The following is a 121,896-nucleotide window of genomic DNA, read 5'->3' as shown; positions in this document are numbered from 1 at the left end:
GACCACACACAGCGCCGGAAGCGGCGCGGCCGCGCGGGCCCCGGGCGCTCCCCCCGCCGTCCGGGCGCGCGGCGGCGGCCCCCCGCGGCCGCCCAGGACGTCCCCGCCGCGGCGCCGCCTCCCGCCGCTCGCCCCGCGCCGCGCTCCCTGCGCGCCTCGGCCCCGGGCGGCCGCCCGCGGAAGCGCGACGCCCGGCGGCCGGAAGTGGCGCGGCCGGCGGCCGGCGCCGGAACTACGCTTCCCGGCAGGCCCCGCGGCGCCGGGCGGCGGGTGCGCCTGCGCGCGCGCGGCGTGCGTGGCGGCGTCAGCGGTTCTAGAACGTTGCTGTGGTAGCGCTCGGGCGCCATGTTAGGACGAAGGGGAAGGAGGAGAAGCGCTTAAAGCGGCGGGAGCGGGTGCGGGAGCGGGGTTGGACCCAGGGCCGAGGCAGGCCCCCCCCGCCCTCCCGCCTCAGTGGATCATGCCCAGGGCGGCAGCGGCGGCGGTTGCGGGGGGGCAGTGACTGGGCGGTGCCGGCGCAGGAGACGATGCCGTTGTAAGTAGCGCTGCGGGTTCTGTCGCCTCCCGCACGCCGGGCCGCGGGGGCGGGCGGGGGCGCGAGGCGGGCGGGCGGGCGGCGCGGGGGCGGGGGGCTCCGGCCGGGTCGCCGCCGCGCGCCCCGCACGCCGCCCGCGGCCCCCACCCCGCCGGGCTCCCGCCGCCGCCGCCGCCGCCGCCGCGCCGGGCCTTCCCCTTCCGGCCCTTCCCGCCCCTCGGCCCCGCGCGCGCGCCCGCGGCCTCCCGCCTCCCGGGGACGCGCGGGGGCGACCCCCACCCGCGCCGCGCCGCCGCGCCGCTCCCCCCCCCCCGGTGGCCCGGGGGCGCCCCCCGAGCGGACGCTCGCCCCGCGGTCTCTGTGTGTGTGTGTGGGGGGGGCCGGGGGGGTCCCCCAAAAGTTTGTCGGGGAGAGCGCGGCGCTCGCGGGGCCGCGGCCTCGGCCGTGAGGCTGCATTTCTGCCCGGGAAGTTCCCAGGGGCAGCGGCCGGGGCGGCGGCGCCGGCCGGTCCAGACCGTTCGCCGCTGGCCGGGGCCGCCGGTGCTGGGTGCACCGCGCGCGTGTGCGTGTTTGTGTGTCTGTGTGCATGTGTGTGTGTCTGTGTGTGTGTGCGTGTGTCTGCAGGGGGGGCTCGCGCGCGAGCTCCGAGCCACGCGCCCCGGGTAAATACGGCCCCGCGCCCCCCGCCCCCACTCGCGGCGTCCGGGAAGCGGCCCGGCGAGGCGTCCGCGCTGACCGCCCGCGGGGCGGGGGCGCGGGCCCGGGGGCAGGTTCCTCTCGCCGCCTCCGGAGCCGTTTCTGGGAAGGAAGGGACCCGGCTGGCGCTTCCTTCCGCCCGCGCGGCGCCCGCGGGACGCGGCCTCGGCTCGAGACCGAGATGCTTCTCCTGCCCCGCCACCCGTGTCTCTTTGGAGAGCGCCTGTTCGGACAGTCACTTTTCTTCTCTTTCTTTTTCTTTTTTAAATAAGCGCTTTAGATTCTTTGCAAAAGAACTCGTTCCATGCGTACATGATGAGCGCTAGTTCGGTGGGCAGGGCGCCCGCCTGCCTGCGACCCACCCCGGTTCATCCTCCGTATCCCATCTGGGCCCCCCAGCACGGCCGGGGGTGGCCCCAACTCCCCCCCCCCAACATACAAAAGTGAGGACCGATGGCACACGCCGTGCCTTGCCGGTATTTTGTTTGTTTGTTTTGGTGCCACACGTGCCCGTGCTCCGGGCTAATTCCTGCCTGGCCCCAAACCTTGCTGGCGCGCGGCACTGATGTCACATACACTGCATTTCTGGTTCCGATTTTGCTGCTTGTCCTGTGCGGTGCTGACCAGCTCGTTATTGCATCAGCTCCTCTATCCCACTTGCAGGGAAAAGCATAAGCCCTGGGTTACCGGGGCGCTTCTGTTCTTACCAGGGTCTCGAAAGTGGAAGCGACCCGTAGGGATCCCTAGGTCGCGGGAGAGGACCCGCTCCCGGGTTGCAGGGCGGGCAGAGTGGCCTGCTGGTGGAGACTGCCAATATTGTGTAGCGGCTTAACGACGCCGCTGCGCCTGGAAGGGTGTGTCCACGTTCTTATCAGTACCAGGAGTAGTTATGTTTTGTGGGGGGTGGGTGTTTGGGTCTCCCTGGAGGATGCTTCAGGGCAGAGGGGTCACTTCTGGTGGTGCTGGGGACCAGCAGTGCTCCCCATAGGGGAACAAGAGCTTTAACCCTTACACTCTCTGGCCCAGAGTAATTTTGCTTCCCCCCCCTCTCACGTTTTGATTTTTGGGTCTGGCAGGTATTGCTCAGCTGGGTGTTCTGGGGTCAGTGTCCAGTGGTGCTTGGGGGACGATGACCAGGCAGTGCAGGGGTGCGGGGAATAGAGCTTGGGTCTCCTGCATGTGAAGCATGCTCACCAGCCTCTCTCTCCCCTCCCCCCTCCCCCCTCCCTCCCCCTCCCTCCCCCTCCCTCCCTCTCCCTCCCCATTTCTCTTCTCACTTGGGGGGGGAGTATGGTCACACCCAGCTGTGCTCAGGGCTCGCATCTCCACCCAGGGATCACTCCTGATCGTGCTGGGACATGGGGGATGAAACAGCTGTGTGACAGGCCTTAACTCTGCAGCGTCCCCAGGGCCACCCTTCCTCAGCCCCCCTCCCATTACAACAAAAGTAAAATGTTTTCTTAAAACTTGATCCTTGAGTCTCGTATGTCTTTGAAATATAAAGTAGGAATTGCACATCAAGCTCTAACTAAAAGCAGAAGAGTTTCTTGCTTGGGGCCCAGCGCAGGCCGTGCTCAGGGCCTCCTCGCAGTGTCCGTGCCCGGGAGCCACCGTGTGTGCTGCTGGGAGGTCGGTAGTGTCTGCCCCGAGTGCTGGTCATGGAGAGAGCACTTGCGTGCTGTGTGTGAGCAGATTAGTGTTTGGGAATTCTATTTTTACCTGCGAAAACAAGTATCGAGCTGTGGATATTCATATGTACGATTCGTTATTTGCTGAGAATGAATTGAAGCTTGCCACTTAAGGAACACTGGTAGAATTTGGGCCAAGGATAAAATTGGAGCTTTCAAGCAAAAGTGAGAGTTGGGGAGGCTTGAGCAGTAGCGAGGAGCCGCGTGCAGTTGACCCTGGGTCCATTTCCAGTACCGCAGACTTGCCCAAGCCAGGAGGGACCCCTGAGCGCTCTTGGATAAGGCCAACAACAGAACAAATTTTGGAACACTTGGTTCTGACCCTCGGAGCTTGACAGCGTCCCAGAAATTGTTTGCAGTTTGATTTGCAGTGACACTGAGTAGTTTTCTCATATAGGTAAGAATGTGTCAGCATTTGGAAGATGTGCCTATTTCAGTGAACTTACATTTTTCAAGCCTCCAACTCATGATGTAAATTCTATCATACATGGGCAGAATGCAGATTTAAGGTTTAAGGTGGACCAGTTGTTTTTAATGCAGCAGAGTGTGAAGGGTTTATTGATGTATGGTTTGAGCTTTCAGGATGTTACTCATTTAGAAATGACCACTTGTGAAGAATTGGTGTGCTTCAAAGATTTCTCACAATTATTTGAATGGCTTTTACATTACAGTGTTTTAATTTACTTTGTTTGTGTTTTGGGGTCATACCCAGTGGTCCGTAGGGTGTACACTTGGCTCTGCTCCTCTCCTGTGTGACTCTGAGCACCACTGGGAGCCGAGTGTGGTGCCTGGCACTGGGCTTTGAACCCTTCTTGGGGCTTGCAAGGCAAAGGCCCCACCTTTGGAACTCTCTCTGGCCCCGGGATAAGGCATTTTCATAGCTTTCTAATGATAATGTAGTGGTGATATCTTGATGTGTATCTATTCAACTTGGGGCCACGCCCAGTGGTGCTGGGGGCTGCTCCTGGTTCTCTCAGGGATCCAGCTTGGGTGGGTCTCAGCAGAGTTCCTGCCCTCCCGCTGTGCCAACCCTCTCTGTTCTAGATGGTTTATGGAAAAAGGATTTGAATTTGTAGGAGCAGTTGTGGAAATCCTGCTGTCTTTTATTAAGCCATTATTTAAAGAGATTTGCAAAAATATAAAACTTATTTTAAGGTTTTGTTTTGGAAAGGTTACTAAAAATTATTGGCTTGAGAAGTGGCCCAAAGTGGAGCACCGCTTTTCAGACAGACTTGGGTGGGTTCTCCCCAGCCCCCCCCCAACCAGAGTTACCCCCGAACCAGGCATGCCATGTCATCAATTTCTTGTTAATAAAAATGAGTAAACATTCAAAAAATATCACTTCACATTTTCAGTTCAGTAAATATTGGCGCATAATTATATAAATTCTTTGGGATCTTCAGTATGTTTTAAGAGGTATGAAGGAGCCCTTAGACTAAAAAAGGATTGAGAACTTGAGAACTGTGCAGCTAACAGTTGTCCCAGGCTTCTATTTTCAGTGGTAGTTGGTTTCTTCCAGATGACCACACAGAAAGGTGTAGTCAGTCCTGAGAAGCCTTGAGGGGTTGGTAGACATGGCTTTAGAGCCTTTGTGTCTGGGGGGGTGGGGGGGCTCAGTGAAAAAAATCTTGTAGGGAAATAATTTACAACTCCCCTCTGCCCGCCTTTGTGGGGGAGGTGGAAGGACACCCCGTGCTTCCCGGGGCCTGGTGGGCTGCGGATTGCTTTACTGCTTTTTCCTTTTTGGGTCACTCCCAGTACTGCACAGGGGTAACCCCTGGCTCTGCATTTAGGAATTGCTCCTGGCAGTGCTGGGGCGGGGGGCGTATGGGGTGTGGGGGTCAAACCTTGGTTGGCTGCGTGCAAGACAGAAGCCCTACCTGCTGTTCTGTTGCTGCGGCCCCTGGTGCTGGGGATTGAACCTGGGCCGGCTGCATGCAGGGCAGGTTTCCTGCTTCCATACTACCATTCTGACCTAGACTTAGATTTTTTTTATTTTTTGGGGGGATAGCAAGTTGTTGTTATTAATATTGCTGTGATTTTGAAGTGTTACACCTTAAGGGTTTTTTTTTTTTGCCACACCCATTGTTGCTCTGTGCTCAGGGATTATTCCTGGCAGGCCCTGGGTACTCTGTGGGGTGCCTGTGATGGAATCCCCGGTTGCTTGGCTGCGTGCAAGGCAAATGCCCAAAGCACTGTAGTGTCCTCCGGCCCCTTGCTTGCTTTTTCATGGTGAAGTTGGAGGGTTGTGGGAGTAAGTATGAAGCTGTTCAGTTTTCCTCCTCTGATACTGATAAGCTACTTCTAAATACATGGTACACAAAGTTTCGTCTCTGTTTGTTTCAAGTTTATAAAAACTTTTCAGGTGTAGCAGGGACATTTAGATTTGGGGTGGGGGCACACCTGGCGATGTTCAGGGCTGACTCCTGGCTCTGTACTCCAAACTCACTCCTGGCAGGACTTGGGGGACCGTATGGGGCTCTGGGGATCAGATACACGTTGACTGCATGCAGGCAAGTGCCCTTCCCACTGTCTGGCTCCTTTCTGTCAGCTTTTAAATAATTGCACAAAATCTTGATTGACAAAGCAGCAGTATTGCAGGAGACACGAGACTCCCGTAACATTGGTTAAATTGTCTGAGGTTTTGTGGGATTGGGGGCTTCATTCAGCTTTGCTTTCCAGGTTCCGTTCCCTTTCTAATACTGTACTATTTTCTTGTTGGGAACTGTTATTTCATCGGCTCAGTTTAAGTCATTTAATATATGTAATGAACAGCACCCTATAGTCTTTTTTTTTTTTTTTCTCTTTGGGTCACACCTGGCGACGCACAGGGGTCACTCCTGGCTCTGCACTCAGGAATCACTCCTGGCGGTGCTCAGGGGACCATATGGGATGCTGGGAATCGAACCCGGGTCGGCCGAGTGCAAGGCAAACGCCCTGCCTGCTGTGCTATCGCTCCAGTCCCAGCACCCTATAGTCTTAAATATTTTTGGTGACTCTGGTTTATTTAAAGTCACAAACAGATTTACCACTTATGACTACAACCTTCAAAGGAAGATGTTTGTTGTTTTCAGTCCTTGGATGGTAGGTTTTCAGAATCCCATAGCTTTCTCTATTCCGGAAATTTAAAGATTTAGGAGAAAATCTTGTAGGGTGCCTAGTGCCCCCCCCATAACTTTCTTCCTTCCTCTGTCGTAATTCATTATTATATTTCATATTTATATTTCCTCTGCGTTTTGTCCGGAAACCAACTTGATGTCATTTATGGTGGTTTTGCAGTGTTTGAGGAGGCAAAATGTTACTGTTATTTTTGTCATCAAACATCTACATTGCATTTCTCACATTTAATGCATATAATATGTTTTGATGTACAGATACACCTAATAGATGTGTGTCCTATTCTAGATCATCTAAGTAAAGTCAGATTGTAACCAGACAGGCATGATTTTGGAGGGGTGGGGTGGACAGGGTCCCAGGACACAGGAAAGATTTACAGTGTGCTGTATTCAGTAATAACGTGCAAGAAATGATGTGTATACTTCTGAAAGGAAGCAAACAAGTGCTATATTTTACTTAGAAAAATGTAAGAGGGGAGAGAGAGAGATTGTGATGAGGGAAGCAGAGAACGTACAGCGAGTGCTACTGGGAAATTGTCCACCTGTAGGGTAGCAGGGTAGTCACAGCTTTCTACTAAAAAACCGGAAGGAAGCAAAACTCAGTAAAACAGATATGCCCGAATTTTGACTATTGTTTTTGATTTATTTTTGTATTTTTCTAGATTCTTTAATTTTGAAATTTCAAATTGATGTGGAAATGCTGTGAACGGGCTCAGTTTTTAATTTCTCTTACCCTTCTGGGGAGAGGGTGCAGTTGGAATTGACCTCATGGGGGTGGAAAAAATATTTGTCTTTTGTTTGTTTGTTTGTTTTTGGGTCACACCTGGTGATGCACAGGGGTTACTTCTGGCTCATGCACTCAGGAATCACTCCTGGCGGTTCTCGGGGGAGGATATGGGATGCTGGGATTAGAACCCTGGTCGGCCCAGTGCAAGGCAAACTACCTACCTGCTGTGCTATTGCTCCAGCCCCAATTTTGTTTTTTCTTAAAAGCAACAGGGATGCTTTCCCTGAATAATAAAATTTGCATTTTCATAGTTTGACTTTGGAGTTTAATCATAATTTATTCCCCTTGAATGCAGATGGTCACTTAACTTGGTTTGGTGATTTTTAGGGGTGGGGGCCACATGCAGGTCGTGCTCAGGGTACACACCTGACACTGTGCCCCAGGGATCAACTTCTGGCAGGACTGGGGAACCGGAAGTGGTGTCTGGGAGCTATCCATCCCGCTCAGCTGTGGGTAAGCAAGTGCCCTACCTGTTGCATTACCTCTCTGACCCTCACTCTTCTGGGGTTTGAGCTTCTGCTTTCAAAAAAGAATGATTTATTTTTTATATTTGGGCCATACCTTGAGGAGCTGGGGGGACCTTACGGGGGGGGGGGGCTGGGTCCACTGGGCAAGGCCAGAGACCTACCCGCTGTACTCTCTCTTCCAGCCCTTCTGCTGCTGCTTTTTAAGACTATGACTGGATGGTCCACCTGTTATACATAGTTTTAAGAATATGTTCGTTAGATTCAGTGGAACCAGTAAGATGACAGAAACTGGAGTCCCACAGGGACTCCTTGGCTTTGCATGGGCCTCTGAATAGCAATGCTGCAGTTGCCCCTGGTGCTACTGGTGTGTCCCAAACCCTAATTCTGTGTATTAGGTACATGTACAGTTAGATTGCAAATATGCTTAGTATCACTTAACACAGTACACAAGGCAAACCAGTTACCTGTTTTTAAAATAATCTCTTAGTGAGCCAAAGAAAAATATTGTGCAAGTGTGTTAAATTTTTTGTGAAAGAGATTCATGTACTGCATTTTCAGATTCTTTAGAGCAGTGGTTTTCCGCCACCATGTCAGTTCCTAGATGGTGCTAATCTGTGGGAGTATAGGAAGTTGGAAACTGCCCATCTTGTGTGTAACTGTGGGTACCATTCCACTGGCCTGAAAGGTTCAAGAATGCTGCTGAGAGCAGCCCCTTTGTCGTTTTCTGGCCAAGTCTTTCCTCGCACTGCTACTGAGAACCTACCGTGATGTCTAAACCGTGGGACCAGGGATGTATGCAAGGGTTCAGGCATTCCAGCACCAGCACAATAGCCTGAGTACCGAGTATGGCCCAAAACCTCCAGCCCGGGCCAGAACAGCTGTAATGCATGCACTCACATATTCAGCATTTCTCTGATTTATCTGTTGCTTCCAAAACGGACCCTTCCAAAGAAAGTTGAGATTGCACTTTTACCCTGAATAAAAATAGGGGGAAATGGCAGTGTTTCCTGCTCACTGAAGTAAAATCGAGTCATCTGACCCAGCTCTGACCATGCACTACAGGATCCCAGATGCCCGTCAGGAGGTGATAGGGAGGGATTCGCTAGTAAGAGCGCACCTTGTTTACACGGAAATACATTCTCAGTAAACTGCTTGGGAAGGGAGTTGATTTATTGCCCTTTCGTGTGGCTGACTCATTTCCACAAGCCCTCCCTTGTTGAGAATACACACTTTAACACAATCATGACTCTTGTTACACGCATACACTCTGTCTGCACAGAGCTTTCTGCACAATCCTGACTCTTGTTACATATAAACACACACTTTAACGGCTTTCTGCACAATCATGACTCTTTGTTACACACAATCATGACTGTTACACACACACACACACACACACACACACACACACACACACACACGGTTAGGGGTTTCTGGGCCACACCCAGCAGTAATGTGCAGGATGTTCCTGGCTCTGTAGTGACCCCTGGTGGTGTCCAGGGAACAGGACACAGTGCCTGGGACGAAGCATCCTGAGGGCAGCTGCAAGCTCCAGTCTGATTTTTCTTGCCCTGGTTTCTGTATTTAGTTCATACTGAATTCTTGAAGGGTCTGAATTTCAGACTAAATTTTATATTGTCACTGAGAACAGACTTTTAATTTCCTTCCTGATTTTAGCTTTGTTTTTTTATGAACAGTAAATTGCGTGTTAATAAATACTGTGCTTTGGGGCAAAAATAAATGCTGCACAGGTGCGTTTCGGAAAAGTGGCGTGAAGAAATTTGATCTTCTTAGGGGCCCGAGAGATAGTACAGCCCGCAAGGGGATTGCTCTGGCCACAGCTGGCCCGGCTTCCGTCCTCCGCATCGCACACGGGCCGAGCCTGCCAGGAGCGGCCCGGAAGCAGAAGGAAGAAATTCGATTATCTTAGATGCCTTAGCAGTTTTCAGGAGCTACAAATACTGCGTACTTTGCTTTGTATTTGGTTCTCGTCATAGGCTAATGTGATAATTGTTTTAGTTGAACATTTATTTAGTGGCTATTGATGACAGAACGATACTGTGAGATGATTTTAGCCTCCTTATTACCGTTTTTATATTATTATTATTATATTTTTCTTTTTTGGGTCACACCTGGCGATGCACAGGGCTTACTCCTGGCTTTGCACTCAGGAATTACTCCTGGTGGTGCTCGGGGGACCATATGACCCAGGGAATCGAACCCGGGTCAGCTGCGTGCAAGGCAAACGCCCTCCCTGCTGTGCTATTGCTCCAGTCCCTACCGTTGTCTTTAATGGTGAGCAGCATTATTAGATGACTTTCCGAGTTTCGTTTGACATCTATAATCAAAAATATTTGAACAGGCTGGAGAGAGACTTGCCTCACTCAGCTGACCTGGGCTTGAGATCCAGCACCCCACCTGGTCCCCTGAGACCACCAGAGTGATTTCCTTCACACTTGGCCGTGTGGCTGAAAAACAAAAACCAAAAATGCCTTTTTTTTTCCTTTTTAAAGATACATGATTCTGTTGTGACAGGTGTGTAACGGGACTTCTTCAGAAAGGTCACTGAAATAGAGTTGGTGGCTGTACACGGGGTGTGCGCTCCTCCCCAGGCCTGTTCTGTTTGGGGAGGGGCTTGCATGCATCCTTATTGGGGTGTGAAATTCTCTCCTCTCATATTTCCTAAATAGAACTGCTTCGCTTTAAAAGTGGGTTTATTTAAATAAAGGGGCCAGGGAGGAAGCCTAAAGGGCAGGTGCAGGAGGCCGGGCGTGTCTGGATGCCTGGTCCTGTCTGGTCCCCTGGGCACAGCTGGGAGGATTCCTGACCACGGCTGTTGGTGGCCTCCCGGCATCGCCAGTGCCCTCAGCAGCGGTTCGGAACACATGGCAGTCACGGAGGACACACCACACGCTCCCGGGGTATGTTGAGATTTCAGTCAGTACTAGACTCTAGTCTGGGGCTTTTTTGACCGTTCTGGGTGCCCTCTAGGGAGCAGACTGCACCTCACTTACTGCGGGCATCTTTCCTTGCCACCGAGTGCAATGACAGCCTCACTTTCTTTTTTTTTTTTTTTTTTTGCTTTTTGGGTCACACCCGGCGATGCACAGGGGTCACTCCTGGCTCATGCACTCAGGAATCACCCCTGGCGGTGCTCAGGGGACCATATGGGATGCTGGGATTTGAACCCGGGTCGGCCGCGTGCAAGGCAAACGCCCTACCCGCTGTGCTATCACTCCAGCCCCAGACAGCCTCACTTTCAAATGCGACCTGGTATTTTGTGTGAAGACGTGCTTTCTTTAGCAAATTCTATACTTAAAATAATGTTTATTTTGGAGATTTTGCTTATTTCAAGGCCTATGGTTCTCCAGTGAACAGCTTTGGGTGTCTTTTTAGTCTGATGAAAGGGTCTGATTCTGGAGCCAGTGAACTGGAGAGCGGTTGGCAGTCCCGAGCACTCTTGGTTCTCTGACGGACTCTACATCTCACACTGTTGTGGAAGGGCCGTTGGGCCCGTGTTGGACCCAGCTTCTGCCTCAGGCGGGGTGGGAGATTGGGGATAGGTGAGTGTATTCTGTGTCTTTAACTTGGCCTCTTTCATGTCTTTAACGGGGTCTCCCACATTGTGCTCAGGTGATCTAGGCCAGTTCCTGTACGGCCTGACCCCGGCCATGGTGGTCACGGGTTGAACCTGGTTGCACACGCCTGCACTTCCCCTTTGGGGTGCTCTTTCCCGGCTTGTCAGGACGTGCCGAGTCCAGCCCCTGCTCTCCCCACAGGGCCTGCGGTCTGTGCTCTGTGCCCGCCAGGTCCTGTGAGGTCCATGGCTCGAGGTGCAGCTGCTGGAGGAGAAGGTTGAAAATCGGGGCAGTGAAAGTAGTGCACGTGCTTGGCATGTATGAGGCTCCCCGTTCGGTACTAGGCACTGGGAACATTGAAATTAATAGTCAAAATTTTGATACAAACCACGAGGTGCTTTTAAAAATTTCTTTTGTTTTTGTGCTTCATCTGGCAGTGCCCAAGGCCTGGAGATCTGGGCTGCAGCCTTGAAGGCGGCAGGCACAGTGACTTCCAGACTGTTTTTGTTCTTGCCTTTTTTTTTTTTTTAAAGTGGGGGGGTGTGGTATACCAGGTGCTCAGGTCTTATTTCTGGCTTTGTGCTCAGGGATGACTCTTGGGAACCATACGGTTGCAAACCCTGGTGGGCCACATGCAAGGCAAGTGCCCTAACCCTTGTACTTTTTTACTCTGGCCCCGGTTTCACATAAATAGTAGCTTAAATTTGCTCCCTAATATTCAGTTAAATAATTTTTTACTTGATAACGTTTAAAAAGATTATTTTTTAGTTTTTGGGTCACACCCTGCGGTGCTTGGGTTACTCCTGGTTTTGCACTCAGGAATTACCTCTGGCGGTGCTCAGGGGACCATATGGGATGCTGGGAATCGAACCAGGTCGGCCGCATGCAAGGCAAACACCCTACCCACTGTGCCATCACTCCAGCCCCCCTACTTGATAACTTTTGAAGAATAGTCTTTGCATAATTTGGCATAATGCCTTCTCACACCCAGCAGTGCGCAGGGCTTACTGCTGATTCTGTGCACAGGAGTCACTGCTGGTGGTACTCAGGAACTGTACGGGGTGCTGGGGATCAAGCCCATGTTAACCCCATGTAAGGCAAGTCCCTCCTGTGGTATTACAGCTATAATGTTTCTTGTAACTTGACTTAGGAAGTGTTTTACTATATGTAAAGTTGGAATATTTTTATGTAGGTAAATGTTGTATGAATGGGTATTTGAGTTTTGTTTCTTAAATATTCTTCTGAAAATAGTGTTTATTTTCTTGAGTGTTTAATTCTTAAGTATGTAAAAATTGCTTTCTGGAATTTAGAAACTATTATGTGGAAAGTCAGAGTTTCTTAGTGTGCAGTTGTCCCCCTTATCAGGGGCCTTTCAGACTCCCCATCGTGCCTGAACCTGCAGGTACTAATGTACTCCTTTATTCTGTGATTTCATGTATCAGTGATAGGACTCAGATTTTATTATAAAATAGGTGCAGGACATTAATAACCCTACAGTGAAATAGCACAACACTAAAACAATAAAAGTTGAAATTGAGTAAGTAACTCTTCATATGACTTATGTAACACTTTGCACTGTGGTTTATCTGTTGGTAACTGAAAGGTTTGAGTAAAGCCGTGGACTAGGGGGCACTTCTATGTTTCATAATTCCTCACTGATCAGAAAATGGTCGTTGCCATCGTATGCGCCCAGATTGATCATATTTTGTATTGTACGGCTACTAAACTACATAAGAACTTGTCACCAATTGAGTTTAAGTGTATTTGTTGGATGCTTAAACTTTTGAAACAACGTTCTTGCCAAAATAAGTACTCTGTAGTCACATGGTGACTTCACAAAAATGCTGTTCTGAATACCTAAATGTTTGTTACAACTAGTCAGGTCTTGGATGCCAAGCATTGGGGGCTTGGGTATGTGGGGGGCGGGGTTAGGGGAGGGGAAGGAGGGACCTTATATTGGTTTAAAAAGATTTGTTTGGAAAGTGTCCTTTTTGCCTTTTGGGCCACACCTTGGATGGTAGTGCTCAGGGTTTACCCCTGGATCTGTGTTCAAAGATCACTTCTGGTGGGTTCTGGGAACTCTGTGGGATGCCAGGAATCGAACCCAGGGCAGCCTTGTGCAAGGCTCTTGCCCTACCCATTGGACTTTCCCTCTGGCCTGGAAAATGTCCTTTATGGATAAGAAAACTATTGTAGTTTTAAATGTTCTAGTTTGCCTTTCATAGCGAAAAAGAGACGTGGGGCCAGAGAGACACTGGCGGGCAGACGGTTGCACTGCATTTGGGTCCCTGCACGGCCAGGTGTGATCCCTCGGCAGAGCCGGAGCACCAGGGAACCCCAAATAGTTCTTAGGGTGCTGCTTTGGAGTTTTTGGTGGAGAACTTGTTGGAGTCTTGCAGGTTTTGTTATTTTTCATGTTGGGTTTTTTAGGTCATATCCGGCAATACTTAGGGTTCACTGCTGGCTCTGAGCTCGTGTCACTCCTGGTCGGGCTTGGGCATCATGAGGTGCTGGGGACAGCCTGGGTCAGCTGCACGGAAGCAAGTGTCCTGCCTGCCGTACTGTCTCTCAGCCTCTAATAACACTTTATGGCACCAGTTTTGTGGAGTCTGTTAGCTGTTAATTGATAGGATATTAGGAATTAGTATTATTTGAGGTTTTCTTTTTGTTGTTGTTGCTTTTGGGCTACAGCCTGCAATGCTCAGGAGTTACTCCTGGCTTTGTACTCAGGAATCACGTCTGGTGGAGCTTGGGGGACTGCATGGGGTGCTGGGGATCAGCCTGGGTAGCTGCATGCAAGCCTTACCCGCTGCACTCTCTCAGGCGACTTTGTGTATTTTAGTCACAGGAGGTGACTGCCTGCACTGGAGAGCTAGAGCATTAAGGAAGTTTTATGACTCATGTGGGTCCCAGTTCTGTGAGCTCTCAGCTCTGGACAGCTAATTAGAGTGCGGGAGTAGGAGGGGATTGCTCAGATGGGATTGCTGGAGGAGATAATAAATCTGATTCTTCGTGTTACTTTCATAAAGTTAAATGAAAATTGAGACAATGTGTAAGTAGTCCTGGGAACACCTTCACGAGATGTTATACAGCCTAATGATCGATGACACGTTTTGGTGCTCTTGGTTTGTTGCTAGAAGAATAGAAAATCCCTGCCCCCCTAAAAACAAGCACAGCCTAGCAGTCGTAGTATAAACCAGAATCCTGTGGGTAGGTAATGAGTGCATGCAGTGACACTCGTGTTGTATTTCACACGGTGTTGCTTAAGTAGGCTATTGTTAAAGTCATTTACTTTGAACTTGGAAAAAGGTTGGGATGTGTTTGTGGATTTTTTAAAATTTGGGGGGCTACAGATAATTTGTTCTTGGGGAGCCATATAGGGTGCTGGGAATCAGACCTAGGCTGGCTCATACAAGGCATGTACCTGCCTGCTCTGCTGTCTTTTCAGTCCCCTTCTTTGTATTTTAAAGCAGTTAACTTTTTGTTTTTTGTTTTTAGGCCACACCCGGTGGTACTCAGGGATTAGCCCTGAGTTGACTGCATGCAAGGCAAGCGTCCTACTGGTCGAACTATCACTCTGACCCTAAAACAGTTAATTTCTTTTGTTTGGGTTTGGTTTGAGACGACAAGGTGCTTGGGACTGCTTCTGGCTCCTGTGCCCAGAGGTTGTGCCTGTTGGTGCTCAGGGGACCATATGGTGCTGGCAGTTGAACCCAGGCTTCCGGCATGCAGAGCGCATGCTCTGGTGAGCCGTTTCTTTGGCCTTTATGGGGAGGTGGTGAGACTGGCGTCCCAAGCAGTGATCAGGACTTAGGACACAGTGCCAGGGATTACCCCAGGGTGCTTACGAGTCCCGGGCTGGGCTCTGCTTTTCTCAGTGGCCTGTGGTGATGGGGATCAGACCAAGACTACTTCTCCAGCCCGTGTATCTTATTTTTAATCAAAAACCTTTTTTTGGGTGGGGGTTGGGTTTTTCTTTTTGAAACATGTATTCTCAATTATATCTCCTGATTACAGCTCAGAGGACGGAACCTGGACCTCTTGCTTGCAAACAGGCCTTTAGCCAGTTGAATTAACTGTCTTGCTTGCTGAATTAATTTCTCCCCTCCCCGTGCCTCGCCCTCCCCATTTGTCCTTTCCTTCCCATTCCTTTTGAGGCAGCATTCAGGGTCGTTCAGGGTTACTTCTGGCCCTGTACTCAGGAATCACTCCTGGCAGTGCTTGGGGAACCATGTGGGATGCTGGGGATTGAACCCCGGTAGGCTGCCTGCAAGACAAACTCCCTACCTGGTGTACTACCGCTCAGCCCCTCAAATTAGTTTTTTAAAGTATTCGAAGTATGCCATTTTCTTTCCATCACTTAGGTGGACATATTTGTTGTTGGTGGTAGTTTTTAGGTCACAGTGTGGTACTCAGGACTTACTCTTGACTCTGCACACAAATCACTTCTATCGGGTGCTTGGAGGATCAGATGGGGCGCTAAAGATAGAACCCGGGTCGGTCGCGTTCAAGGCAGCACTCTACCTGCTGTACTATTGCTCTGGCCCTCAAATTAATTTTTTAAAGTATTCAAAGCATGCCATTTTCTTTTCATCACTTAGATTGAAATCTGACTGGTTATACAACTTTGGAATTTCTCTTAAAATGGAAGAAGTTTAGAGACTAATATTATTTTTGGAATGTAAATCTCTTGGCAAAAAAAAACAAACACCATTTGGGATTGGAGAGATAGTACAGAGGATAATGTGCTTGTCTTGCATGTTATCCGACTGGGATTTGATTCCTGGCAACCGTATGGGCCCCAAGTCCTGCCAGGAGCATCACGGAGGGCAGAGTCAGGAATAAGCCCTGCGTATTGCCAGGTGTTGCCCTCAAACCAGAGAATCAAACACCGTTACTGTGCATATGTTTCTCCTTCAGGTTTTTGTGTTTATACTATCTATGGATTTTTATTTGCGAGTCAGATGTTAAGTCCCTTTTGTGGGGGGCATCTCCTGTATTGGTTATTATTTTGGATTAGTTTTATCATTGACTTGGAAGCAAATAGGTTTTGACTCCTTTTCTTTTTTTTCTTTTAAAGTTTATTTTCCTAAGGTTGTTCACATTAATTGATTATATTCAGGATTTCAACACCAATCCCACCCCGTTATACCTTCCCATCACCATTATTTCGAATTTTCCCACCACCTTTCAAGCCTGCCTGCCATGGGCAGATTCTTGATAATTTATTTTCTGTTGCTTATTTTCAATATCATGAGAGATCTTTGGTGGCATCGTGCTTCTGGAATTTTATTTTATTTATTTATTATTATTATTTTTTAATTTATTTATTTTTAATTAGAGAATCACCGTGAGGGTACAGTTACAGATTTATACACTTTTGTGCTTATACTTCCCTCATACAAAGTTTGGGAACCCATCCCTTCACCAGTGCCCATTCTCCACCACCCGTAAACCCAGTGTCCCTCCCACCCTCCCCAATCCCATCTCCCCCCCACCCCACCCTGCCACTGTGGCAAGGCATTCCCTTCTGTTTTCTCTCTCTAATTAGCTGTTGTGGTTTGCAATAAAGGTGTTGAGTGGCCGCTGTGCTCAGTCTCTAGCCCTCATTCAGCCCGCAACTCCCTTCCCCCACATGGCCTTCGACTACAATGTAGTTGGTGATCGCTTCTCTGAGTTGACCTTTCCCCGGAACGTGAGGCCAGCCTCGAAGCCATGGAGTCAACCTCCTGGTACTTATTTCTACAGTTCTTGGGTGTTAGTCTCCCACTCTGTTATTCTATATACCATAGATGAGTGCAATCTTTCTATGTCTGTCTCTCTCTTTCTGACTCATTTCACTCAGCATGAAACTTTTCATGCCCATCCACTTAACTACAAAATTCTTGACCTCCTTTTTTCTAACAGCTGCATAGAATTCCATTGTATAGATGTACCAAAGTTTCCTCAACCAGTCATCCGTTCTGGGGCATTCGGGTTTTTTCCAGATTCTGGCTATTGTAAACAGTGCTGCGATGAACATACATGTGCAGATGTTGTTTCGATTGTACTTTTTTGCCTCTCTGGGATATATTCCCAGCAGTGGTATTGCTGGGTCAAATGGGAATTCAATATCTAATTTTTTGAGAGTCGTCCAAATTGTTTTCCAGACGGGCTGAACCAGTCGGCATTCCCACCAGCAGTGAAGAAGGGTCCCTTTCTCCCCACATCCTCTCCAACAGCGGTTGCTTTTGTTCTTTTGGATGTGTGCTAGTCTCTGTGGTGTGAGGTGGTATCTCATGGTTGTTTTGATCTGCATCTCTCTGATGATTAGTGATGTAGAGCACTTTTTCATGTGCCTTTTGGCCATTCGTATTTCTTCCTTGGTAAAGTTTCTGTTCATTTCTTTGCCCCATTTTTTGATGGGGTTGGATGTTTTCTTCTTGTAGAGCTCAACCAGTGCTTTATATACCATTGATATCAACCCCTTATCTGATGGGTATTGTGTAAATATCCTTTCCCATTCTGTGGATAGTCTTTGTATTCTGGTCACTGTATCTCTTGCGGTGCAGAAGCTTTTTAGTTTAATGTAGTCCCATTTGTTGATCTCTGTTTTTACTAGATTGCTTAGTTCCGTGTCACCTTTGAAGATACCTTTATCTTCAATATCGTGGAGGGTTTCGCCGACCTTGTCTTCAATGTACCTTATGGTTTGTGGTCTAATGTTGAGGTCTTTAATCCATTTTGATCTGACTTTTGTGCATGGTGTCAGGTCAAGGTCTAAACCCATTTTTTTGCATGTGGCTTCTGGAATTTTAAATATGTAGATGATTGGGGCCCAGAGACATCTCTGTAGGGAGGTTTTGAGATTCATTTTATGAGTCTCTGGATCGAGTCTGGTGACTTGCTGAGATATGGCCTGCACTTGACTGGCCTGGAGGCACTTCCTGGGCGTGGCAGCCAGGACCCCAAGGGGGCGAGGAGAGGGGAAGGGACAAATCATCTCTGCTGCCTTGCCGCCTGGCGTCTTCAGACCCTGTTACGTGTACCCGGGTTTTTCTTTTCTTCTGAAAGTTTGTGGCCACCAAGGGGTTCCTCTGGAGTGGACGGAGAGGGGACACCCGCTCCATCTGAGGAGCCCCAGTGAAATCAGCTCTGCTCGGGCCCGGGAGATGTCTGGTGAGCATCTGTCTTCCGGGATTCACTGCTGAGTCTTGGTTCCTTTTCAAAAATTTTCCTCAGTTGTATAGTTGTATTCTAGTTTGACTTATTAGAGCTTTTTTTTTTTTTTTGGTTTTTGGGTCACACCCGGCGATGCACAGGGGTTACTCCTGGCTCTTCACTCAGGAATTACCCCTGGCGGTGCTCAGGGGACCATATGGGATGCTGGGATCAGAACCCGGGTCGGCTGCGTGCAAGGCAAACGCCCTACCCGCTGTGCTATTGCTCCAGCCCCCTTATTAGAGCATTTTTGATTGGATTCTTATTTGTAGTTTATTAGCCATTTCGGTAGTGACAAAGTTAAAATCTGGAGTAGGAGGAGACTCTGCTTTCTGTGTCATTTAAGTTTTTTTTCCCTTTTAAAGACAAAATGTCTGGGAATAAATAAGATGTTTTGGCGGTGGGAGAAGTGGCAGTGAATGAGCTGTTCACAGTGCATTTTACTAAAGCAGTTTTTCTAGTCGTGGCCTGTTGGTTTGAAATTCCATAGATTTTTGTGGGGGAAGGCACTAATCTTTTCCAATTCCCTTTGTAGTCCAGTTACAACGCAGGGGTCACAACAAACACAACCGCCACCGAAGCACTATGGCATTACCTCTCCTATCAGCTTAGCGGCCCCCAAGGAGACGGACTGCGTACTGACACAGAAACTCATCGAGACTCTGAAGCCCTTCGGGGTTTTTGAAGAGGAAGAGGAACTGCAGCGCAGGTGAATTTTAGTTTTTCTTTGCCGCCTTTCCCTTCTCTTCCCTTCCTTCCGTCATCATTGATGCTGTGGCATAACAGGGTGTCCCAAAGTTACTTGTCACGTGGGGGCACATACCCTTGTGGTGTTGGCTGGGTCTTACACACATTAGCAGTGTTCACACATGTGGCTGAGGTGCGCAGCAGGATGCATTACTTTTGTTGTGGTGTTTGCACGCTTACTGCTGGTGCTCCCAGGGCTGCATTGGCCACGAGTGTGCTTGCTGCAGGCTCTCTCACTGCTGGTGCCAGTGGTCACAGATCTTAGAGCTGCCACATTCAGTGTGTCCACCCAGCCCTTACTTCGGTAGGCACACCATGGATCGGGCTCTTGGCCTTAAGCTGGCAGGGCTGTCTCTGGGCCATTGAACTCCAAACCTGAATCCTATTTTAGCACTTTGTGTATTTTTTGATTTTTGGGTCACACCTGGTTGTGATGCTCCCTGTTCTGTGCTCAGGGCCAAACTCTTGGCGTGGGGGGAACAACATGTGGTGCTGGGGATTGAACCTTGACCAGCTGCCTGGTCTGCTTGGGCCCACTTAATAAAATTCTATTGAGACTGGGGATGGTGTGTGTGTGTGTGTGTGTGTAAAAGTATGCACTACCAAGGCCATACCTGGTGGGTATATGGAGATGTGTGTGTGTGTGTGTGTGTGTGTAAGTATGCATATCGGGGGTGTGTGTGTGTGTGTCTGTCTCAGAGTATGCCCGGGGTGTGTGTGTAAGTATGCATATCGGAGGGGATGGGGTTGTGTGTGTGTATGAAAAGTATGTGGGATCAAATCTAGGGTTTCACACAATAAGGCAAATTTTTTACTGCCTGACTTCATCTGCAGCCTCTTAATTTTTCTTCTACCATTTGGTGGGGGAGGTGGGGGCATGTTGGCAGTGCTCAAGGCTTTCTCCTGGCTCTGAACTCTGATCACTCCTGGTGGAGCATGGGGGCACCTTCTATGGTGCTGCGGATCCTTCTTGGGTTGGCTGCATGCAAGGCAAGTGCCCTACCCACTATCCTGTTGCTCTGGCCCTTGAATTTGATGATTGGTGTTTTGATTGTGTTAGCACAGGTTTGCCAGGAGAAATGGGAATGCCTTCCCCAGTAGAACAGTGCCCACGTATACCTAGCCACTGTGTGCTTTCTTTCTGGTGACTTAAAAAGTGGGTAACATTTGGGAAGCCACCTTTGAATCTGTTTTTCATCTTAATAAGTAATGTTATGGAATTGACACTTGATTGATAATTTGCTCTGTCAACAGGATTTTAATTTTAGGGAAGTTGAATAACCTGGTAAAAGAATGGATACGCGAAATCAGTGAAAGCAAGGTAAGGTGAAATATATAGAGAGTAACTACTTTATTCATTTTTTTTGTTCATAATTTAATGCAGTTGATTTAAGATACACCTGGTAACAAGGCCTGATATCTTGTGTCTAGTTATTTTTAAAAGCAGGACAAACAAAGCAAATGCCCGTTTTGTTTGGGGACCACACCAGAACTTGGTGCTGGGAGTTGTTTCTAGTGGGGCTGGGGCCCAGGCGCTGCCAGAGATGGAGCCTAGGCCTCCCACATGGCCGGAGCGTGTGCTCTAGCCCCTGTGGCCATCTCCCTGGGCCCAGGATATTGACTGGGGAGGGAGTGCTCGGATTGGCCCCAGGGATTCACACAGGGTCTGCACTGTCCCTGAGCCACTTCTTTGGGCTCACGCTCGGTGTTTGTTGTTATTGTTGTTTTTGTGTTGGGGCCATCCCTGGCAGTGTTCAGGACTTCCTTTGGACTGGCACTCGGGGATTGTACCTGGCCTGCTCTAGATACTCTCGGTGGTGCCAGGGAACTAATGTGGGTCCATCCTTTGCATGGCAAGCACTCTGCCCTCTAATGTTGGTCCAGTCTATCTCTCTGTTTTTTTAAAGTCCCTAATGGGTGTGACATTACAGAGTTGAAATTCAGTAAAAATAATTCATGCAGTATTTTTTCCTAGAAAGGTACTTTTTTGGGGGGGGGGTGGGGAGGTGGTCACAGCCTCGATGCGCAGGGGTTAATCCTGGCTCTTTCACTCAGGAATTACCCCTGGCGGTGCTCAGGGGACCATATGGGATGCTGGGATTTGAACCTGGGTAGGCCGCGTGCAAGGCAAACGCCCTACCCGCTGTGCTATCTCTCCAGCCCCGAGATCCTAATGCATTATTATGAAAAGTTACAATAGCTGATGTATTTATAAACTTTCCATATAAGGAAAAAGAATTGGGGGAGCACAGTTTTGGTCTTTGGGTCATAACAGCAGTGCTCAGAGCTTACTCTGCTCTCTGCTCAGGAATTACTCCTGGGGACTGTAGTTGGTGCTGGGGCATGAACCCGAGTCAAGCCCGCCTAGTAGCACTCCAGTCTAGGAAATAGTCTGAAGCGTTTGTGTGACAGAGGGGACAGAGATGCCAAACCCAGCGTTTCAGGCCTTGCCTTAACATCTCTGATCCTGGTGTCATCTCAGGTACTGCAGAGGGTCCTTGGAGTGTTCCAGGGTTCGTTCCTGACCACAGAGCCAGGAGTAGCCCTTGAGCACCGCTGGATTATACGTATGACCCACAAACCAAACAGGCATATGTGCACATAGCCAGGCACGACCTGGCTGGATATGACTTGGTGCTCAGGGCTTAGGCTTTGGCTCATGCGCAGGGGTCACTCCTGTGGGGCTGGGGGCAGTGGAGATCGTATGATGGAATCCCGGTTGACCTCTTCCAAGACAAATTCCTTGCCCACTGTATTATTGCTCTGGCCCCAGGAGTTTTTCCACATGATCTCCCAAGCACTGCTAGGAGTGATTCCTAAGCACAGAGCCAGGAGTAACCCTTGAACATCACTGGATGTGGCCCCCAAATCGAACCAAACAAACCAAAACAAAACAGAAGAAAAAAAAACTTTTCTAATTCTCTTGGTGTTTGTACTCAGAAAAACCTTAAGTTTTTCTCTATTATCTCATTGAAGCGTTTTGGAAATCTAAAAATGTATAGTAGTATTGACATTGAGGACACTCCTAGCATGGAAAAATCATATTCAAATATGCTATTAGATAGTATTATTAGTCTGTATAATTGCATATTTTTATGTTATCAGTGTATGGGCCAGGTATCAAACCCAGGACCTTATGTGTGCAAGTCAAGAGCTCTACAACTTACTACATCCCAGCCCCAGAAGTAAAACATAAGTGATGTAGCCTCTTCACTACCATGAATAAAAATCTCTTGGTTTCATCATTGCTTCTGTGGAGTTACATGCTGTTCTAGCCATAGTCCTCTTTAGAGACTGCATTTCCCGAGAACAGAAAATTCCAAAGCAGTTTAGGTCTTCAGTAATAAATATCAATTTAAAAGTCGTGAGTTGATTTCATTTCAAAGTAAGTTGTTTCATGAAGGCTAGATATTTTGTAGAACTTATAAAATAGAAGTTTATCCTCTAGATGAAATTTCTAGTTGTTTTTTGTTTTGTGCCAGTCCCAGTGGTGCTGGGGGACCATGTGGTGCTTGAGAGCCTGCCTGGGTCTCCAGCCCCCAGAGTTTTCTCACTGCCCCTTAGATAAATTGCAGTAGAAGTCTTACTTGTTTTGTTTTCCTTTTTAAGTGTACTGTGTTCCTTTGAAGCCCTTTCCCTTGGTCTTACCGGCAAAATAACTACCGTCTATTTATTCCAACAGAATCTTCCACAATCTGTAATTGAAAATGTTGGAGGAAAAATTTTTACATTTGGATCTTACAGATTAGGAGTACATACAAAAGGTAAGTATTATTGCTAATTAGAGTTTTTATTTCTGAAAAATTATGGCATGCATTTCAGTTTATTGTGTTGTTACACAGCTTGGGATTGTATGGGAGAGTGAACATTTCAAGAAGTTTAGACTTAATAAACTCTAAAAACTGATACCTTAAGTAAAATAACAAGTTCAGTTTCTTGTAGAAATAGCCACATGTTATCTGTTGAACATTCACATGACTGCTAACATCCTAGAAAATGTGGCTATAAAACATTTTTCCCATTGAAGAGTTCCTTTCAACATTGCTGCTTTTGATACTGTTTTCCCTACCTAAAGAATAATGTCTGAGGACAGATGAGGACAGAATAATGTCTGTAGATCAGGACAAATGAATTGTTTTCCTCACACCCACCCTTCTTCCCCATGCAAAGACAACCCGAAGAAATGTATCTGTCATCATTAATAATCAGTGTAGATTATTTTCTTTCTTATGCTTACAGTTTTTCCTCTTTGTAAATCACAATAAAAGTCTTACCCATGATAGAGAACATTTATTGAACTCTTTTTATTAGGCTGAGCTAAGCTTTTGGTCTTCATTATTTTATTTCTCTCCCACAGTAGTGTTTTATTTTCATGAAACAAATGGAAGGTTTTGGGACGTAAGAGATAATAAATAGCTTTGAACAGTTTTATCCACCTTTTGGCAGAACTAGGATTCTGACTTGTGCTGCTTCTGTTTAACCATTAATACTGATCTCTAGGCTTTAATACTGATCTGCCAGTCTATTGTATTTATTCTGGCACCCTCCTGCCCATCTCCCACTACTCCATGATATTAGTACTAGATTTGATTTTCGTGTTACATGTTATTCTTTTTTTTCCCTTCATGAAGATGCGAAGCATGCGATCTTCAGAATAGTGCTTGCACTATTGAATCTCATGAAAATTACTATTTGACTTAATTTCACATTCATCTTCTATGATCTCAGTTAGTGTTCCTTTTTCTATTCGTATGTTTTGATTGCTGGCGTCCGGTAAAGCACTAAATAACAAAAATCTTAGCACAGTCTCTACTTTGGAAATTTTGCCTGTGGTTCTTAAAGTTTATTCTATAGGCCCTAAGTAGACATCAGCTTAGTCTCTAAGTATCAATTATTGTTTAGAACTATTTTCTGATTGATGGATGAATTAATATGGCAGTGGTTGAGACCCTCTCTTTATCATAAAAGTCTAAGTTGCTTTCTCTAATGCCCTCTTCTCTTCGTCCGTGCCAATTGAAGGGTCCTACAGGGAAAAGCTAGAATCCATTAGTTAAGATTATACTTTTTCTGTTTTGAGTGGATATGTTCTGAAGGCGGGGTTTGTTTTTTGAGGCCCACAGTAAAACCTTAGCAGATCGTCCCCATCAGTAAAGTATTGCTGCAGTAAGATGCAAAATGATTTCATGTGTAATACTCTTCAGTAGTTGATGACTGAATTTCTTTTTAGGTGCTGATATTGATGCATTGTGTGTTGCACCAAGACACGTTGATCGAAGTGACTTTTTCACCTCATTCTATGATAAGTTGAAATTACAGGAAGAAGTGAAAGATTTAAGAGTGCGTAAATTGCTTGGGTGAAAGGGAAGGAGCTAAAGAATTGAATGAGGGTTGGAGAGGTAGTTCTTGTGTTGAGCGTGTGGTTTGAATTTAGAAGCCCAGGTTTGGTCCCTGGCACCACATGGTTGGCTCCATACACAATCAGATGTGACCCCAAAGCAAACAGCTCATACCACATATGGCCCCCTGAGCACAGAGCCAGGAGGAAGGCCCCAGTGCCTTCAGGAGTGACCCCAAAACAAACACCAGTTAAATGAATTTTATGATATTGCTGTTGTCTGCTTAACTCACGCAGTGTGCTAGGCTTTTAGGTGTTTGTTAATATATATGGCTGTATTTTATTCTTTCATTTGTCTAAAAACAAATCTAATCGTGTACAGAGCAGGAAACAAACGGGGGCGATTAAATAATTTGGCCATGCTCACATCTGGAATGTGTTCAGAGCAAGGATTTTCACTTTGGTTTCTATGCCTAGAGTCTAGTGACTGAAAAAGTTAGTTACTAAGAACCTAGTCTCTGGCATTATGCTACATTATGTTTAGATGAGTTCAATTATCACTTTAATTGGAAAGTGCTAAAACTAGTGCAGGTCTAATGTGTAATTGAGAGACACTGAAATTGTTTACTTTCCTTGCAGGCTGTTGAGGAGGCATTCGTACCTGTTATCAAACTATGTTTTGATGGGATAGAGGTAAGATATATTTAATTTTTTTTTTGGTTTGTGTGAAATTGAACCATGTAGTTAAATTTTTGTAATTTGTGAATTGATGTGGTAGGAATTAAGTGTTAGGGAACCGGAGAGACAGTGAGGAACTTGCCTTAAGCACAGAGCCAGGACCAGCCCCGCGCCCTGCGGGGTCCCCCTAGCCGGTGCTGCGCTCCCGCTCCCTGAAAGTTTGAGTTGGTGGAAGTGACATAGACCATGACACTTCAGGCTTTCCGCCAAAATAAAGGCAGAAGGAATGAAAAATTTACTACCAAAATGCTGCTATATTCGTGGTCATTTTCCTATATGCATAGCTAAGTACATTTTAGTCATTCAAGGCAATAGTACCTTACTGCGAACAGAAGTTTGGTCTATTTTAGTTAAATATTTTAAAGATTAAGAGAAAATTGTGACCTGATACTGTATATAAGACATTTTTATTAAAAATTCTGATAGGCTAGGATTTATGGATTTAAATTACCGAGACGATGTGGATTATATTTTGCTGCTTTCAACTAAATTAGAGAAAGTTATTGGAGCAAAACTGACCAGGAGGCAACCTCAGTTTTCATTGGTTACTGTTAATGTATTTTATATAATGGTGTTGTAAAGTTAGTAATAGTGAAAGTTGTAAAATTTCAAAACTGAAAAAATAATCTGTTACTTTTGAAAAATGGTATTTCTTTAATGGCTGCTTAACATGCTTAAGTTTGGTCTATGATAACCTTATGACTAATCTTTATTATACTTAATAGAAAGTGTAAAATTTAGTAGAGATTTCATATATAATCTGTAGTGTAACATGATATGGATCTGTTTCCCCATAAAGAATATTGCTATCAAAGGGAATATGTTTTGTGTGGTAGACAAAATTCATTTGTATATTATTGGAGAATGATACTTTTTTAAAAATTATTTTAATTATTTAATTTATTTGGGACTGCACCCAGCAGTACTCAGGGCTTACTCCCTGCTCTGTGCTTAGGGGTCAGTGCTGGCAGTGCTCCAGGGACCACATATGATGCAGGCATCAGACCTGGGGCCCCTGCATGCGAGACAAACTACCTGTTGTGCTATTTCTCTGGCCCCAATTGTGTATATTTTTAAAAACTTTAATTTTATTTGTTAAATTCATTGGGTGCATTTCTTAGTAAACCAGACTTATGTATGATTTAACTAACAAGTGGATGCTTCTAAGAAATGTTTTTGCCCGGCCCCATTGTTTCATACTTAACTTGTAAAAATATTTTGGGAGATTTGTTTTGGGCTACACCCAAAACAGTGACGCCAGGGACCACTCCTAGAGTCCTGGGAGACCATGTGATTCCTGCAGTAAAACAGGGTCAGCTGCATGCCAGGCGGTCACCTTAACCCCCCCTGCACTGTCTCTTCAATCCTTAAAACTTGCGATGAACGTGCCTGTTGTGTATTAACGTTAGTGGGCTTTAGGCTGTGTTCTTAATCACGGAAAAGTATTGACTTTGTTTTTAACCTTTTGGTTTTGGGGCCACTCCCAGCAGTGCATAGGGCTTACTTTTGACTCTTGGCTCAGAGGACACTCAAGGTAGACTTGAGGGGAACTACTAGGGATCGAACCTGGGTCTGCTGCTTGTAAGGCAAGCCCCTTCTTCACTGTTCTTTGTGGTGTCCCCCCTTTGTTTTTGGTGGTGGACTGGGGAGTTTGGGGTGGGGATGGGATGGAAAGCGACCACGTGGGGTGCTGAGGATTAAATCCAGTTGATCACTTGGAAGGCAAGTGTTCTACTTGCTAGACTCTTACTCCAGCAATGGAAAGTACTGAGTTTAAATGGCGTGCACATTCTCCTTTGAAGAAATGCTAGTACAACAGGTAAGGTCCTGTCTTGCATGGTGTCAACCCGGTCTGATCCTTGACACCCATCTGGCCTTCCGAGCCTGCCAGGAGTGATCCTGAGCTCAGGGCCAAGAGTAAGCCCCGAACACCGCCAAGGTGTGGCCCCCCTCTCCTGCAAAAAAATAGTTTGCCAGATATGGACTATTACGTTTTACTTTTATTTTAGATTGATATTTTGTTTGCAAGATTAGCACTGCAGACTATTCCAGAAGATTTGGACTTACGAGATGACAGTCTGCTTAAAAATTTAGATATAAGATGCATAAGAAGTCTTAATGGTATGTCAAACCAACTTTTCTTTGCATATTAACTGTCAGTTAATAGGTATTAACTTTTTATAATGCTTTTTATAGTCATAGTATTCATAGCGAGTTAAATGCAGCATACTTTTTAGTCTTTTGTCTTAATAGTTTAGACTCCAGAGGGCATCGGGCATTTATTTTACCTTTGATAACCCAGTTAATTTTTTTCTTCTTGGATATTTAAAGACTGTGATGATTGTATATTTTGTTGTTAGTGATGTGGATTTCATTGTGCAGTCCTAATTATCTTTTGATCCTTTGTAACAATTCCAGTTACTGCATTTATTAAATGAATTCCTTTTGAACATTTTCATATTAGCTTTGTATGCTGTTAGACATGCGAAGAGAGACTTTTGGAAGCTTTATTTAGATCAAATCCTTGGTATATCTGATCTGGAAAAAGTTTTAATTACTAGGGTAGTATTTCTAGTAGAAGATGTATTAGTTTTTTTAATTTACATCTCTGTTGAGCTAGTATTACTCTACCAAATTAAGTTTTTATTTAATTTCAGAATTTCACCAGTTTCAGAAGATGTAAAGAAATAATGTTAAACTTCTTGACGATTTGATGTTGTGTTTTTTCACTCCTGTTAATCAGGTTGCAGGGTAACCGATGAAATTTTACATCTAGTACCAAACATTGACAACTTCAGGTTAACTCTGAGAGCTATCAAACTTTGGGCCAAACGTGAGTTCAGAATTTGTTGGCTAGATTATTAAAAATGTTTACGCTTTAATTCAACACTAACTTTTGTTTGTTTTTCCCTTACCAACAGGCCACAACATCTATTCCAATATATTAGGTTTCCTCGGTGGTGTTTCCTGGGCTATGCTAGTAGCAAGAACTTGCCAGCTTTATCCAAATGCAATAGCGTCAACTCTTGTACATAAATTTTTCTTGGTATTTTCTAAATGGTATGTGTTTAGATTATATTAAAATAAAATTGATTGTAGACACTGAAGTTTAGTCTTATTTCTATGACATATCTGCAGCTGGATTCAGGTTACTATTTTTGCTCTTGATATGTAAGCAATTTAAGTAGTCTTGGGGAGATTGGGTTGTATACATCAGCAAACCAGATTCCATTCCTTTCCCCTCAGTTTCCCAGAGTAGTAAGGCAGGTTCTATTTCTATTTCCATGTGTAAACGTACTAAATAAATTGCAATTTAAATGTTTGCTAAGTCTAAGGAATTAATAGGTTAGAATATTAGTTTGGTTGAAACATATATCATGTATATAATATATATACATATATCTATCACTTCCAAATCAATAGACAAGTAGTCTCATGATTTAAAAAATATTTTCTAATGGTCTCTTTATCTTTGGTACAATGTTAAAGATATTTCTGCAGGGGCCAGAGTTGTAGTGCAGCGAGTAATGTGCTTTTCTTACATGTGGCCTACCTGGCTTCAGTCCCTAGCATCTCGTATGGTCCCCCTAATATCAATAAGTGTGGTCCCCAAAACCCCACACAAGGTTTATATATAAAAAAAACCCTTAAGGAATAGAAGTACTTGAAAAAGGTGTTTCCTCAACCCATAAATTAGTCATTAATTCAGGAAAGAAATTTTTTTTTAAAGATGAACTCTTTTTAGCGTCTTTGTATTTATCAACTTAAAAAATGTTGGGGGCAAGGCATAGGGTGGGGGTAGGGGGTCACACCTAGCAGTGCTTAGGGCTTCCTCCTGGCTCTAAGCTCAAGGATCATTCCTGGTAGAGTTTGGGGAACCATATGTGATGCCGGGGATTAAACCCAGTTCAGCTGCATTCAAGGCAAGCTGTCCTGCCTGCCGTACTCTCTCTCTGGCCCTCTCTGTGTTTCTTTTAATAAAAGATAAAGTTGCTCTGGTCCAAAAGATTTTAGGGTTTTTCATTCTTAATCAAATTGATCTAAAAATTCGTCTTCCATTGCTATTCTTAACTTCCATACCATCTCCCTCTGTTAAAGAGTTCTTTTATAATTACTTTATAAAAAATTATTTTTTAGAGGTAGTTTATAATTCGAAGCTGCTACACTTGACCCATTTTATTTTCTGAGTTGCCAGCACCTAATCATAATCGTGTGATGAACTTGAGTAGAACCTGCCATAATTTCTCTTAATAATGCAGCATATTCACATACATAGCAATTAATATTTTGTTTTGTTTTTGTTTTTGGGCCAAGCCAAGCAGTGAACAGGACTTACTCTTGCCTCTGCACCCATTGTTCATCCTGGTGGGGCACCAGGGACCAAAAAGGGTGCTGGTGCTTGAACCCAGATCAGCCAGGTGTGAGGCAAGGGCCCTGCACTGCCGCTATCACTTTGGCTCCAACAATTAATATTTTTAAGGAGGTGATATTTATATTATGGGTGGCAGATGTTTTCTAGTCTTTAGTCCTTTTGGTGGAGGGCTGAAATCGCTAGCTCAAAATGCATCTTTATTTTTTTTCTTTTTGGGTCACACCCGGCGATGCACAGGGGTCACTCCTGGCTCTGCACTCAGGAATTACCCCTGGCAGTGCTCAGGGGACCATATGGGATGCTGGGAATCGAACTTGGGTTGGCCGCGTGCAAGGCAAACAAACGCCCTACCCGCTGTGCTATCGCTCCAGCCCCTCAAAATGCGTTTTTAAACACTAACATATCTTCATGATAGCAGCCTCTTAAGCCAGGAGATAGAGTATTTTTCCTACTCATTTTCTACAGTTTATCATACCCCTTTGTCTGTAGTCATTTAGCTTTTTGTGTTGAACTGTTACTGTCTGGAGCTAGTATAAAGACTGGGTTTTAGTTTTGCATACAGTTTATATCCTGTTTTTAGATTTAGGGATCACAATGAGATGTTTCATAGATGGTGTTTAGTACTCTGCCAGTTCTTTGCAAAGCAGAGATTTCTTCATCTGCCCAATAGTTTGGAGTTTTATAGTTAAAGGAAAAGTATTTTGAGGAGCCTGTTGTCAACAGAAAGGAATAAGAGGTTATATATACCAAGAGGGCAAGATGAATGAATGAAGAAGAATCACATTCACAATTGCTGTATGTTTAACAAAATAAATACGTTTAGATGGTAATATCCAATAGTCTTATCAAGTGCTACACTCTTTTTAAACAGGGAATGGCCAAATCCAGTGCTATTGAAACAGCCTGAAGAATGCAATCTTAATTTGCCTGTATGGGACCCAAGGGTTAGTGTATTATTTTTTCCCCTACAAATTCACACTGTGCAATAACAAGTAAAAATCAGGGAGACTTCCCATCATTTACAAATGAGTGTACATGTCCGCTTTATTCTTTCTTTTAGATAACTTCAGCTATAATTGTCCTCTGATGTGAGAAGCATAATTTATTGCACCCTGTAAAATAAAATTGATTGTACATAGTTTAATACTAAGTTCATCAACATTTTAAATTTATATACTATCTAGAAAACTACCTTGTAAGAGAAAGTTGTGTGGGCATTTGTGCTAAAAAATAATAATAAAAGGATAATAAAAATCCCTGTATTTTTTATTTGACTTAAATATTTTGTTAAAACTGGGTTGCTGCAGGAAACTTTTAATGTTTACTTGTGGCAGTTATCTTCTAAGCAGTATCTTTTTAATTACTATGATATAATTGCAAATTGGTTTGGCTATTACAGATTACAAAAGCATGGTTGGGCTAAAGAAGAACTTATATTCTGCTTCATGTGAAGTTACGACCTTTACTCAGTTTTAATGACCATAATAAGTAATAATTGAAAGAAGAAACTTAGGTTTGATTAAGGCTTTCTAAAAGGCTTTAGAAATTGTGTTTTTCTGCATTAGCTTTATCTTACTATAGCATAAAGATTCTGTCAGTTTCAAATTTTATTAAGGTATGTTTCTTTTTCAAAACTTAAAAGCATTAATTTTGGAGGAATGAGTTTATGATTTCCATTTCTGAATTATGCCATATGATTTTGCATATGATTAAGACGAGATGTATTAAATCATTTTATTCTTTTAAAATGAGACTAGCATAGATATGTAGTTTGAGCATGTGTCAATAGCTTAGATTCCTTAAAAGTTATAGTTTATTAGTATCTAAATTTCCATTGTGTTTAAATTTGTTTTTATACATAACATATTGTAATATTACATTACTCCAGAGTAATTATGTTTGTATCCCCATCTGTTGTTGAAAAGAGAAAAACTAAACATCAGAGATGCCCAAGAAGAACCTGTTTTGTTTCATAGGCACACTATTTCTAATAAGGTTACTCAAATAGTCATACCTAAATGAAACTATCCAATAGTTTAGAAAAATCTCTTCTATAAATAATACCTATAAAACTGATGTCTCCTTACATGGTTTTTCTTTCTCAACTCCAGCTTTGAATGAAATAAAATTTAATCATTGGTTCAGTTTAACAAGGGGTAAAAGTCCAAGTAACTGTTGCATATGTACTTGAAGAAACTGATTGGCTGTTGTTGTATGTAGGTAAACCCCAGTGATAGGTACCATCTTATGCCTATAATTACACCAGCATACCCACAGCAGAACTCCACGTACAATGTGTCCGTTTCAACACGGATGGTCATGGTGGAGGAGTTTAAACAAGGTAAGTGTTTCTCCTTATCCTCTCCTTTATACACAAAGGATTTACAGATGGTCATAGACAGTAGTGTTGTAAATTGAAGCATTTGCTAAGTAGATTTAATTACAGTTGCGTGTTTATTGATTATAGTATGAGTGTTAATTTGAGAAATGCAATTCCTTTTAGGCAAATTTTTATTATAAGGAGACTACTTAAAGCTGTATCCCAAGCTAGGCCTTTATATGGGTGGTTTATTACCCATATTATTGTGGAAAATCATGAGTGGTATAAGTTTCTTGACAGAGTGGTGTGGATTGGGGCCAAATTCCATTATTTTGGACAAACTGCCACGCTTTTCTGTACCCTTGTAGTTCCATTAATTAGAAGGCATGGTTGAAGTCAGTCAGTGGGAAGTAGCTGGAATTGGTGTGTTCTGCGTCAGGGAAATAGATAGAATCAGCTAAACAAGTTTCAAACTCTGAAAAGTAAAGTCTTTACTATAATCGAAAGAGGCTCTTCTTTTTTTTTTTATAGTAGTGCTTAAGGTTTTGGAGGGCCATTTTGTGAGCATAGACTTTTAGAGCGATAATAACTTTCCAGAACTCTGATATCAAAATTCCTCTAGCATTTTGAATAGTTTCTGTTGTGTAAAAGTCTGAGCTCAAAGAGCCATAGACTAAAATTGCAGTTTGTTGAAATTAAGATTTTAGGATTGTGTTGAATGCATGAAGTGGTATGTCTTAATACTTTTTAAATTCTAGGTTGTTAGATTGAAGCATGCAAACATTTAATATGTTTTTAATTTAGGTCTTGCTATCACAGATGAAATTTTGCTGAGTAAGGGAGAGTGGTCCAAACTTTTTGAAGCTCCAAACTTCTTTCAGAAGTACAAGTATGTATTTTAAGGCATGTTGGACATGTTGCTCTCTTAAGTAATGGTTTAATGGTAGCATCTATAACATCTCTTCTTGCTAGGGTAATGTTCTACATTTTCATCATCTAGAAGTGTCCTCATAAACAGTGTACTGTTTTTGCTAAAGCCGTAGTTTTTCTTTTCTTTTTATCTTTCTTTGGGTCAAGTAAAAGTGTGGTCCCCTGCAGATTTCTTGTATGTTAGTCATCATCAAAACATGAACTTGTATATCCTGTCAAAAGAGAGAATGGTTAAAATCAGTAGTTAATTTTCCCAGTTTTGGATATTTATTTATATTCCAGAGATTCTTTATAACGTAGGCATAGCTAATAAAATGTAAATATATTCAGTTAATGGTCTTCAGTAGTTACAGCACATAATTGGCCTGCCATTTTCCCCAATTTTAATAAAAGCCTGAACAAATATTTCTGCAAATTTTCTTGGGGTCTAAGTGGGTATAATATATATAGAAATATATTTTTTTATTAAATGTTTTAATACAGCAGTAGTCCAGGTTAAATGCCTGATTGTATTGGTTTTGATGAAAATTGTAAGTTATAATAAATCTGACTTTTAAAAAAAATGGACTTGCACTTTCATTTGCCCTCAGGTGAAAACTTGCCAAAGTCCCACTTAAAATTTTTTTTCTTTAGCACTTTGATCATGTGTTGGATTGTGTTTTGTAATATCTTGAGCAAGGTTCCTTTCTGCTATTTCCCCAATTAAAAACAAGAATGATGACCTTCATGATGTCTCTGTGTTTTGTTTCTGTATCTTTGCATGAAAGAGTAATAGTGGAGCCAAGCTTAATTGTTGAGTTCTGAGCACTTTGGTGTCAGTAAAAAGTTAAATTAGCCTACAGTGCCCTTGTTTTTTAGCCATTCCTTACAATGTGTGCTGGCCATTAAGCAGTTCATATTTCTTTGCCTTTATTTTAACCAATATTGAGGGAGGTACCTTTTTGCATTTAAACTAATAAGTGTATATATTATTACAATACTCTTTAAATGACCACATAAAGAGTACATTATTTTCTCTTGGAAAATAATAATCTCATAGAAAGTTTCTGTACCTCTTAATTCCTCAGGATCACAGGTGAAGGTAGATCTATTCTTTTGCCTCTTTTACTTTACTACCAGCAAGAGGTGGGGTGGGGTAGAATGATTTTGGAAGTATGTAGTTAAGCAACTTTCTTCACTTGAAGAGATTATGTTGAAATTGAACAAACCTTCATGGTGTAATTATATTTCAATAAATTTGCTTTGCTAGAAGTTTAAGGTTTTTTTTTTTTTAAAAAAAAACATTTAGGCTGTCTTTGAATTTGCGAAATAGTAAATAATCATGAAAATCTTCTCTTGAAACATTCAAACACTTTAGGTTATCAAAAATGACTAAGAGGATGTAGCAGCAAATAAAAGATTGTATCAGGGTGACTAAAATTTCAGCTGTAAGTCCTGGGAACATGAAGATTTAAAAGAATGGCTATAGGGGGCTTGCGTGATAGTACAAAGGGTAGGATGTTAACTTTACATGTGGTCGGCCTGGGTTCGAACCCCAGCATCCCATATGGTCCCCCGAGCACCGCCAGGAGTAATTCCTGAGTGCAGAGCCAGGAGTAGCCCCTGAGCATTGCCAGGTATGACCTGAAAGTGGGAAAAAAGACAGTATTTTATTTACGTGGCAAATTTTATTTAATACTTCAATTTAAAACTTTTTCTCTTTAAAATAGTGGTTGCTTTTAGATTTTAGAGATAGTCCATGTTTGGGTTTTTTAAAAAAATGTATATGAGGGGCTAGAGCAATAGCACAGCAGGTAGGGCGTTTGCCTTGTAATGCGACAGACGTGGGTTCGATTCCCAGCATCCCATATGGTCCCCTGAGCACCGCCAGGGTTCCTGAGTGCTTAGCCAGGAGTAACCCCTGTGCATTGCCGGGTATGACCCAAAAAGGCCCCCCCCCAAAAAAAATAAAAGTATATGAAGTACCCCAACAAATACACATCTGAACTGAAATCCTTAGTTTTCCCCTGACTCAGATAGATTTAATCCTAATTTGAAGTATATCCTGAAAATACTGCCATTTGTTATGTGTAGGATTTAAAACCATGTGTAATATACCTGCCCGACATTCTTGGAAGGGAGGGAACCATATAAAAAAAGCAGACAGAACATCTTCCAGAAGATGTCAGTGTTCCTTCAGAAAAAAGGGGTAAAATTGCTTTGTGAAATTTTAAATAGTTCTAAGAAAATATTTGTTTTTCCTGTATAGCAATATAACTAGTAATGTGACTACTTATAGCAGAAGTTCTTTTCCATCAGGGTTTGAGTGGCATAGCAAAAATATTCTCAAGGGTATAAGATTAATGCTTTTTAATTTGAAAGTCTATATTTATAATAGAGTATGTAAAAAGTTTCAAAAATTTTTGAAATTTAGAAAGGAACTATAATTTTGGTCTTGAATTACACTGAAGTTGCAAGGAGTTTTGCTACAATATAAGTATATTTTAAATGTATAGCACAGTTGTGATCTGCCAAGATAAAATGTTAAGTGTTTTTAGATAATAGCATTTAAGGTTAGTTTTCTTAGAAGTTTTTAAATAGGCTTTTAATTCCCTGGAGTTTTTTATTTTATTTATTTATTTTTTTTATTTTTTTTTTTGCTTTTTGGGTCACACCCGGCGATGCACAGAGGTTACTCCTGGCTCTTCACTCAGGAATTACCCCTGGCGGTGCTCAGGGGACCATATGGGATGCTGGGATTAGAACCCGGGTCGGCCGAGTGCAAGGCAAACGCCCTACCCGCTGTGCTGTCGATCTGGCCCCAGTTCCCTGGAGTTTTAATAAAAATTTTTTGGTTTGTTTTTTGGGGGGACACATCTGGCAGTGCTCACGACTTACTGCTAGCTCTGTGGTGATGATGACTTGTGGCAGGCTCGGGACAGTGTGTGATGCTGGGAGTAGGACCCAGGTTACCTGTCAGGGCATGCTCCGTACTGCTGTACTGTCTTTGGCCCCTGTAAATTATTTTTTTTTTAATCAGAAACGGATTACCTTTGGGTTTGGGGTGAGATCATCACTATTTCCTTAAGAATATAGGACTGTAGATGGAAGATCTCAGGTACAGTATTTTTTTTTTAAAGTGGTAGTGTGAAGTACATTTTTTTCCTCATGAAAATTTCTTGAACAACAAATACTGTTCAAATTTAGACATACTTCTTGGTCTCTGGTTTGAGAAATTGAAAACTAGTTTTCACTTTAAAAGTTTAATCTGCTAGTTGGGGTTTCATGCTCACTTCTTCAGATGGATTAGGCTTGTAAATGAATTCTTGATGGTCAACAAAATTTTTGCAGTTTTTTAAAATTAAACTTATTTTAAGTTTTTTGTGGGGGGTGCGGTGTCGCCACTCCTGACTGCTCAGGGCTTACTCCTTGGTCTGCACTCGGATCACTTCTGGCCGGACTCGGACCATACCGGGTATGGGGTTCGGCTGTATGCAAGGCGAGTGCTGGACTCACTTCGCCATCTCTCCTGCACCTATTAAGCTTAATAAGTTACCCACTTTATCTGCGTAAAATGAGACAGTGGAAAGGACTTGTGATACTCTTGTGATGTCTGAGTAAGCGTCCTAAGTGCCTTTGGTGAATGCTGCTTGGGCTCTGCATCCTGCCTCCCTCGTACCTCACACTCTGCGCTGTACGTGAAACCAGCTGCGTTAGACAGTGTATAGAGTGGGTGCTTCTCCCCCTACCCCTTTCGCACAACCAGAGCTGAACTCTTGAAACACAGAAACGTTAAGTTGCCAACAAGATAGATGTTCAAATGTGGATTGTGTATTTTGCCTTTTATCGAAGATTCAGGTCGTTTAGACTATTTTATAGTGGCAGAATTTAAAGATAGAAGGAATTTATCCTTAAGTGGATGAACCTACAAGTAACTTCTGAGTTTTTGCGTGTATGCCTCTTTGGGGGGGGTCGGGAGGAGGGCACCTTCGTTGATGCTCAGGGTTTACTCCTGGCTCTGCTCAGGAATCACTCCCGACGGGCCCAGAGAGCCATATGGGGTTCTGGGGATCAAACTCAGGTTGGCTGCGTTCAGATCAAGCACCCTGTGTGCTGTCTCTGGTTTCCGACCCCTCGTGCCTGCTGTGTATATGTCATTGTCCTCCGTTTAAATAGCTCCGCATTTTGGGGAAGGGGTCTCCAGTAGTGCTGGCAGCCAGCAGGAGCAGTCCTTGGGTGCCCGTGATGCCATGAGGAGCTGGGATTGAATCCACGGCCCTTTGCCTCCCTCAGTCCTTGGGGTAACTGTGTTCCCTGCCAGAATTGCCCAGTTACTTACCCAGAGCATATATATCCTGTGCCATTCCACATCTTCTCCCCTGCGCCCCCCCCCCAAAAAAAAAAAAAAGATTTTTGATCCAACCTGGAAGTGCTCAGGCTGTGCATGACTGGAGGGGCACGGTGGCCCTCGGGACCCAGCACTGCAGGATGGAACTAGGGCTGCCCCGTTGTGTTTGGTTTTACTTTGTTGCTGTGTCACACTTGGCGGTGCTCAGGACTTAGCTCCTGGTTCTGTGCTTAGGGATTATTCCTGGTGAGACTCAGGGACCTTATGGGGTGCTGGGGATAGATTCTGGGTTGACGGTGTGCAAGGCATGTGTGCTGCCCGTTGTTGTGTCTGCCTGTCCTCTTTCCAAACTAATGTTGGCGGTGATTGTCGGTTGCTTTTGGAGGCAACATAAACATCGAAATATTTCATGTAGTGATGGTATCTTTTGAAATGAAAGGCTCTTTTCTCACAGTTGGTGGGGTTGGATTCTGTGTGTTGGATGTTTTTGTGTTCATGTTAGTGACTGTTCTGTGTGTGTGTGGTGTGGAGGGGCCCGTTGCACACACAGCAGTGCTTGGGAACCGTTGCAGGCTCTGCTGTCGGTGGCCTTTGCTGCAGCCAGAGCACGCGCTCAGCCCTTCGAGCTGGCTCTTCAGCCCCGGGAGAGCGGTTTGCATAGCACTGATATGTAGCATAACTGAAGCTTGACCAAAAAGAGTTGGACAAAAATTAAAAGGTATTTTTTTTTCAACATGTAATTTAATCTTTGGTACCTTTTAATTTGAATTTCACAAGCACGTGCGATATTTTCCTGAAGCTACTGATGTAAAATATTGACCTAGTGATCTTTCTTGGGTGTCCCCAAAGCCCTGCTGGTAATTTGCATTGAAAATAACTCATTTGATAAATTTTATTTTAGTGAGCAGCTCTTCTGATTTTATAGTCAGAGCATTCCATCAAAGTCATTGAACCAATGATGCTTAATGTTTGTTTAGTATTCTTGAATTAAACTGCTCCGGGGGTACTAATTTGTTAAAAATGAACTATTTCAGAAAAATTATATTTCCTATATTTAGAAATGCGGGAGTTAGCTTTATGATTGAAATTCTCGGGAACTTTGCTGAATTGATGAAGTGATCTAGAACTGTAACAAAGCTTATTACATTATGGTGTTGATGTCCAGCACTAGAATTTAAGTAAAATAAATAGCATGTTGTCTTTATCTTCAAAGGCATTATATTGTACTTCTAGCAAGTGCACCAACAGAAAAACAACGCCTAGAATGGTAAGTATAAGATTAGACTTTCTAAAAACCAAAACGCTTCCGAATGACTCAGATAAGCAGAGAGGACAGGAGATGGGAGGGAGTCCTTGTGACATTCGTTTTACTTTATGCATAAACCAGAAGTATGAGAATTGGGGGAATAAATACAGATCTTTGTGTTTCCTTCCATGTGTTCGACTACTGGGGTGTCCTTTTTTCATTAGGTACTTGTTGAGCCGTTTTTTATAATTTCACTTGAAAATGACATGATTCTCTTTTCCCCCAGTTTTCGTTCCTGCAATTTTGGGTAAAACAGAAGTCTTTAGTTTTATATATTAAGTTCAGACAGGTGACTGCCCACATGTGTGTTTAAATACGATTTTCATATGAATTGCTTTACATAAACTTCTAATTTTGCTCGTTTCAAAGTATTTAACCTGAATTTTAATTAATACTGACATTTGTTCAGGGTGGGCTTGGTGGAGTCAAAAATCCGAATCCTGGTTGGCAGTTTGGAGAAGAACGAATTTATTACGTTGGCTCACGTGAACCCCCAGTCATTCCCAGCACCCAAAGAAAATCCTGACAAGTAAGGCAATATAATGTGATTGACTTTCCACCGTAACTTGCACTCAGAGAAACTTTCCTTGCCAGTTGTAATAGTCTGTCACTGTTTTACCAAATAGTTCAAAACCAAATTGAAGGTTTGGCTAGTCCTGACCAAAATTCTTGTGGAAAAGAACTCTTCTCGAGAGAAGTCCCTCCCGATGGAAGTGGTGTGGGTGCGGGGGCCGTGTGGAGCTGGGCCTTGCTCCCGGGTGCCAGAGCAGAGCCTTGGAGCGATTCTTCAGGTTCGGGGTGCTTTCTTAACCGGAGTCTCAGTTCTCGAGTCAGCTCTTCAGCGTTTTCCCTTCCCACGGCTCTCCCCTTCCTCCTCTTCCCTGCCTTCCTCTTTGGTCTGCAGCGTGGGGAGGGGGTGCGGCAAGCTGCAGCCCTGCCGGCCTCTTCCCTTCTGCCCTCGGGTGCCTGTTACAGTAGCTGCCGTATGTTTCGCCCTCCCCCACCCCCCAAATTTTTGAAATAAAGCTGACTTGGCTTTGACCTTGCAGCACTGATAGATTCTCGCATCGAGAAGATAGGATAATGAAAGCCGCTTTATGGTATTCCGTTAATAGTCTTTTATAGGCTAGCTTGTGGTTGAATGCTGTGTTTTAAAAAATATTTGAAAATGAAATCCAGCTTAATTTTTTTTTAATCGCCAAGGAATGAGGCATTCTAATACCACACCTTCAGCCGTTGTCCACTTCCTCTACTGTCCTAGGGTCCCCACAGCCAGCCTTCACATGTTGCTGTATTACTAATACTCAAGGTTCTGTTTCTGTGTCCTTCCTCCCCTGCCCCCACAGTGTAATATTAATGACTTTTTGGTTTTTGTTTTGGTGGGGTGCACCCCCTCTGGTGCTCAGTTACCACTTCCAGTTTGGTGTTTTAGGGGAGCCTGTGATGGCTGGCATTGACCACGGCTTCTAACATGCAAAGTGTGTGCCTTCTGAGTTCTCTCTCCATCCCATAAATGAGCCTCCCTCGCTGTCTCCCCAGCCCCCTTCTCTCCCCCCCCCCACAGCTGTTTTCAGGTCTTACTCCGGACTCTGCTCAGGCATCACTCCTGGCGGGGCTTGGGGACCATATAGGATGCTGGGGATTGAACCCAGTTGGCTGCAAGTAAGACACAAGCCTTCCCTGCTGTACTCCCTCTCCAGCCCCTATGAATAACCTCTTTTAAAAAATTTTCATTTACAGGGCTAGAGTGATAGCACAGCGGCCGACCCGGGTTCAATTCCCAGCATCCCATATGGTCCCCTGAGCACCGCCAGGGGTAATTCCTGAGTGCAGAGCCAGGAGTAACCCCTGTGCATCGCTGGGTGTGACCCAAAAAACCTAAGGAAAAATAAAAATTTTCATTTTTAAAATTTTATTTTCCCCTTACACTAGATATGAACACTGGTTTGCAGGTTGTCCATGATTCGGTATTCCAACACCAGTCCCACCACCATTATTTCCAGTTTTCCTATCTACCCCTGAAGCCTGCCCCAGAACAGGTCCTCAATTTACTTCATAGTGCTTGTTATTAAGAATTTGCTTAAAGAATGATCAAAAAATGTTTCAGGAAGTTAATGAAGATGAATAAACTGCTGGAAGGGAGCGTCGGGAGGAGGCTTGTTCTCACCCAGTTGCGCTGCTGTCCTGAGAGGTGTCGCACGGCTCCCACCGTCACACCTCCATTGTCTGAGCTCTGCAGGGTTCTCATTGCCCCCAGGAGGTGGTGACAGTAAGCACCCTTGTCACATTGGGTGAAGTTGGGACAGGGCTGCCATTGAACTTTTTTTTTTTTTTTTTAAGTGAAACCAGGTTTTGTAAGTTTTGAGGATGAGAGCGGGGGAGCATAACACTCCAGAGAATGTGGGCCCCAGTACACAGCCCCGCACTGGACATGAAAGTGCGCATCTCCAGAGGGGAGGTGCGGCGACACGGGGGCTCAGGCGGCACCTCGGCCCGGGAATTGAACTCTCAGCCTTGGGCCCGAAGGGTCAGACTCCACGGAGCGACATTCCCAGAGCTCTGTAATTTTTTTGTTGCTTCAGTCTTAATTATTAAAACCGTGTCTGATCCATTTGGAAAATAAAACTGTCCAGTGTCCATAGGTAATTGCGTCCCCTTGGTTTCTGTTATTCTGTGTAAATTTGTTGATGGGGACTTTCCAACTGATGTTTAAATTTAACAAGTATATCCAAGTAATCATGACTGTCCTTTTCTTGTTGCACATTTCCCCAATATACTGTCTTCATTTTTCTTCATCGAGCACAGCTTTTGTTTCTTTCTGGTTTGAGGGCCATCCCTACTGTGGTCAGGGACTACTCTAGTCTTGGTTGTCCCAGTGATGCCTGCGGGGACCGTGAGGTGTTCAGGGGTCAGGTGCAGCCTCCTGCATTCAGAATGTGCAGCCCAGCCACTGAGCTTTCTCTCTGGCCCTTGAACGTGACTTTGTGCTTCTATGCTTCTAGGTAGTACCTTTATTTATTTATTTATTTATTTATTTTTTTGCTTTATTTTTTTTTTTTGGGGGGGTCACACCCAGCGATGCTCAGGGGTTACTCCTGGCTTTGCATTCAGGAATTACTCCTGGCAGTGCTTGGGGGACCATATGGGATGCCGGGGATCGAACCCGGGTCGGCCGCGTGCAAGGCAAACGCCCTACCCGCTGTGCTATCGCTCCGGCCCCCAGTACCTTTACTTTAGCATAAGTCGCCGTTATTATATTAGCTGTCAGTACATAGGTATATACTATATCCTAAAACTGTTGTTTGTATAGTAATTGGGATAGAGAGAGATGGTGGCGGGGAGAGGGTGAGTTTTGATTCATTTTTGGGTTAGTTTTATTTGGTTTGTTTATACATTGTGTTCTGAATTTTTTCACATCCACTGTCAGCTACATTGATAAACATTTTCATGAAATTCCAGTAAACTGAGTAATAGAGTTCTTACTTTGCAGGGAAGAATTTTGCACGATGTGGGTGATTGGGCTAGTGTTTAAAAAAACAGAAAACTCTGAAAACCTCAGTGTTGATCTCACCTATGATATTCAGTCTTTCACAGATACAGGTAGGTCTCTTCTTGGAAAATCAAACCATATAACTTGTGTTTTTGATTTTTTTCTTAATGTGTACATACCATCATGAGATTTGCAGTAATTTAAAATTACCTGAAATAAAATTACTTGAAAATATTGCATGGTTGTCAGAATGATGGTGCTTTGATTTAGCGTCAGTTCTATCTCATGCACAGATGGACTTTTTCCTCTTGTGGTTGGCCTAAAGTTCGGAGACTCATTTAGAATTTATTATGTTCCCTACTAGGAGAACCATCTCAATATTCGATTGCTTAGAACATAGCTTATTTCCCCCCCCCCCTTTGTTTTGGGCCACAACCGCTGGCACTGGGTGCTGCTCTCCTGGGCCTGTGCGTAGGGGGGGCACTGCTCCTGGCGGTGCTCGGGGCCACCCATGAGTGCGTTGAACCCTTGCTGCTTCTCTGGCCCTGAAGCCCAGCTTCTTAAACCTGGGGCTGTGAGTGTATAGGGCTGCGTAGTTGAATGTTGGGCGCACAGAATGCACGATGTAGTTTTGTTCATTAACAGGAGCAAAATACTTCTGAGTAGCAAAGGGCGGAAATTGTTTCCAAGTCAGATATATTCGATACAGATTTGCCTGTGTCGAGTTTCTCGGCTCCTAAGGGGGTTCAAGGTTGTGAGTGGGGTAGAAGCTCTGTCTCGAAGGCCGAGTCCGAGATGACTGCTTTCGCCTGGAGCAGATAGGAATGTGAGGACTGGAGTCTGGCACCCAGGGTGCAGTGCCCACCTTAGGGCTGGCCGGCCGGGGTCAGCTTTGGGCATCACAGTCCCTCCCTGAGCCGTGCTAGGAGCAGCTCTGAGCTGCACCTGGTGTGGCCCAAAAGCCAAAGAAATGTTGTTTCTGAGGTATGGGACAGGCTGACCTGCACTGCATTCAGACTTGAGTGTTGCCCGAGAGAGGAGATAGCCTGTTGGCTAAAGGTAACACTCGCCCCACCCTCCGGAGTCAAACCGGCCGTGACAGTGTCAGGATTGAAGTAGGAAGAAGTCAGTGTTTCACACCGGAGTGCGTAGCTGCAGCAAATGGATCAAGTCAGTGGTGGGCCATTGCACTTGCTGTAGAATCTGTAAAATCCTACCGGTGCGTTGTTACCTGTGTCCATACTTTTTATTTTATTTATTTATTTTTTAATTGAGTCGCTGTGAGATAGCCCCTCACAAAGCTGTTCATGGTCAGGCTTCAGTCACACAGTGTTCCGCCACCCACCCCTCCCCCATGGACATTCCCCAGCACCAGAGTCCCAGGTTCCCTCCCATCTACTGCAACCCCCCTGCCCCTCTGTGGCGGCTGCTTTTCTTTCCTCTCTTCCCCCCCCCCCTTGTTCTCTTGCTCTCCCTCACTCCCTCTCCTCTCTTCCTTTTTCCTTCTTCCTCTCTCCCTTTCCATACTTTTATTTTTCTGTTGGTGCTGACATGGTGAAATTTAAAGGTGATTTTTTGGTTTGTTTTTAATGTTTTCCCCTGGTCTTTAGTATGTGCTCGGTGGTGCTCAGGGCTCATTCCCGGCGATGCTCTGCGCCTGCGTGTCTGCTTGTCTTTGAACCTGGGTTGGCCCCGTGCAGGTCAGGTTCCCCACCGTCTAGACTCTCTTCGGCCCAGTGGGGGATAGATTGATAGACAGGCCGTGCATTCCTAGGACATTGAGAATAGATTCGTTTTTACATTAATTTTTTAGCAGATTTCCCACCTCTTTGGTTTTTGTTTTGGTTTGATTTGGGGCCACCCCCAGGGTGCTCAGGTCTTGTTTTCCTGGCTCTGCTCGGGGATTGCTCTTAGAGGGTCCAAGGGGCCCACGTCTGAGTCGGTTGTTGCAGGCCGGGCACCATGCCCCCTACTGCCTCTTTGGCCTCCACCAGTTTTCCTTTTTCAATTAAAAGTTTCCCTTTTTGGCAGTGGAAGTGGGGCCTGATCTGTTTATCTTGAGGAATTATCAGTGTTGAAAAGTATCTAGTACTATTTATCAAAAGTTACATTATGACCCATTGAATTTCTAGGAACTTTGAGTTTTTTTGGGGAAGAAAACTCTTAATTGTCTTGTATCTTTTTTTTTTTTTTTTTTTTTTTTAAATTTTGGGGGCCACAGCTGGCTCTGGGCTTTGGAGTTCTTCCTGACTCTTGAGGTCAGGCCCTGCAGCATGCAGGCTCTGCCCAGCCTGTTGAGCAGTCCCCCCCGCCCTCGGGGGATAGTGACCGGAATGGCTTATGGGATGTTACAAAGGAAAACAAATTGAACGTGTTCAAGGCTTATTCTTACCCTTTTAATGTCCTGTAACATTTCTTCAAGCTTGATCCTAAGGGAGGTAGTTGCAAGTATCTCTTTATTGGTATTCAGGCAAAAATTTTGAAATCTACCTTTTCTCCCCACATTTTTTTTTTTTTGCAGGTGGGAGTGGGGGGGGGGTAGGGTATGGTCTCACCAGCACCAGCAGCGTTCAGGGCTTACTCCTGAGTGTGTGCAGGGCTCAGGGGGCCATATGGGCTGCCATGGATTGAACCGGGATCTGTGCGTGCAAGGCAAGCACCCTACCTGCTGTTCTGTCGCTCCAGCCCCGACCCCGTACTTGCTATTTATCCACTTTTATTTTGCGTCTGCTTTTAGGATACATTCAGATTTCTTTTTCCTTTTTTTTCTTGCTGTCATCCTAAATATAATCCTCTGCTCTGTTGGATTAATGCCCTTATTTTGCCTTTTCTATCTTTACCTTTTCTCAGCATCTAAAATGAATCTAAGGCAAATCCTGTCATACCTGGTGAAACTGTAATGACTACCCATCTCGCACAGAGTGAAAGTCCGAGTTTGACTTTCATTCCTGTGGTTTGTAAGCCTGTGATTGGGCCCTCTAAATATGTCTTAGGAATCATGTGATAGGAGGATAAGAGGTGATAAGGCTAGGAATGTTCCCAGTAGGACCTGAGGCAGCATTCTTAGTAGTCAGAGACTAAATTTTTAGTAGTCAAAAACTAAATAGTTCTTGGAATATGTTTGATACTTACATTAAGCAAAGGTAGACACCAAATGACCATCCACTGTTCATTTTCTGTTGTCTGTCAGATGAGGTTTCGTGCCAGGTTTAAGAAAGACTTCAGGGCTGGAGAAGTTCGCCGAGAACCTCTCAGCACCTCAGAGGTTCCCGAGCCCGCCAGGAGTAAGAGCACAGGCATCTGTGACCCGCCCCATCCCCCCCGAAAAGGAATCTTGTGTGTCAGAAATAGACGATTGATTATAACTTGTGAGGGATGGCCCCTTATTTCTTCCTTGAACGTTGGCTCTTTCTGGAATGTTCATTTACCGGCAATTCAGACTGAGCTTCCTTTCTCCCTATACAGTTTTCCTTCATTGGACTTAACCACCAACTAGTAGAAAATATACTTTAATTTTTGGTTTATTTTCCTATTTGGGCCAGACCTGGTAGTGCTCAGGACTTATTCCTGGTTCTGTGCTCAAGGGCCACTCCTGGCGGGTCTCAGGGACCCTGTGGGCTGCCGGGAAACGGACCTGGGTCAGTTGCACGAGAGGCCAGTGTTCCACTTGCTGTATCTTCACTCCGACTCTGAACATGTATTTTCCTGTTTATCAGGGCCTCCCTACTAGAGTTACGGACTCCGAAGGCCTGTGCTCAATAAGTATTTGGTCTAGCATAAAGAACTGACATTTCTGTTTTCCCTTTAGGACTAAATTGTGTGGTTCTTATGTGGGGGGTGAGGGAGGGGGGCCATTCTCGGCAGCTGGGCAGGCGGTCAGTGGAAGGACCGAGTGCAGAGCTGCTGAGCTGGGCAGCACCACGGCCACCTCGGGGCTTGCCGTTGGGCTGTTCTTCATGTGGGAGCCAGAGGTGCACGGGGCCCACCCCTGGCCCTGAGCTCGGGGGGGGGGGGGGGCAGATGAAGTACAGGGTTGGAACCAAGGTCATGGCCAGAGCCACGCGCTAGACAGGCTCCTAAACGTCTGCACTCTAACCCACCCCCGTTTCTGTGATATAAAAATAGGACATTATTTTCATGGCAGACTTGGAAAGGTATTTTTAGGTTTTATTGCACTTATTACATACTTGAATTTGAATTTTTTATTTCACTATTATATGAGTATAGGATTTGAGAATCCCTTTGCCAGTTTTTCCATTTTTAGAAGAGTTAATCTCTGATTGTTAATACCTTTCAATTATTACACTGGGAGAATAATGCACTTTGTTCTTTTCCATACCTTATTTTAAAAAAGACACTTAGAATTTGCTCATTAATAAATGTTAAGTTAGAGATAACTTTTGATGGTTTTATGGATTCAGTATTAATGGAAAAGTGATGCCTATTCAGAATAGCTTCTCCTGAGTGTGTCTGACTGCCTTATTAAGATGTTTCTGTGTCTTGTAACAATTTCCTAATTGTATAGTTCATAGGCAAGCAATAAACAGCAAGATGTTTGAGGTGGATATGAAAATTGCTGCAATGCATGTAAAAAGAAAGCAACTCCATCAGCTGCTACCTAATCATGTGCTTCAGAAAAAGAAAAAGGTAAATGTAGAAAATACTTACAAAAGCATTACTAACAATGTTCCTATGCATCAGGTACTTTACGTTTAGGTTAAGGTTAATGTCGTCTGAAACAGCTCACATCGTTGGTCTCTGGGGGGAGCAGTTCTGGCACGTGAAACTGCTTTTCACCGGGTCTCCTGCACACACCTCCCTTGGGTGTCAGATACCTTAGTAATGGTGTTGCATAGCTTTGTTTCACACATACGCGCACTCTCTCCTCAAACTCTGTCCTTCTTAACCTTATAATATCCTGCATCAGTATGTAGTGTCTTTTCCTGTAAAAACAAAATACTAAATTGTATAGATTTGGAATCAAATTTTTTACTTTAAAAAGCAAATAGGCTTTATCTTGATAAGAATTCTCCATGCATATTAAAGATGTTAGAAATAGGATTACAAGATAATTGACAGCTGCAGGAGTGCCATGTAGTATGGCATTCCCATGTTAGTGCTTCCTGGTTTGTCCAGTAGCCGTGTATTTCCGTGGACTTCGGGTAGAGGACATCTGGGAATTTGAGTGCAGAGGTAACAATTACACTTTCACTGTTAGTAGTTTTAAAAAATAGGTGCTAGTTTCTGTAATGGATTACAGCAGTAAAAATGAACAAGACCTAGCTACACTTAAGGTGGATGCATATGAGTATCTTCTACTTGACGTCCACAAGTTTAAAAAAATTAAAATATCTTATTTAAATTTAAAAATTAAATCATTAAAATATCTTATTTAAAGGTGTATAAAATTAAAGCTATATGTTAGGGAATGATAACCATGGTTTTTAACATAATGGATGGTCACTGGGGCTATGAAAAGGAAATTGAGCTAAGAGGGCATCTGCTTTCATGCACATTTCTCAAAGAGAATTGACAGGTTGTAGTATTTTGAGTCTGGGTATATCGTAGATACAAGTATAGATGTTACAGTGAAGTGAGTACTACAGTAAGTCTTATGTTGTGGTGGGAGATACAGGGGAAAGACTAGATGTTCACCATTCCGAACTGGGACATGTGTAACTTCGTGTTCTTGATTTGCCTAAGCACTAGTGTAGGGCATATTAGGATAACTATGTGTAAGTGGTGGATGGATTTGTGCTTGGCATAAATTAGCAAATAAAGGCCTTAAGGCTTGATTCTGTTTTAATCACCATCATTGTAGTGCATAGTCTGGGGCTAGGGCACTTAGAGTTTTAAGGTGTAAAATTTAATTTTTAAGTTTCATTAAATGTGTTATTGTGAAACACATTCAACAGAAAATCTACCATTGGGCAATTTTATGTTTAAAGTATCAAGCAAAGCATTTGTCTCTTACTTTTCCTTGATGTGCTATATTATTAGATTTAAGCAGCCGTACTTAAATGTTTAATATGTATAAAAAGATACGTTTATTTGGTTTTAGAAGAGAATGTGAATAGATAATTTTTTGACACTTTGTTTTTAACTGTAATGGCCATTTCATTACTGAAGTAGTTCGGCTTTCAGAACCCTTTTATGACTCCCGTTTATGATCAATTGTCATATAAAACAAGTAGTATATAATTTTCATCAATTTTTAAAATTCTGTTTTTTAATATCCTAGAGATAAAATCTTCTGGAATAGAAAAAGAAACAATGATAAGAATATTAACTCTAAAAATTTAGTTTCTCAAAGAAACTAACCATACTCATTATCTAGTAATAGCTATACTTAATATCTTCATTTTGGAGTTTTTGTTTTCGGGGTTAGGGGTGCAGCTCACCTGGCTGTGCTCAGGGACCAACCCTGATGGGCTCAGGGGTCCATCTGGGGTGCTGAGGATTGAACTTGAGTCAGATGTGTGCAAGGAAATTGCCCTGCCCACTGTATCTTGACCCTAATGTCGTGGGTTTTACCCACACAGACTATACAGTGCTCACACGCATTTTCAAAGTTTTTCATAAAAACTTAGATTTTTGTGGCCTTCATGTTCATATGCTAACTATATTGCAAATACTCAGATTCCTTTAAATTACAGACACTGGCTGCTTTGTTTGGGGCCACACCTTATATAATCACTGTGATTGATAAATCTATCACCTGATGTTTGTTTAGATTATTTACAAGTTTGTGCTGGAAAATAATTCTTGCTTTTACAAAGTAAATAGGTATTCAGAGATTTATCTAGATCCATCAGTCTTTTTTGCTATCATTAGTGTCATTTTATTAACTATTTGCAATGCACTGTACCAAGTTTCTGATTTGTTTTGTGTAAAGAAAATTTTTGGTTTTTGCACTACTGGCAGTGCTCAGGCCGGCTCCTGGCTTTACGCTCAGGGATCACTCCTGACGGTGTTCAGGGGCCGTCTGGGATGCTGGGGATCAAACCCGGGTCAGTCATGTACATGGCAATTGCCCATCACTCATACAAGCATACCGTAGCGCTGGGTTCCCAGATTTCTATATTTCAAGAGTCAGCGGCTCCTGAGTGTCTCCCTTCACTTGTCAGCCTTTGGTCCTCCGCCTTGTTGGAGGAGTATCCAGCGGGGGTGGCGGCGGGCATCGCTTCATGCCAAGCGTGTGCGCCAGCCCTTTGAGTTACCTTGCAGGCCTGGTGTTGCTTCTTTCATAGAAGAAGCAAAGTCAAAACCTTGCCAAATGTCATGTTAGTATGTGCTGTGACTTAGGTTTGTCCGTGTGTGTGTGTGTGTGTGTGTGTATTTGTGTGTCTGTGTTGTCTTTAGGCAGCAGTGTTGAGCATTCCCACACTTCCTGGTGTTGAAGTCTGTTAAATTTACATGGGTGACCGAGCAGAGGCAGAGTCACTTAAGTGTGATCCTTTTGTTCGGAAAGACCTGTTAAAAACATCCACACACGCACATTGATCATTCCCACGGTGACCAGCTCTCTCACCGCTTTTATTACCTGGCCCACAGGCTAACAGCATTCCAAATGATTCTGTGGAATGAAAGGTGATTTCCAAATTGACTTCGTTTCTGAAGTCATTGTGATCATAATACCACACCGATGTCTTCAGCTTCTTCTTTTCACTAGCTCAAGTTCAGATCCTTATGTGGTGGAGGGTGAAATCCATAGTGTTTTTGCACAGGAAAGTTTCTTATTTAGGATATGAGGGAATTTTCCTTCGTAAGCAAGTAATACTGTTTCCTCCTCTCACTTCTGCCAAGTTTCATGTTCCCTTTTTTTTTTTTTTTGGCCTTTTGGGTCACACTCAGCGGTGCACAGGGGTTACTCCTGGCTCTGCACTCAGGAATCACCCCTGGCGGTGCTCAGGGGACCATATGGGATGCTGGGAATCGAACCTAGGTCGGCCATGTGCAAGGCAAACGCCCTACCTGCTGTGCTATTGCTCCAGCCCCTCATGTTCCCTTTTTGATCACTATTGAATCATAAATGAAAATGGTGCTTCTGGAGCACTACAAAGATTCCCATTTGGGAAGTCAGAGAGCATGCATCCATAGACTCCCGTACATGGGTTGTAAGTTGTTGTCAAAGTGCATGTTGCTTTCATTAAAATTGTTCCTTAGGTAAGTGAGCATTAAACATATTCCAGTTTTTTTTTTTTTTTTTTGAAAGCTGAAGACATCAGTGCATCAGTGTGGTATTATAATTGGGTTGATTGCAGAAACTAAATCACTTTGGAAATTGCATTTCATTCCATAGGATCACTTGGAAAGCTATTAGCTTGTGGGTACAATATTTGCCTTGCATGCAACTGACCTGGGTTTAATCCCTGGCCCCGTATGTCCCTGAAGCCTGGCTGGGAGTGGTCCCTGAGTGCAGAGCCAGAAGTAAGCCCTGAGCACTGTCTGGTGTGGCCCAGTAAAACCAACCAATCGACCAGAAGAGCCTCAAGCTAGCCTATCTTACATTGAGTAACTTTTTGAATACTTAGTTTTTTAGAATTAGGAAAATTGTTTTCAGAAAATTGCTTCTGCTTTTTATTCTGTACTGTTAATTGTATTATGGCTAAATTCTAAATTGTACTTTGAGCACTTGAAATTTCTTGGTTTCAGACAGTCTCATTTATTTATAAATAGTGGCATTTTGAGTATACTTGATAAATGTTTTAAATTATATTTTTATGTTTATTGTAGAATAAAATCTGTAAACAAATTTCTTGCAATCCTACTAGAAATTTGTAAACAAATTTCTTCTAACCCTGTTACGGTTAATGTTATATTTTTTCTAATTTATATGCATATACGTTTATAGTCCTGATAAAGGCTTATGTATTTTCATAATGCAACACTTTTAAATTTTCACTGTGATGTACATTGACTGTGTATGTTCCATGTAGCATTATTTACTCCTTTCCTTTTGAAAGTAGCTTAAGTCAAAGCTCTTGGAAGTCAGGAAGTATGTGTCTCTCAGACTTCCCTTTCGTAGGAAGCGTCACACTTTTTTTTTTTTTTTTGGTCTACTTAGTATTGTGTCTTACAGTAGAAATAAATATCATTTATGTAAAAGGCATTCATGTTCTTAAGATCTAAGTAAAATAAAAATATACTTGAATTTTGTGTGATTTCAGCATTCAACAGAAGGTGTCAGGTTAACCCCTCTGAATGACAGCAGCCTTGACTTGTCCATGGACAGTGATAACAGCATGTCTGTGCCTTCACCCACCAGTGCTATGAAGACCAGTCCATTGAACAGTTCTGGCAGCTCTCAGGGGTACGTACGGAAGCCCAGTGGGACAGAGCAGGTACATGCTTGTGAGAGTATATAGATAAAACCTTATTCCTGTTGCATCTTGAGATTGTTTCTTTAGAGAACAATTTAATTTTAGCCTTCGGGACAGTGACATTTTGGTCCTATTTTTGTCTTTCGTTTTGGGACAGGTATGTCTTAAGATGCTAAAGAGTTGGAGCCAGGGGGGCTGGAGCGATAGCACAGCGGGGAGGGCGTTTGCCTTGCACGCCGCTGACCCAGGTTCGAATCCCAGCATCCCATATGGTCCCCTGAGCATCGCCAGGGATAATTCCTGAGTGCGTGAGCCAGGAATGACCCCTGTGCATTGCCGGGTGTGACCCAAAAAGCCAAAAAAAAAAAAAAAAGAGTTGGAGCCAGAGTGATAGGCCACTGGCTACAGTGTTTGCCTCGCAAGGCGGCTGATCTGGGTTTGGTCCCTCACACCCCGTATGGCCCCGGAGCCCAGGCGGGAGTGATCTCTGGCACTGGCGTGATGGGGTTTGAGATCTGAGCTTGGAAAAGCTACACGTGGAATTGGATCATGGCTGAATGTAAAGTTGGGGGCTATGAATAACTTTGTAAATTACAGTACCTCAATTAAGAAATATTTTTAAAAAATACTAGAGTGTTAGCATCACATTTCCTCTCAGCTCCTGTATTGAGGTTCTCCCACGGCCAGTAGTGCTGGAAATGAGTGGTGGAAGTACACCAGAAAAGAGGGATGGAAGCACCCCTCTGCCGTGGGACTGTTGCACAGCTTTTTTTTTTTTTTTTTGGTCACAACCCAGCGATGCTCAGGGGTTACTCCTGGCTTTACACTCAGGAATTACTCCTGGAGGTGCTTGGGGGACCATATGGGATGCCGGGGATCGAACCCGGGTTGGCCGTGTGCAAGGCAAACGCCCTACCCGCTGTGCTATCGCTCCGGCCCCCTCCTCCTAGTGTTTTTAAGAAGTCTCCACTTCCTGTAGAGCCATAGCCTTTTTTGACATCAAATATCATTTTTGGACATCAGAACACAGATTTGGTTTTCTTCGTGTTTTCCCTTGACCTTTGCATTTGTCATTCCCCTACCCCCCTTTGTCTTGGCTTTAGGGCCACGCCTCGTGATGCTCATGGCTCTGCTCTCTGGATGGAATTATCACTATTGTGTCATATTTTCTTAACTATTTGTCTCCTCTTGACATACTATGTAAATTTTGAAAAGGCGGTTTTGAAAATTGAGTTGTTAAAGTACAACCAGTGGCAAAGGGACCGAGTAGGATTTCTCTGGCAAAGAATGAACTAGAAAATGCTACAGTATGGTGGGTGGGTGACACAGCATCCCGGTAGGTCTGGTGCAGATACTGGACTTGATCATGTTCACGGAAAGGTTTGTTGGACAGCTATGGCTTTAGAATGTTGATATGCTTTTGGCTGCTTTGATTTCATCAAAATCAGACACTGATATACATATGAGAAGTAAAATTACAGAGTTATAACCTAAAAGAACTCTGTACATGTTCGATTTTGTTGCTGAGTTTTGCTTTCTGTTTTGGCGCTCTCTAGCAGAAACAGTCCTGCTCCAGCTGTGACGGCAGCCTCTGTGACCAACATCCAGGCTACTGAAGTTTCTGTGCCACAAGTCAGTTCCAGTGAAAGCTCAGGGGGTGAGGACATTGTTCTGACAAGTGGAGAGTGCTTACTTTATATTGGGTTTGACCTCATTTTAAAAGGTGACTTTGTTGCTAAAGAATTTGAACTCAGTCGTTTATAATTTATCTGACTTTTGGGGACTGGAGAGGTAGCGCGGGGATTACGGCCTTCCCGTCACGCTGCTGACGCTGATTCCGTCTTGCCATAACCTGAGGACTCCCAGACTCCAGGAGAGATGCCGGAGCACGGGCAGAGGTGGCCCCAGACACAAAATTTAGAAATGATTTTATTTTCTGCTGGTGGAGATTGAACATAAGGGCTCATGCATATTAGCTAAAGTTTTTAAATACCATTTTATTATCTGTATCATTTTCAGTGAAATCAAATTCGGGGGAGCTTAAAGCTTATCATTTGATTCTGATAGAGTGTAATTCCTGCCTTCGTGTGCTTCAGGGCCATCGAGTGAAAGCATTCCTCAGACTGCCACACAACCAGCCATTTCACCACCACCAAAGCCTACGGTCTCCAGAGCTGTTCCTCCAGCACGTCTGGTTAACCCACCACCTAGACCTTCAGGAAATGCAGCAACGAAGATCCCTAATCCTGTAGTTGGAGTCAAGAGGACATCCTCCCCTCATAAAGAAGAGAGTCCCAAGAAAGCCAGAACAGAAGAGGTATCTGTATGTTAGCCTTTGGAATGCGGGTTTTTCTTTAAAATCCAGTGGAAGAAAGCCTTTCGCGGGCCAGAATTGACAGCGAACCAGGTGGAAAGCTCTAGAGAAGTCTTGGGTGATGCTTCAGGGTGGCCTGTGTTTGCCCTTCTCAGTGACGCCCTGGCGCAGACTCTGTCTGGAGCGCGGTTTCAGCTCAGCGGTCGCCTGGGGGGCTTCTTCCCGTCTCTCGGGGGACTGATCCTTTGATAGCTTCTTCCAGGCTACTTCCTTTCTTTTTTCTTTTGCATTTTTGGCTCTTTGGCCCACACCCAGCGGTGCTCAGGGCTTACTCGTGGCTCTGCACTCAGGAATCACTCCTGTCCTTGCTCGTGGGGTGCCAGGTGGGATGCCGGGGCCCCTGGGTCAGCCTTGTGCGAGGCAGACGCCCTGCCTGCTGTCTGTTGCTCTGGCCCCTCCTCTGCTGCTTTCGCTTTCGTGGTTTATGGGGAGCTTTGGAGGTTTCCATGGCCCTTGATACTACAGGATCGCTTAATGCTTGAGGTTCTTGGGAAATTGGTCAAAATTCTTTCTACTGAAAATTAGAAATCTGGGTTAGTTTTGGAACACGAAATGACTGTTTCCTTCTGCCTTTTTTTCTGATGATTTCTAGCTCTTTGCTCTTTTGCTTTTTGTGGGGGCTGGATTTTCTCCCGGGGGTCCTGGTACCAGAGATTGAATCCAGGTCCTCACACTTGAAAGACTTGTGCTCTGTCACTTGAAATGTCCCAGGTGGTCTATGTATGAGCTTGCTTTCTAGGGTAATTTGTTTCAGTTTAGACTTTTCAGTAAGCTATAGGATTGATTGGCAGATAATCTAAATTTTTCATTTTCGAGAATAAAGCTTCTTTTTTTAAAAACAGGATGAAACAAGTGAAGATGCTAACTGTGTTGATTTGAGTGGACATGCTAAAACAGAAGCCAAGGTATACTGCTTTAGCCTTGGGGGACTGTGTTTCTTTGAGTGGACGTGCTAAAGCAGGCCAAGGTACACTGCTGTAGCCGTGGGGGACTCTGTGGCCTTGAGTGGACATTGCTGAAACAGAGACCAAGGTATACTGCTGTGGCCTTGGGGACTCTTGCTTTGAGTGGACATGATAAACAGGCCAAGGTATACTGCTTTAGCCTGGGGTACACAGACAGCAGCTAGGCCCCTAGACACTGTACTTTGTCTTACAGGTTTCAGATTAATTTTTAGAGATGTACTTGTCCCTTTTAAATGTTAATATATTGTGTTGAAATTGAATTTCTAAAATGATGGAAACCCTAGACCTTTGGTAATGTGTTCCCTTGGGACCGAGGACAGTGAGAGGAATATTGCACCTTTTCAAGAGCTTAAGAGGGCGAGCGATTGACCCATTACCAAAGGAAATAAAGACTGAGGAAGGCTGGGGTGGTTTGTAGGGTACTATGGTCTCTGACTGCGGACATAATGCTTGCTCCAGGGGATTGAAGGAGACGGGGTCCGGCAAGCCTCTGAAGAGGTCACTGTCGGCATGGGAATGGGATGTGTTTGGACAAGCAGCTTGGCTAGGCTCCGGCGGGAAGTGGCACCTAGGGGGATTGCCTTCAGGCCAGCGTTGGGACAGGGGTTTACTTTTTTCTCAAGAAATTAAGATGAACCGAAGGCTTTAAGGTTTTTTCTCCTTGTAGAAAACTTGAAAGTGTTCCTCTTTGCCCCAGAATTATCCCACTTTTTTTTTTTTTGGGGGGGGGGTGGTTGAGCATGGTTTAGGCCACACCCAGCGGTGCCTGGGGACTCCTCCTGGCTCTGCTCAGAGTGTCCCCGGCAGTGCTGAGGGGACCCTAGGTAGTGCCAGGGTTACTGTCCTGGGTCTGCCTCGAGCGCAAGGCCAACGCCTTAGCCCCTGTACTGTTCAAATCTCTGTGGACACGCCCTTCTCACTGCCGTTGGTATTTTCACAGATACTCTTTGATGTCGGTAGACTTTATGTACTCGTTCACACTAGTACCTTTTGTTCTCAAATATCTGTTCACCCTACAAATCAGCAAACATCGTTCATGTCGTTGTATACTATATAAAATATTAATAGCTGCATAGAATGCTATTTTAAGACTGGTATCATATTTTACATAATCATTCCAGTTATGTCCATTCAAAAAAAGAAAATTGCACCCTTCCTCTGTAATATCGCCAGCTAAATATTGCCATCTATTTCATGTTCATTTCATTATAATAAGTAGAATTACCACAGCACATAGATTACTGTAATGTTCTGATCTCTGCATTGCCAGATTGTGCTCCTAAAATACTGTATTTCCTCTATTTCTACACATCCTCTGGTGCTCAGGGTTTTACACTTTGCTCTTCTCAGGGGTCAGTCCCGGGGAGTTTCTGCGGGAGGGGGGACGACAAAGGTTGGACCATATGAGATGCCAGGGATCAAACGTGGGTCGCCGTGTTCAAGGCAGGCGCCCAGTTCTGCTTACACCCTTTCACTCTTCTGTTTCAAAAAGAGTTCGTATTTCATCATTGTTGTATATATTGTTTAATAGAAATGGAATTTATTGTTGACTTACATTTGGGGGGCCACTCCTGGTGTGCTCTGGGATGGTTATGTGGTGTCAGGAATTAAAACTGGGGCCAGCCACATGGAAGGCCAGCACTTTACTTCCTGTACTATCTGATCCAGCCTATGTTCATTTATTTATTTTATTTTTCTTTTTTGGTCACACCCGGCCACGCACAGGGGTTACTCCTGGCTCTGCACTCAGGAATCACTCCTGGTGGTGCTCAGGGGACCATATGGGATGCTGGGATTTGAACCCAGGTGGGCTGCTTGCAAGACAAACGCCCTACCCACTCTGCTATCGCTCCAGCCCCTGTTTATTTGTACTTTAAAAAAATTTATAGCCGAGAAATGCTGTGATTCACTTACTAATGTATTTGTATTTAGGTAGAATTTGTGTGTTGATTTTTTTTTTCTTTTCTTTTTTCTTTTTGGATCACACCTGGCGATGTACAGGGGTTACTCCTGGCTCTGCACTCAGGAATTACTCCTGGTGGTGCTCAGGGGACCGTATGGGATGCTGGGAATCGAACCCGGGTTGGCTGCGTGCAAGGCAAATGCCCTGCCTGCTGTGCTATCGCTCCAGCCCTGTGCATTGATTTTTTTTAATTTTAATTTTTTGGTCAGGGAGCCACACCTGGCAGTGCTTAGGGCTTTCTCCTCGCTCTAGCTGAGAGCTCACTCCTGGTGGGCTTGCGGGACCAGATGGGTGCCGGAGATCAAAGGCAAATCCCCTGTATGCTGTACCTGGTGCATTATTTGGGAGGAGGACGGGAGTTTACTTCTGTATTTGTTCTTGGGTGACACCCTGCGGTGCTCAGGGCTTACTCCTGTCTCTGTGCCGTGGGGACCAGGCCTGTGTTGTCTGCACAAGCAGGCATACTCCCTGCTGTGCTGTCTCCGCTGCCCTGGCATTTTCTACTTTTAATAAAAGACACGGAAGAAGGTTTGGGCTTTACTTTTATTTAATAGTGACTACTTAATTGTATAATGAAGAAACCTGGGGTTTGTGTTCTGTTAATTTTTTTCTCCAGACAGCATTTCATAATGTACCTGTTTGTGTCTTTAATTACTTTTGCTTACGACGGTGAAGTTGGAGTTAGTTGGAAAGTCATGAAATTTTTGAACTAGGGCTTAAATAGGCAAATCTCAAGTGGTAAGATAACCTCTGTCTAGGGGTAATGATAATTTCAGTCACGTTTTTCTCGATTTTCATCTTCCCTCTTTATTAGCTGCCAACATGGTTTTGTTGTTCTTCTTAAAGTCTTTTCCTCCCTTGTCCTCTTTGTCTCGCAGGAACAACTTGATACAGAGACAAGTACAACTCACTCAGAAACTATTCAGACAGCGGCTTCTCTGTTGGCCTCGCAGGTATTGAGTGCAAAAAGCAAAGAGAGTTTGGTGGATGTTCTAAGGTTCGGGTGCTAGATGGAATGCGTGTGTGTAGGCCAGTAAGTTCTGTGAGAGAAATCACCTGCCTAGCCTCCTAATTTATTTTTTTATAGTTTAAAGGTAGAGTTTGATGGGACCATTATTTTGTACTGTGGATATGCTATAGCTTAATCCCTTTTATGTTATTGGAAGTTTATGTTATTTAAATCCTCACTGATTTGCAGTTTTCATACAAAGATATTTTTTTTTATAGGTAAGAGTCAATTATGAAAATTAAAAAAATTTTTTTCAGGGTTCTTTTGTAAGGTCAGTAGGATCTTTTTATTTTTTAATGTATTTTCAGGAGAGGGTTTGGGTCACTTCTGGCAGTATTTGGGATCCTATACGAAGTACGAGGCATGGAAGCCTAGCACCTTAACCCCGTTAACTTCTCTCTGGCTCTCTGATCTTTCTCCCTTTTGGTTTTTGTTTTTGGCCACACCCGGTGGTGCTCAGGGCTTTCTCCTGGATCTGTGCTCAGGGATAACTCCTGGCAAAACTCAAGGGACCATATGTGGTCCCAGGTATCAACCCTTACTCACTGCACTATCTTTCTTGCTCTGATTTTTAAATTTTTAATAATTTCTGTCCTTTGACCTAATTTTTCAATTTCTCATTTGTAACCTGTTGCTTTTTATTTATTTATTTATTTATTTATGCTTTTTGGGTCACACCCAGCAATGCTCAGGGGTTACTCCTGGCTTTGCACTCAGGATTGCTCCTGGCAGTGCTTGGGGGACCATATGGGATGCCGGGGATCGAACCCGGGTTGGCCGCGTGCAAGGCAAACGCCCTACCTGCTGTGCTGTCGCTCCGGCCCCACCTGTTGCTTTTTTAAATGATGTTTTGTTGTCCTAGAAAATTATATTCCCGTGCATGTATCAGGCATGGGAATATAATTTTTATATTGAATCTTTTTAAATTAGTTGTTAAAACTTGAATGTTTTTATATTTTAGTTGTATTCTTGAACCCTTTCAGATTTTATGAACACCAAGGTCTAGGTCAAATTCTGATAAGGTATCAAAGTAATGTCTCCTTAAAGAACACAGCAAGTTGATTAGCATCTCCAAAATAACAGAACAAGTATGCTACCGAGTGTTATTTCTCTGTTGATCATGATGACTTTTTTTTTTTTTTGCTTCCTGTCTGTTTTACTTTATATTTTAGGCCTCCCAAGCAGTGCTTTAGGGGTCCCCAGCTTGGCCACCTGCAGTGTAGTTGGACTGGCCCTGCAGGCCTTAAGCTTTCGTGCCGAGGCCCACTGTACAGGGGCACAGCGTCATTCCTGCACGGCTGGGTCCTCCTGTGCCTCAGGTATATGCAGGGCGTGCACTCCCGCCCTCTGCTTACTGCCGGGAGCATTTATTTGAAGCCTTCTAGGTATTGTGCATGAGTTAGCTTTTTTTCTTTTTTAAATTCTTTTTCTGGACAATACCTGGAGATAGGGTCCATCCTGACTCTCTGTTTAGGGTCCACTGCCAGTGTTGCTCAGGACCCTGTGTAGTGCCGGGGATTGAGTGGGATCAGCCAGACGTGAGGCTCTTACTTACTACTAGCTCTTACACTAGTAGTGTCTCCCGCCTCTGGCATCTTCCTTCCGGGGCCAGAGCTGTAGCACTGAGGCCGGGAGCTTGCCTTGCAGACGGCTGAGCCGGCTTCAGTCCCCGGCACTTCGTGTGCCTCGAGCCCTGCCAGGAGTAATCCCCGAGTACAGAGTCGGGATCAAGTTTTCCTTCCAATTAAAAGATTTGTAGGGTCATTTAGAGAAAGAAAATCACCCAACTTTAAAAAAATTATGTGGGTTGAAAGCATTAATTCTGTTTGGTGGTAATAAGGAACATGTTCATTTCTGAGGTGCTGATTATATATAACACTGGCCTGTTTTCAACGAGAGAGCCTTATTTATTTATTTATTTATTTATTTATTTATTTATTTATTTATTTATTTTTGCTTTTTGAGCCTTATTATTTTAAGATAAACTTGAAATATTTACATATGAAATGATAGGATCTTCAGAATGATTTGGAAGCACCAGTGGGAGGAACTGTGTGTAGTTTGACTATTTCACAGTTGAAGCTGGCTGCTGCTTACTCTGAAGTTCTGTGTAAAAACATTTGAAAAATACTTCATCTCTGTTTGATTGTTAACATTCTGAAACTTCCCCTAAGTTTAGAATAACTTACTGTTCAGGTGTATAGATTTTGTTTTATAATTTAAAGTGTCAGAATATAATAAATGTACGGACAGGGCTGCTCCTGTGTCTGAGGTGAACTTTAAGTGTTCTACCACTTGGGGGTGCTCCCGTCACAGTTAATACAGCAGCTGCTAGTGGAACCGTTAGGATACTCAGCTTTGCAGAAACTTCGTGACGGGTGTTTCTGAAAGGCGTAGGTGACAGTGCTACAGTGCTACATATTGCTAAAATATTCCTACTTAATTATTTGAAATATTTTGCATATATGGACTAATTTCCTATAGCAGTAGTCATGTTATTTGCCATTTTGATAGCATTTTAGACGTTATTTAAATATTTAATACTTCTTTTGAGGTGCCATCTATTTCCTAGGAAGCAAAGCAGTGGGAAGTGAATTTTGTACATTACTGTGAGCAATGTTGTGTTCTTTGCTTTTGTTCTCAGAAAACATCCAGTACAGACCTTTCTGATATCCCTGCTCTCCCTGCAAATCCTATTCCTGTTATCAAGAATTCAATAAAACTGAGATTGAATCGGTAAAAACCACCTCAGGGGTCCATAAACAATATCTGCCAACTCAACCTGTTGTCTTCAAATGCTTAAAAAAAAGGAGAATGGAGGGACAAGACTAGACATGAGTGGGAGTGGATTTTTTTTTTTTTTTTTTGGGTGACCTCCTTTACTGGGCTAATCAGCACTTGATCGGAAGTCCAGGTTAGTATGTGAAGCCAGGAGTACTATTATTATTGTGTTAGCAACAGTTGCATTAACTATTTCAAAAATTACTGCCTTTAAAAAAAATAAAGCATACACAAACACACAACTAAAAAAAAGCACCCCAAAAAAGCCTCAAGCGATATTTGTATCCACAATTTACATCTGGATTGGGTTAAGCTTGATGCATTGTTTAGAATCTTGCAATACAAACTGGCATAAGAATTCCTTATTCTGATGATGCACTTTTATGTAATTTTTTTATTAGAAAGTAGAACTAATTTTAGATTTTCAGCTTGATGGATTTTCCTTTTTCCTTGAGGGATTTTATTCACCATTAGTCTTCCAAGTTGGGCCCCACTGTGCAGCGGTGAGCGGTCGGGCTACGGAGAGCAGCCCGAGTCCGCCGGGGCCAGTCCTGGAACCCAGCAAATAAAGTGTCCGCTCAAGGGTCCATAGAATCGACACTGAAAGAGTCATTAGGAAATACTTGCTTTGGATGGGGTCATGATTAAGAAATGATATATTTGTTTTATTTATAGAATTGTTTTAGAATGCATACAAATCAGCGATCAGCCAGCAACTATTTTTCTTTGAGCTTATTAAGAAGCTCTTTATCCTTTTTGCCTTCAGTATGTCGTCCTTGAAACAAAGCTTCTTGCTTCTTTTCCCTTTTTTCCTTTTTGCTTGTTTGCATAAGGCCAGACTTCATAAAACACAAAATGCCAGTATTTCCTTAAGCCATGACATGAAACCAGTGGCCCTGTGGCCACATGACATGGGACACTAAGTTCTGTTCCTGCGGCGGACACGCTAATGCCTGTGTCAAACACCTGTCTCGGATGGTCACTTGGTCTCTAAGTGTGAGGAATTTTGTACACTCCACAAAACTCCTGTCCGTATCAGAGTTGTCAATTTTAAACGTAGGGAAAAAGGCATTTTTCTCCAAGAATTTTAAACCAATTTTCATTTTTAAAATGGTTTTTTACACGTTAGAAACATTTTAAAAATCATTTCTAGCAAGCACTTGGCATCTAGTCAGCTCTCTACTCCTTCTTAATTTTGTTTCATTCTGTCAATAGATTAGCAGTTCCTAATTCCTCAAAATTGAACAGTACAACATTCATCCTTGGGAAGTACGAGGGATGCCAGATGTTGATAAACTCACTCTTCTCTTAATCTGGACGCAGCAGCCCTAGCCAAGTTTTCCGATGAGCATGTTTCCGAGTCCTCCATTGTGCTCCATCCTTACCCTGTGTGCATATTTCATGTTAAACTGCAATTACTTAAACTCTTCCCCCCGCCCCTCTAAATTAATTTTCCAAAGTTGGAGTGTAGTCTTCCCCCTTAGGCTCTGCATTAATCGAGGTTTCTTTCCCCATGCTTCTTACTGTCCAGTCCACAATCTTGGTCCCACCTCTTTGCTCTCTGCACAGTCACCTTGCCTTTGCTCCCGCCACCCAGGAGACCTGCCCCGCCGGACAGGTGAAGAGGACGAGGTGTCTGTGTTTCGTGTAGCTTCAGAGTTAGATTGAAATTGCCAGGCACAGATTTCGTCTTGTCATTTTGTTTACACACGGGGGGGGAGGGGGGAATTCAGTTTATTAAACGTTTCATGTAACTGCACCCAAGTTTTGCCAAGCTGGAAACTTGGACCTTTTCTGTGTAGTGACTTTTTAATTCTAGTTTTCATAACCCGGGGATCAGACTGTTGCTTTCGCATGACGTCCGTAGTGTCTCATGACTGGAGTTTGCTTTGTTTTATAGTATCTGTACTCCTTGTATTTTTCAAGAGCTATTTTGTAAACAGATGATGTATTTCTCCATTGAAAACACAATAAAAAAAAAAACAGCACAGTTCTTTGACTTTCTCTTTTTTTGCGTGTGTGTTAATATTGATTTTCCTTACAAGTTCATCGCGTGGCTACGGGAGCAAAGATGGTTGTTTAGGGCTCATTTGTGCCATTAGCGGAAACTGAGCTACGATTCGTGCCTCACGTTACTGGCCATTGGGTTTTGCCTTCGTGCACCCTCACTTGGGAACACGCTGTACACTTCCCACCGGGGTCTTTCAGCGCCCAGGCTGTCACCCGGCCAGCCTGGGCCCGCCATCCCCTCTCACGGCAGCAGGTGGCGCTGTTGCTTTTCAGTGGATTCAGGAGCGTCGCCCCCAGCAGCCAGGATGCCTCGTTACGCCCAGATCAGATAGGACTTTTCTTTGAACCCGTCTTGCCCAGTGTTCTTGATTTCACTCCCCGGTACAGACGGAATGGCCAGCGACGAAGTGCGCAACCTTTAACTGTTCTGGTTTTTTTTCCTTCCCCCCTGCTTTTTGGGTTACACCTGGTGATGCACAGAGGTTACTTCTGGCTCTGCACTCAGGAATTACTCCTGGCGGTGCTCAGGGGACCATATGGGATGCTGGGAATCGAACCCGGGTTGGCTGCGTGCAAGGCAAACACCCTCCCTGCTGTGCTATTGCTCCAGCCCCTCCCTCACTGTTTTGAGGAGACGGGTGGGGACCCCTATGAAGACCATTATCTAATGGCCAGGCAGTTGTGCTCCTGAAATGCCCATCTTAATACCTGCTTATATGTAGATTTACACCTCTGATGTGGAATAGCTTTTTATTAAAAACTGCGGAGGCAGCTGGCCAAAGAGAAAAACGATCCTGTTATTAAGACTTCAAGACTCGACTCTGCCTCCTTAGACTCAAACCTGAGGGGGTTCTAGCCTCTCTGTGACCTTTCGGCATTTCATGCTTTTGCTGAGTTAGATGATTGAGAAAAAAAAAATTATATATTATATATACATATGAAATTGGAAGTAATGTTTTGTGGCTCTGGTGTGTTCAAAAATAAAGTTTATATTTTCTTAATTAACACCCCTTTTTTTTCCCTACATGGAAAAGTGTTTCAAAGCTCTGAGTAGCAGTATTTCTGGCTGCACTCAAGGTGGCAATAAATGATCAGCAGCTCCAAATAGTAATTGATCTATGAAAGGATAAATCATTAACATACACAAACTTGGAGAACAAGCCCCGGGAACATTAACTGTTAGTGTGCTCAGATTCATTAAAGAAAAAGATAAACCCACTGCTTGAAAAGGCATTGGATAATTCCTTGGATATACTGTTGCCTGTTTCACTTGTATTAAAATGATAGTTCAAAGGAAATTGGTTGCCTTTGAGCCTGAATTTTCTTTTTATAAGAAAAAAATTTCATTCTCATTCTATTAGGTTTTCTTCAAATGAAAATTACAAATGAATGCTATGCCGACTTAACTCAGACTTGAACGTGGTAAATAAAATTATGTTCTATAATAAACATGACCTTCAGTCAGATAAAGGAAAAACCTTTAATTTTGAGTAGTATTTTTTGTCTTATATTTGTAGGATAAGTTTATGCATCCTTTATACTTTATCAGTTTAAATATTCTTGTGACATTTTATATAGCTTTATTGGCACCAAGAAAGATGGCATAATTATTTCTGAGCCATGTATTTCAGAAGTGATTGTATGTACTTCAGACTAGAAGTGATATTATATACTTGGGAAGTCATTCAACTTATGCTTTTCTTCCTCAGAGACAGGCTTTTGTCTCCATATTCTGGGAAGTTAAAGCCATTGCAGCCGATCAGACCGTACACACATTTTATTGAGAGAGATGTAATTTTTTAGTACTTTTTCCCTCCACCCCTCTCTCAACTTACAGGCCTCCTTGAAAGGCTCCAATTAAGGCTGTCCTGAAGTTTACATTTCAGAAAGCTCATTTGTGTGAAAGGTTGTGACTGCAATTCTTGGCCTTTTTCCCCCCTCTTTAATTATTCTTTTAAATGCTTCACACTTGTAGATAAAAATCGTATCTGCAAAGGGCACAGTATTATTTAAGTTTGACCGTCTACTGTTTAAAATGTTAACTTTGGAAATACTCTCCCCTCAATACCCAGTAAATAATACAATGCTTTCCTCCTATTTGAGGTATCTTTAAACCCCCGGGTAGGGAGGGGAATGTCTCTTGCCACGCCAGCAGGCAGACCGCCCCTGTATGTGCAGACTTTCAAGCCTTGCTATGCTGTGTCTGAGGCACCAGGTAACGCCCTTACTCAAAATTAGAAACCTTCCCCACCCAATTTAGACTTGTTTTTGTTCACTTTTTTTCATGAGAGGATGAACTTGGGTTAACTCCTCTACTCACTGTGCCCAGGGAAACGCAGATGTCTTACCAGTTGGTTTTGTTTTGCATTGTCGGCTAAACAGGCTCTCACAGCACTCAAAGGCGGACCCCCTGACCTTGAGTTTGCCGGTGGTCATTGGCGTCTAGCTGCAGAATTGTTCTTTTCCCACCTGCATGCGTCTAAGACAGTAGAGACTCTAACATATCTGTGTTACCTAATAATATTAAAATATCGGGTATCTTAGGTTGCATGTTGATCTAAGGAGCACAGCAAAAATGCATTATTTGGAACACTTAAAATTCATTTACACAGTATCAGCTATTTAAAGACATTTTAAGATGCATTTTATTGCATATTTCCCCAGCGTAAAAATGGTGTTACTGAATATTTTCCCAACAATTGTTGTAATAGATTGAAATACAAAACAGGTTAAAAGGGAAATAGTTGATGATAAAAGCCTGACCCAGGCTAAGTAATAGTGTAATTAAGGTTAGGTGATAGAATAGTACTAAATACCACGTAGTTCAGTATTTGGAAAGAAATAGTTCTATATACTAAGTTTTTAATTTCGATGTTTTTAATTTTATATTAGTCGTGGTTATGGCCTGTTTTTTTTTTTATGTCTTAAGTCTCAATACTTCACAAGACTTTAAGAAGCCTTTCCTTTAATTTGTAACATGCTATTTTTTGATTCAACAGATTTCATGCTGAAAATATATAATTTGAATAATTCAAAAACTTTGATTTTATAGATTTCTTACAGCTCATTGCAGACATGTAGCTCAGTCTTTTTCTAATAATGTCACTTATTACAAAACTAAGTTTTTGTCATTAAATTTTTTGCTGTAGAAGAATCATCAAAATGCCAAACAATTCTCTGGGAGATAAAAGGATCTTATGCCAAAACTGCCCCTCTCCCTCCCCATACACACACACACACACGTGGATATTCCGGTTCTTTGCCCGTTTGGGCGTAAGGATGTCGGTATATGTGTTTTAAATGTAAAATGTCCCAACTTTGAGCCCGTTCCTGTGGCTGCTGTCTCCCTCTTGGCACAGCACCCTCCTTACAAACTTTCACACTGTGCGCTGCCTGGTGCTGTGATTTCCAGAAATCTGGCACAAGAATGGGTCCTTGTTTGCGTTTTCTGACTGCAGTGGAGCTGTTAATAAAGAGATTGATGATAAAGTTGTTGAAAAGAGACAGTTGGGCAGAGCTGCTCCCCGTGAGTGACAGAGGGCATGATCTGCCTCACAGCCAAGAAAGCCACCCCCGGCGGAGCGCCGGCCGTGCCTGGACTCGCTGCCAAGGCTGTCGGGAGGAGCCGGGCTGCCCCGTGCCGCCAGCATCCCTCAGCCCCGCGCTCGGACTGCGCTCGCCCGGCTTCCGCCTGGAAGTTCATGGATGCTCAGGACAGACCCATGAGACAGGCAGACATGCTCGCCGACTGGGGAAGAAAGGAATTTTTCACAATTCTTGAGCGCTCAGTTTGCTTTTGAAAATGAGCTAGGGTTTATTAGCAAGCCTGTCTTTTCTAGGGCGCAGTCTTTGCAGAGTGAAGCCTGCACGTCGGGAGGAAGCACTGGTTGCTGTGAATTTGTTGGTTTATGGAATATTTAGCATCTTAGTCTTAATGATTGTAATCATGTATTTCTCATCTGTCACTGCCAGGACGCTTCAGCTGTTGGCACTCAGTTGAGCTATTAATTGTTTCGTGTGGCTGTTTGGATAGCACGCTGGAATTCCTGGCACTGTCGGGATACAGATTTGGCTATCATTTTGAACTGTAATAAGTTTCATGGTTTTTTACCTTTTGAATGAGGATATTTTATTTTATTATTTTTTTATTTTTTATTTTTTTGCTTTTTGGGTCACACCTGGCGATGTACAGGGGTTACTCCTGGCTCTTCACTCAGGAATTACTCCTGGCAGTGCTCAGGGGACCATATGGGATGCCGGGATTAGAACCCGGGTCGGCCACGTGCAAGGCAAACGCCCTACCTGCTGTGCTATCGCTCCCCGGTATTCTTTACAAAGCAAACTCTCATCATGCACTTTCCACACGAGACCTTCCACAGGAGATTTCTGAGTTGTCCCTAACATCCTCTGAAATTCGGCTGGGACGTGGTTAGCGGCCAGAGCGCCTGCAGCCGGTGCACCCCCAGATAGCACTGGGGCACCTCAGCGCGTTACTGGAGGTTGGTTGATTTGCATCCTGGCCTTCTAGTCCTTGCCCTATCTTCCCCAGGAGCTGGGCAACCCCAGGAGCGCTGACCAGATTCCCCTCTCCCTCCCCAGCCGCGTCCTCAGGGAGAGGGCCTGCTAGACCCGTGGGTCTGCCACACAGGGAGAAGGAAGGGCAGTAAGGGGTAAAGACGGAGACCAGCTTCCCTCTGTGCCTGCCCTGCAGCGGCCTGCTGGGGCCCGCCGCGGTCCTCCGCCCAGCTGTGGTCAGGGGACCTTCACGGCGAGCCACCCGAGGGTCCTGCAATGGTCATCTGTGAGAGGCTGTTCTTGGAGGCCCCGTTTGTCCTTCGAGTCTCTGTCCTCCCCCCTTCCAGAGCAGCCTGCTGATGGGTACTGGAACTTGGTGCTGTGGCGGGACTCGCCGTTTCAGCACCTCATGCTTGGTGCTTCACGCACAGCTTTCGCTCCGGCCGCTCAGCACGGGGTGGGGAAGCCTGGCGTTTCCCCCTGCCCAGACGGGCTTGAAGTGGCGTAGGCTGTGAGATGCTTAGAATGTGATTTTTATGTATTTTTTGGTTTTTGCTTTTTTGGTCACACCCGGCGATGCACAGGGGTTACTCCTGGCTCTGCACTCAAGAATCACCCCTGGTGGTGCTCAGGGGGCCATATGGGATGCTGGGAGTTGAACCCGGGTCGGCCACGTGCAAGGCAAACCGCCCTACCCGCTGTGCTATCGCTCCAGCCCCTAGAATGTGATTTTTAAAACCAATAAAATTAGGATGAGAAGGAAATACAAGGTGACGTCAGAAACCGAGAACGTAATTCACTGAAACTCCATCCCCAGTCTCCTCCGTGGCCAGCGTTTTCAGATTTCATCAGCACTTCGCTAGTTGGTTGCAAAGTTGGGGTCCCTCGTAATCAGAGACGGGAGTGAGACTTGGTGGCATGAATTCCATTGGGTGCTGGATTATCTCGCAAGCTTGGCGCGTGTTGGAAAGACCAGCTGCCTTGTCCGTCACCCCATCCCTTGGAGGATCAGGCTTACAGAAGCAAGACTCGGCGGACACTGTGTCCCCTCGGAGGGGGTGTCCGCTGACTATAAAGCCAGAGCTGCCAGTCTGCTCTTAGCTTTGGCGCTTCCGAGTTCGCCCGGGACTCAAGTTTTGTCTAATAAGTTTCCGTCTTAGGTGGGTGGCTAGAACAGGCCGAGAGTCTGAGCCGCAGTGACTGTTGTCACGGGAAGGCTCATCCCAGAGATGCCGTTTCAGGCCGATGTGTGTCACACCAGCTGGGTGAATCGCTGGCAGATCATTCCAGCTGACCCCCCACCGCTGAGATCCTTGAAATGTTCTCGAGCGTTGGGGTGAGTGGTCTCCCCTGAGCCCACGCGAGGTTCCCGCGTGATAGTGGGGGAGAGAGGCAAAGTCAAGTTCGTTTTGATTTCGGCAGACCTCGGGATTGAGGCTGGCGGGCTGGATTGTTCGCCGTTGCGTCAAGCCTGTGGCTCCTGAAGCCACTGCTGGGTCCCGGCTGCGAGGACACGCCCCACCCCCATCCCCAGTGACTTTGGTCCTTCAAGAGGGGACCTGCCAGGGTGGTTTACACAGTGTCTGTCTTTGGGGGTGGGGCTGCTTCAACGTTCCTACTTGGGCCCCTTGTTGCCCGAGAAACGGTCACGTGAGCTGGGTGTCTGGGGAGGTAACTGGGTACTGAGGGCACGCGAACTGTCCCAGAGCGCTGCCTCACAGCGGGGCTCAGGGGTCCCCCCTGGTGGAGGTCGGGGTACAGCGCGGGCCTGGGCCTGGGCCCGGTGTCCAGCATCCGGAGCCTGTAGAGCCCTCCCCGGCCCTGGACAAGCCTCACCCGCTCCCTCCGGGTCAGCTGCCGGGCCTGGGGAGGGAGTGTGTGCCCTGGCGGGTCAGAAATAACCCCCTCGGGCTCTGCGTCGACCCAGCCAGAGACGAGCAGGCCGGGCCTTCCCGCTTGCCCGAGGCTTGGGGACTAAGCAGAGGCGCCTGCCTTGCCCCAGAGGGTCAGGGGTTGGAGGCGGGGCCACAGCCGCTCCACCGCCAGGATCGTCGCCCGAGCTACACGTGGTCACCCCTAGCTCCAGGAGCGCAGACGTCCCGAGGCACACACCAGGCCACATGCGTGTGGCCCCAACTAACGGGGGTGGGAAGGAAAGTCTAGACAGTGTCGGACTCAGAAATGCAGCAAGTTGGGGCTGGAGCAATAGCCCAGCGGGGAGGGCGTTTGCCTCGCACGCAGCCGACCCGGGTTTGATCCCCGGCATCCCGTAGGGTCCCCTGAGCACAGCAGTTCCTGAGTGCAGAGCCAGGAGTAACCCCTGAGCATCGCCAGGAATGATCCAAAAAGCAAAACAACAATAACAACAAAAAACCCACAAAAACTAGAAATACAGCAAATAGAATTCCAACAGGTGGCTCAGGAATTGTGGTGCCATGTTCTGTCTGGAGACATTTGCTAAGTCTTTACGAGGGGCCAGAGCAGTAAGACCCCGGGGAGGGCGTTTGCCTTGCACATGACCCACCCAGGTTCAGAGCCCCATATCCCATATGGCCCCCCAAGCATACCTGGAGTGACTCCGAGTGCAGTCGGGCATATTGCTGAGCACTGCGCCTGCGACCCAACCACCACCCCCCCCCTGCAAAAATGAGGAAGTTTTTACTAAAAACCATTGTAGCAGAAGTGCCCTGAGAGAAATCAGATCAAAATGATGCATGATATCTTTTAAAAGGTCACTGTCACTGTCATTGTCATCCCGTTGCTCATCGATTTGTTCGAGCGGGCACCAGTAACGTCTCATTGAGAGACATTGTTTTTGGCATATCCAATCCACACGGGTAGCTTGCCAGGCTCTGCCTCGAGGGCTCGATACTCGGTAGCTTGCCGGGCTCTCCGAGAGGGGCGGAGGAATCGAACTCAGGTCCGCCATGTGAAAGGCCAGAAATTAGCACCTATAAACGTATTGGGAGGAAAACTTGGTTCTTTGTGTTGCATATATAATTTTAGTACCATGACATTAATATGTGAATTGTGAATAAATGTATCAGCAGGCAAATTTGTAGCTATTTGGAATTTTTTTATGATAATGGTAATACAGAGTCATAATACTAGCTCCTCCCTCTCCCCAAAACTTTTATTAGAATCTGATTTTTCCCCTTATGTATTTATTTTATTTTTTAAATATAAGTGGTACCAGAGAGCTGGAGTGATAGCCTAGCGGCTAGGGTGTTTGCCTTGCACATGGCTGACCCGGGTTCGACCCCTCCGCCGCTCTCGGAGAGTCCGGCAAGCTACCGAGAGTATCCCGCCTGCACAGCAGAGCCTGGCAAGCTCCCTGTGGCGTATTCGATATGCCAAACACAGTAACAAGTCTCACAGTGGAGACATTACTGGTGCCTGCTCGAGCAAGTTGATGAGCAACGGGATGACAGTGACGGTGACAGTGACAGTGGTACCAGGGCTTGAGCCTGGTGCCCACTGTGTTTTCCCCGCCCTCCCCCCCCCCCCCCGCAGGCAGTAAAAGCCCAAGGTCCACCCACCGTCTGCCAGGCCGTAGGGCAGGGAGTGGTCCCAGCAGAAACCGAGGGTCCTGGTACCCAGTCTTGGGGATGCAGGGCAGGGGGCCAGGGCAGGCCCTGTGCTGGGGGAGGGAGGCTCCCTGAGACTCAGTTTCCCCAGAGACCAGCCAGGCTCCCTGGGGAGAAGCACAGACCAGCCCGGGGCCCTCTGGGCTTTGTGCTTGGCCTGTGGGCCGCTGCCCTCTGCTGCCCACCCGCCTCGTGCCGTCCATCCCTCCGCTTCCCTGCCAACTCTGACTGGGCCCACCAGCCGGGCTGGCAGCCAGACCCTGGGGCAGGGGCCTTGAGGGCGCCCTGCAGGGCTGGTGTGGGGCTTTGTCCTTTGTTGGGGGGTGGGGGGAGGGCGCACCTGGCAGTGCCTGGGGGGCTGTGGGGATGCTGGGGACTGACCCAGGTGGCCACATGCCAGGTGAGGGTGCTGTGCCCAGCGGGCAAGGTGGATGCCCCCGCTGCTGTGCTCTCCTGCCCTGTGGCCTTGTCTGGCTCTGCTGGGAGCCGCCCCGTCACCCGCATCCCTGTAGATGCCTTCCATGGTCTGTCTGTGTGTCTGTCTGTCTGCACACTTTGTCGGCACCTCGGGGCCAGGTGGGGTTGTGCTCACCGTGTGTGTGTGTGTGTGTGTGTGTGTGTGTGTGTGTGTGTGTGTGTGTGTGTCTGTGTGTGTGTGTGTGTGTGTGTGTGTGTGTGTGAGCATCTCGGGCCCGGGGCGGGTGGGTGGGGTTCTGCTCAGCGCCTCGGGCGGGATGTGTATGAATAAGACGGCACACACCAGCTCGTCACGTGTTCCCGGATAAACAAGGCCAGTCCTGAGTGCCCTTGGTGCCACCTCCGTGCCACACAGCCCGTTTGCTGCTGCGGGCACCGGGCAGCCCCCGGCTCCTGGAGGCCGTGAGCAGAGGTGGCCCCAGCGCCCGTCTTGCCTGGGCTGCTGGCGGCGTGGGGTCCCTCCATCCCTCCAGCAGCTGGCCCCCGGGGACAAGGCGGCGCCCACCCCCACCGGCCCCAGAGGCTCGCGGCCACCGCGCTTGCCCTGTCGTCTCAGAGGCTGGAATCTGGAGCTGGGACTCGCCACCCCTCGTGCCCTCATCAGCGTCACCCACGGGGCGAGGGTCAGCGGCCCCTCTCCAGGCCGGCCGCCCCGCCCGTCAGCGCCCAGACTTCCGGCCGGCCCCAGGGCACGGGCGCCCTCTGAGCCCCTCCCCCCGCCGTGGGCGGACGGGGTCCCCTGTCCCCTGGCGGCCAGCGCAGGTTTTCAAGAACTTGCCTGGCATGTACCGACCCCGATGCCATCCTTGCCCCTCGCCCCCCACCCGCTGGGTCCCCTGGTCCCAGCCAGGAGTGATCCTGAGCACAGAGCCAGGAGTCAGCCCTGAGCACTGCCGGGTGTGGCTGTCCCTGCGGAGCCGAGTGGCCGGGAGAGGTGGCGTCGGCCCCGCGGGTGGGCATGCACTAGACGGGCGCGAGGTCAGGGCTTCTGTGTCCCCGGCGGGCTCCCGTGGGCAGCCGGGGTCACTGCAGGCCACCCTGCGGGGCGACCCCCGCCTGCACGTCTCCAGGCTCCCGGCCCTCGTCCCCGCGGGGCGTCTGGGGGAGCAGGGGCGCGGGTTTATATAGCGTCCCCTGCATCTATTTAGAGGAGGTTCATTTAGGGATTAGGGGCTGGGCTCGCTCCGCGTCATTAAGCGGACCACATCTGCCGCCAGCCGCAATCAGCAGAACATTGAGGAAAGTTATAAAGGAATCTCGGCGCCGATTCATTCTGCCCGGCTCCCCGCCGATTGCACGCGCCGGGTGGGCGGCGGGGGGTGGCGTGGAAGCCAGCCCAGGGCTGCCGCTGCATTCCAGGGCGCCCGCCTGGTCCCGAGGGGTCACTCTGCTCCCGGCGTGCTTGCGGCCCCGTTGCATGTGGGACCTGGTGCGTGTTGGCCCCAGTGTGTGACCCAGGGCATGTGTACCCTGATGCGTGTGCACCCCAGTGATGTGTGACCCAGTGCTGTGTACCCCAGTGTATATACCCTAGTGTGTGTGTACTCTGGTGCGTGTGTGCCGTGGTTTGTGTGTGCCCCGGTGTGTGTGTACTCTGGTGCATGTGTACTTCGTGTGTGTGTACCCTGGTACATATGTAACCTCATGCGTGTGTACCCCGGTACGTGTGTAATCTCATGCGTGTGTACCCTGGTGCGTGTGTGCCCCTGTGCGTGTGTACCTTGGTGCAGGTGTACCCTGGTGCGTGTGTGCCCTGATGTTTGTGTGCCCTGGTGTGTGTGTACCCTGGAGCATGTGTGCCCCGATGTGTGTGTGCCCTGGTGCATGTGTACCCCGGTGCGTGTGTGCATTGGTGTGTGTACCGTGGTGTGTATGTGCCCTAGTAAGTGTGCCCTAGTGCGTGTGCACTCTGGTGTGTGTGTACCCTGGTGCGTGTGTGCCCCTGTGCGTATGTACCCTGGTGCAGGTGTACCCTGGTGAGTGTGTGCCCCGATGTGTGTGTGCCCTGGTGCGTGTGTGCACTGGTGTGTATACCCTGGTGTGTATGTGCCCCAGTGAGTGTGCCCTAGTGCGTGTGTACTCTGGTGTGTGTGTGCCCCTGTATGTGTGTGCCCTGGTGCGTGTGTACCCCAGTGTGTGTGTGCCCTGCTGCTCTCAGGCCAGGCGCCCCTGTCAGACAAGACACCTGGCTTGGGCGTCCTTGACCAGCGACTTCTCTGGCAGCCTCAGTTTCCCCGTCTGCCGAGGGGGTACCTGGCACAGGGTGCTCTCCCCTGGCAGGTGGGTGAGGGGGCCGGGGGACTCCCTAGGCAGTGGGTGGGCACATGCACTCTCGCACTCCACAAGCACCCCATGGGGGGCTCAGTGCTCGCCACGTCGGGGCCGCTGGGCTTCCAGGGGCTCGAGAGATGGGACCTGGGTTTACAAGGACAAACTTCGTGTCCGGGAACTGGACATGGAGTGACCGTGTCCCCTCTCTGGGAACCCCAGGCCAGCCTGGCCTATTTGGAGGGAGGGAGAAAGGCTGTGTGTATTGGGACAGGGGAGCACCCGTGGGGCGAGGGTTGAGCACAGAGCTAGGAGTAGCCACTGGTCACGGCTGAGGGTGGTTGGTCAGCCCCTTCCCCCAAATAGAGAGCATAGAACGGGTGTGTGTGTGTGAGGACTTCTGAGCAGGCACACTCCATGCACCGACCACTGGGCAGGTGTGTGTGTGTGTGTGTGTGTGTGTGTGTGTGTGTTCTATGCACCAACCACTGGCCAGGTGTGTGTGTGTGTGTATGTGTGTGTGTGTGTGTGCGCTCCATGCATCGACCACTGGGCAGGTGTGTGTGTGTGTGTGTGTGTGTGTGTGTGTGTGTTCTATGCACCAACCACTGGGCAGGTATGTGTGTGTGTGTGTGTGTGCTCTATGCACCAACCACTGGGCAGGTGTGTGTGTGCGCGCGCGCGCGTGTGTGTGTGTGTGTGTGGCGTGGGGATGCGCCTGCCCCCAGCAGACAGGAGAAGCGTGTCTGCAGACAGCCGTGAATTCCGGCCATCGCTCTGCCGGTTTATGTTCACCAGAGTCGGGGCGGCCTCCATGCACCCAGACCCCTTTCAGTCTGGGGACGAGGCGCAGCAGCAGGAGCGTGGGGTGGGGGCCCGGCCGGCCACTCTGGGCCCGAAAGCGTTAAGGGGGGAGGAGAGGCTGAGAAAGCCGCGGCTGCTTCTCCTCCGGATCTTTTTAGTGTCAACTTAAATGTACACAAATAGCGGATGATGATCTCTTTTATTGGACTAACATTTATCCAGTAATATCCACACACTTTAAAACCGTCGAGGCCTCCTCTTCAGGTGTTCATTTGAATAGAAATAGCTGAACGAGTGTTTTTATAATTGATCCCCGGAGAATGCGGTGTCTAGCGCTGCATAACCACCATTTTCCCCAATGCTGGGTTGGGTGTTTTTTTTTTTTCTTCTCCCCCCAAATTGCCACTCTGCAAAATTAGGATTTTGTACAATTTTGATAAGAGAATTAACCCCCCGCATGCCAGACTCTCTGAGCGAGAGGAGTCTCTGGGGCTCCCCCTGTGTGGACTGGGGGGTGCCCAGCTTCCCCCGGGGCCCTGCAGGGGGAGGGGCAGGGGCTGCTTCTCGGGGGTCCCTGGGGGCGTGGGGGGCACTGAGGGCTGACTCGACGCCGTCGGGGGGCATTAGGTGTACCACACACTTGGGGGTCCCTGCCCAGGGATCTCCGCTCTCGACATAGCCTCTGTGCCCTGTGGGGCGAGCCCCCCACCCTAGGGACCCCCGGTATCTGGGACCTGGGGGCCGGCCCCCGAGGACATCACGCAGAGGCGACTCACGAGCACTCACTCCAGTTCTGGGGCTGCGCTCAGCATCCCACCCCGGCGGACGTGGAAATGGAGAGTTTGGGTGGGTCACCCCCGCAGTGCTCCGAGGAGCCTGTCCCAGGACCATGAAGCCCGGGGCTCTGTGCTGCCCCTGGCCTCGGCCACTGCTCATGGCCGCCTGGACGCCTCCTGGCCACACGGCAGAGGGACGGCAGGTTCATGGCCCTCTGGGACCTCGTCACGCCAGGCAAGAGTGTTTCCAGGAACGCTGCCCCCCTGACATTCCAGGCCAGCCCCTCAAGGTGGCATGGCCCCTTCTCTGTGTTGGGAAAGAGTCGAGGACCCCCTCCCCGCCCCCCTACACACACATACACCCCCACCCGCCCCTGGGCCATGCAGACACCCAGAGTCCACGGGTGAAAGGGACCTTCATGCAAGATCCTCTACCTTTTTGGTGGGGGGACTCACACCCACAGTGCTCAGGGGCCACTCCTGGCTCTGTGCTCAGGGATCCCTCCTGGTGGTGCTCGGGGGACTGTCCTGGGTGCCAGGCAAGGACTCTGGGTCATCTGTGTGCGGGCCTTACCTGCTGGACTGTGGCCCCAGCTCCTGTTCTGTTTCTTTTTTTCTTTTGCTTTTTGGGTCACACCTGGCAATGCTCAGGGGTTACTCCTGGCTCTGCACTCAGGAATTACTCCTGGCGGTGCTCGGGGAACCATATGGGATGCCGGAGATCGAACCCGGGTCAGCTGCGTGCAAGGCAAACGCCCTCCCCGCTGTGCTGTCACTCCGGCCCCCCATTCTGTTTCTTTATGGGCAAAGGGAATTGTGAAATTCAAGGCTGGGGCCGGACTCCTGGGCTTCGTGCTCCTGGCTTGGCTCTGGGGAGGGGCTCCTGGGGCCCTGGGTGCCCCCTAGGAGTCTGCGGTGCAGCCTGGAAGTGAGCCACGTCCCCTCTGCCCCACCAGGCTCCCTGGTAACCCAGCAGGGCTGGTCTCTGCTTCTCCCCTGGCTCCCAGCTCGCCCTGAACACGGCCCACACCGGGTCCTCAGTGGGTCGAGAAGGCCGGCGCCCCAGCTGCCTTTCTGTACCGCAAGGCACACGCTTGTGGGGGCCTGGCTGGGGGTACACGCTTTGCTCGGTGAGGCCCTGAGCTGGATCCCCTACCACGTAACTCCCCACTCCTTGTGGGAGTGGCCTCGGGCCCCTGCGTCCACACAGTGTCTGTTACCATGCTGTGGACGCCCGCTTCAACCTCGTGTCCCCTGATGGTGCCTCGTGCCCGGCTCCCAGTCCGGGAGGACCGTGGTCTGGGGGCACGGTCCATCACTCTCCTGGGGTAGTCGGGGGCGATCTCGGAAGAACCAAGCCCTTATTTACTCTGAAGCCATATGAGCACCTTCTGGTGGGAACCGGGGACTCTCTGGGCGTGCGGGTGGCTGCGGGGCAGGTGGGACAGAGGCGGGCATGGGTGGTCTTACCTTGGACAGTGCCGGGGCAGAGGGGACCAGCTGGCGGCTGCCACCTCCCCCCGTCCCAGGCTTCACCCACCTCTGGGCACCACTCCTCTGCGTGGGGCTGCCCCAGCTCCCCAGAGCCCCACTACCCTGGATCTTTAGGGGGGGGCGGGGTCAGGGGTCACACCTTATAGTGCCCAGGGGCTACTCCTGAGTCTGTGCTCAAGAGTGACCCCTAGGGGCCAGAGTCATATGCAGCAGGTAGGACCCTTGCCTGGGTTCCATACGGCCCCCCACCCCCATATGGTCCGCTGAGCTAGGAGTGTGTCCTGAGCACTGCTGGGTGAGTCCTTCCCCAAAGAGCGGCCCATCGTGGTGCCCGCGGGACCGTGCGGTGCCAGGAATTGAACTGGGGCCGGCCGCGTGCCAGGCAGATGCTTCCCTCCCGTTCTGCCTCTGGGGCGGGTGGAGTCCGGCCTTCGCAGCCGAGGGCAGCGGTGCCAGGACGGCGGCTGTGCTCGTGCTCCCCCTTGGGGCTGGGGTTCTCCTCCCTGCGCAGGAAGCAGTGTCTGCCGGGAAAGAGTGCCCGGGGTGGGCGCAGCGCACGGACTAGAGCTGCCGTGTCCAGGGGCTTCAGAAACGCCGGGACTTGGGGCCGGCGCGAGAGCACAGCAGGTAGGACGCTCGCCTTGCACGCGGCTGACCTGGGTTCAATCCCCGGCATCCCATATCGTTCCCAGAGTGATCCCTGAGCTGAGAGGCAGGACTGAGCCCTGAGCACCGCTGGGTGTGGCACGAGAGAGACTCGCCAGAACTTGCAGGAGCTGGTGCAGAAAGATGGAAGTGGCTCGTTGTTGGGTTTTGTTTTGTTTTGTTTTAATTCTGTTTTGGGGCCAGCCCTGGCGGTGCCCAGGCTTCCTCCTAGCCCTGTGCCTGGGGGTCACTCCCGGTGGGGCTCGGGGAATCCTGAGGTGCCAGGGACAGTTGCTGGGTGGGCTGTGGGCGAGGCGAGCGCCCATCTGCTGGACCGAGGCTCCTCTGGGCGGGGCCGGGCTCCTCTGTCCCGCGGGGAGACGGGGAGGGTGGCGGGGACACGGTGTGTGCAAGGCCGGCTGGTATACGGGAAACGGCCTTGGGTTCGAGCAATGGCACAGCAGGGAGGGCGTTTGCCTTGCATCTGGCCGACCTGGGTTCGATCCTCGGCATCCCATAGGGTCCCCTGAGCACCGCCAGGAGTCATTCCTGAGTGCGGAGCCAGGAGTCACCGCTGAGCATCGCCGGGTGTGACCCAAAAAGAAAAAGAAGAAAGGGGGAAAAAATGGGAAACGGCCTTAGTGGGCGGAAACGCGCCCGTGTGCCTGCTCCGGGCGAAAAGCGGCCAGAGAGACTCGGCGGATGCTGAGTGAATGAGAGACGCTCGGGGGCTCGGGGGCCCACAGCGCCCGCACACCCCGCAGGCCCTGTCTGCCCCCACCCGCCCCTGGGCACGGAGACCCCAGCAGGCCCTGCAGAGAGCGGGAAGAGGACGCCTGGGGTTCAAGCCGGGTTCCCCACCACACTCTGGGCCTGGTCGGGAAATTAATCCCAGGGCCAGCTCCGGGCACTGGGACTCCTGGCCTTGGACAGTCACAAACTAGGAGTTCCGGTTTGGGCTCAGGGCCACTGGAGTCGGGGGGCAGGGGGACCCTGAAGCCACACACTGGATTCCCCACCAGGCCCTCTGTCCACTGGGTGGGACCGCCCTGTGTGGGTGTCTCAGCACCTGGACCAGAGCGTCTCCTCCAGGAAGGCCTCCTGGTGGATGTCCGTGTGCCCCAGTGATGGAGCCCAAGGAACGGGGTTTATAAGGGGTGGGGGTGGGGTGCGCTGATGTCCTCCCCCAACACCCGTCTCTCAGTGCTCCCCGGGGCTCCTCTGGACAGGCTGGAGGCGTGCAGGGACAGTGCCGCTGGCCTCTGCCCCGTTCCTAGCACTGAGGGGTGCACCTAAGGGCCCGGTAGCCCCTGGCACTGCGCCCTCGGGCCGTACTGGGAGGCCCCTGAGACAGAGAAATTCCATGGCATGGGGCTGGAGTGGTAGCACAGCGGGGAGGGCGTTTGCCTCGCGAATAGCCGACAGGGTTCGACCCCCCGCACCCCATAGGGTCCCCCGAGCACTGCCAGGAGAGTCATTCCTGAGTGCAGAGCCCGGAGTCACCCCTGAGCATCGCTGGGTGTGACCCAAAGCAAACAAGAAAGAAATTCCGTGACGTCCGTCCATGGCTGCTGTGACGGGCAGCGGGCAGCTGGCGGGTGTCTTGCCCCCCGACGCTTCTCCCCTTCCTTCTGGACAGGGGGTCCCCGCCAGCGCGGCCCGTCGCCTGGAAAGGGCTGACAGCAGCCGGGCGCGGGCCGGGCGGAGCAGCCCCCAGCCAGCTGGCGAGGGGCCGGGCTGCGCCAGGTAATTATTCCCGGGGCAGAGGTCGGGCCGTGGAGCGCGGCTGCGCTAATGAAACACAAATGGGACATCTGCGAGCCGGCGGCTGCAGAGCCGGGGGTTCCGGAGCGTTTCCTCCGCCCGGCTGCGGGGGCCGGCACGCGCCTCCCCGCACCTTCTCCGGGGGTCCCCAGGAAACAGCGGGAGCTCGGGGACCCCCATGCCAGGGCCTCTTGGCCAGGCTCCCGGGAGGGGCGGAGACCCCAGACCTTCTTCCAAGAGCGTCAGCCCCTGAAACCTCAGCGTAGGGGCTGGCATGGGGGGGGGAGGGGAGGGGCCTCACCCCAGGGTTTCGCCTCATTACTGGGGGTGCCGGGGAGGCTCCCCCGGGCCTGCCTCAGCGTGGCCGAGACCCCGGCAAGCAGGGGTGGGGAGCGGAGAGGGAAGAAGAGCGGGAACCGGGGGCCTCGAGGCGGCTGCCACTGATCCTCCTCACCCAGGGTCCCCCCAGCACCCCTCATTTTCCAAGTGGGGGGGCACCCTTCGGTCCAGCCAGTGGGACTCTCCCAGTGGGGGGGGCGCTTCCGGATGGAGACTGCCGGGACCCCTCCCTCCTCACTGGCCTCCTGCTGCCCACAGGCTCTGCGTCACCCTAACCACTGCACACACCAGCCCCGGGGGAGCCCGCTCGGTGCCGGGGGCTCCTGCGGGGGCGGGGGCCCAGGGACCGTCCTGTCCCGCCCGCTGGGCTCTGCGAGGCTGGGCCTGTGGGGTCCGGCTGCAGGGGGGAGGCTCAGAGGGGCGGGAGAGGCCTCCGGCCGGCGCGGGCACCCATCCGAGTGGAAGCTACGAACAGGCTCAGGGCCCCCCTCCCCACCCAGCCCCGTCCCTCCCCTCCCCACCAGCTGAAGCCCCCGCGCAGAGAGGGGAGACCCCCCAGGCTCCTGGCAGCACTTCCCCCGCCACCCACCCTTCTGCTTGTTTTGCCTTGGGCTCGCGCCCGGCAGTGCTCGGGACCGGCTCCTGGCTGCACTCAGGGCTCAGGGCCCCGTGTGGGTGCGGGGACGGAGCCTGGGCCCGCGGCGAGCAGGCGAGCCCCCCCCCGCCCCCCACCCCGCTGTAGTCTCGCCCGGCCACTCGCCAGACCAAACGCCAGCCCGGGAGCGGGGCTGAGCACTGGGGAGCAGGACACGGCCCGAGCCCACCGTGCCCCCGGGCGGAGGCGCCAGGACGGGCCGTGCCCACTCCCCATTAGCTGTGGACTCTCCGCTCTGCCTCTGAAGAGCAAGGCGAGCACTGGGAGCCCGCGAGGAAGTAGGTGCTGGGTGCGAGTCTGGGCGGGGACAGCCCGGCTCTGCAGAGTTTGGGTCTGTTGGCGCCGAAACCCGAGTTCCAGTGCTTGTGGCTCGCAGGCCAGTAGAGAAGGGGCCAGAGCTGGTGCGAGGTTCCAGAACGACAGGACATGGCGGCGGGGTGGGGTGGGGGGGGTGACAGGCTTAGCTCAGGGGCCCCCGCGCTTGGGGGGCTGCACCCCTCCCCCGCTCAGTCCCTCCCCGCCCCCGCTCGCTGTAACCCCCAGGCAGGAAGAGGGGGATCCCCGGGGTAGGACAGCGGGCGCCAACCCGGGTTCCGTCCCGACACCCCACAGGGCCCTGCCGTGAGTGAGCCTGAGCGTGCGGGAAGTCCCGAGCTTGGCCCCGGGGCCTGTTCTGGGCCCTTCGTGCATGCGCTGGACTGGCTCTGCTTCCGGCTACCCGGGCCCCTTGGGGACACGACCACGGCCCCCGAGGTCTACGGCTCCCCAGCCCCCTCCGGGGGAGGAGCCTGCTGGGGTTCACTCTGTCCGGCATGGAGCAGGGTCCTGTGGCCTCTTGACTTTGGGGGTCGAAGCAGGTGGTCTTGGGGCTACTGGCTCTGTGCCGGAGTGTCCCCTGGTGGTGTTGGGGGGACCCTACGTGGTGCGGGGTCCACAGTGCTGGGTCCTTTCCCATGTTCTAGCGCCCCTCCCTATACCCCCCTTGCAAAGCCGGCATGAGGCAAGATTCAAAGCACTGATCCTCAGTCCAGGGCCCACTCTGACTGAGCCCGCACTGTCCCGCTGGCCCCGCCAGTGCCAAGGTGGGAACACTGTGGCCTGGGTCACATCTGGAGTCTGTGGCAGCGGCTGCATCTCTCTGCCCTGATTCCAAACCGTAGTGCTCCTCCGGCAGTGCTCGGGGCCCGCCAGTGGCTTTGCTTTCCACACCAAGTCCCCTAGGTTGGTCTGGGGGAGGCAAAAGCCAGCTCGGGTCACAGTCCCAAGCGTGGGTCAGGCACAGACTGGGGTGAGCCCCCACCCCGAGTCCTCCACCTCCCCTGCCTTCCCCCCCCCACACACCCAGAAACTGGCCCTCCCTCCTCCTGGAGATTACGGACGATATCCCGCATGTGCAAGAAATATGCAAAGACTGTTTATCTTTGGAAACGAAAATATATGAAACTGAGTCATCAGGCAAATTCTCTGCATGAGTAAGTGGGGGGGGGGGGCGGGGGGCCTGCAATCCTGGAGGCGCCCACAAAGCCTGCTCGCTCTTCTTTCTGCCTACAGAGCACTTTCGAGAGAGTTCACGGCTGCCGGCCGAAGCCAGCCCCCACGGAGACACTCCCACGTGGGCCCTGCCAGCTCAGACGGGTGCTGGCCCGGGTTCGGGGAGGCCCTCTGGGCGCCCAGCCCAGCCCAGAGCAGGGCCGCAGGCCCAGGGCCGCCCCTGGCCCTCGTGGTTTGCAGCGTGGGCTGGAAGGCCCGACAGGGACGGGGCTCTGGGGTCAGCGTGGTCTCCTAGCGTGGGCCAAGGGGCTGCCTGTGATGGCCAGGGGCGGCCCGACAGGGACGGGGACACCAGCCCCCAGCCCGCGCACCCCCACCTCACGAGGCCTCTGGGTGGGGAGCACCCACCCCGTGCTCTGTGCATTCTGGCCAGCCGGGAAAGCCCCGGCCGGAGTCCCCGCTGGCCCCTGGCCCCTGCGCTGGCCCTGGGTCCTGAGCCAGCGACGCCCAGAGCCAGGGGAGAGGGCGGGGAGTCGGGGAGAGGGCGCCCCCGCCCGGCCTCGCTCCTTCCTGCCCTGAGCTGCTCTGACCCCAGGATGGTGGCAGTTTGTCTTATCAGAGCCGGGAGGGCCACCTCTCCAGCAGGGCGAGGGCCCGTCAGCTCGCGGGGCGCGTCACCCAGCACCCCGGGGGGGGGGGCGTCAGGGTCGGCCCTGCCCACGGGGCTACATGGGTCCAGGCGGCCGTTCCCGGGCAGGACTCTCCCGCCCTTGCCCTCCGCGGCCTCCCGTGCTCCCTCCGGCTTTGTCGCCGCCACCAGGGAACCGAGCCCGGGGCCTCGGTGGGCCGAGGTCACATCCCAGGCCAATTCCGGGCCACCACAGGGACGGACACGGAGCCCCGCGGAGCACTAAGGGGTCCGTGCTTGGTGGCTCCGGGGTCAGCCCCGAATAGCAGAAGGTCCCTCCTGCCTGGGGTGCCGCGGGCACTTGGGGCCACGAGTGACAGAATCGCCGACCAAAACGCCGACCGGAAGTGGTTTGGGCTTTGTTTCGTCGGGGGCTGCCCCCGGCTGTGCTCAGGGGCCCGTATGGGAGGCCGGGGATCGAACCCGGGTCGGCTGCGTGCCTTTCCCGCTGGGTCGTCGCTCCGGCCCCTGACAAGGTGTTTCTCACGCCGCCCCTCCCCGCTCTCTGCCTGCTCCCCGCAGCCTCAGACGGGGCGGGTGAGGGGTGGTGGCTGCAGCTCCCCGGGCTCATTCCCGGGACCCTCGACCCCCGTTTCCCCCCCATCCCGCCCCGCCAGGCTCGGAGCTCCGGGCCCTGCTGCTCGCAAGGCTGCCCCCACCTTCTCCCCGCTGGCCGGCGCTCTGCTCCCGCGTCTCAGCCGCGGGGTCTCCGGCCGCCTTCCCCCGGCCCTGCCCTTCCCTCCAGCAGCTGCCCGGAGGGCTTTGGGCAGTGCCCAGCAGTGCGACCCCCCAGCCCCCTGCCCGCATAGAAGCCCACACAAGACTGGCACAGAAGCACCAAGGGCGGCTGAAGATGGGGGTGGGGGTGCAGGTAGGTGGAAAGTTCGTGAGCAGCAGCCTGACCTCTGACCCGCAGTCTGGTGGCTTGGGTGGAGGGGATCAGTAGGAGCAGCACCTTGGTGCTGGGACTGCGATGGCCAGACGTGCCCACCTCGGGCAACGTGGCGGCCGGGCGGTACTGAGGGAGCCGAGGCTGTGCGCCCCCCAGCTCCAGCCCGGCCCCCTCGGCCCGCCTCTCTCCTCTCTCGCCCCTCGGAGCGGGGTTCGCTGCCCGAGTCCAGCTGGGCCGGTCCGAGGCAGGCGTGTCTGTGCGTCTCGGGGCTGTCCGCACCCTCAAAGGTCAGGCACCGGGTGGGGCCGGGCGTGGGGGTGAGACCTGGGGGGGCTCGGGGCTGGTTCTCCGACAGGATGGTGGGATGGGTCCGTCTCTCTGGGCGCTCCAGAGGTCAGACCGTAGCCGTGTCCTCTCGGGACCCCGGTCTGTCTCTGTCCTAATGACCCGGCCGTGCTCAGGGCTGCCTCCTGGCTCTGCACTCAGGGATCACTCCTGCCGGTGCTCGGGGGACCCTAAGGGATGATGGGGATCGAACCCCGGTCGGCAGTGTGCAAGGCAAACACTCTCCCCGCTGTGCTCTGGGGTCAGGGCTCCGAGCCCCCCGGGCCCGTGGTTCATCGCTCCTGCTTCAGGGGCTTCCTTGGCGGCTCTGGGCCGCCCTCGGGGTTGGCCTCAGCTCTGAGGCGGACTCAGTGCTCCTGTTGCCCCAGGGCAAGTCTGTTCACCCATAAGGCGCCGTTTATCCTGGAGTCTCCCTCCCAGCCGCGGGCGGTGCTTCCGTGGTACCTGAGCCCAGAACCTGCCCCGGGGCATTGTGTATTCTTCCTCTCATGGCTCATTCTTGTTGGTTTTTTGACCCATATCCAGCAATACTCAGGGGTTACTCCTGACTCTGTGCTCAGGGATCACTCCTGGTGGTGTAAGGGGACCATCTGGGATGCCGGGGATCGAACCCGGGTCAGTTGTTTGCAAGGCAAACGCCCTCCCCGCTGTGCTATCACACGGGCCCCAAGCTCTTGATCCGAGCCGCTGACCTCACGGGCGAGTGTTCGTTCCAGAGCTGACTCTTGCGTTCCTGCAGTTCCATGGGGTTGAGATGATCCCCCGTCACCGTTTTATCCAAGGAGCATCTCTCTCTGCTTATAATTTTCTCCGTGACTCTAAAATCTTGGAGCTCTTGGCCTGCTGTTCCCGGCTGCTGAACAACCCTTTGGCCAACTTTTGTTGTTTGTTTCTCTTTGTGAAGGATTTGCTATTTGCGTGTTGGCTTTCCAGGAGCTCGTGGTGTGTGTGTGTGTGTGTGTGTGTGTGTGTGTGTGTGTGGAGTTTGCTGAGACAGTGCTTCTGGCTCTGAACACACTGTGTAGAATTCACACACAAGTAATGGACTGAGAAGAAGCGCGGGGAGAAGAAACGTGGCTGGATTCCTTCTCCAGCTGATTTCTTGAAACACTTTTTATTCTTTGCTTCGTTGTTTCGGGGTCATACCTGGCACTGCTCGGGTCTTACTCCGGACTCAGTGCTCAGAGACCCTGAGGGGGTCTGAGGTCATGGTGTCTGTCACATGCCAGGCAAGCGCCTGACACCCGGGCCACCTCTCTGGCCCCTTGAGAATGTCTTGTCTGCTGTTCCTTTTGATTGGACTCTTTATTTTTGTTTTTATCAATAAAAAAATCACCATAGATGCAGTCACAAAGCCTCCATGCTCAGGCTCTGGTCATACGATGGTCAATCACCCAGGCCCTCAGCAGTGCACATTTTCCACCACCCAAATCCCCAATGTCCCCCCACTCCAACCCTCTCCCTGCCTGTGTGGCAGACACCTTCCACAATTCTCTCTCTCTACTGTGATTACATTCAGTATCTCGGCACCAGTCCCACCACCTCTCAAACCTGCCGAAGAGGCAAAGCTAGATGATTTGTTTTGTATTGCTTGTTATGGGTAGTGTATAACGTTCTTTTTTTTTTTTTTTTTTTTGCTTTTTGGGTCATACCCAGTGATGCACAGGGGTCACTCCTGGCTCATGCACTCAGGAATCACCCCTGATGGTGCTCAGGGGACCATATGGGATGCTGGGAATCGAACCTGGGTTGGCCGAATGCAAGGCAAACGCCCTCCCCGCTGTGCTATTGCTCCAGCCCCGCGTATAACGTTCTTGCGGCCGTGCACGCGTGTGCTAGAAATTCTATAATTTTTATAATTAGGACTGGAGAGATCTCTGCAGCGAGCTGCTCAGTTTCAAGATTCGAGTGTGTGTCTCTGGGTCATGGCTGTTTAGGAGCTGAATCAGGGGCATTTCGTGGGCGTCATCTCAGAGTCCCAGGGGGCGGGGGAAGGAGAGGGACCGGCTCTTCCCCTGTCCCCTGAGGCCTGGCGTTTGCCGCCTCTGCTCCCGCATTCCTGGGCTTTTTGTTGGGTTCTGGAAGACGGCGGCCACCAGGATTCCCAGGGGACAGACGGAGGGACAGTGCTGCTCCCGTCTGGAGGGGCCCGGCGAGAGTGGCCTGTGACAGAGTCCGGAGCCAGCTCTGCCCGAGCCGCTGGGTTCCGAGATCCGTGTGTGTGTCTTTGTTTGGACTCTTGGCTTGAGCCGCAGGTGCTCCTTCCTTTGCTGTGCCTTTGGCGCAGGACTGGCAGTGCTCGGAGGCCGCTGCTGGCGGTGTCCCCGGGATGCTGGGGTCCAGGGAGCCTAGCCGGGGGCCAGCCTGCAGGCGTGTGCTCAGTCTCTCTGTTTCGTTTGGCCCACACCCGGCGGAGCTCAGGGCTGACTCCTGTGCTGCTCTTAGGGGTCACTCCTGGTCGGGCTCGGGGGACCATATGTAGCGCCGGGGATCGAACCCAGGTCAGGAGCGTTCGAGGCAAGCGCCCTGCTTGCTGCACTCTCTGGCCGCCTGCTCTAGTCTTTTGAGCCACCTCCCTGCCCCATTTTGTGTTTTAATTGAATCGCCGTGAGATGCAGTTACAAAGCTTTCATGTTGAGTTTCAGTCATAGGATAATTGAACCCCCATCCCGCCACCAGTGCATATTCCCCACCACCAATGTCCCCAGTATCCCTCCTATCCAGTAACCCCCACCTCCATGACAGACAATTTCCCCCATACTCTCTCTCTTGCCCCCAAGCCTGGCTGTCTTCCGAGGGTCTCCTCAGAGGGGGTGGGCTCCAGCTTTCCTCCCCACCCCGAGCAGAGCTTCCGCAGCCGAAGACCTCCGGAGCCTTAGCCACAGCCATGCTCAAGGCCCCTCTCCACACGTTTGGATTTGCCTCACACATGAAGGAACTGGCAGAGGATCCCAGGTGTGTAGGACCTGGGGCTGAGACCTCCAAGCCTGCTCAGATCGGGACTGGGCCTCTTCCGCCCAGATTCCCCATTTTCCAGTAGCTAGGCGGTCACACCCAGGAACTGCCCCCGGTGCCGTGTAATCCCACCAATGGCCAACATCCAGAGACTATAAAACCAAGCTTCTGGAAGCATGTAGCCGCTATGTGGCCGCACAACATCTTATAGCCTAGTTCTCCCTCTGGGAGAACCTGGTAAGCTACCGAGAGTTTCCTGCCCGCATGGGAGAGCCTCGCAAACTCCCCATGGCATATTTATATGCCAAAACCAGTAACAATGATGGGCCTCATTCCCCTGAACCTGAAAGAACCTCCAATGCTGCACCATTGGAAAGGATGAGTAAAGAGAGGCTTCTAAAATCTCAGGGCTAGGACGAATTACATTACTGAGACGGCTCGAGAAAATTGATATCAATGGGATGATGATGATGATGATGATGATGATGATGATGATGATGATTCTCTCTCTACTTTTGGGCATTATGGTTTGCAATACAGACACTGAAAGGTCATCATGTTTGGTCCTTTATCTACTTTCAGCACACATCTCCCACCCCAAGCAATCCTTCCAACGATCACTTAGTGATCCCCTCTCTATCCCAGCTGCCTTCTCCCCCAGCTCATGAGGCAGGCTGCCAACCATGGAGCGATCTTCCTGGCCCTGTGTCTACTGTCCTTGGGTGTCTGTCTCCTGTTATGTTATTTCATATCCCACAAATGCCTGCTCTAGTCTGTGGGCCACCTCCCTGCCCGTGTTCCTTAAGCTAGTAACCACTGATCCAAACGACAAGGCAAGGGCGCATCCTGTGCCCACGGGCCAACGGAGACAAGGGCCCGAGCAGCTTGCCTGGCAGGGAGCTGACCCAGGTTCACTCTCCGGCACCCCACGGGGTCCCTCGAGTCCTGGCAGGAGAGAGCCCTGAGCACTGAGCCAGGAGGAAGCCCTGAGCACAGCCGGCTGTGGCGCAGGACAAATAGAAGGTGACATGAGACAAAGCACCAGGCCTGAAAGACGGCCCAGAGGGAGGGGTCGGGCTCTGCATGGGGGAGGCCCGGGCTCACGCCTCGCACCGCACGGTCTGCTGGGCACGAGGAAGTATTCAGGGGACAGACAGACAGACAGACAGAGAGACAGACAGACAGACAGACAGAGAGACAGACAGACAGACATGCTGGACACGGATGGGGCAGGGGCAATGCCAGCATGCCTGGTTCCTGCTTCACGTCTTGTTTCACTTAAACCTTTTTGTTTTCCTTAAACCCCCGCTTCTCCCCCCGCCATCTGTGCGGGAAGGACACGGGGCTGGAGACGCGGCCTTGGGAAATCGTCTCCTCACCGCTGGCCGCTGTCTGTAGAGGGGACGCAGGCGGGGCGGGCAGCCCCAGAGTGTTCTGGAAACATGTCTCGATGACCTCTCTGTAACTGTTTGTTTCTACTCTGAGATTGTGTTTTCTTCTGAATTATGAAACTTGCGATCTTCACTTGCGCTGTTGTTTGAACTTGTAAGCGCGGGCTCTGACGTAAGCTCTGACTGTGAAACTCGCAGCTTTCCCCTGGCTCGGGGTCCGGCTTGGGCCTGCGTGCCTAGGAGCTTGACCCCGGCTCGCTGGCCTAATACACCCCGCTGGTGTGTTGCACTACTGGCTGGACGCTTTGTGCGGGTTCGGAGAGGGGGAAGTTATCGACACTGGACCCTAACACAGACAGACAGACAGATGGACAGAGAGAACCCTGGAAACAGGCTGTGCTGGGGAAAGGGGCCCTGTTCTCTGTGGGTAGGGGCGTTGGGGGTGGGGGAGGGGCCCTTCATCTGTGGGCGTGAGTGTGGGGAAGGGGCCCTGTTATTCGATTTGTCTTTTGGTTTTTTTTGTTTTGTTTTGTTTTTTGCTTTTTGGGTCACACCTGGCAATGCACAGGGGTCACTCCTGGCTCTGCACTCAGGAATTACTCCTGGCGGTGCTCAGGGGACCCTCTGGTATGCTGGGATTCGAACCTGGGTCAGCCGCGTGCAAGGCAAATGCCCTACCTGCTATACTATTGCTCCAGCCCCCTTTTGGGGTCTTTTCTTGGGCTGATTTGGGGGGCCACACTTGGTGGTCCTGGCGGGCCGTTCCCAGCCTGTGCCCTGCAGTCTCCTCTGCTGGTGCTCGGGGGACCCTGTGTGGTGCTGGGGACCGAGCAGGGAGGTGCCACGTGCAAGGGGAGCAGCTTAGCCTTGTCCTGCGTTCTCCAGCCCCACGTTAAAAAAAAAACCAAAGATGAGAAATAGAACCATGATGTGACAACCCAGCAATTCCTCTCCTAGATATCCACCCCAAGGACACAGAAGCGTGAGCCCTAACGTTTACCCGCCGACCCCTAACGACCCTCCATCCACAGCAGACGACGGGCAGTGACGCAGATCTGGAAACGCTCCAGCTGTCCAACAGAGCCCGAGCAGGTTGAGGTGACAGCACAGCGGGGAGGGCGCTGGCCGTGCCCACGGCTGACCCGGGCTCGGTCCCCAGCTCCCCACACGGCCCTGTGAGCCTGTCAGGAGGACTCCTGAGTGCAGAGCCGGAGGGAAGTCTGAGCACTGCCAGGCGTGCCCACAACTTCTTTTTTTTCCTTTTGGGTCACACCCGGCGATGCTCAGGGGTGACTCCTGGCTCTGCACTCAGGAATGACTCCTGGTGGTCCCGGGGGGGGGGGCCCATGGGATGCCAGGGATTGAACCCGGGTTGGCCGCGTGCAGGGCAGACGCCCTCCCTGTTGTACAGTGACCCCGTCCCTGCCCACAGCTTCTTCATAAAGCAGCAACGTCTGCGTCTAGGGGGGAGAAGACTGCTCGCCCCCAGAGAAGCAGAAATTGTGTCTTTTGCTGAGACTAGAGGGTGACGGGTGATGCAAGATAAGCCAGAGGGAGAAAGACAAGTACCAGGTGACCTCTCCTGGGTGGGCCATCGTCAGAGCAGAGGTGAGGACAGACGGTGCCCAGATGGACAGACAGAACCCAACAAGCCTTGTGTGTGGCCAGACCGCAGGTCCAGGCAGGGCGTGGGCGCTGGCAGAAGGTGCTTCTGGGGTGCAGGGGTGCGGCAGCAGCGTCTGCCTGAAGCGCACATCTGCACCCCTGCACGCCAGGGCTGGCCAGCAAAACGGGGGCAGCCCCCATCGTGGTCTGTTCCCTGGCTCAGGCTCCCTGCGTCCGTTGGGGCCTGCTCTCAGGTCCCGCCCCTGCTGCCAGCCCGGAAACTCTTCAGGGCCCGGGTCTCCAGCCCCCCTCCCCCCTCCTCCCATCCTCGGGCGAGGCGGACCCTGTGGGCCACCCATGGCAGCTTGCTCCCGAGCGGGCACTGCCCAGCGGGGTGGGGGTCCCTGCGGGGTGGGGGTGTCTGCCGCCTCTTTCCTCCTGTCTGTGTCTCTTTGTCCCTCACAGGTCCGGGGGCCAGTGGGATTCTGTCCACTTTGCAAGAAGCCCAGGCTGGTGTAGGATGGGGGTCCTAGGTTCTGTGCAGCCCCCCAGCCGAGACGCTGCCTGAGCCTGCTTCCTTGGCTGGTGTAGACCCCGACCCTCAGTGATGTCCTTCTGATGCCCCCAGTGTGGATGGTGCTTTTTTGACGGGTGGGGGGGAGGAGAAGGGGGGTGGAAGGACAGAGGGAGGCGGGGGCAGGGGCGGGGAGAGAGGGGACTCCCTGGGTGGACCTTGGGGTGTCTGCTCTGACTTCAGGACTCGCACCCCCTTTTCCCGGGGCCCCGCCATGGAGGACGGTCCTGAGGTGGCCAGTGGCTGCTCGGCTGGGCGTGGAGAAGCATCACTTGTAGCCTCGGGGGCGGGGGGGGGCGGGGGCGGGGCGGGCCGAGGGGCGGGGGGGCGGGCCGAGGGGCGGTCTGTGCTCTAACACCCCACTCGGGCGCTCTGCAACCCCGAGACCCTCCTGGCTCCGCGGAGCCCTCGGAATTCTGACCGCACTGGTTGGGGGGGGAGGGAGTACCCAGAACCGGCCCACTGGGCCAGTCCCCGGGCGGAGGGGAGCGAACCCGAGGTACCCCGGGCTCCCGGCCCCGGCACCCCACAGCCCCCAGACCCTGCGCCCGGCCGTGAAGGGCAGCCTGTGAGGCATGCCAGGGCCGCCCAGGAAGCCAACACAAACTCTGCCCCAAACGGACGACAAACAAGAAACCAGACCCTGCGCGCAGACGGTGCTCCCTGCCCGCCCGCAGCCCTCGTGCCCGTCCCGGGTGCCACAGGTGCCCGCTGAGCACTGCGTGAGCCTGAGGTTCCCTTGGTCCCGATCTCTGCACACCCAGGGCCGCCCCCGCGCTCCCGCCCTCGCTCCTACTGACACAGCGAAGTGCTTTATGGTGGGTGGAATTCACGGGCACCAGCCGGGGGGACGGGCGCGGCGTTTCCCAGGGCCGCTCCCGGCTCGAGGGACTCTGCCAGACCCTCGGGGCGACGGGGGAGAGCTCTCGGAGTGGCGGACGCCCGTTGACTGGCGCGCAGCTGACGGATGGGGGGCCGCGGCTTTGTTTGGAAGGGAACCTTGAACAGCTTGCCCGCACCTCTCCGCTCGGACACTAAATCAACACGGCTCTATTAGTGGCCTTGGGACAGCAGCTGAGCTGTCTCGGAGCCTGTCACCGTGATGTCTTCATCTGTAACCAGAGCAGACGTGAGCTCCTGGCAGCTTCGGGAGGTGACAACAAATCCAATTAGCTCCTCTCCACGGCGCCGCAGGACCGCTGTGAAACGGCCTGCCAGGGAGGGCGGCTGCGTCCCCCACGCGGTGGGACGTGGCACTCGCCGGAAGGAGCACGGGAGAGGGAGAGGGGGAGAGGGAGGGAGAGACGGCAGAGACGGGGAGAGACGAGAGAGGGCGCGGGGAGGGAAGACAAAGAGCCAGGCTCGTTGCTCGGGAACTTTCTGCCCGTGACGGGCACGTGTGCCCAGCGCCTGAGCCCGGCCAGCTTGGACGGCTGGCGAGAGGGCCCGCGGCAGGGCGGACGAGCCAACTGCTGCCGGGAATCCTGGCTTGACTTTGGGGCGGGGTCTCCGGGGGACATTCCGCCCCCGTCCATCCATCCCTTCTCCGCCTCCTCCCCTGCCTGCCACAACCAACCCCCAAACCAGGCCAGCCGGAGCCATAGCACAGCAGGGAGGGCGTTATAGCCTTGCAGGCATCCGACCTGGGCTCGATCCCCGGCACCCATATATGTTCCTCCCCCCGGGCCAGGAGGGAGCCCTGAGCACAGAGCCGGGAGTCACCACCCCGAAACAAAAGGAACCAAGTGGTGCTACTTCAGGTAGCTGGTACTTGTCAGCCTCACGCTGGCGCCAGAGGGGGACGGCTTCTCCGGGGCTGGCCCAGCCCAGCTCAGGGGGAAGGTGCTGGAAGGGCCCCGAGAGACGCACCCCGGGGCCTTCAGGCTGCCAAGGGAAGTGGCGAAGGACCCAGACTCCAGGGGCGCGAGCGGGAGAGCTGGGCGGAGAGGAACAGACTCTTCCTTCTGGCGAGGACGTGCCGACGTCACCAGCCAGCGCGCCCGAGTCGCCCCGCGGGAGCCACACGCCGACGGTTTCGTGGGTCATTTCTTTCCTAAGAACCGACCCCCCGCTGGCCCTGGGTGCAGCCAGCCAGCTGCCGGCCTTCCAGAGTCAGCCGTTTCGGAGGTGGGGGTGGAGCTGGAGGCGGGTTTGGAGGAGCAGGACCGAGGAGGGTGGGGGGTGGGGAGGACGGAGGAAGTGGGTCTGGGCAGAGGGACGCAGACGTGGACATGGGGGGGGTTTGGCGTGGCGAGCCCCCCACCACCAGGGCAAAGGGGCTGGGGGACAGGCAGGGCAGAGAGCGGGTGTGTGTCCCGCGGGGGCCTCCCGTTCTGCCCGTCACTGAGAACGCGCAGCCGTGCCCGCCAGGGCCCCTGGGAAGCCTTGCAGAAAGCGCCCCCGCCCCCCCCCCACCCTCCGCCGGAATGTCCAGGAGCCCTGGGAGTGGGGACAGGCCCCGCCTGCGGGAGCTGGACTCGGCCGTGCCTGCAGCCTGGCCGGGTGTGACGGGCCCGCGTGGCTCTCCTGGCCGCCTTCCCGGAAGAGGCAGCGGGCAGAACCTGCCAGTGGGGCCGGAGCCAGCGGGTGGCTGGGCAGCCTGGGGTCACTGTGCCAGCTCGGGGGCCGCCGCCTGGTGCCACTGCCCAGGACGGTCTTACCTGTGGGGGCCTCTCCGGAGCGGGCAGTCGCGAGGGTCTGCGAGCCCGTCCAGCTCGTTCCAGATTCCCGGGCAGCCGGGGAGGCAGCTGGCCGCCACGTTCCGCACGACCAGGGGCTCTGCGCTCCCGGCGGCTCTTGGACGCGGCCCCGGCGCTGCCAGGCGCAATTACTCTCCACCGCGTCTTTCTGCCACCGGGACTCGGGCTGTGGACGTTGGCAGCAAAGTGCCCGTCTGTGAGCTCACAAACCGACAGGGTCCTTGATGCAAGATGCTGTACTGGGCCCAAGGCAGGAGCCCCCGTCACCCCATGGCCGCCCCTAGGGACAGGTGTGTGTGTGTGTGTGTGTGTGTGTATGTGTGTGCATGTGTGTATGTATGTGTATGCATGTGTGTATGTATGTGTGTGTGCATGTGTGTATGTATGTGTGTGCATGTGTATGTGCATGCATGTGTGTATGTGTGTATGTATGTGTGTGCATGTGTGTATGTATGTGTGTATGTGTGTGCATGTGTGTATGTGCATGCATGTGTGTATGTGTGTATGTGTATGTGTGTGTAAATATGTGTGTATGTGTATATGTGTATGTGTATATGTGTGTATGTGTACGTGTATGTGTATATGTGTATGTGTGCATGTGTGTGCATGTGTGTATGTGTGTGTAAATGTGTGCATGTGCGTATGTGTGTATGTGTATATGTGTGCATGTGCGTGCATGTGTGCATGTATGTATATGTGTGTATGTGTATGTGTGCATGTGTATATGTGTGTGTGCATGTGTGTGTGTGTGTGTGTGTATGTGTGCACGTGCGCACCTATGCCGTGGGGTGTGGACGAGGCTGGGGGTTCCTGGGCCGTCTCACCAGTGTCTGCCGGGCCCGGTGCAGAGCGGAGGCAGGGCACCTCGTCCGTCTCAGCGGTCAGCAGCCCCTGAAAGCCGGACATGGCTAGACCCGGACAGAGCGGAGACCCCGCATGCTGCCACCAGCCATACTCCATCGACCAGGGGTCGTCCCCTGGCCCTCGGGGAGTGGACGCTGGGCCTTTGGAGAGAGGGGCCGCGCTGGAGCAGCCCCCTGGTGGGGACAGAGGGCCCAGCCCTGGCCCCCGGGCCTTCGCTGTCCGGGCAGAGAGGAGGCGGCGGCGGCCAGGGCCCGGGGCACTGAGGCAGGAGTCTGCTCAGGGGCTCCCACCCGGGCACGCCCAGCCGGGCTCAACTCCCACAAGCCCCTCAGCCCCTCTGAGGTGGCCCAGTGACCCTGGCACTGCGGGGTCCTCACACTGAGGTGTGCCGGGGACCCAGGCCTGCTGAGAACCCCCGGGAGCGTCTCAGCCCCCAGCCTGACTCTCGCTGCGGAAGGGGAAGCCAGTCCCGGGGTGTCCGGGGTGGGGGGGCCGGGCACAGGCTCTCCGAGGAGCAGACGTGGGCGCAGGGTGGGGCTCTGGGGCTGCCTGGAGGGGGGCGTCCCTTTGGCCTTCTTTCCCGGGCCCCCTCAGTGCCCCGAGCACTAGGCAGCAGAGCAGCCTCATATCTGGGATGGGAACCTTGGTGGTGCCTTGGGAGCTTCCCAGCCTCAGTTTCCCTCCAGCTGGGACTTGGGTGGCCATCCAAGGAGACCCAGACGCTCACCTGTGGGACAGCCGGGGGTGGGGGGCGGGCGCGGCCCCCCTCTCACAGCAGGTGAGGTTCAGAGAGGGGAAGGGACAGAGCTGCCGTCACACAGCCAGGAAGTGGCCGGGCTTGTCTGGGGGTCCTGACTGCGAGGCCAGGCCAGGACACGAAGCCCCCGACCCTCCCCTGGCTCAGCCGCCAGTGCTCAAGGCTTCCTCTGTCCTGCGTCTGTGCCCAGGGACACTCTGGTGGTGGTGGCGGGCTGTGGGGGGGTGTCACGGGATGTCACTTGCAAGCCCACTCCCCGCTGTTTATGTCCAGCTGCGACCTTTTCTCTGGGGCCACCTGGGGGTAACCCACAGCCTTCCCAGAGCTCAGGCGCGGTGCCGCCGGCCCACTACTCTTCCCTCAAGTGCTCTCTCCGACTTGCTCCCTTCTCTGTGCTCACGGGGCAGGGAGGGCCCCGTGCGGGATTCCACGGGAGGGGTGTAAGGTGGGGCTCCCGGGTCTCCAGCAGGTGACACTCAGGCCCTCCTGCCCCCAAGGTGGGGCGACCTCCAGGTGGCAGCTGCTCCCGAAGGCCCCCCCCCCACGTGAATCGCAGGATTGGGAAGCGCTGGTTGGTCCCGACAGGGGGGTGTCCTGGGCCGGGCCCCGCTACACTCTCGTCCTGCTCCCAGCCCAGACTCTCGCCCGCTCCCGCACAGCCTGGGGCCCTGTCCTGCACCCCGGCAAGAACACCGGGGCACCCACTCAGCAGTCACAGATATACAAGGCACTGGGAGAGAACTGTTCAAGAGAAGAACAAATCCAACCCTGTCAAAAAACTGGGAGAAGAAATGAACAGAAACTTCTCCGAAGGGGAAATATAAGTGGCCAAAATGCACAGGGAAAATAAATGCCCTACATCATTAATCATCAGGGAGATGCAAATCAGAGCAACAGTGAGATACCATCTCACACCACGGAGACTGGCACACATCACAAAGGACACGAACCGCCAGTGCCGGCGCGGGTGCGGGGAGAGAGGGGCTCTCTTTCGCTGCTGGTGGGGATGCCGGCTGGGCCTGCCTTCCTGGGGAACGGTATGAGCATCCCTCAAAAAACTAGAAGCTGAGCTCCCCTTTGACCCAGCGACACCGCTCCCGGGAATCTGCCCCGGGCGCCCCGAGACACACGGCAGAAAAGCACCTGCACGTGTATGTTCACTGCAGCACGACCCACAGTAGCCAGAATCTGGGAGCAACCCGGGTGCCCAAGAAAGACGACGGGAGAGACACTGCACACACAGCCGTGCGCCACACTCCGCGAGGGCCGGGTGCAGTGAGTCAGACGGAGACGGACACGGGACGGCTGCACTCGTGTGCGGGGTGTAAGGAAGGATCGAGTAGGAGACGAACACCCAAGGGCAGCAGAAACGGGAGCCGGGAGGACTGGCCAGTGGTGGGAAGCTGGTTACTGGCGGGGCGGAGGGCAGGCAGGACAGAGAACAGAGCAGTGCGACAGCGAGAGCCGGAACGACCGTGCTGGTCAGCGGAGCGCTGGAAGGAGGGAGGGGGATGGCACGATGGCCTTTCAGTACCTGTACTGCAAACCGTGATGCCCGAAAGCAGAGAGGCAGGCAGGCAGACAGAGAGACAGAGAGACAGAGACAGAGAGAGAGACAGAGAGAGATACAGAGACAGAGAGAGATACAGAGATAGAGAGACACAGAGACAGAGAGATGGAGAGAGATAGAGAGAGACAGAGAGAGATAGAGAGACAGAGAGACAGAGAATAGAGACAGAGACAGAGAGACAGAGAGAGATAGACAGAGACAGAGAGAGATAGAGAGACAGAGAGATAGAGAGACAGAGAAATAGAGACAGAGACAGAGAGACAGAGAGAGATAGACAGAGACAGAGAGAGATAGAGAGACAGAAATAGAGACAGAGAGACATAGAGAGATAGAGAGATACAGAGACAGACAGAGAGACGGAGAGAGATAGAGAGAGAGACAGAGAGAGATAGACAGATATATAGAGAGACAGAAATAGAGACCGAGACAGAGAGACAGAGAGAGATAGACAGAGAGACAGAGAGAGATAGAGAGACAGAGACAGAGAGACAGAGACAGAAAGAGATAGACAGAGAGAGATAGAGACGGAGAGACAGAGCAGAGAAGCGTCTGCCATAGACGCCGACTGGGAGCGGGGAGGGAAGCCGGGCACCGTGGTGGTGGGAAACTGCCCTGGACACTGGAACATTGCAAGGCCGAAACGCGACCAGGAGCAACTGTGTAACTGCGTATCTCACTGGGACTCAATTTAAAAAGCAAATAAATAGAACTAGGACACGTCACTTCTTAGCTAAAATAAATACGTCAACAAGCAAAGCAAAACGGAAGCCCAGCAGTCTGCTGGTGCCTGGCAGATGGGGCCCCCGAGGGCCGCGGGAAGGACGCCCAGGGCTCTTGGGCCCCAGAGGGTCAGCTGGAGGGCAGGAGCAGCTGAGGGGCCTGGGGGCAGAGAGTGGGAGGGAGGCCGAGGGTGGGCCTGGCCCGAGGCAGGACACGGTGTTTTCTTTCTGTGGCTCTTTGGGGGCCCACACTCGGCCCTGCTCAGGGGCCGCCCCTGGCTCTGCACTCGGGGGTCACTCCTGGTGGTGCTTGGGGGCCACATGGGATGCGGGGGATCGAACCCAGGTCGGCTAGTGCCCTCCCTGCTGTACTATGGCTCCAGTTCCCCTTCTCCTCCCTCCCTCCCTCCCTCCCTCCCTCCCTCCCTCCCTCCCTCCCTTCCTTCTTTCCTTCCTTCCTCCCTCCCTTCCTTCTTTCCTTCCTTCCTTCCTTCCTTCCTTCCTTCCTTCCTTCCTTCCTTCCTTCCTTCCTTCCTTCCTTCCTTCCTTCCCTTCCTTCCCTTCCTTCCCTTCCTCTCTCTCCCTTCCCCTCTCCTCCTTCCTTCCTTCTTTTCTTCCTTCCTTCCTTCCTTCCTTCCTTCCTTCCTTCCTTCCTTCCTTCCTTCCTTCCTTCCTTCCTTCCTTCCTTCCTTCCTTCCTTCCTTCCTTCCTTCCCTTCCTCTCTCTCCCTTCCCCTCTCCTCCTTCCTTCCTTCTTTTCTTCCTTCCTTCCTTCCTTCCTTCCTTCCTTCCTTCCTTCCTTCCTTCCTTCCTTCCTTCCTTCCTTCCTTCCTTCCTTCCTTCCTTCCTTCCTCCCTCCCTCCCTCCCTCCCTTCCTTCCTTCCCCCCTCCAGTTGTGTTTGCTGTACTGGTGGTGGTGCTCGGGGTGACACTTGGCCGTGCTGGGAGCTCCATGTCCTCAGTGCTGGGACGGGCCCGGCGTGGGCCACATGCAAGGCACACGCCTTCCCTGCCCTCCTCCCGCTCTGGGCCCACAGTTGCCCATCTGGTCAGTGGCGTTGCTGGTAACATCTCAACTATGGCCGGTAATGAACGTACCTGGGGAATGGAACCCCCTGGCTGTTCTGAGGGACAGAAAGAGATGAAACGAGCAGCAATAAAGCCACCAAACAGGGGCTGAAGCGACAGCACAGCAGGGAGGGCACTGGCCTTGCCCAGCGGACCCCCAGGAGAAGGGGGACTGGAGCCCAGCCGGGTTCCATCCCGGCATCCCATACGGTCCTCTGAGCCAGCCGGGAGTGATCCCTGAGCACAGAGCCAGGAGTCAGCCCTGAGCACCACTGGGGGTGTCCTAGAAACCAAACCAAGTAACAACAAACCCAACCTGAAACCAAAACTCGAACCAGACCAAGCCACGCACTCCCGCGGCCTTCCCTTTCCCAGAAGGAAAGGCTTCCCTTCCCTTCCCTTCCCTTCCCTTCCCTTCCCTTCCCTTCCCTTCCCTTCCCTTCCCTTCCCTCCCCTCCCCTCCCCTCCCCTCCCCTCCCCTCCCCTCCCCTCCCCTCCCCTCCCCTCCCCTCCCCTCCCCTCCCCTCCCCTCCCCTCCCCTCCCCTCCCCTCCCCTCCCCTCCCCTCCCCGCCACTCCAGCACGTCCCCGGCCAGTCTCCATCCTAGTCCTCCTGCCTCGCGGTTCCCCCTGGTCAAGCAGATCCTTCTGCCTTGGGATGGAATCTGTCTGTCCACACGGTGCCTCTCCTCAGTCTGAGCGTGGCCCAGCGCCGCCCCCGTCCGCGCCTGTTCCACGGCCTCGCCCATCTCCCGTGGCCAGTGTGGGTCCCTGATTTCCCGCCAGGCGTTCCCAGAGGCCCCGGCGGGCAAACGACGTGTGGATTAAAAATGAAAATCCCGGGGCTGGAGCGATAGCACAGCGGGTAGGGCGTTTGCCTTGCACGCGGCCGACCCGGGTTCAAATCCCAGCATCCCATATGGTCCCCTGAGCACGGCCAGGGGTAATTCCTGAGTGCAAAGCCAGGAGTAACCCCCTGTGCATCGCCGGGTGTGACCCAAAAAGCAAAAAAAAAAAAAAAAAAAAAAAAAAAAGAAAATCCCTTTCCGGGCCGGAGCGATAACACAGTGGGGAGGGTGTTTGCCTTGCTCATGACCAACCCGCTTCGATTCCCAGCATCCCATAGGGCCCCCTGAGCACTGCCAGGAGTAATTCCTGAGTGCAGAGCCAGGAGTAACCCCTGTGCATCACCAGGTGTGACCCAGAAAGAAAAGAGAGAGAGAGAGAGAGAGAGAGAGAGAGAGAGAGAGAGAGAGAGAGAGAGAGAGAGAGAGAGAGAGAGAGAGAGAGAGAGAGAAAGAGAGAGAGAGAGAGAGAGAGAGAGAGAGAGAGAAAATCCCCCCCAACGGGTCCAGTGCAGGTTCCGTAGCTCGGACGGGCCCCTGACTCCGGAAGTGTCCTGTGAGCCACTCCGGGCCTTTCCCTCGTGACAGGCTCCCAACGACGGGCGATTTTATTTTCGATTTCGCCATAACGAGCGACGCTGTAATGAACATCCTTGTACCTGTCTGTTTGGATAAGTCTCCGTGGGGCTGCGGGGGGGGGGGCGCGGGAGCTGGCGGGATGGGAACACGCGTGTTTGCAGCTGCTCCTGGGCGGGGGGGGGGGGCGGCCTGCCCCCCCTGTACCCCAGCGTCACCTTGGGGTACAGATCCTCCCGGGAGTCCTCCCTGAGTTCCATGGGGGCCAAGGTCACGCCCCTCGGTGAGTGAGTCCCCGTGGCGGGTTCCTGATCCAAGAGGAGGGAAGGAGAGACTGAGGCACTGGGAGGAGGGGTGGTGGGCGGGGCGGGGGTGGTGCGGGGCGTTCTGGTTCCTCCTTCTAGATGTTTCTACGTAGTGTTCTTAGCTATTCGTGCGCAGAGCCCTCGGTGCCTGATGGCCCAGGCCGAGGGTGCAGGGTGGGGGCTGGGCCGGGCCCTAGCCCGCGGGACCCCAGCTCAGCGGGCAGGGACCTAGGCGGCATTTTAATTCTCGGCACCCCGGAAAGTCTCCGCCTAATCTTTCTTCAGGCCCGAGCCCCTCCAGGGGTCTCTGGGTGCCTCTCCCGCCCATCCGTAGCCAAGCAGGCTGGACAGTTCAATGCACAGCGCCGCAGGGTGGTGGTGTTGGGGCCGTGCCCGGGACGGGACTTGGGTTCCTGCATGGGGAAGGCACAGCCTTGCCCCCGCCGGTGCGGCCCCCAGGGTGCTGGGACGCCAGGCTCAGACCTCGCCGACGGCTGCCTCCTGCATCGTGAGACCGTCACCAGCGGGGAGATGGCGCCAACACCCTGCCTGGTATTGCCCCCTGCCCGGGTGCCACCGCCCGGCCGCCTCGCGGGGCTGGAGCTCGGCCGTCCCACGCCGGGGCAGGTTCCGCGCAGGCTCAGGCGCCGTCTTCCTGCGGCGGCTGAAGCCCCCACGACCCTCGCTGGGTTGGATCCGCCCCCCCAGACCCAACCAGGGAAGTCGGCTTCTCTTCCACGTGGCTTCACCCCTGTGAGGCCGCGCCTAGTGGCCCCTCCCCCCACGCCCCACCCCAGGTCCCGTCTCCTGGCCTCTCTGACCTTCTGAACAACTGGATCCGGGTTCGAGCTGAGCAGCTGCCAAGGTCCTGGTCGCCGTGCTCCCCGGGCACCCGACTCCCAAGGGGACCCATCTCTGGGTGGCGTCTAGACCCATTTCTGGGTCAAGGAAGCAGCGTTTCCCGCCTGTGTCCGTGAGGAAGGGAAGGCGGCCAGGGCCTCTGCCACCGGCTCCGTGTCTGTCCTTGAGGTGTCCCCCACCACGGGGACGGTCGGCCACACGCCGGCGTGAAGCCCTCGTCTCCCTCCTGTGTGGAGCCCCTATTCCCCTGGGGGACCCCACCCCGCTCCGGGAAGGAGCCTCCAGCTCTCGCCGTCGGGGACGCAGGATGCCCGACCTCGGCCTTCTCCTTCCTCCCGTCTCTTGCATCACCTTTTTCTTTCTCGCTTCTTTCATTTTGGGTCACACCCAGCGGTGCCCTGGATGGGCTCCTGGCTCAGTGCTCAGGGATCCCTCCTGGTAGGGCTCGGGGGACCCTCTGAGGTGCCGGGGATCGAACCTGGGTGGGCTGTGTGCGACGCCAGCGCCCCCCCACCCCGTGGGACTGTGGCTCCGGGCCTGCGTGAGGTCACACTCCGGAGCCGTATTCCAGGTTGGTTCTGGGGAGTCCCCGGGGCCCGTCTGCCCCCACCCCCACTCCTGGACGCCTGGTCGCTCAGGCCAGTCGCACACAGTGGACACCGTGGACAGGGCTCCCAGCCCGCTGCCCCCGCCACGGGGCAGATCTGGAACAAGTTTGGGAGGGGCCAGGGCGGGCAGCGGGCGGCGCCCAGAGGGGTCGGGGCAGGGCAGCCGCGTGGCCCAGCCCAGCCGTGCCCAGGGAATGAATACAGGGGCTTTTTCCACGCCTTCGTCCTCCGCCTTCGTCCTCCGCGGGGGTCTGGCCCTGCCCCCCGGGGCTCACACAGCCTCCATCTGCTCTCTCTGCTGCCGCCGCAGCCCCCGCAGCCCCCGCAGGCCGGGGGGCCGGAGGGTCTGGGGGAACAGCGTGTGGCCTGCAGGCTGGGATTTCAGACATTCTGGGCCGGGCCCCACCCCAGTTCCCCGTGCTGGCCTCAGCTCCTGCCTGCGGTGCAGGGGCGCCTGTGAGTGCGTCCTCTGGGCGCGCGCCCCTCCGTGGGCTGACAGCTCTCAGGACGGCCCCCCTCGGCCACGCTCGCACACATCCCCCCTTTTATTTTTAAGGAACGAGTAACAACAGCAATTAGCTGTTCCTTTGTACGTTTCCAGGAAAGGCGGCATTTAAAGGGGCCGGCGCTGCAGTGGCCCCTCGGTATCCGGCTGGAGGTGGGGACGCGGGGGGGGGGGCAGGAGGAAGTAGGGTTTCGTGGACAGGAACTTGGGGTTCAGCCCGGCGGCCCTGCTCCCTGGGTGCCAGGGCCAGGGTTCCTCACCTGCTGTGTCTGGGAGGGCCTGTCTGACCCCAGGGCCCCCCCATGCCTTGGTGGTACGGTGGCGAGCACAGCTGCCTCCTGGCCCCCCCAGACAGACAGACAGACAGACAGACAGACAGACAAACAGGACACTCCGGAGAGAAGACACCGAAGGCGGGAGGTGGGGGTGCAGAGGGCTGTCCCCAGCGCGGGACACAAGCCTCCCCCTCCCGGGCGTGGCGCCATCCCTCGGCCCCCAGTGGCCACTGGCCCTTGGGGAGGACGTGACCAGTCCCTCCACCCCGCGTGCTTGAACACTCAGAGGGGCTAATTAGTGCTTTTAATATGCAAATCAGAGCCTGGGCAGATTAAATCTAGGGAAAAAAACAGCTGGTGAATATGTTATTTTAATTATTCCTCCGAAGGAAATGCAGGCCTGGCTGAGGAGGCCGGCGGGCGGTGGGCAGGGAGTCCTGCGCGGGACCCTCGGCTAAGGGGGGGTGCGGGGGTGGAGGGGCCCTCAGCAGATCCCTCTTCTCCATGGGCCCCCCTTTCCTCTTGGGGACCCTCAGGACCCTCCTTCCTGGCTTCGTGCCGCCCCAGGCCAGGCTGTGTGCTGCAGGGGTTCGAGGACGGGTGTGGGCCGCGGATGAGGGAACGGAAACTGGGGTGGAGAAGGTTCTGGAAGACAGTATCCTGGGCGGGTGAGAAGCACATGGGACCTGCCTTCCGTGTGCATGTATATGTGCACACACATGTATAGGCTCACACGTGTACACAGGCACTTGTACATATGCAAGATGTGTGTGTGCTGTATGCACACGTGTGCCAGATATACATTACAGTGTGCACCTGTACGTGTGCATATGCGGTGCACGCCTGTGCATTGTTTGTTTGCACCTGCATACGTGCACATGTGCACATGTATCCATGCATGTGTGTGCATGTATATAAACATATGCATGTGTGCGTGCGTGTGTGTATGTGCTTGAGTGCGCATGCCCACAGCTGGCTGAAACCTTAGGGATTTCTAATGGAGTCTCACCTTCCTGGTGGGGACCACAGCCCCTGGCAACCACCTGCCCTCGTGCCCCCAGCTCTGGGAGCCGGGAGCCGGGCTACCAGAGTGGGGAAAGACCCCCACGATCAAGGTGAGTTGTGGCTGTGACCACACGCAGGGGCCCGAGTCCATGGTGTCAGAGCAGGCCACAATCATGGAAACACCAACCAGGACCTCAACGTTGCCCCCCCCAGCGTTGGGAAGCAGCAGGGAAGAAGCCTTGCCACAGGACAGCGCGGAGGGTGGTAGGGTGGGCCCAACAGCCAGGCTGGAGTGAGAGCCCAGCGGGGAGGGCGTTTGCCTTGCACACGGCTGACCCGGGTTCGATTCCCAGTATCCCAGATGGTCCCCTGAGCACCGCCAGGAGTAATTCCTGGGTGCAGAACCAGGAGTCACCCTGAGCATCGCCGGGGGTGACCACCCCCCCCAACGGTGGACGGGAGTGGAGGGAGAAGAAGGGGGAGAGGAAGAGAAAGAACGTGAGGGAGAGAGAACAGAAGCAGAGGATGAGGGCGAGGGGCTGGAGGAAGAGAGCAGGGAGGGAACGAGGGGCGGGAACGTGAGAGTGAGATGGACAGGGGAGAGAGAGAGAGAGAGAGAGAGAGAGAGAGAGAGAGAGAGAGAGAGAGAGAGAGAGAGAGAGAGAGAGAGAGAGAGAGAGAGAGAGAGAGAGAGAGCTCAGACAGGGGACAGGGGTGGCAGGAAGGGCCCAGGCTGCCCGCCCAGGGGGCTGGTGAGCGGCCGCCCCCGTGCCAGCTCCTGCCGCACCCCTCCGTGGCCTGCCAGGCTGCCCGCAAGCGCCACGGCAAGTGCAGGACCAAGGGACTCGTCGGTGGAGCATCTGTGTGCCCCGGGGCTGAGCGCTGCCCCCGGCAGGGACAGTGTGTGGCCCAGGCCCTCGTGCTCGCCGGGGCGTGCCCGATGGTCACCCTCTTCTCAGAGGGCAGACCTGCCCGTCCCCGGGCCCAGAGGGACGCGAGTGACCTGCCCTTTCTCTCCCGCCTCCTTTCCTGCAGCCGCGCTGCCCCGGCTTGGGGGTGGTCACGCCCCTCACCCTTCCCCTGAGCTGGGGGCCGGGCAGGGGTCAGTGGGGGTGCCAGGACAGACCCCGGGGTTCCTCTCCCCCTCCCCCCGGGGTCCCTGCTGACTCTAGGCAGGCGCTGTGTGGAGAACACCATAGTCCCTCAGCCAATCCCGACTGTCACCTGCAGGGACGTGGGTGTCCCCACCCATTCGACCCAGGAGGACACAGCCCCAGGCACTGAGACCTCCCGGAGGGCTTTCTGGAGGAAGAGGCAGTGGAACGCAGGAAGAGGGCAGGTGAGGGCCAGAGGGCGAGTAAGGGATTCAGGCTTGGGCCTGGCATAGCCACTCCTGGGTTTGGTCTCGGAGCACTGCTGGGCGTGACCCAGAGCACTGCTGGGAGTGACCTGGAGCACTGCTGGGCGTGACCCGGAGCACTGCTGGGCGTGGCCAGGGAGCACCGCAGCCCAGGTGTCCGTGGCACCGCCTCCTCTGGCCCCCACACCGGACCACTGGCCTGGTGGGCGAGAGTCACTGAGCGCCACTATGGGATCCCCGAATGAGAGTCGGGTGGTCTGGAGGGGCCAGCCAGGAGACGCAGAGGCGGCGGTTGCCGGGGGGACAGGGGACAGGGGTCACTCTGAGTCTAGGGTGACAGGCAGGGCCTGGGGCCCAGCAGGGTCGGGGGTGGGGGGGAACAGCGAGTGCGCTGGGAAGCTCGGGTGGGGAGGACGCGGTAGGACCCCCGGGACTGAGAAGTCGGGGAGGAAGTTGTGAAACTCCCGCGCCCAGGGGACCAGGCGGGGCGGGAGAGGGCGGGCAGGCTGCCGCCTTTCCTGCACGGGGGGACTTTGAGGAATTTGGGGGATCCCCGCAGCTGTGGGGAGAGCGGCTGGGGGCCGACCAGGACTAACGCCACACCCCGCCGTGCTTGGGGTCGCAGGGCCAGGGACGGGCGTGGAGACTCCTGCTCATCGCCAGCCCTTCGAGCTGCTCCTCTGGGGCCCACGGGCCAGACTTCATTAGGGCCACACATGCTGTGCTTCAGGCTGACTCCTGCCTCTGTGCTCAGGGATCACTCCTGGCGAGCTCGGGGGACCATATGGGTACCAGGGATGGAACCTGGGCCAGCCACGAGCAACGAGGTGCCCTCCCTGCTGTGCTCTCTCCAGCCCCCTCCGAAACTTCCATTTTTTGGGGGAAATCATCTCAGCAATGTTTTATTGTCTCAGTGTGCAAACTTTACATTTCTTTTGTTATATTTTGTTTAGACATTGCAAACAAGAGTGGGTGTGTATGTGCGTGTTTGCGCGCAGGTGTGTGCAGGTGTGTGCATATGTGTGCATGTATGTGCGTGTGTGCATGTGTGCATGTCTTTGTGTATGTGTATGTGTGTACATGTGTGTATATGTATATGTGTGCGTGTGTGCATACATGTGTGTGCATGTGTGTGTACACACGTGTGTGTGTGTGTGTGTGTGTGTGTGTGTGTGTGTGTGTGGTGTGCTGGGCCTGGAACCCAGGCTTCGCACATGCAGGGCGAAGGCTCTACTACTCCGCCAGCTCTCCAGGCCTTGAGGGAGAACTTTCCTTAATTCAATCCTCCGATGTTTGTGGCTAGGAGACAGACAGAAACGGTTCCGGCACTCTCGAGCCTTGTATCCGTGACCCTGGTGCCCTGAGTTGTCTTCGTGAGAAAAGGCAGTGGGACTTGTCTCCTGTCGCAGGCTGGAGGCCCTTGTTTCTGCCTCTGTCTGCTTCACTGGATGGAGCCCCAGGAAAGCAGAGCAGGGGGCTGAGAGCAGCCCCGCCCTGTCTGGACCCCCGAACTGGGGCCGTGTTTCCCTTCTGCCCCGAGAACGGTCACAAGGATTTGGCATTATCAAACATTTCTTTCCTGCATCTTTGGGTGATCACGTGGCCTCTGTCTCTTATTCTGTCCATCCCCCGTACTACCTTCACTGATTTTCCAGGGTTAAACTCAGCTGCCGCTCTGGGGAATTCCTCCTGCGTCTTGTTGAAGGATCCTTTTTCTACACTGCTGGGCTAAGCTTACTTCTGTTTTGTTTTGGCGTTTTACATGCGTCTATGAGGTGTATTGATCTGGAGTTTGTTTGTTGGTTTTTGCAATGTTTTTAAAGGTATCTGGGTAATTCTGTCTCACAGAAAAATTTTCTCAAAGAGTTTGTTAGGAATTGCTATATTTCTGCTATACATCACTGTCACTGTCACTGTCATCCCGTTGCTCATCGATTTGCTTGAGTGGGCACCAGTAATGTCTCCATTGTGAGACTTGTTGTTACTGTTTTTGGCATCTTGAATATGCCATGGGTAGCTTGCCAGGCTCTGCCATGCGGGTGAGATACTCTCAGTAGCTTGCTGGGCTCTCCGAGAGGGACGGAGGAATCGAACCCGAGTTGGCTGCGTGCAAGGCAAACCCCCTACCGCTGTGCTATTGCTCCAGCCCCTGCTTCACATATTTGATAAAAATGTATTATCAGGGCCTAGATTTTGCTTTGGGGGATTAAAAACTCAACTGATTAAAAAACCTACTCCTGGGTGGTCAATTTGTACTGTACAGGAATCTGCCCATTTCACCTAACTCATCTAACCTATTGGCATGACCGTTGCTCACAGTACCATCCTTTCAGACTTTGGGTTGGGAGCGACGCTCCCTTTCTCACGTGTGGGTGTCTCCCCAGTGGGACTCCTGCGGCCTGAGGGCCTCTCCTGACAATTCTTTAAAACATAACCGGGGATGCTCAGGGCTTACTCCTGGTTCTGTGCTCACTCCTGTTGGCACTAGAGTCAGGAGTGGTACCAGGGCTTGAACCAGACTTGGCAACGTGCCGGGCCAGAGCTTAAGCCCCACTCTGCCTCTCTGGCCCCTCTGGAAATTCTTTTCCATTTGATTTTGGACCATACATGGCAGTACCTGAGGATGACTCCTGGCTCTGTGCTCAGGGAATCACTCCTGGTGGAGCCGGGATTGAGCCCAGGTCAGCTGTGCAAGGTGAGTGTCCTGCCTGCTGCACCAGGCAATTCTTGACCAGCGAAACTGGCAATTCAATGCAAGGGCCCAAGGATGGGGTACTGCTCGGGTCTGTGGTGCCAGAGGTGGCCTGGGCACCTCTCCAGAGGTGCTGGGAGCCCCCAGGGACACACCCAGAGATTCCCAGAGGATTGTGTGGACTGAGGACTGAATTAGGGTCGGCTGCATGGCAGGTCAGTGCCTGATCCCTTTACCGTGGCTCCAGCCCTTCCCTTCTCATTAAAAACAAAAAATAGGGCTGGAGCGATAGCACAGCAGGTAAGGCAATTTTGCCTTGCACGCAGCCGACCCGGGTTCGATTCCTCTGTCTCTCTTGGAGAGCCCGGTAAGCTACCTGTGGTGTATTCAATATGCCAAAAACAGTAACAGGTCTCACAATGGAGATGTTACTGGTGCCCGCTCAAGCAAATCGATGAGCAACGGGATGACGGTGACAGTGACAGTGACAGTGACAGATACATCCCGCCGGCACCAGATCTCCGCATCTGCCACCTCCAGGCCTCACGGCTGCTCCTCCCGGAAGGAAGCATAAAATGAGGCCCCCATAGCCATGCCACCGGACTCCACACCAGGGGCGCCCCAGAGGGGGGCAGGTGAGAGCCCTCCCCACACCCAGGGACCCAGCCCCGGCAGCCGACCTCCACTACTCTACTGCCGCCACGCTCCAGGCCACTTCCCACATGCTTGGGCCCAGCCTCACGCATGAGTGAACATGTTCCTGGACCGCGTGGAGGCAAGGAACAAAGAAGCCGTGCGACACATTATCATATATATATAAAGGGAAATATATGTGTGTGTGTATATGTATATATACACACATATATGTATATATATACATGTCGTCATACTTTTGTTGCTTGTACTTTTGGTGTCATAGTCAAACTGAAACTGCCTGAAATTGGCAAGTTGAAGCCAGGCCTCATGCATGCGGGTCCTGTACTTCACGCCTGGATGACATTCATGACCTCTGTGTTTTTCTTTCTTTGACCCTTGGGTTATAAAGACACGGGCTGATTAATGTCTAGGTATTGACTTGTTTTCCTTCTATTTTTGATTTCAGTTTAATTTCATGGTTATCAGAGTGCACCCTTGTCATGATTCCAATATCTGGAACTCAATGAAGACTTGTTTAATGGCCTAGAATATAACCTACTCTTAACAATGTTCCACAGATACATGAAAAACTGTGTGTTTTGTTCTTGTTGAGTGAGCAGTCTGCAAAAGATGATTAAGTTACATTTGGCTGATGGTTGAAAGAAATTGGAGAAGACATAGATGATGTAAAGATACCTCACACTGGGCGGGGTGGAGCTATACTGGGATTCTTGGTGGTGGAATATGAGCACTGGTGAAGGGATGGGTATTCGAGCATTGTATAACTGAGATTTAAACCTGAAAACTTTGTAACTTTCCACATGGTGACTCAATAAAAAATTTTTTTAAAAAAAAGATACCTCACACTCATGGTCCAGAAGAATATTGTTAAAATGTTCATATCTTCCAAAGGCATCTATAGGCTCGATGCAATGGATTCCTAACAAAAATCACATGTCATTTTTTAATAGTTAAAAAATAAAAAATGCTCTGGTGGAACTACAACAGACCTGGCACTATCACAACAAAGAACAATACTGGGGGAATCACAGTTCCTGACTTCAAAGTTGGCTATAATCTAGAGTGAGCAAAACAGTCCATACAAAGATACACAACAGAGGCAGAATCAAGATCCCAGAAATTAACCTAAATCTACAGCATCAACTTGTATTTGATGAGACAAGAAGATTTAGTGGGGACAAGGATAATTCTAGAATGGTGCTGGGAACACTGGACAAACTCACACAGAAGGATGAAATTGGATTCCTGCTTTGCTCCACTCACCAAGGTGAATTTGACGTGACTTATGTATATAAGACATGAAACTATAGCTCTACTAGGAAAAAAACACAATGGAAGACTCCTTGGCCTGAAATTTGACGGTGTTTTTGACTATGACACCAAAAGTACAAGCAACAAAAGTATGACGACATGAAGCTAAACAGGTTCTACAAAGGCAGCCAGTGAATGGGGAAAGCTGTGAGCAAAAGCTCTATCTGATAAGGGGGTAAAATCCAACATGTATAGGACCTCACTCAATCCCATAGCAAAATGAAAAAAAAAAACAAAACAACCCCCAAACAATCTGACTTTAAAAATAGACAAAGAACTTGAACAGATTTTATTAAAGGTGGAGTCAGGGGAAGGAGAGAAAGGAAGAGAGAGAGAGAAGGAGAAAGGGAGAGAGGAAGGGGAAGGAAGGGAGAGAAAGGGAGGGAGAGTGTTGGCCACTGAGCATATGAAAAGATGCTGACATCCCTAGCCATCAGGGACAGGCAGGTCAGAACCACAGGGACCCCCCATGGCACACCGTGAGAATGGCTGTTGGCAAAAGGATGGGAGAAAGTGCTGGCAAGGCTGTGGAGAGGTGGAACTTTCTTGCCCTGTCTCTGGGAATGGAAACGGGAAAACAGTATGGAGGCTCCTCCCACAATGAAAACCTGTCCAGTCATTCATCTACCCACCAACCCATCCATCCATCCAACCACCCTCAATCTATTATCCATTTAATCATCCACCCATCCACTCATCCATATATTCACCTATTCACCAATCATCTGTTCACCTGCCTATCCATTATCCATCTAATCATTAACCCATCCATCATCCATCTAAACCATCTGTCCATCAATCCACCCATCCATTACCCACCTAATCTTCCACCCACACATCCATTCACCTACTCACCCATCCATCCACCCACCCACCCAACTACTCATCCATCTCATATCTATCCATCCAACCATCCAATCATCCATCTATCCATCCATCTATCTCCCATCGAATACATCCACCCACCCATCCATCAATTATTCATTTAATCATCCACCCACCCATCCATCGTTCATCCATCCATCTACATCTAATCCATTCATCATCTACTCATCCACTCACCCAACCATCTATCTATCCATCCATCCCCACAAATCTATTATATATCTAATTATTCATTCACCCACCCATCCATCCACTAACCATCCATCCACCCACCCATCCATCAACCCATTCATCTATCCATTCACCTACCCACCCATTTACCCAACTACCCACCCACCCATCTATCATCCACTCATCCAACCATCCACTCATTCAACCATCCATACATCCATCCATCCATCCATCCACTCACCAACCTATCCACCTGTCCATCCATCTGTCCACCCATTCATCCACCCACCCATCCATCCATCCATCCATCCATCCATCCATCCATCCATCCATCCATCCATCCATCCATCCATCCATCCACACATACATCCACACATCCATCCATCCACCCATCTATCCACTCACCCACCCATCGATCCATCCATCGATCCATCGATCCATCGATCCATCCATCCACCCATCCATCCATCCATCCATCCATCCACCCATCCACCCAATAATCTACCTATCCAGTCCTTTCAATTACCAATCCTTTAACCAGTGCTCACCTCGTCTTCTACCTCCTCAGCGGGAAAAGAAGCTGACCAAGATGAACCCATTGCTCTCAAAAGCTCTTTGGAAGGGAAACAGTCTCAGTGACATTAGGAGCCCGACCAGGTACCTGAATGCGGTGCCAGGACGAGGGCACGAGGGTGGGCTAGGGGCGGGGCACAAATGGAGGCGTTCTTTTGACCTTCCCCATGGCCTCTGCTTTGGAACCCCCCCTCCACCCGTCCCTGCTTGACACACCTGAGGTTTCCGTGGCGCTCTCCCTCTGGTCCACCATGGAGCCCCTTAACTTTGGGGGGATTGTCTTCCGTGCTTCGTATCGCAAACCTAGACAGCAGTTCTTTATCTCCCACGGAAAACTGCTTTATGCTCTGGCACAGTGAAGTGTCTGCAGCCTGAGATAAGCTGTGTTTTCGCATTTTTTTGTCTACAAAATTAATGATCTACAACTACAATAAAACCATCATCTCCTGTCACCAGTGGGGGCCACAAGACATTCTGAGGCTTTAAAAAAAAAAAAAGCCACCAACAACACAAACCTCCATGGCAAAAAAGAAAAAAAGTGCAGATGCTTAGACGTTCTTATTTTCCTGGCCCTCCCGCAGTGTCTGCTTCTGCCCTGGACCTGGAGTCTCGGGACGCCGTTGTCGAATGTGCCTCAGAGGCGGCAAACGCAAAGCCTTCATTTCGCCAGCAGGGAGGTGGGAGAAATGCCGCCGGGGCGGGGGGCGGGCTCTGCTGGGGCCGGGACCTCCCTCTCTGCTGTCAGCCCAGGTCTCTGCTTCGAGAAGGCCCCCGTGCTCTCCAGTGCTCCTGCTGGAAACGAGGGTCCCAGCTCGGCTCTGGAAAAGCTGCCCCACCCCCCAGGCTCCGGCTACACTCGCTGAGCTGAGCTTGGCTCCGCTCGGGGACCCCCCGGGGCAGGAAACTCAAAGCAGAGTCAGTCGTTGCTGTGGACGTTGGCCGGTTCGTTCCCACCTGATGGCACCAGCTGATGCAACCTTGAAAGTTTGTGGTGGTCCAGCGGTCAGCAGCTGCTGCAGGGCCCATGGAGGTGCCCTCTGCGGGCCGGGTCACCCCACCAGGCCACAGAGGTTGGGTAGTTGCACCCTCTTGCTCCCCAGGGCCCCGTTCTATTCTGATGCCCTACTGGCTGCTACCCCTCGGAGAGCCCGGCAAGCTACCGAGAGGTTCCCGCCCGCACGGCAGAGCCTGGCAAGCTCCCCTGGCGTATTCGATATGCCAGAAACAGTAACAGCAAGGCTCACAATGGGGACGTTACTGGTGCCCGCTCGAGCAAATCAATGAACAACGGGATGACAGTGCTACAGTGCTACTGACTGCTTATGTCTGATTCTATCAGCACTGTTTGAACTGCAGCCTGGGGTCAGAGCATCCTGTTCAGGGTGACATCTTGGATCTTCTTTTTTTAAATTTTTTTTGGGGGGTCACACCTGGCGATGCTCAGGGTTTCCTCCTGGCTTTGCACTCAGGAGTTATTCCTGGCGGTGCTTGGGGGACTATATGGGATGCTGGGGATCGAACCTGGGTCAGCTGCATGCAAGGCAAACGCCTTCCTTGCTGTACTATTGCTCTGTCGTTTCTTCTTCTTTATTCTTCTTTCTTCTTTCTCCTTCTCCTCCTCCTCATCCTCCTCGTCCTCCTCCTCCTTCTTCTTTTCCTCTTTCTCTTCTTCCTCTTCTTCCTATTCCTCCTCCTCCTCCTCCTCTTCTTCTTCTTCTTCTTCTTCTTCTTCTTCTTCTTCTTCTTCTTCTTCTTCTTCTTCTTCCTTTCTTCTTCTTTTCCTCTTTCTCTTCTTCCTCTTCTTCCTATTCCTCTTCTTCTTCTTCTTCTTCTTCTTTTTCTTCTTCCTTTCTTCTTCTTTTCCTCTTTCTCTTCTTCCTCTTCTTCCTATTCCTCTTCTTCTTCTTCTTCTTCTTCTTCTTCTTCTTCTTCTTCTTCTTCTTCTTCTTCTTCTTCTTCTTCTTCTTCTTCTTCTTCTTCTTCTTCCTTTCTTTAAACACTGATTTACAAAGTTGTTTATGACACTGTCTTTTGAGGTACTCGATGTTGCAGCACCGATCCCAGCACCTGTGTGAACTTCTTCCAGTGTTTCCCCACCTCCCAATTTGGCCTCCTTATCAGGCACAAAAGCCATTCACTTTATATTGCTTGTCACGGCATTTATCTCATGACGGTGTCACTAGCGTCGCTGTCTGAGGGTGCACTGGGCTGTCGGGTGCTAGCAGGGCCTTTTGTGTTACTGTTTTCATTCACCGAGCTTAGCGGGCTTCTAGGCAACGTCCCCGTCTAATCCGCTGTCCCCCTACTGGGCTGTCGGTCCTGTGAAATTAGGGAGTGTCACCCCGGAGCTGTGGGGCTGGGAGATTCAGAGCGTGGCGTCTCTCTGAGATGGTCGTGGAGCCGCGGGACTGGGCGGTTTATAGGCCGAGGACGGGGTGAGGGTGGGGACTGGCCTCTTGGCAGGGTGGGGACTTGGTCCTCCCTCATCCCGAGACGGCCCCGGAGGTCTCAGCCCAGAGCCTGGGCCCTTCGAGGTCCAGGTGAGATTAGTCCGACCCGGATCTTCTGGACATTTAAACTCTGGGGGTTTCAGGCTCCGTGTTTGTCCTCCGACACTCCGGTGCCATCATCTGCGCGTGCGGATTCGAGGATTCGCCCACAGCTCGAGGCTGCTTCGGGGGCTGCACTGGCCCACCTGCTCGGGTTTCTGTCCTGCTAGCTGCCACTGCTCTGGGTCCTCGAGTCACCATGGGTGTAACCCGGGCGCCGCTTGGGTGCTCCAGCGAGACAGGGCCACGCCACAGGCCCGCTGCCTTTTAAAGATTTATTTACCATTTATTTATTTATTATTTATTTAATTTTAATGACTCACCACGAGATACAGCTGCAGGCTTACAAACTTGCATGATTACGTTTCAGCCACACAGTGATCGGGTGCCCATCCCTGCACCCGTGCCCATTCTCCACCACCCATGAGCCCAGCGTCCCTCCCACCACCCGCCTCTGTGGCAGGCGCCTTCCCTCTTGCTCTCTCTCTCTCCTTCTGGGTGCTACGGTTTGCAATATGAAGTAACGCAATAGGACAATCACACCTAAGGATAGTCGAGACAAGGGCCTGGGGGTGGCTCCGAGGCTCGGACGCCGGCCTCACGTGCTGGGGGAAGGGCAGCTGGGATGCAGAAGGGAGCACTGAGTGAATGATGCTCGGAGGGCCCGCGTGGGGTGCAGATGCGCGCTGAAAGGGGACCGTGGACGGCTGCCCGGTGCTGCCTCTGGCCTTCCAGGCCCCGCCCCCCACCGGCAGGATGCACGGTGGCCTCTCCCGTCTCAGGACCCCCGGCCGCCCCGGCAGGCTGCTCTGTCCGGCCACAGACACTCTCCCACAGCCCACGCTGCCGTCCAGGCGGCCTCTGTGCAAATGGGGAGACGGGAGCGCGGCCGCCTGGCAGGCCTTGGCGATTGTGTCGCAGGCTGGGTGTCGGGCCCCACTCGCCGACCCCGGCCATGTGCCCCCGGCACAGTGCACGTCCCACACAGCTGTCTCTGGCATCCCCGCCGGCGCCTCTGAGGGCCGGAGGCATTGCCAAATCCAGGAGGACGCAGAGAAATGGCTCACAGTGACCCCCGAAGCCAAGCCTTGCCTCACGACCTAAAGGCATGGCTGAGAGAGCGTCTTACACCTGACCATGCGTCCAGTCCTGGTGGGGAGTCCCGGGGTGCAGACACGCCCGGCGCCTGGATTCAGGCCTGGGGGGACGCGGCCTCTCGCTGCCAGGCAGCTTACAAAGACCCCGAGCGCCAGCCCAGGGCAGCCAGGGGCGAGCCTGGGGGTCCAGGCCAGGCCGGCTCACAGTGGGGCTCATGTCAGGGGGGTCGAGCAAGGCGAGGGGACCCCAAGGGCTCTGCCCTGGGCGGAGCCCCCCGTCTGCAGCGGAGAAACTCAGCGCTCTCCTTGCACCCACCCGGGCTTTCTCCTCCTCTGCGAGGCCGAGACGGAAGACGCAGGAGCCTCAGGCCAGCAGAGCCCCCGGGAGGGGCCCGGACCCTGTGGGTCCCTCTGGGCCCTGGTTGCCCCCCTCCGCCCCCATCCCCGGCCACTCTGCTCAGGCCGCAGCGCCAAGCACGCATGCTCGCAGATGAGCACATTTCGCCGCCGCGTGCTCCGGGAACCGCATCACCCTTTGCACGGTATTAATGTAAAAGTTTCATTTAAAGACACCAGCTGCGGTCCTGCCCAGGTTTATTCATATGGGACCTTCACTGGGTCAACTTAATACTTAACTACTCTTATTATCCCATCAGTCTTCAGGGACAACCCATGATCTAATTGCCCGGCATTTATGTTGCCTGGTAACCACAAATAGAGACTAATGGTTCTTAAAGGGACAGCGTGGAATTTCGGGCCCCCGTAGCGAGGCACACTCCATTTCCCACAGCACCCTGTGTTTTTAATTCAGTGAGTAAAAATGTGTAATGAATAATTAATTATGTGCTTGGAGGCACAATAGCTGCCTACTTTTGAATATTCATCAGCGGCATTATTAATTCACCAGGAATCCCAGGGAGGGCCGGGCCGGGCGTGGGGCTTAGCCGGGGAACTGAAAGACAAGGCTGTGTGACACGCACAACTTTCCGGGAGACGCTCGCGGGGTAATTTTCCTTCTTTAAGAACGTGGGTTCCGTGGAGCAGTTCCACCACCGACAGCGGGAAGGTCCCCTCTGCGCCTCCAGCCGGGAAAGGGCAGGAGAGGCAGCCCCCGGCTCCCCCGTGGCCCTTCCTGTGTGAGAGACCCGGCGGGGCCCGGGGACACAGCCCCAGAGCTAAGTGCGTGCTGGAGGTTCACCCGGCGGGAGCACTCTGCCTGGAGTCTATGGCCCCCCAGGAGCGAGAGTGTCACTGTCAGTGGCTGAGCCTGGCTGCCGGCCCTCCCCTCCTAAACACCCCCACGGCGGTCTGAGGCCTCCCGTGGGTGTGTGACTCTGCACCCCACCTTCTGCGGGGTGACATCTCCCCGCAACCAGCTTTGCCAATTGCCAGCCACAGCTCTTCCTGCTCTTGCAACTCGTGCCTGGCTGACACCCAACCGGACGCCTGCCACTATGGCCCGAGGCTGTCTGGGATGGACTCTCACCCACTCCACGATGCTGATGCTCGCAGGGATTGTGAGGCGAGGCTTCTGGGGAGTGTCTTAGGAGGAGGTGAGGGGAGAGGCTTGTTTACCTCTTTCTTTATTGCTCTCCTCCTGTGCTGCTGATGAGATGGTAGGCGCTCCAGCAGCCTTTTTGGTCCATGAAGCGACCTTGAAGATGGGCTTGGTGGTAGAGCAAGAAAATGGCAGGAATAGGACTGGAGAGCGAGCACAGTGGGGAGGGTGCTGGCCTTCCATGCACCAGACTTGGGTTCAATCCCTGGCATCCCATATGGCCCGCTGAGCACCGCCAGGAGTAATTCCTAAGTACAGAGCAGGAGTTACCCCTGAGCCTCACTGGGTGTGGCTCAAAAACAAACAAACAAAAAAACATTAAAAAAGAAAATGGCAGGAGTCTGGATCCCTGGTGGCCATGGAACTAGTCAACTAGTTCTATTTTACTTGTTTGTTTGTCTGGGACCCTACCTAGCAGTGCTCAGGCCTTACTCTTGGCTCTGCACTTAGGGGTCACTCTTCAGGGAGCCCTGGTCACTCCGGGTGGACTATCAGGAGACCACATGCGATGCCGGGGATCGAACCCTGATCTGCTGCATGCGAGGCAAGAGCCCTCCCTGCAGTACCCCTCTGGCCCCTAGTTCACAACTTTAGAATGATGTTCCCGGGGACGGACTTTGGACTCTTTACTCTCACTTACTCTGGGCTTTCTGAGCACTGTTACATGATCCTAATGCTTCATTTCCTCCCCTCCCCTCCCCTTCCTCCACTCTCCTCCCCCCTTCTCTCTTCTCTGTTTTTTGGGGCCACACCTGGGAGATCTCTGGGCTACTCCTGGCTCTGCCCAGTAACTGTTCTTGGCATTGCCCGTGCGGTGCCCAGGGATGGAATCTGGGCTTCCCACAAGCAACCGAGCATCTCCCCAAACCCACCTTCTTTTTCCAAAAAATTAAATTCCTTTTATTGAATCACTGTGAGATACACCGTAACAAGGCTGCTCATGGTTGGGTTTCAGTCATGCAATGTTCCGACATCCATTCCGCCACCAGTGCACATCTCCCACCGCCAATGTCCTCAGTTTCCCTCCCAGCACCTCCCTGCCAGTCCCCTAGTCTGCCTCTATGGTAGGCACTTTTCTTCCCTCCCTCCCTCCCTCCCTCCGTCCCTCCCTCCCTCCCTCCCTCCCTCCTCCCCTCCCTCCCTCCCTCCCTCCGTCCTTCCCTCCCTCTCTTTATCTCTCTCCCTCCCTCCCTCCCTCCCTCCCTCCCTCCCTCCCTCCCTCCCTCCCTCTCTCTCTATCTCTCTCCCTCTCTCTCTCTCTCTCTCCCCCCCACCTCCTCTCTCCTTTTGGGCATTGTGGTCTGCAATACAGGTACTGAGAGATTGCCATGTTTATTCCTTCCCCTACTTTCAGCGCACAGATCTTACCCCAGAGTGATCATTTCCGACTGTCGCTGCCCAAGTGGCCCCTTCTCCGTCCCTACTGCCCTCTCCCCAGCTCTTGAGGCAGCTTCCAACCATGGACCAATAAACTATCTCATCATGGAGGCATTAAGTCCTCGAGTGAGAGATTACTAAGGCCTTGTTGCGGGTGAAGCCTTTTGTGTTTGTGTTGTGTTCGTGGAGCCTGTTGCCTGCCCAGCTTGGTGTGCTACTGCTGGTTTATCAGTGTCGCAGCACGAGATATCAGGAGGCTCAGTGTTTTTATCAGGCAGGTACATCTAGGGTCGATCTCTTCTGAAAAAGAAGCCAAACATGAACGTTTTTCAAAAGTTAAGTCTTTGGGCCCAGGATAGCTCAGCAGTAGAGGGCAAGCTTTGACCATGCGTGACGTCCTGGTTTCGGTTCCTGGCCCCATAAAGCACGCATGTACGTGTGCACATACATACACACCATATACACACACCACACACACACTCCACATACACACACACCACACACATACCACACACCACATACACACTCCTATACACCACATACACACTCCTACACACCACATATATACACGCACACACTACACATCACACACACCACAGACACATATCATGTACATACACACACCAAACACATACCAACACACACCACACACATCACACACACCACACACATACCACACACACACCACATGCACACCACACACACCACATACATACAGGCATACCAAACACACACATACCACATACACACATGCTATATGTGCATGCCACATATGTACACACACCACACATACATATACACACACCACAAACATGCACCACACACACCACACACACCACATACACATACTCCACATACACACACACCACATACACACCACACACACCACATACACACCACACACACCACATACATACAGACATACTACACACACATACCACATACACATATGCTATATGTGCATGCCACATATGTACACACACCACACACACATATACACACACCACAAACATGCACCACACACATACCACACACACACACACACACACACACACAACTTACCTCCTGCTTCTCCATCCCCCGCCCCTCACAGCCAGGGGTCTTGGCCCTAAAATGTGGGTGCCAACTCAGCGGGCGTGTCTGGGGCACTCGCACCCAAGCTGTGTTCTGCGGATCATCTTTCCTGGGGGCCGGGGTCTGTCTGGGGAAAGGCGAGAGACGGCGGCTTCTCTCGGGACCTTGGCCGGGACTGAGACTCGGGGCTTTAGCCAGCTCCTCCCGGCCCCCGCGGGCTGTCTCTGCCGCAGACGGCACCACACACCGGTGCGGGGGAGTGTCGGAGAATGACCGCAGCGCCTGCGGTTCACACACACTGAGGAGAAGCATCCGCCCGCTAACGGGCAAGAGGCACCCAAGCTGCCAGCTCGGACGGGAGAAGCGCACTATAAAGCCAGCGCAGTCGGGGCACGGGGCGCTTTCAGTCAGCAAAGTGGGCGCAGGCCCCCGAGGCCCCACCGGCCCACGGCACCGCTGCTTCGGGCCCCCTGACCCGGCAGGACTTCTGGTCCGTGGCAGTGCAAAGGGCGGGAGGACCTCCCGTTCCCGTTTCTGCAGTGCGACACGGCCTTGCCGCCCGGCCCGTGGGCCCCTCTGTGGTGCCGGGGCCCCTGGTTTCCGCGAGGGGGCGGAGGGTCACTCTGTCCCCCGCTGGCCCAGCCTCCCTGCATCTCGGGGACGGAGCACTTTGCTCGTCCTGCCACAGGCGACCATAGCCTCCGTCCCAGCCCACCCGGGGCCCTGCAGAGGGAGGGACGTTTCCGCCCCCACGGGCCCCTCCTCCAGCCCCTGCCCTGCACAGGCCCTTGTGCTGTCTGTCCCGGAGCTGGGGGACAGCTGCCTGACCTCCAAGGCAGACGCACAGGCCCTGCCGGCAGGATCTCAAGGGCCTCAGGTCCTCACCCGACCCCTTTGTTAGGTCGGCTCTGGGCCTCTTTCCCGGAGCCTCCCGCAGACTCCCAGGGTGCGTCCCGAGTCGGCCGTCAGCACCAAAGACCTTTTGGGGGGTCCTGTGATTAGAGTCACTTCCTGTTTGGGGTGTAGGCGGCTGTGGCTTCTTCCAGTGGGCGGGAACGTAGACTTGAGCCCCACTCCAGTGGACAGGAACATGGACCTCACTCCAGTGGTCAGGAACGTGGACCCCACTCCAGTGGACGGGAACATGGACCCCTCTCCAGTGGACGGGAACATGGACCCCACTCCAGTGGTCGGGAACGTGGACCCCTCTTCAGTGGACGGGTGTAGGATAAGGTTGGTTTGTCCCTTCTGCCTTGCCACAGGGAGCTGAGGTTTATTGGCTGTGCACTCATTCACAGTGCTGCCAGGCCCTCCCACTCCTCTGTGTTTATCTGTAACCTCTTTCTTTGCGCCCTGCTTCCCCCACCTTTATCTCCTGATCAGACTCTGCTAACCTGTAAATATTGCTTTTCTCTTCTCCTTAAGTCCTTTGCATAGTTACTTCAGAGCAATGTCCTTTCTGTATAGACACAGGAAGACAGTCACTGCTATGCTTTTGTAACTTGGGAGTTAATGGACTCTGAATAATATTCACTCCTGGGCATCTGTTTTCTCAACTTAAGCCTCAGTTGCCCTTACCTCCTAGCACCCCAAAAAGCAGGGTCCTGATGAGGAACTGGATGGACCCAGGGCAAGCTGTGAGCTACCCTGGCATCGAAATGGGCCAGGCCAAGCGCCATAAAACTTAACTATAAGTTAAGAGCACAGTCATGGACACATTCAGTCATGATCCAAAAAGGAGGGGCTGGAGAGATAGCACAGCGGGTAGGGCGTTTGCCTTGCACGCGGCCGACCTGGGTTCGAATCCCAGCATTCCATATGGTCCCCTGAGCACCGCCAGGTGAGTGCATGAGCCAGGAATGACCCCTGTGCATTGCCGGGTGTGACCCCAAAAGCAAAACAAAACAAAACAAAACAAAGCAACAACTAGATTAGGACCCTGCTTGGATTAGGAAAGATTAACCTGGACTGAGCACTGTAGTCTGGGATCTATAGCAAGATGTCCCCAGGAGAGCCACCCTATAAGCTTAATGTATCTCTCACGGAGACACGGCCTTGATGACCTTCAGCAAAGTCGCCCTGGCACCTAAGTGTGCCCGGAAGTTGGCTGCACGGTTGCGACTCAGTGGGACCTTGTTATGTCTGCTCTCTGCCTGCGTGGCTCTGGGCAGTCCTGCGAGCAGGGGAGTTCCGTCCCAGGGAGCACAGAGCCGCGATCGTCACGACGAGAGTGACAAAGCAAGCAAACTCATGTCCTGGACGCCCTCACCCCGTATGTTTTGAGTAAGGAGGGGAAGAATCATGAATAATAAATACGGAGATAAGAGAATGAAACTGGGAAATCAATTTACTGCAAACTATTTGCATATTTTATTAAACGGGATGTGTGAGGCGGGGACAGGGAGGGATGATTTCGAGTAGGATACGATTTGTCTAGGATCACTCTGGGGAGGCGCGTCTCTCCGTGGGGTGGAAGATTCTGGTGCATCGGGGTTCGGAGGCACTCGGGGGTCCCCCCGCGAGCCCTGGCCTTACAGGCGTGCAGCAGGCCTGGGGAGTGACCTGCGTCGCCGGCAGAAAGTCATTCCCTGGGAGAATGGGCACTCGCTGCCCCACGTCACCAGCAGCACAGTAGGAGCTCGGCGGAGTCACACACGTGGACCTGCAAAGGGTCTCTGGCCCCAGCACCGAGAGGAGGGACAAGAGGACCCTCCTTGTTCTCCTGCGGAGGCGCCTGTGGACGCAGGCCAGGGAGGCCTGGACACCGCTGACACCTATTTTGAGAGCCGCTGGCAGTGTGCCGGGCTCCTGCCCACCCAAACCATACCACAGAGCTGTTCCCTCGCGGAGCGTGGGCGGCCGGGGTACCGCTCTCTGCTCCAGACGCGTGTTTCAGACGCCGTGTCCCCGAAGGCCAGGGGAGCCCGAGTGCCAGCGTCCAGACCGCAGGACACGCGTCTTCATCTCTGTGGTCACGGTGTCCCTGAGCCCAAGGCTCCCTCTGGAGGCTTCCACTCTGGGCGGGTCTCCCCAGGACCCCCTCCTCCCGTCTTGGAGCAGCCCCGCGGGGTCACTGTGTCTCTGGGGGGGAGGGGAGTGGGATCATTCACCCCAGGATACTGTTTTATTGGGTGACAGGGATCTAGAGCAGGTTCTGTTGTCAATTACCCAGATGGCTTTCAGAAAGTATTCTTTCACTCCATCGACCTGTTCACCCATCCCTCCCTTCCATTCATCTCTCCACCACCCTCTCATCCATCCATTCACTGATCTATCCATCCATTTATCTGTTCATTCATATACCCTCCTGTCCATTCACCCACCCATCCTTTCATCCATCTACATTCTCTCCATCCATCCACCCACCCATCCATACTCACTCTCCCATCCATTCTTCCTTCCTTCCTTCCTTCCTTCCTTCCTTCCTTCCTTCCTTCCTTCCTTCCTTCCTTCCTTCCTTCCTTCCTTCCTTCCTTCCTTCCTTCCTTCCTTCCTTCCTTCCTCCCTCCCTCCCTCCCTCCCTCCCTCCCTCCCTCCCTCACTCCCTCCCTCCCTCCCTCCCTCCCTCCCTTCCTCCTTCCCTCCCTCCCTTCCTCCCTTTCTCCCTCCCTTCCTACCTCCCTCCCTCCCTCCCTTCCTCCCTCCCTCCCTTCCTCCCTCCCTCCCTTCCTCCCTCCCTTCCTTCCTCCCTTCCTTCCTTCCTTCCTTCTTTCCTTCCTTCCTCCCTTCCTCCCTCCCTCCCTCCCTCCCTTCCTTCCTTCCTTCCTTCCTTCCTTCCTCCCTCCCTCCCTCCCTCCCTTCCTCCCTTCCTTCCTTCCTTCCTTCCTTCCTTCCTTCCTTCCTTCCTTCCTTCCTTCCTTCCTTCCTTCCTTCCTTCCTTCCTTCCTTCCTTCCTTCCTCCCTCCCTCCCTTCCTTACTTTACTTACTCTTTTTGAACAGGATGAAAAGAAAAAGAAATAATAGCATGTGAGGAAAGGGATCTAATTCCTAGACGGTTACGTCCCTAGCGTTTCTTTGGCCCACAGAGAAACGGCTGTTCCTGAGGACCAACGTGCAGGCTGCCGCTGGCTCCTCCATTGAGATTCGGGACTGCGAGCCCCTGTCTTTGAGCCCACACAGCCCTGTTCCAGGATCCGGGATTCAGCACAGCCAAGTGCAGAGCGGATTTCCTCCTCAGCGTCTTGCCTTGTGCAGTGAACTCCCTGCAGAACCAGACGGGGCAGACGTGCTTCATCCAGGACCTGAGACTGTTTCCAGCTGCGGGAGCTGTGGGACTGTAGGATAACATAGCCTCTGGTAGTTTAGGTTTATTGGGTTATCATCTATAGACAGTGCTCCCATCCCTCTGTGTTTATTTGTAGCTTCTTTCTTAATGTTCTGTTGACTTGTATATATTGTTTTTCTCTTCTCCTTGAGTCCTTTGCATAGTTTATTCAAAGCTATGTCCTTTTTGTATAGACACAAGAAGACAATATTATGCCTTTGTAACTTGGGATTTAATTGGCCTCAAATATTATTCATTCCCAGGCATCTGCTTTCTCCATTTAAGCCTCAGTTGCCTTCAGTTCCTAGCACCCCAAAAGCAGGGTCCTGACGAGGGACGGGACGGATCCA

At 51.3% G+C, this 121,896-nt stretch overlaps 1 protein-coding gene across 2 annotated transcripts; it reads left to right on the top strand.

The window, feature by feature from the left end:
* The first annotated feature begins 311 nt into the window (after positions 1-311).
* On the top strand, positions 312-62,037 carry PAPOLA (poly(A) polymerase alpha). Of its 2 annotated transcripts, XM_055133918.1 has the most exons (22): positions 312-535; positions 18,603-18,776; positions 20,069-20,135; positions 22,497-22,578; positions 24,042-24,151; positions 24,789-24,842; positions 26,897-27,008; positions 27,631-27,720; positions 27,809-27,947; positions 30,131-30,203; positions 31,480-31,600; positions 32,384-32,468; positions 38,050-38,103; positions 38,552-38,671; positions 41,633-41,742; positions 46,158-46,279; positions 50,803-50,945; positions 52,512-52,612; positions 53,052-53,272; positions 54,172-54,234; positions 57,136-57,210; positions 59,911-62,037. In XM_055133918.1, the coding sequence occupies exons 1-22, from the start codon at positions 528-530 to the stop codon at positions 60,004-60,006; spliced, it is 2,220 nt and encodes a 739-aa protein (XP_054989893.1). In that variant the 5' UTR covers positions 312-527; the 3' UTR covers positions 60,007-62,037. The 2 variants fall into 2 exon arrangements, with proteins under 2 accessions (XP_054989893.1, XP_054989894.1); XM_055133919.1 differs by lacking the exon at positions 54,172-54,234.
* Positions 62,038-121,896: the final 59,859 nt, after the last annotated feature.

Source organism: Sorex araneus, chromosome 3 (assembly GCF_027595985.1).
Source record: "Sorex araneus isolate mSorAra2 chromosome 3, mSorAra2.pri, whole genome shotgun sequence".
In the NCBI taxonomy this organism is placed as follows: Eukaryota; Metazoa; Chordata; class Mammalia; order Eulipotyphla; family Soricidae; genus Sorex; species Sorex araneus.
Note: the sequence above shows the minus strand (reverse complement) of the source record. Positions and strands in the feature narration are given on the sequence as shown.

Bases quoted from the DNA above. Each gene is read 5' to 3' on its own strand.
- PAPOLA (XM_055133918.1), top strand. The intron at 27,948-30,130 runs GTATGTGTTTAG...CTTTTTAAACAG, and splicing joins TTCTTGGTATTTTCTAAATG to GGAATGGCCAAATCCAGTGC. The intron at 30,204-31,479 runs GTTAGTGTATTA...TGTTGTATGTAG, and splicing joins TGCCTGTATGGGACCCAAGG to GTAAACCCCAGTGATAGGTA.